This window comes from Carassius auratus, unplaced genomic scaffold (assembly GCF_003368295.1).
Source record: "Carassius auratus strain Wakin unplaced genomic scaffold, ASM336829v1 scaf_tig00011539, whole genome shotgun sequence".
Classification (NCBI taxonomy): Eukaryota; Metazoa; Chordata; class Actinopteri; order Cypriniformes; family Cyprinidae; genus Carassius; species Carassius auratus.
The window spans coordinates 1-144179 of NW_020524215.1; the positions used below are offsets into that span (position 1 = coordinate 1).

A 144179-nucleotide genomic window follows, 5' to 3' on the forward strand; every position below is an offset into this window, starting at 1 on the left:
TTTATGACCGTCCGTCATTTATCATTTCCAAACCCATACTCACCGAAGAAGAACGGGACCGTCTTGTGTTCATTTGTCTGAAAATGTGAAATAAATGATATTTATTTTTGAATCTAAGAGACTCCAAGATTGAATTGTAGATGCTGAATGGCTGGTAAAACAAAAGTAAAAAATAAAACAGCTTTACAAAACCTAAATCACCATTTCAAGGAACAATTTAATGATAAATGGAAATTTGGCCATAATTTAATCACTCTCATGTCTGTATGACTTTAAAAACCCAAAAGAAGAAATTCTGATCCCTACTTGGATATAAAAATGAATATTGCTTTGTGATGTATACATTTTCTCAATTATAAGGAAACATTTACAATAATTTAAATAGCTACTGTTTTTTTTATATAATACATTATAATATAAATATATTTTTCTGGATAAGTTCACCAATCAACAGGTTTTTACTGTAATTTATTTCCATTAAATTGGATATTTTTAGAGTTTAACTCTGCAGGATAAAAGTTTTTACTGTTTTACTGTAAACATTGCTTCGTTAAATAGACCAAACATTTTCTCAGTTATAAGGTAATTTACAAGTTTTCAGAATATTTAAATGACATGTATTGTCTTTTAAAATGCAACTTTTATTTATGATACACTTTTAGACATTTCCATAATTTCTACAGTTATTTACCGTATATTACCATTACCATTTTCAGCAGGTAACTGTAATACCCTTTGCATCATGGGATTTTTTTTTGTGACTCCACAAAAGACTCCACATACAGTGACTTACTGTATTTTTTTAAATTGCTGTATATTACTGTATTTGCGTCTGTGGTGCCATTCCATTGAGCTTGTTTTATTTTCCTAATTTCTTACATTTAAGGTGACTTCAAAAGATTTTTCCTTTGGGCTTTCATTTTTTACATTTTACCGTAAAAAAGTACATGTATTGCTTTCTAAATTATAAATTGTCAATTATAAGGTAGTTCATTATTTTTATGCATCATTTTACAGTAATTTAAATGATACATTCTTTACTTATTTCAAAGTATAATATATTTTCTGTATGATAAGGTTCACCAATTATTACAGTAAGTTTTACAGTAAGATTCTTGCATCACTGTTTTTTCCATTAAAAGTCATATTTTTAGAGTGTAACAAGCAGTGCTTGCAGTGAAGGCGGAGTCGTCTATTCCTCCTCAGATAAACCGGCCCCTTTAAATCTGACCTCACTTCACAAAACAGCCTGACCGAGACTGACGAGCGTCTACATCCTCACTGACAGCCACTGTGGGTGTTTCCCTGAGGCTCATCTCAAACAGCATGGACAGCAGCGGGAGGAAAGTGGTCGTCTGTGACAATGGGACGGGGGTAAGAGATGTACAACTCATTATTATGGGGCTAAAACTCTATGTATCACTGATTTAAATATTGGATACTGATGCACAGGTGTATTTGTGTTTAAATGAATGTTGAAGGAAACTTGTTTTCATTCAGAAACGTACATAGAGCTAAATGTATAGCTTTTTAAAAGCTTCCATCATTCTTAACTAAACTTTTGATGTGCATGACTCTAGTGTAGTGATTGCATCGCTGCATGCCTGCGGTGGGCTCATGCAGAGGCCTGTTGCATTGCTGAAATCTGTCTGAACACGTCTGCGCAGAAACACCACTCACTTCACCTTAAAAGGTGGCAGGGGAAAAGATTCACGGTTATTGGTCACAGATGAGGAAGTGCTTTAAGTGCTCTAGTCTGGAGATTGATGAGCTGAAACTTTAAAACACAGTTTAGTGAAAGTATAGGGAAGTTAGAGGGAGCTGAGGAAGCTGCAGTTCTTCAAAACAAGCCAATCTCAGATAATTCGGTGCAATATCTGCAGCGCTGACCTCAGAAAGCTGAAAAAGGTGGTACAGAAGAGAACTGAGTTGTCATCTTCCCACATAATGTCTGCAGTTTGTCAAGTGTGGTTTTGCTGGCTCCAATTTTCCCGATCACATCTTCCCAGCCCTGGTGGGACGTCCATCATTCGATCAGATGCAAAAGTTGGGAATATAGAGATCAAGGTGAGTTATCCAGGCAAAACAAAATATATAAACACACACACACACATACAGGCACACACCCATGCACACACACAGGCACACGCCCATGCACACACACACACACACAACACACACATGTACACATTAGTCTTGTTATAATTAACTAAAACTAAAATTATTACAATTGTTTCCCCAATTAAAATAAAGCTGAATGAAATCTGAATATGTTGCAATAACAAGTTGTGAAATAAATACATTTAAAACACTAAAACTGCATTGAAATAAAAGTGTTAAAATAAATAAAAAGAAATTAAAGTTATACAGAAATACATAAAAAAAGCTATGCAAATGACACAAAAACATAAAACTACTAAAACCTATCCTCAAATTAAAATACAACCTGAAAATATTCAAAATATGAAACAATTCAAAATAATAATATTAAAATAATTACACATATTGTAGCAATAAATATAGTATATTATTCTATATTCTACATTATTTAATGCAATAATACATCCCTTGCATTTTCATACATTTCAAACGTTTCAATAAACACAAAAATGCTGTATAAACAATACACATGAACTATTCTATTATATATTTATATTTCGGAGATATATAACATTTTCTCTTTAAAAACGTTTCAAAGGTTGTCGACGTTAGACAGCGGATTATTATTAAAGTTGCGTGGGATGCTGAAACCATACTCCACCTTTACATTTGCAGAATGTAGAATTAATGGAAAACACAGATGAATTTAAAATGAATTGAATAAAAAATGAATTTGATGATTTATTAAAAATTCAGTAACCTCAGTGATTCAGTGATTTGTGTGTGTTCCTGCTCCCGTGTGTCCAGGATCTGATGGTTGGTGACGAGGCGAGCGAGTGCCGCTCCATGCTGGAGGTCTCGTACCCCATGGAGAACGGGATAGTGGCGCTGCTGGGAGGACATGCTGCACCTGTGGGATCACACCTTCGGCCCGCAGCGCCTCAACATCAGCCCTCCTGACTGTAAGGTCCTGCTGACGGAGCCGCCCCTGAACCCGCTGAAGAACCGGCAGAAGATCGCCGAGGTCATGTTCGAGACCTACAAGTTCCACGGCATCTACATGGCCATTCAGGCCGTGCTGACCCTCTACGCTCAGGGTAAAACAGACAGAGGGTTGCCAGGTCTGCCAAACAAAACTAGGCCCATGGCCATCAAAAAGAAGCCAAAAGAGCCCAATCACCCTAATATTAAAACATTGTAAAAAAAAAAAAAATTGTTATGCAAATAGTAGTAGTGAGATTAGTTATCACAACTCAGAATGTATCATAAGAATAATTAGTGATGCCTTATTGTTTCAACTTGTTAAAAAAAAAGTAAGCGGAAGATTAAAAAGTAGGTACCTCTAGTTTAGTTAAGATTTATATTTTATCATCTCAACAAAAAATTTGCTATGGGCCCCCCTTTAAAATCACGCTCAGTCGGGCCCCTCTCAGCCTCTGGGCCCTAAGCACTCTGTCACTTTTATGCATTATACCAAAGTCCTTTTCAAGGAAAGTCTGCTCAGTCTGTGGCTGTAAATGCAATGCAACTCTTACTACACTCAGGTTTGAAAAAGCATATTTCAAATCAGCAACAACATCTGACATGAACGGCTCTATAAATATTGTTTCCTAATCTCAAATAGTGTTAAAAAGTCATGTTGGTCTGTTTTATTTAAAAAGCGGAATTTGAAAATCAGTCATAATCAGCTCATAAAGGCTGCCTGGGACCCTGCCTCACAAAACTCGTCCTTTAGCACAGTTTTATCACTGGTTGAATATAAACTGGGTAAAATATATCAGTATAAATATTCCAGTCAAATATGCGATGTGTCAAACCTGCAGGTCTGTTGACCGGCGCGGTGATCGACTCTGGAGATGGTGTGACTCACATCTGTCCCGTTTACGAGGGCTTCTCTCTCCCTCATCTCACACGCCGTCTAGACATCGCAGGACGTGACATCACACGCTATCTGATTAAGGTGGACTTTTCATATTCTCACCACCCAATGAGCATCATTTACTAATCCTCATGTCATTCCGTGTCAATCAAAATGACCTAATATTTAGAAATATTATTAAAAAACTACCTTCTATTGCAAAGCATGTTAAAATATTATTTATTCCTTTGATACATGCAGCATCATTACTCTTTTGAACTCTATAGAGAGTCTATTAAATATTCATCCAGTATATTCCATCCATGTAGCTTTTGCTTCTGCGAGGCTATGCCTTCAACCACACGGCGGACTTCGAGACGGTGCGGATGATGAAGGAGAAACTGTGTTTTGTTGGCTACAACATTGAGCAGGAACAGAAACTGGCCAACGAGACCACAGTCCTGGTGGAGTCCTACACGGTAATACACTCAAACCCTAGAAATACACTTACAGGCATTGGAGGAAACGCCCTCAGAAACAAAACAGCAACAAAAATAGGCAAAGTTCTTGGGTCCTGAGGCAAAACTAACTGAGAATCAGAGATCTAGTGCATATTAATTTAACTTTCCAATTGAGATTTCCAGTTAAACCCTCACTTCTATTAAAAACAGTTTCTTCATAGGGAAATACATGTATAACAATAACTTCTAACAAGTTAAGTCTGGCTTGTTGTGAGCTCCAGGGTTGTTATTCGATGGCATATGCTTTGTTTGAAACCATCTGTTCACATTATTTCAACAATTTAGTTTTTTATTTCCTGCTAAACAGTGGGATTCGTGGTGAAAAACTACATTACCCATGATGCTGTGCAAAAAATCCCACCAATCAGAGTCACCAAGAGCTCTTTAGCTCCACCCACTCTCATAAAACACAGCACATGACTAATAATTTGGTCTCTGATGACATAAAAAGTAGGTCTTTCTACTACAACACTTTCACATTACTTAAATAGTTGTATAAACATTGATATTTTGCAATAAATGTAAAAATCCATCGTTTCTATAGATAAAATCAACAACTTGGAATGAATATTGATATTTTGCCATAATTTTTTATTCAATTATATCGTAATGCTTTATGGAAATGTAGTTTTTTTCCACTAAAACCATTCACAGTCTTGTACATATACACATCTTTGTTTCAAAATCAAAGTTTTTAATGCTCTGATACACATCGTAGGTTGGTTCATGGCTTAAAGTGCCTTAAAGAAGACTTTAAAGAACCCTGTGAGAAAAATGAATGGGGAAAAAAGCAGTTTTGCACTAATGCACTATGTATCTGCACACAGGGGGCGCAAGAGAGCTGCTATAAGTTTCTCATGCATGATAAATATGAACTTAACTGGCCTCTTTACCGAATCTAAAGCTTTTACTGACCTTTCTGGTGTGCAGTTACCAGACGGGCGGACGATAATGGTTGGAGGCGAGAGGTTTGGAGCACCAGAGGCTCTTTTCCAGCCTCATCTCATTAACGTGGAGGGTGTTGGTGTGGCCGAGCTGCTCTTCAACACCATCCAGGCAGCAGACATTGACATCAGGTCAGAATAATTCAACAGCATCATCCTCAGTAAAGGAATATTTCAGGTCAAATACAAGCGAAGCACTTTTTTCAGCATGTCACAGTTGTGTTCGATGGAAATTAAATCTGGGACGTCCCCTCGTGTCTCACTGTCCGTCTGCAGGTCAGATTTATACAAGCACATCGTCCTGTCCGGAGGAAGCACCATGTACCCGGGACTTCCTTCCCGTCTGGAGCGTGAGATCAAGCAGCTGTATCTGGAGCGAGTGCTGAAGGGAGACACTGAGAAGCTTTCTGTGAGCGCTCACGCTAACGCTAGTCTTGCTAACTCATGTGCTAGGATTTCTGGATTTTCCTCCCTAAAGGAAACACCATTAAAACAAGCAAAATTATGTTCAATATTAAAACTTCATTTTAAGCTTACTTGTATAATTTTTTTATATATTATGATTTTTTTTATATTATAAACCTAAAAATTACTAGATTTATGTTTAAAACAAGACTCTTTATGTTTAAAATGAATTGCAAGTGGGCTACAGTGTTGTTTTATATATATATATATATATATATATATATATATATATATATATATATATATATATATATATATATATAACAAAAAATCTGAATATATATATACTGCATGTAAACCTAAATAGAAAATTTCAGAAATAAGAAAAAACATTTATCAAATTTAGTAAAAAAAAAAAAAAACTTGTTTTAAAGAAAACTAAAAAATAAAATAAAAATAGAAATGTTGCCTTGATAAACTGAAATAAGATGGGGTTGAAGTACTTAAATTACTAAAAGTAAAATTGAAATAAAAATTAATTATGTAGAAATATTTAAAATACAAGTATAAATAAAAATGATAAAATCACTGAATGATAAAAAAAATTCAATACTAAATGACAAACACTATAATTAAATAGAAAAACTTAAAATATGAAAACTACAAGTCAAATCAAAATAATAATAAATATTATAATAGTGCATATCCATTACTGGTTAACTGCTTGTGTATGGACTTTTCCAAAAACTCTATTAGTGTGTAAAAAACATTGATGCATGAGTCCCCAGCTGAGCAGATTTACACCTGAGGCCTTAGAAAAGCAACAGAGTTCACTTCTGTTGACATGTAAATGAAGCTCACCGAAACTTGATGCAGATGCAGGCTGTGTGTCAAAAATCCAGCTCTTGTTTTAGATTTGAGTTCATTTGGTTTGAGTCCAGCTGATTTGGGCGTTCTCTTCACTGCTGTTTCCTCACAGAAATTCAAGATCCGCATCGAAGACCCTCCGCTGCGCAAACACATGGTGTTCATGGGAGGAGCGGTGCTGGCCAACATCATGAAAGACAAGGAGTCCTTCTGGCTCTCGCGGGCCGAGTACGAGGAGAAAGGCCTGAAGGTGCTGGACAAACTGGGAGCAGCGCAGAGATGAGAGCCTTCATCCACTTCACATTCACATCTACTGAGCATCATAAACATCTGACGCATGGCTGAAGGACCATTACAGGCTTTAAAGAAGAGCTCAGTGACTCAAACACTACCTTTATACCACAGATAAATGATCAAAGAAATACTCAATCACATAAAGGTCTTAGTCAGGGCTATTATAGTGAACTGGAACTAAAGCCACAAAACTATTATCACGTCTTGGATTAAAATGAACTCTAAATGAAAAAAATATAAATAAAAATTATATATATATATATATATATATATATATATATATATATATATATATATATATATATATATATATATATATATATATATATATAAACTAAAACTTGTTTTATTTCCATTTCCATTTCTCATTTTCATTTTGTTTATCTATATAGAAATATAAAAATGTAGAAAAAAATGTAAAAAATAAAATTTAACAAAGAAAATTGAAAACACAATGCAAAAAAAAAAAAAAACGAAATAAAAATATTAATAAAAACTATAATAATATCTCAATAATACTAAGTTAACGGTCATACTTTAAAAAAATATATAATATTATTAATGCTGACTAAAACACCAAACGTTATAATAAAAAAATAAAATAAAGCATTTTTACTCTATTTATGAATGGTTTTTCTCTCTGAACGAGTCTTTAAGGTGATTCTGTCCTCAAAGTATAAATGTTACATTTTAGAATAAAGCTGAAATAAAATAGGATAGAAATATTAGAAGAAAAGGTTAAACTTAAAAAAAAAAAAGAGAAATTATTTAATGTTTCCACTAACTGAAATAAGTTTGTCGAATTACTTAAGTTAAAAATTAAAAATTGATTTAAAAAAATTAAATTAAAATCGAAGCTATATGGAAATGCATATAAATTCATATATATATATATATATATATATATAAAAGAGATGAAAGAACCTAAAATTACTTAAAACTAAACCAAACCAAGATGCCTAAAGTTTTTTTTTTTAAGAAATAGCTAATAAAATATTTTATTTTAATAGGTTATCTTTATTTTGTAACTCTTTTGCATTGGAGATCTGGGACTTTTATCCAAGCCAATTCTGACCTCAGAGTATAAAGTCTGAATCACAAAAAAGAAATGTAGTGCAAGAAATGGCAAACTGAAACTAAAGACACTGAGAGAAGAGTTTGACCTGGCTAAACATGTTTACTTATTAAAACAGATCAATAAAAGTCAGGTGTTGATGATGAATCTTTCCTATTGATATTTTCCCAACCAATCCACCAAATATGATCCAGATCTGTAAAGGATCTACATCACACACATTATTACTGAGCTGCTGCTGCCATCTTGTGGGTTACAAAGACTACAGACTTACTGAAGTTTGACTAAAGCTCAAGTCTAGCGGCTGCAGAGAGACAGATGTCAGGCGTTTGCTTTCATAACACTGTATGTTTAATACTGTAAATCATGAACAAGCGTACAGCACTGTTCCCAAGGCAGTAAACATTCAGAGAAATTAATCTGAGCGTGATGATGCCATATGAAGCATATTGTTCATTCATGCATCACAATGAACCGCATCACAAACGAACGAAGGCATGCATCGGCCACGAGTTCAACTGATCCAGCGAGAAGAAGCATCGAAGCTGAACTGAAGAGCCCCGTGAATCACAGAAGAAGCAGTACATTATAATCATAGCTCACTGGAGAAAGAGAGTATCACAACGTCACATTCAGAGTCTGATGAAACCGGCCAAAGAGTGTGTGATCAAGCACTGTGTGTGTGTGTGTCTGACTCGTGTTTCATGTGAAAGAAAGTCATTCAAAATAAATAAAATGATAAATATTTGCATATTGTTTCCATTCATCACCATTACATTTTAATGGGTTATATAATTTTGGAATTAACTCAAATATCAGACACTTTGACCTGAATATCAGTCATTTATATATATGTATTTAAGTAATTATACAATATATATGTATATATATATATATATATATGTATATATATATATATATATATATATATATATATATATATATATATATATATATGTAGTGTGCAGATTAGTAAGATATACTATATAGTGCCAATATATATTCATAAATTAATACTAATATATATATATATTAGTGTTTTCAAATGATTAACCGCATCAACAAAATAAAAGATTTTTGATGCTTACATAATATATGTGTGTGCTGTGATTATTTATTATATAAATACACACACACATGCATATATTAAAAGAAAATGTTACGTTTATATATTAAATATATTTATATATAATATAATTAACAATATAAAACAATATACATGTTAATGTCTTCAATATGCTGTATGTGTGTGTGTCTTTATATATACATAATAAACACAGGACACACACACACACACACACACACACATATTATGAAAATAATTTTTTTTACTTTGGATGCGATTAATCATGAATAATCATATCTATCTATCTATCTATCTATCTATCTATCTATCTATCTATATATATATATATATATATATATATACAATTTTCCCACTGATGTTCAAGTCTGAATATTACTAATTAATACTAACACATATCTGATTTCTGAACCCCAAATAAAATATTAGTAGTTGCATATCAATGCTAAAATATTTATATATATATTTTTTTAATTTTTTTAATATATTTATTTATTTAATTTTCTATTTTAATGTTGTAAGGCACACAAAACCGGTGATACTCTACCAGAATTGTCTATTCAAATTAAAAGTACAGTCCAAATAATGTAGCTTTTCACGGTAAGAGTAACATTAAATAATATTGGTGCTGTGTCGGGCAGTAACTACATGTTTTATTCATGGGATAATAGTAAATAATTTAAAAAGGGTATTAATGTTGCTTTAGAAACAATGCAATTTTTGTAAATATCTAGAATTTCTCTGGCACAAACGGCACTGTTTCATGCATATGACCCTTAAAACTAAACCTGTCTGTGAGAAGTTTGACAGCTGATGGCCACTTTGAGAATCACCCTCTTCAATCTGAGAGGGAAATTCATCCTGACTTAACACAATTTGTTTGCCGGTGTGAGCTGGGCAGCTATAACTGGATCTCCTGACCGTGTCTGTGTGGTTATCTGCCCACCACCAGCTGAACCCAGAGCAACACAACACACATTATTATTAGTGCCGAACACAAGCAGCTGGATTCTCTGGAGTCTATTTACACCAGGATTCACAAATGATCATGATGCCACACGTTCACTACATCCTTCACACGCTTCCTGAAGGAATCAATCAAACAAACATCAATATATCAGGCCAGTGGTGATTCAGTGAGCACGTCCACAATGATCAGCTAACAAAATAGCCATCGCAGTTCAAGTAAAACCAGAGTACCACGAAACCACTGTAATACCAGCAGTGTTACTGCAAAACTCACAACATACTCAATCCTACACGCTCCATAATCACACTGTGTTCACACTGGAAGCATCCAAGCTGCACTTCACCTCATAATCAAATATATATATATACTGTAAGCTTGATGTTAAGAGTTCAGCAAGAGCAAAATGTGTGAATAACTTCAACTATATAGATATAGTTTCTGTATATACAACTAAAAGCTACACTACTGTTCAAAAGTTTGGGGTCAAGTGAGATTTCTTCTTTTTTTTTTAAAGAGAAATGTATATTTATATTCAGCAAGGATGCATTAAATTGATCAAAAGTGGCAGTAAAGACATTTATACGGTTACAAACAAGTCTATTTCTAATAAATGCTGTGCTTCTGAACAATGCATTCATCAAAGAATCCCAAAAATTAAAAAGTATCGTTTGTTTTTGAGCAGCAAATCAACATATTAGAATGATTTCTGAAGGATAATGTGACACTGAACTGCTGAAAATTCAGCTTTGCATCACAGGAATAAATTATACTTTAAAACATATTCAAACAGAAAACAGTTATTTTTTATTTTAATAATTTTTCATAATTTTACTCTATTTCTAATATTATAAATGCAGCCTTGGTGAGCAGAAAAGTTAAAACAACTATAAAGTGTATACAACTATATGTTTGAACAAAAATAATTATTATAAAATAATATTTAATAGATAATATTTGCCTATTTTTCTCATTTGATTGAATATCTTGATTAAAATTTATCAATCAGCATTTCATCGATGATAATGCATTTTCATAAACACAATTTGAGATGTTGTGCTACAATGGAGCTTCAAAAGAAAATCTGAATTAAAGGGTAAAATCTCACATTAAAATCATAAATATATCACTTTTTTTTTTTTACGTGGCCTTATTGACCCCAATGTAGAATTAAATAACATTAATATCTATCCATTCTCACTCATGGTATTTGTAAATACATTTTTGTATTTCATATGAATGAAAGAAATACAGTGGCTGCGGCAGCTTTGTAATGCATCACGTCAGACACATCCAGTGTAAACAACTCCAGTGATTTATATAGGAGTGATTTAATGCAACAATGCTACATGCATCCAGTGCAGACACAGTGCCATTACTCAGAGCATGTCAGATGTGTACATATATGATCTTTTTTGTTTGTTTATATTCAACACTTTGGTATTACTCTGCAATACACACCTCAGAAAGTCACCACTGAACAGCATTTCCAGACCTCCTGTTTGGCAGATATTGCTTTTTGCATTATTACCAAGTCTCTTGCTTCGATTCATTTGAAATGCTATCGTGCTTTCTGACTACACGCAACACACATAAAAAATAATCACCATCATCCATAGAACTGAACACATGTACAGCATTCAAATAGTTTGTGACATCCGTGAATCCTCTTGCCACCTGACGTGACCACAAACAGAAATGTAAAAGTCCCACTGTGCACCTGCGACTCTTCACTCCTCGCACACCGACTCGCCCAGATCTACAGCGCCTCCTCTGGTCAGTCTGCGCATCTTGCTGAAGTCGTGATCGGAGCGGAGGTAGGACAGCGACGCTCCCTCGTGCGTGCCCAGCTGATGGAGCTGAACGTGGGCCGGCAGAGGACGCATTTCCCCTTCACTCCTCCAGAACAGACAGTAGTGCTGCGGCTCCCTCACACCGAACAGACCGGCGCACGTTTGGGATAAAGCCTCGACGTTTTCTCCCGCCTTCCAGAGGAGCGTTCGCACTCCACTACGACAGTCGTCCTGGAAGAGCACTCGCACAAACCTCTGCACTCCGACAGCAGACAAGAAGAAACACAAACACACATAGTTGATAGTTGAAGACGATGAAAATTATGAGAAATGTAGCTTTGCGTCACTTGCTCACCAACGGATACTCTGCAGTGAATGGGTGCCGTCAGAATGAGAGTACAAACAGCTGATCACAATAATAAACATCACAATAATCCAGTTAACGTCTTGTGAAGCGAAAGCTATGTGTTTGTAAGAAACTACTCCACCATTAAGTGAAGGACTGGAGTGGATTATTGTGATGTTTGTTAGTGTTATCAGCTGTTTGGATTCTCATTTTGATGGCACCCATTCAATGCAAATAAATAAATAAATAAATATCTGTTTAAATTCTTAATACAATTTCAGTGTGCATGATTAATCTGTGCACAGTATTTAAAAGAAAAAAGAAACATTTTCATAATCAATTATCAAGATATATTCTCAACAAGGTCGGCCTAAGACCCTGTCTTAAATTATTTCCTGGTGATGAGTCTGGACTAATCACAAATATGTCACATTATATTACAATACATTATTACAAAGGCTAATTTATTTGTATCTACTGTCCCTTTAAAAGCTATTTTCCAGTCAAGCAGTTCCTGTGTCTGTTTGCCTCTTTAAGAAGAATCACTTTATGTATACCCCAATTGTAAGTCGCATTGGATAAAGGACCTGCAAAATGACTAAATGTAAATGTATGTATGTATGTGCATAAGTATATATATATATTTATATATATATTTATATATATATATATATATATATATATATATATATATATATATATATAAACCCGATTCCAAAAAAGTTGGGACACTGTACAAATTGTGAGTAAAAAAAGGAATTAAAAAATCTCATAAACTTATATTTTATTCACAATAGAATATAGATAACATATCAAATGTTGAAAGTGAGACATTGTGAAATGTGATGTCAAGTATTTGCTCATTTTGGATTTCATGAGAACTACACATTCCAAAAAAGTTGGGACAGGTAGCAATAAGAGGCCGGAAAAGATAAATATACATATAAGAAACAGCTGGAGGAGCAATTTGCAACTCATTGGGTCAATTGGCAACATGATTGGGTATAAAAAGAGCCTCTCAGAGGGGCAGTGTCTCTCAGAAGTCAAGATGGGCAGAGGATCACCAATTCCCCCAATTCTGCGGCGAAAAATAGTGGAGCAATATCAGAAAGGAGTTTCTCAGAGAAAAATGGCAAAGAGTTTGAAGTTATCATCATCTACAGTGCATAATATCATCTAAAGAACAATCTCTGTGTGAAAGGGTCAAGACCGGAAAACAATACTGGATGCCTGTGATCTTCAGGCCATTAAGGGGGTCGCACACCGGACGAAAAGCGCAGTGCTGCGTCACGTCTTTAAAATTCGAACACATTATTTTGGCACATCATTGCATTCTGTTTTTATTCACAATTTGTACAGTGTCCCAACTTTTTTGAATATATATATATATATATATATATAGCGTAATGAAAAAAAAATGCCGTCGACGGTTTCAACCTGTTTCAGCTGACTGTCTTTCTGGGTCTTGGCTTCTTGGCCCCGCCTCCTGCTCCACTCCCTCAGGTACTCTTGTGCCTCATTGGTCAGACTGCAGGTGGGCGTGGCCCCAGGATTGCTCTGGATCAGACATAGGCTGGCATACACACTCGTCAAATAGTATCCACCTACAAACAAAACAACCATGAAAACCAGTTTGGAGTCATCGACAATTCAAACTTTTATTCCATTTAAATTCTAAAATAATGCATTTAAGTAGTTCGTAGATCAACTCGATTACATAATTCATAAGACTTCAGGGAAGTGTGTGGTCGCTGCTGGGTTTCCATGGTAACAGCGACTTCTGATTGCCGTTGCTGTGTTCAGGTAGTGTAGCTCTTCACTGGGAATATGGCTAGTGAAGTTGATGAGGATAAACGAGAAATGATGTGGAAATCACACCCACTTGCTGCTCAGAGCTTATGGTAGGTCTGTCTCGAAAGGTTCGCATTTTATTATAAGAAAAATCAGGAGTTTCATTATCTTTAGAGCTGGTTAGCTTTTAAATGAAACCATTTTGATTGACATTTCCCTGTAATTAATATCAATTTATATAATTGCCTTTGAATAACCCCTTGATTCTGTTCCTCCCAGTCTAGGATTCTCATATCTGTAAAAGGACTCATCCAATACCTGTTGTCTAAAACGTTATCTTAAACGTTGGCTTAAAAGTGTGGTAAGCTTAAAACTGGCTTTAAACGGAGTCCGTATGCGTTTGTTTTTACCTTCTCCGGTCAGCCATGATGGCTCAAGCAGCTCCATCATGTACTCCGTCTCCAGCAGCAGTTGTGGGATGTTACACTGAACCAGCACATAGGACAGCGCTGGTAGGAAGTCCTCAGACCCCACGTCCTGATCTGCAGAGAGGAAATAAGCCTTAAAAAACTAAAAGTTACTCTACACCTAATGACAACCCAGTCTCTAAACCTTTCCTCACCGGGTTGCGTCCCCATGGCTTTGTACACACTCTTGCACACCTGCAGCAGAAGCAGCACCTTGTCAATGGGCGAATGGCGGCGCTGCATCAGCGTGAGCTTCGCCTTCGCTCTGTCCATCCCTCGGACGTCCAGGACGCCCACTCCTACAGCCAGGCGCTCCAGCGCCCCCTCTTGGTAGGCCAGCAAGCAGTCGGTGATCTTCTGTAGGGAGCCGTCCTGAGTGTGGAGGGAAATGAGCGTCTGCTGCAGCTGAATCTTCAACGGCTTCAACACGCAGCCGAACAGAGCCTTTTCCAAGGCAAGATCTGTGGGTCACATAACAGGAAATATGAATTAAAGCATCTCGTAACTGTTTCTTAACCATCTATGTGAAGTCATCCTCCTGTGGGGGGATATTTCTGAATGAGAACAGTTTCTTTTTGGTGCGCCATTTACAATGTTTAATAGCAGGGATTGAAATATTGGATGCAATTTTTCAAAGACAAGGTTATAATATAGTGATATTGTCACTATACTTTGGAAACAGCGTGAATTTTTATTTTTATTGTGGTGCAACGCCTTGCCCTGTAAACTAACATTGCAGTTGCAACATTCAGATAGAGCATATCTGGAATTGAACCAATAATATGTCATTATACCTTTTATCAAACAAAATGAATGCTTTCATTTCACGCAGGTTTTTCTTATGCGATGCAGCAAATGAGAAGATATGGCACAGATTGCATTCTGGCCTACTCATGTTTGCCTACAGCTCTTTGGAACGTGCAGGTTTTTCCTGTAGCTCTATTTAAACACGGTTATGTCCTTGGTAGTGAACAAGGCACACAGCCACTGAGCAGCTTGGCAAAAATAACTGAGCTCTGTTTAATAGCAAATTAATGTTTGTACAGCAGAAGAAAGAGCCAGACAAATTATAGCAAACAAGAAAATCTGTGCACTGAGCAAAATCTCCTCCCCAATCCTTCTTCTATCTCTCTCTCTCTCTCCATGCGTTTCCTGAAGTATGCGTGGGAATGTGCTATGTGCTAATGATAAATGCAAAGTGGAAAATGCGAATGCCTCCACCAGCATCTGAAACAGCATCCATCCCCGGGGACGTGGCCGGCTTTTCGATTTCTTGCTTTGAATTGGGGGAGATCTCATAATCAGCTCATAATCCCAGTTATGCAGGTTTACAAAAGATTGGATTTTCTTATTTTACTGACGTAACTGTTCTGCAGCTTAAAAATAGAGCTACATAAACTCCTATTAACAATCTTCCTGGAGAAACAAGGAAAGTATTTGGAAATATATAAATATATATGTGTGTGTGTGATTTTACGAGTGTATCATAGAACGGGAGTCATCATCTCCACACCGAAACTGTGTTACAGCTGTGCTAATAAAAGCTGCACGTAACATTGCCGTTCAAACATTAATGCAATTTTCTAGAAAATCATTATTTTAAAGGATTCTAGGAAACCAATCAAATCTTTTCTCCACTCCAGTGGGGTTAGAGTGTTTAAAACCCACTGATTGGTTTCTATGATGCAGTTCAGTTGAGTCATTTACTTGCTGTGAAAGCCTTCGTGGTGATTGCTAAGGTCAAGCATCACAAATAATATTGCTCATACTTAGGATTAATGACTTTAACAAACTCCTAGTACATTCTGGTGTATTAAACTTGGTGCAACTTGACTGAACCAGTTTTAAACATAAATGATACATCATGCTTCTCGTTGATTGTTTAATTTCATAAACAATCAGACCTTCAATTTCCACCTGGCGGACATTAAAATTGGCAAATAATCACTCAAAAAGACATTAAAAGTGGGAAAGAAAGACTAGCCTACCATACTGCACTTTTCCAGTGCATGGTACGGCTCATGTTTGGTGGGTTTTCCACTTTATACAGTACCTAGTACTTTTTTTAATACCAACTCAGTTGAGGTTACAAACAAGCCGTACCGATACTGAAATGTGATGTATGAACCCTGCAGATAACTGATTGGTCTGAGAGAACTGTCACCACCAGCATCACTGGATTTGCGACACGAGACACCAAACTCACTAGATTTAAATAGTCAGCAACAGCCACAGCAGGATCATTTGTTCAAACTATTTTTTGAAAAAAGAAATGGCTGTATTGTGGTCAGTCGATGAGGTGCCTGCGCAACTGTAATGATCAGTCTATAATCTCAATTTGAAGCGGTACTAAACTGCATTGGAAAAGCAAACTGAGCCAAAGTAAAGTGAGCAGAGTCATGCCGAGCCATACCATACAGTGGAAAGGTGCCTATAGAGACTTAAGACAACCATCTCCAAACCACAAAGAACAGGGCATGTCCACACGTACACGGGTAGGTTTCCTTCTTCAATTAAAAAAAAAAAATCTCCGTCCACATGAATACACAAAAGCATGCTATGAAGCACTGTCAAGAGCACGCCAAACCAACAGGTGGAAATATAATCTCAACCATAAAGCATGTCGGCCAATCAGAAGTCTGAAAAAGTTTCCAGTAGGTGGAGATAACAGCACATGCTCGAAAACACTGCAACCAGAGTTTTTTGAAAATCTTCTCCCTGGTAGGTGTTTTCAGAAATGTTCGGTTTCAGTGACCTGGCGTTGCATTTGGTTTGCGTGTGAACGGTCGGCCAAACCGCACAGAAAAGGCTGTGGTTGAACCTCCGGCCCTCCAGGAACTGAGTTTGACACATCCTCGTAACCTTCAAGCAACGTTCTGCCAACCAACTCATATTTTCAATATCTATTTTCTATACTAATGGTTCAAATTGGTGTCGTGTGGTCTAGTCTTTGCGAGGCAGGTACACTGACTTACATTGCATGCAATGTACACATTTTATAAGCTCATGTGTTCCCTGGAAATTTAACCCATCATTACGCCATTGAGGGTATCTGCTCTACTTTTTGAGCTACAGAAACTACTGTATCAATATTGTGCCACTGATTAAACCTCAAGTGATGTCTCCTTACCTTTCTCGTTCTCAGGCACCAGCGTCTCAATTGGAGGCTCTATTTCTCCTGCTTCCAGAAGGAGAATTTTGGCTTGGGACAGAAATCTCCTCACCCCCTGAAGCAGCTCCACGGCAGAATTATGCTTCGAGGTCTCCATCTCCTGCCTTTGCTTCTCTAAAAAGTCCTGCACCAGCGACCCAAATGTGGAGCGCTTGTCCCGGGAGAGTTCATCCACCAATCGGGCAACTCGCCGCTCTGGTGCAAACACGCATACAAAGGCAGCAGTCATGCGGCGCAGAGTCGAGGTTGGGTTCGCTGAGGGGAAACGGGTACCACGTGCTGCAGGAGGCCATTGGTAATTGGCGAGGTCCGCCTGGGCTTCCTCCTCCTCCAGACTGCTGAAGGAACTACTGCTGTCCAGTTCAGCAAGGGAAGGAGCTCGAGCCCTTTCCAAAGCAAGACACACTTCACCATCTTCAGTGTCTCTGTTGAGCTCAGTGTGGTCTTGTCCGGGTAAGGAATTACTCTGGAGAACCACAGGAGAGAGTTAAATACCAAGGATTATATTTCCACCTGCACAACTTACTGCACAGTGGCATGGGGATCCAGTGGATGTCAGTCCTGGTTTTGTAAAACACCTACTTAATTCAGATCTTAGCTGGTTAGGAGCGAGCTCCATAAACTGAACTTAATGTGTCAGATAAAAGAGATATACAAAATGTGCAGAGCAGTGGACCAGGACTGAAAACCACAGGTTTAGCAAAGTAGGATGTGTTCCTGTGTCCCATTTTCCTTAGTCCTATAATAATTTTACTACTAAAACAAAGACAACCTTAACTATTTCCATATGCCTAACTATTAACTTTTTCCTCACCAAACATATAATTTTCTGGGTTTCTGTGTTCTCACTGTTATACGTTCGGGGCAGCTATTGCGAATCTCCTTAATAAGTTCAGAATGTGCACATGAAAAACAATGCAATCATCAACAATAAACAGCATATAAATGAAAACTGCCAAATGTTACCGAGTGAAATGTTGATCCAGGAAGTGGCATAGGACTGTGAAGCTTTGGGAGTGTTGATGGAAACGATCTAATGCATCTATGCTTTCATCATCGATCTGAATATTATCCAGATGTAGTCTTTGATAAAAACATGATTTTTTCTCTGTTTTTTGCTCACGATGTTGCTTTTTAAAAATACTTTTTTTATAAAACGTACCTACATTCAAGTGTTGATTAAAAAAGAGTGCTTGAAGCTAGAATAAACTGATTTTTATTTTAAAAGTAGAGGCTTGGTTCTTGATTTTGATTTATTGCATGTTCAGATATTCATAAAACAAAATAGTCTGGGGGGCATAAAGTTGTAGTGAAAATCATCAAAAATGCAGGCGGTGGTTAACTTTTTTCCAAAATTCTGGCGGGGAAAGAGTTAAAGGGATAGTTCAAACAAAAATAAAATTTAATTTTTTCTCACCCTCAAGCCATACTAGGTGTCCACGACTTTCTTCTTTCAGACCAATACAATCTGAGCTATATTCAAAAATGTCCTGACTCTTCCAATTTTTTATAATGGCAGTGAATAGTGTTCAAGATTTTGAAGCCCAAAAAAGTTCTCCACATGGCTCTGTGGGTATAATACAAGGTCTTCTGTAGCTAAGGATTTTGTTATAAGCCATGAGGAGAGAAAAAGCTGGAGATTATGGTTTATAAAGGTTAAAATTTGGATACTTTTCTTACACAAACGCATTGCTTCGGTTCAGAAGGCCTTGATTGATGTGGAGTACTTTTTTTAAGATGGATGGATGCACTTTTTTGGGATTCAAAATCTTGACCACCATTCACTGCCATCATAAAGCTTGGACATTTATGAATATAATTCCGATGCTGACAGAGAAACATGCTTACTATACAAAATCTGATTCAGCCATGGGTACACACACTTACAGGCGGTATCTGCCCCAACATCTGTTCATCCTCCTCTTGAGAAGTGGGAGTAAGTGCCGGGATCCTCCTGAGCACGCTCAGCCCTCCTGTTCGTCTCGGGCCGCCCTGGTTGGAATTCTGTCCATGTGTCTCCCCCTGGGTTAGGTCCGATTCTCCCCCCGACAGGCTGAGAGAGGTTTCATTGGACACACGGACCCTGAGGCTGCGTTTAAAGCGATGGCGTTTGTGTGAGGCCGTTCTACTGGGCTGGGGAGGCTGAAGGAACATGGGGTTGATGAAACATGGGCTGATCAATCTGAATGTCCGGTGGGGCGCCGAAGATGGAGGGGGGCCATTAGGAAGCCCAGGAGACATCTGAGAGCTCCAGAACTCTGAAAAAGCCATGGTATGCAAAGAGGGGGGACTGAGAATTTTATTTGGTTTTCTATTGAAACTAAAGCTTTCAATGTACCAAGAAAACATAACATGCTTTTGCGATATCTGTTTGGAGAACCATGACCTGTCCTGTTATGGTTGGTAATAAGCATGCACTATGGCATGCTAGTTGGAATTGCTTAACCATGTGGTATTAGTTGGGAAAGTTTTCCAAATGTTGTTGAGTCACTCCAAATGTCAGTTTGAGCAGTACATTTCAGCACTATTTTAACAGTATATTTCAACAGATTTTGCAATCCTGGGGAAATAGGAAATACTAGCTTTGCAAAGAGGCAGTTATTAAAGGATGGATGGGATAATTAAAAACTACAGAGGAGAAAACTGCACACCCACAGGTGAGCATAAGCACAAAAAAAGCACTGCAGCTGGTAACAAGAGGGTGTTAAGGATGCTAAGTGGGTGTTTATCTACAATATAAACTATATACAGAGTGAGAATAGCTAGTTTAGTTTTAAAGGTCAAAAAGAGAGGTGGAAACGGTCATGATAAACATGCATCCTTACCTAAACCCAAATGCGAAATGTTTTCCAGCTGGGTGTGTGTTGTGGCCTGTATAATTGCATCTGGGAGCTCGAGTGGGAAAGGCAATACATCTCTGTTGAACACATGCACCAAGAGCAGAAATCATATAATACATTACAGTTCAATCTACATGAATCATCTTCCTGTAATGTTAGACGTTTGTTACCTGCTGACGGTGTAAAATGCCACGAGTCTGCAGAGATCAGGGAAGCTCAGGGCAGAGCTTTCTAGAGAAAATGCTAAACGGTGAAAAAGAAGATGCACTAATTTAAGATAGCCGAGCATGACATCAGGTTTTATTTTAATTATGTATTTGTGTGAGCTTGTCTCAATGGGGGCTACCGAATAAAATGCATGCCACGTAGACATGCATAATCAAAATAATCCCGTATATTTCATGTTTTTTAGGATTTGAATAACAGTAATAGAAGCTCCACAGCACAATATAACAACAAATAATCATTATGGTGGACCCAAAGGCTTGTTTGTGAGGTTTAAGGGATAGAAAATCCCATTAGCTTTGTTCAAAAGCTGTGAAGTCTGAAGTTTGTGTGACGTGTTGAACTTACTGGAGTCTTCCTCGCGGATGGGATACTGTGACACTCCTCCGTCCTCCAGGAGCACACACAAAACCTTCCTGTGGGAGGCGCTACACTTACACACCAGGAACGTCTGAGGACAGAGACACAGCACCGTTAGATCATGAGAAGTCAGTGTGTTAAACTGAAGTTACTGGCCATTGTTATGCAGTCAGAGATAAATATGACGTTAGATTGTGAATAACAGAGATTAGCTGTTGGGAATCTCTCACCCCGACTATCTCTCGTTGCAGGATTTGGTGGGCGGAGTCAGGGTTGATTGACAGCTGCAACCATATGGAGTGTGTGAGGAGAAGACGATCCAAAACGCTCAAACTCCTCTGGAGAGACGCGTCCATCTATAACACAGAGGACAGGGGTCAACAAACACACAAAAGCTTCACAATATTATATGGTAGTGTTAACACTTCACAATCAGGCTCTATTTGTTAACTACATTAGTAAACTTGAAGTAAAAGTGAAAAAAGTAAATTACAATACACTTTATTTTCCCCTGTTCAACCTCTATTGTCTTGCAAACTCTCTAAAAAAGTATCACATACTCCCAATATCAACATCAGAAACAAGGATCGACATGAAACTGCTCTTAACTAAATAATATACAATTGCATAAAATATTCTTGAATGGACCAATGCATTTAAAAGGAGAAGGTTACATTAAAAATAGACATGTTAAATTTTGAGTTTTTGTTTTATATAGAATTGTTTTATAGTCTATACAGTTTTTACTACCATTACATTAGAAATAACTGTACTTAAGTTACAGAAAAGTTAAGAGTAATCCGATTTGTTGGTAATAAAGTGACAGTTTTTAATTACTTAGCAATGCATTATACCCAATACTAGTGTGCCCTCTGCACATTTTTAGCCTGTTGAAACCCATCGTGCAGATTTACCACCAGTACAGAAACTGTGGAAAAACTCTACATGAAACACGCAGACGATGAGCCGTGCAGCAGTCACCGCTTCAAACGCTCGCTCTCTCTCTCTCTCTCTCTCTCTCTCTCTCATTGCCATGACACTGTGTGGGCGGCCCGAGAGGATGCTTATGCATAACAGCAGATGGTTGCCATGGCAACAGATGCCTACACGTCCTACCAGGCAGTCCCACTCATCCACAGACACCTACTCACCCCGAAACACGCTCGCGCACAAGCCAGACTGCGCTTAAAACGGCGAGGAACTGTTGGCAAAGTAGAGAGGATGTTTTTTAATTCCTGCTTGACTTGCCCTTTCCCTCTCGAGCGGGTGTCAGAGAGCTCTCCGGCACAATCAGGGCTCTCTGTGATATTTTTATCTGCTTTTTGAAGCCCACTTCCCTTGCTCAAACACCATCAGACAGGTAGATTCAGCCGGCGTCTGAGATTTATACTAAAGGCCAGCAATGACATGAAAGTAACCGTGTGCAGCTGCTGAAACTGTGAGTTTTAGGGTACGATTTAAATATGATCGGCTTTGGTAAATCCATTCATTTCTCTGCTTTCAAAAACACAAATGTGCATGTAACTGCATTCATGCATCGAGCGTCTCCATTCAGAGAGGTCTCCCAGGCACACAAACATACATATATGAGTTTGATAGTGTTACATCAACAAATTAAATGCGTTGGTTTTCGTTATTGGGCTTTCTCAGAAAATGGTGCTATTTGTGCCCGAAAATGTCAGGAATTAATTATCACATCAAAATCTCATACCAGCCTGAATAGAAGATTGATAGTATCACAGTAATGAATTAATTAATTATTGACATGCGTAGCATTTGTCTTTCAAAACAAGCTTTGTGCTTTAATTTAACTGTATTACAGTAACAATGTACTAGGCTTGAATGCTCTGCCAAAAATATATTATAATAACAATTCTGATGGCTGAGCAAATATCACTGCATCATAACTGCATCATAATTTACAGTCAACATTCTGGTTCTTATTGCCAAGAATTTTTTTTCCAGTCAAATATTTATGTATTTATATTTAGTCTCAGGTTGACATATTTAACTAAGTTTTCAAGATTAAAAAAATTAAAATATATAATAAAAAAACAATGCACACAGACTGAAGCAGTTGAAGTCTTCGGTACTTTTAATTGGGATGATTTTGGCTCACATTTAACAAAAACCCACCAATTCACTATCTCTTTCACAAATTATTTTTTGAGTTTTTTTTGGCCTTCTGAAAAGTATGTTAATTTACTGTATTACTGTACATGTTTCTCATCTTCCTCTTGACAATTGGTGAGTTTGCTGGCCAGTCAAGCACACCAACACCATGGTCATTTAACAAACTTCTGGTGATTTTGGCTGTGTAGGCAGGTGCCAAATCCTGCTGTAAAATGAAATCATCATCTTCAAAAAGCTTTTTCAGCAGAAGGAAGCATGAAGTGCTTCAAGATTTCTTGGTAAACGGGTGCAGTGACGTTGGTTTTCAAAAAACACAGTGGACCAACACCAGCAGATGACATTGCACCCCAAATCATCACAGACTCTGGAAACTTAACACTGGACTTCAAGAAACCTGCAATGAGCTTCTTCCTCCAGACTCTAGGACCTTGGTTTCCAAATGAAATACAAAACTTGCTCTCATCTGAAAAGAGGACTTTGGACCAATGGAAACAGTCCAGTTCTTCTTCTCCTTACCCCAGGTAATATGCCTCTGAAGTCTGTGATTCAGGAGTGGCTTAACAAGGGGAATACGACAACTGTATCCAAATTCCTTGACACATCTGTGTGTGGTGGCTCTTGATGGTTTGACCCCAGCCTCAGTCCATTCCTTGTGAAATTTTCTAAAATTCATGAATTCAGTTTGATCCTCATAAGGCTGCGGTTCTTTTTCTTCAACACTTTTTTGTTCCACTCAACTTTCTGTTAACATGCTTGGATACAGCACTCTGTGAACAGCCAGCTTATTGGCAATTATTTTTTGTGACTTACCCTCCTTGTGAAGGGTGTCAATGATTGTCAGAGACCATTTTGAAGGCTCAGGAAACCTTTGCAGGTGTTGTGAGTTGATTAATTGATTGGCATGTCATTATATTCTAATTTGATAAGATAGTAAATGGGTGGGTTTTTTGTTAAATGTGAGCCAAAATCATCAAAATTAAAAGAGCCCACTACTTCAGTCTGTGTGCCCTGAATTTATTTAATACACGAGTTTCACAATTTGAGTTGAATTACTGAAATAAATGAACTTTTCCTCAACATTCTAATTTATTAAGAAGCACCTGTATATGACCCTGGACCACAAAACCAGTCTAAGTGTCAATTTTTCGAAATTTAGATTTATACAGTCTCGAATCAAAAAAAAGTGCAAAAAAAGTTCAAAAAAAAAAAAGAAAGTTCAAAATACACAGATTATTTATTACCTTTGAAGACGTCCATATGCAGTTTTAGCAATCCATATTACTAATCAAAAATTAAGTTTTGATATACGTACAGTAGTGTATTTACAAAATATCTTCATGGAACATGATCTTTACTTAATATCCTAATGATTTCTGGCATAAAAGAAAAATCTATATATATATATATATATATATATATATAGTTTCTTCTAAATTTTAAAGCTCAACTTCAATGTTTTCTACATTTTTAATAATCATAAATGTTTTTGATCAGCAAATCAGCATATTAGAATGATTTATGAAGGACACTGAAGCCTGGAGTAATGATGCTGAAAATTCAGATTTGATCACAGGAATAAATTATATTTTACAATATATTCAAATAGTAACTAGCTCTTTAAAATAGTAATAATATTTAACTGTTTTTACTGCATTTTCGTAGCTGAGTCATAAACCTTGACATTTCCATCCAGCACCCCCACCCCGAAAAAAAGAAAAAAAAAAGAAATCACATTCTCCTCTGGCTAAACGCAGCCTCGACTGGAAATTATGAGGATACCGGTTTCACCATATACCAGACGCTCCATTCAGCAGCACAACGCCAGCTATTATATCTCAGTCTTGCTTTGTTTATTCCATGTGTACGTTGAAGACCTCTAACACCCATCTGAGGTTTATGGAGAGGTTTATTACATAAACATCACATCATGGCTTTACCACCCACAAACGCAAGCACTAAACCACTGCAAGAGAATCTGAGAGCGAGTGCCATCAGAACATAAAACTGATAGGTCAGTAACCTCAAACCACAAACCCTAACCAGATAACATCCAAGGAGAGACAGATTATTGCAGCGTAGGCCTCCTTACATAAAGCCCAGAGCAGCCTACACACAGAGTTATGCAATTAAGCGTCACACAGGGAGAAACACAGGACGAGAAGCAGAGAAAGAATAGGAGAAGAGGGAGGTGAGTTCAATTTGAGCAGCGAGTCGCTTTCTCCTCTTGAAGAACTGATTTTTTTTTCTTTCTTCTTGATGCTATTTTTGAGTCTGAGTTCAGGAACATTATAATTATGAATCAAAGAAGTCATGAATTTTTATTATTTTTTTTTCTCAGAGCTTTTGAATACTCAGGGGACTTTTTATTGCTTACTGTTTGAGATCCCTAAGATGAATGACTGTGAGATATTTTTCCCAGGGGAGATATTAAAGAGAACTGATTTGCAATTTTACTTTCTTAGAGGTTCTACACCACCGTGATGAGCTTATAATAATTATACGTACAAGCTCAATATTATGTGCATTAAATAGAATGAAGGATTAGCGATCTACTACAAAACAGTAGCTGCTGCTATTAAAGCAATATTTCACCCAAAAAGGAAGATGTGCTTAAATGTGCTCACCCTCAGGCCGTCCAAAATGTAGATGAGTTTGTTTCTGCATCAGATGTGGAGAAATTCAGCATTGCATCACTTGCTCAGTAATGGATCCACTGTAGTGAATGGGTGCCGTCAGAATGAGAGTCCAAACAGCTGATAAAAACATCACAAGTAATCCACACCACTCCAGTCCAACAGTTAATGTCTTGAGAAGCCAACAAATCCATCATTAAGATGTTTTAACTTCAAACCATTGCTTCCAGCTATATAAATTGAGTTTATAATCCATAATATTGCTTATAATAAAGACTGAGGCAGGAGAGAAATGTGCACAAATCAACATAGTTTACAAGTAAAAACAGCTCTAAACTAAAATATATTGCTGGATTTTGATGTGAGAGACAACAGGAGATTACATTTTTTACTGGGTAAAGCATCATTATGAATTATAAACATTATGGATTTTGGCCAGAAGCAAAGGTTTAAAGTTAAAACACCTTAATGATGGATTTTTTGCTCACAAACACACAGCTTTTTGCTTCTCTAGACATTAACTGATGGACTGGAGTGGTGTGGATTACTGTGATGTTTTTATCAGCTGTTAAATCTCTCAATCTGACGGCACCCATTCACTGTACAGGATCCATTGGTGAGCAAGTGATGCAATGCTACATTTCTCCAAATCTATTCTGATGAAGAAACAAACTCTACATCTTGGAGTAAAAAGTTTGTGTAAGAGACCGAATGTTCTTCTTTTTAAAGAAGTTTGGCTGTAAATGAGATTTGAGAGTTACAAAGGAAGCGAGGATTCTGAAAACAGCTCAGACTGGGGTTTTGGAATCCAAAGAAATGTAATACATTCTTAAAACTAACTAACCAAATACTTTTTGAGGACACGGGGAAAACATAAAACGAGTGAGCCGAGGAGCAGGTGGTCCATGCGGCTGAAGAACTGAACTTCAGTGACTGTCAGACAGACTGCTGCACTTCTTGCAAGACAGCTCTCAACATTTCCAGTAACAAGCACAGAGATGGAGAAAGAGAGGATGAGGACTTGGAGAGACATGTAGAGATGGTTTCAGGAAGCAGAAGCGTGTGGGAGACCAAACACGAGTCGCAGCAAAAGCCTGTAGAGAAACATCTCCAGGGACAGAAACGAGTGAGAGATTGGAGGAAGAGAGGAGAGACAGGAAGCCCTGCAGAGGAGGAGAGTGCTGCATCTTCAGCTGGAAAATGAGCAGCAGCAGCTGTCAGAATAATGGAGCTCAGACGCAGAAAGTTTCAGATGAGATCCACTCGTCTATGATGGCAGTGGGGCTGAGTTTGAGAAGGAAATGGGGAGCATACAGAATACAGACGTCACTGAATCATTCAACCATCTGATCTGGAATTTAAGGAAATAGTTAATTTATTTAATCTGAATTCAGTTCATTTTTTAGCTCAGTGAAATGCTCATTTGAAAAGTTGATTTCAGACTTTCAATTAAAATAATGGGATATTTGACCACATAACAAAGAAAAATGTCATCGTTTACACACCCACATGTCGTTAAAAACATGTTTGACTTCATTTCATCTGTTCTGAAGTATTTTTTTCAATATTTCAACGTTTTTTTTAATCGATAGAACAGAAGTCAGCAGGATCCAACATTGTTGTATGAACAATCCCTTCAGCAAAATTCATCTCACCTCAACTAAACTCATTTAAACTCATCTCCATTCATCTGTTAAAGACTACTACTAACTGTTAAAGTATGTCACTGTTCGCATGTCATTTGACTGAAAGGTGTCTGAATGTGACTGTCATTATTAGCACGGTGATGCTGTCATTCTGTGTGGAAGTGGCTAATGAATGACGTGGCGGATTGAGCTCGTGTCTAAAACAGGCCTAAAGTGACGGATAAGATGAGGTGGGATGTGTGAAATCAGGGGTCCTAACGCCAGCTGCCCACAGTGACCACCGAGAAGCCCAAATATAAAGCTGGCCTTCATTAAACAGGATGAGGGAAGTGACAGAAGAGAAACGAGTTAACAGTCAGACGGACGCAAACAAGCATGACACACAAATGAAGGACTGTGCAGAGATTGGACAACTATGCTCCTTCATTTGAGTATATTAAGTATGTGTTTACCCCAGAGAAGAAGACCTCAGTCTTTCTCACGAGTGTCTCCTCCACAGCTTCAAAGGAAATTTCAACCCTATCAATCATTATATACACATCTCTTGGTACGAAAAGGCATGCAACACCTAATTTACATTTAATATTTATGTATATATAAAAAGGTCGAGAATAATCAAGAGGAGTCTTTATTAATCCAACACAGGGGTAAATCCAACATGGAACTGAAGAGGAAGACACACATACTGACATGTATCTGGTAGATCTGACAAAACTGAATTGAAAGACTATGGTATTTAAAGACAGGATAACAAAGGGCAGACAGATGCATGGAATCACTAAATTAATGGGGACATGGAACCCATCGGAAATGAACTAGTCACACCTGGTAACTAATCAATTAACCAAACACGGGAGACAGAAACTGGGGTCACTCACAGAACATGGGGAATGGAAAACCAAAACATAATGAGTCCAGGGGTGTGACATTGCTCCACCCTCCCTGAAGGTGCGACCTCACACTGTAGAAACAGAGGGACGCGTGGGTGGGAACTTGGAAGGTTCTGGTGGAGGACGGACTACCAGGAGAGGGCCAGCAGACAGGGACCACAGAGGAAGGAGCCAGGGAGGAGACCGAAGGGATCTGGAGTAGGAGGAGCCCAGCAGGACCCAGGTCACAGCCATAACCGCCCAGGGTGGAGCCGACGGTGGGAGAAATCATAGAGGAATGGCCACTGACTCCAGGGGGCCGACCAATGGCAGTGGAGCAGGACCCCAAAGCGGAGATGGAGAGCCTAAAAGCCGGGGAGGATCCGGAGGTCCTAGGTGGAACTGACGGCTCCAGCAACCGATGCGGAGATGTCAATCTGGGAGCCCAGGGTGGAGCCAGAGTAACAGAGGACTGAGGTGGAGCAGAGGGGATGAAGGAGCCTGATGGAGCTGGAGGGACGAGGCGAGGCCAGGGAAGAAGTGGAGTCCCAAGGCAGAGGATGGTCGACGCCAGACCAAGGTGGAGCCGGAAGGATAAGGGAGCTAGACTGAGCTTGTGGACTACCGGGCCACGGTGGAGGAGGGAGCTAGGAGCCATGGTGGAGCCGATGCGTAAACGGGCCAAGGCGGAGTCCAGGCCTTGGAGGTTGTAGGCGGAGGTGAGGGAGACTCGGACCATGGTAACGCTGAAGGATGGCAGTCCCGTGGAGCTCACACCGCAATGATGGTGGGCTGAGGGCAAACACTGGGGCTGCCAGACGACAGCGGTGGAGGAGGCAGGAGCAGCCATTGGAGGGCACGTTCTAGGAGTGGCTACTGGAGCGAGCTCTGGGGCTGGAGCCCATCCTGGGCTTAACTGGGGATCAGGCACTGGAGAATTGGAAGCCCCCCTCAGAGCTGGATGAGGAAACCAAGGACGAAGGAGAGCTGGAGCTGGAGGAGAGAGAAGAGGGGGGCAGTTCAACTTCCAGTTCAGATTCCCAGTCTTGAAATCCACCTCCTCATTTTGGCCCTTTTGGCATTTCATATTCCGTTCACCCTCAGCCGCGATGCAAGGGGCGGAGCATTCACCTTTTCCTTCTCCCTCATGGCAGGTGGTGTTGCCGGTTCACACACCTGGTCTGACATCACGGCGTCTGGCTCTACAGCGACCCACAGCTCTACCACTCTATGGATCATCGGTAGCGGCGGGCTCTGGCTCTCCCTCAGCGGCGGGCTCGGGTATGCGCTCCACACATTGAGGAGATAGTGGGCTGGGCTCTGGGTCCGGAGTGGACCTGGCAAGATCCTCGGTGGGGCAGATGGTGAGATGTGACCCATTTTTCGCCAGTGTCCACTCCACGAATGCGAAGGAAGGAAAACGAGGGAAGGAATAATCGAGAGGAGTCTTTATTAATCCAACACAGGGGTAAATCCAACATGGAACTCAAGAGGAAGACACACGTACTGACATGTATCTGGTAGACCTGACAAAACTGAACTGAAAGACTATGGTATTTAAAGACAGGATAAAGAAGGGCAGACAGATGCATGGCATCACTAAATTAATGGGGACATGAAACACATGGGAAAGAAACTAGACACTCCTGGGAACTAATCAATTAACCAAACACGGGAGACAGAAACTGGGTCACAGAGAACATGGGGAATGGAAAACACAACATAAAGAGTCCAGGGGTGTGACGATGTTATAAATATATAACAAGTTATATATATTAATTTTACTATATTTATTATACTATCACTTTATTTTTATTTAAATATATATTAAGCATGATATCATGTACTTTCACAATATTATATTGCAAAATTGTATTTGATCTTGTTAAATAGAAACAAATGAAAAATTAATAATGATGATTATTATCATTATTATTCAATTCATATTTACATATTCAGTACTAATTAAATAAAATTACATATTTATTTATTATATTTATTTGACTTTATTTTTACTAATATTTAAATGTATATTAAACAAGAAAACATGTACTTTCATAATATTTTATTGCAATACATGTTAAAAATAAATTAAAAATAACTGATGATATATATAAATATTTGTGAAAAACAAATAAATAAAAAAAGCATGAGTGATTTTCTAATTTACAGTGGAAAAACTAATTATGCTTCCAATACAACTTACAAAATTGCACATTTGAATCACTCTTAATGTGATTTCAGATTTTTAACTCCTTCTCTCTCTCCACAACAATCATATAATCAAATAATGCATCACTACAGTAAAGATGAGGAGCTCGGGGTAATGGAAAGTTCTTCTGTGTGATGAGTGAATGACTCATGTAAGGCTGCTGAAGGGCTCTCCCCGCGCAGAAACACAGCTGGATGAGGGTGGTTTGATATTGTCCTAAAGCAGGGTGCTGGTGACTGTGAGCTCATTCGGATGTGTGATCATTCTGCCACAGGTGCTCGAGGCACATATGAACACTACTCACATCGAGGAGAAGTTTAGAAAAGTTTCTGAGACCACATGAAGGCTTAGTGTGAGGAACAGAGCGAAACTTCAATCAGTGCTCATTCCCCTCCACCAAATATTGTTATGCATATCATTATTTACTTTTATATGTATGCACTATATGCACCATCAGGCCATCCAACATGCAGATAATTGTTTTCTTCATCAAACTTGGAGAAATGTAGCATTGCATCACTTGCTCAGCAATGGATCCTCTGCAGTGAATGGGTGCCGTCAGAACGAGAGTCCAAACAGCTGATAAAAACATCACAATAATCCACAAGTAACCAACACCACTCCAGTCCCTCAGTTAATGTCTTGTGAAGTGAAAAGCAGTGTGTTTTTTAAAAAAACAAATCCATATTTAAGACGTTTTTAACTTTAAACCATTGTTTCGGGCTAAAACATGAGTACTCTATAATATTTCCTTCAGTAAAAAAACTCATCAGGAGAGAAATCTGCACAATACAGTTCTAAACAAATATATGGGTGGATTTTGATGTGTGAGACAACAGGAGATGGACTTTTTCAATGACGGAACGTTATTGTGGATTATGGACTCGTATTTTAGCCAGAAGCAATGGTTTAAATGGATTGGTGTGTTATTACTTCTGAACTATTGTGATGTATTTATCAGCTGTTTAGACTCTCATTCTGACGGCACCCATTCACTGCAGATGTTCCATTGGTGAGCAAGTGATGTAATGCTGCATTTCTCCAAATCTGTTCAGATGAAGAAACAATCTCATCTACATCTCGGACAGCCTGGGGCTGAATGCAATTTTCAGCAAATTTCCATTTTTGGAGGAACTATTCGTTTAAATGACATGCACTCCCAATGAATCTTGGCATTGCAGGCGCCTTGCTAATTCGTCATGTGAGGAGGAAATTGCATTTAACGAAAAAAAACAAAACAAAGAAAGGCAAATGGATTTGACTCCTTTCAAAAACAAATAATAGTGAGGGCGTTACGCATGTGTATCAGTGGCAAAACAGAATATATAGTGTCCACAATGAGTGATTATGACATGACAGCACAAACGACTTCATTCTAATAGCACTGTAAAAACAACAGTTTCATCCATCAGTCAATGTGCTGTGAACAAAGCCAATGCAAGTGTGAACAGACTGCTTGTATGTGTGTGTGTGTGTGTGTGTGTGTGAGGCTCACCACCACACTTTTCACACTGCCACCCCCGCAGCCAAAGATGCACAGAGCCTCAGTGGTTTTTCTATCTAACTACCACCAGGCAACAAACATTTACTGTACATGCTAAAAAAAGGACGACTTTCCAAACCCAATGAATACATAGTTAAGAGATTTTAGATACTGCTCTCATCCAAACTCTTCATTTAACAAGAAATCATCCAAAAAACATCCAAAGAGCATATTAAGTGGCAGTACCATATAAAACTGATGGTATCCAATAGTAATACCATGGTACTTTGATATATATACTGTACCAGATGGCTATTATTATATACATTTCGATCTTCGACATCCAAGCAAAAAGCATGTTAATACTTAAGTACTTTTTTTTTTTTTTAGATATATAGAAAAACAGAATATCTGTCTATATATTTACTTAAAGTACTGTGGTGATTCCTGCTACCATGGTACAGTAACATATCATGTAACCTATACCCTGCTACTGAATGTATACCACACATGTGCAAAAAAATAAGTACTTTTGCTTTTTCTTAGTAATCTATCCACCTATTCCTAAAAATACTGTGGAAATATCATGTGACACTGATGGTTTCAGATTCAATATGGTACTGAAAGATGACCATATTTATATACAGTTCCATAGTAATTTAAAGAACATCCTGGTATCACTTTTAAAATAAGGTATTACCATGGTACACGCCTAAATCATGGTAATATCACGATACTTTAAATTAGTGTATGGCGATGACAGAAAAAGAGAAACTTTACCTTCTCCGTTAATAGTGGTCCATCATCATCAGGTGAATTGGTCTGAGCATCATCCGACCCGCTCGACGGCACCGGGGCTTGTGATGATATGTTTGATCTGATGATGTGACGAGTTTGATATTATTAAATGATCCTCCGTGTTCATCACATTCTGATTCACGCGCAACTTTCCCCACGCGACACAAACTCTTGTGTCACTGCGTGCGCAGGTGCGGGGCTGAAAATAGTATCATACAAATCAAAACAAAACGGTAACTTACGAATCTGCTGTACTAAAATATAAAAATCAATTAGAATTGATCAGATCGATCGTTCTTTGTCGCGGTTTTCAGCTACAATAAAATGAACTGAGAATTAAATACAAAAGAAAGGAACACACGAACATGCAAACACCAAAATATGTTACAGAGCTCATAAATGAGACCGAAATCACGAGTGGAAGTGTTGAAGACACAGCCCACATGAGGCGCGAGCTGGAGCACTGCCTGTGTTTCACGTGATATCCGCTGGATGTCGCCAGAGGAGAGAGAGAGAGAGAGAGAGAGAGAGAGAGAAAGCGCGCGAACGAGAACGACCGTTAGATGATAGACAGGTCGTCAGACGACAGACAGTTACGCTAAAGATAAATAAAACGTGTTTTAACAATATAAAATGCTTGAAAAAGATTATTATAATTTTCAGAACCCATTCGGTCTACCACAGGAACACGTATGCTAAATGGACAGGTAGGTTAATTCAAATCTCTACTATTATGCTTTTGCGGTTTTAATTTAAACATTAACTGTTCCATTTACAAACTAAAATACAACTGGAAGGTTGTCTGCTAAATGTGTGCTTTAACTTGTAGTCACATAAATTCACTACTTTTATGGTTCTTCTATGCCACAGACCCCTCATGCTTGTGTATAATAAACAATCATTTTAATTTTATTTCTTTTTTTTTCTCTCTATTATACTCACTATAGTAGACTTACTGTTAGGCCTATATGCATAATATGCATATTTATTTGTTAATATATTTTAATTCTCTAATTAAAATATGTATACGTACAAATAGATAATAAAATAAAATAAGCCTAAATGAAATAAAAATGAGAAATTAACAAATTAAATATTTAATAATTAAAAAAATATTAACATACACATATATCTATCTGTCTATCTATCTATCTATCTATCTATATATATATATATATATATATATATATATATATATATATATATATATATATAGGTATTTTAATAATTATTATTTATTATTATTTTGTAATTATTAATTTATTTGTACAATTTCATAATTTATTTTAATTTAGTTTGACTCCTAACCCTAGAGTTGTGGGTTCAAGTCTTGGGCCGGCAATAGCACGACTGAGGTGCCCTTGAGCAAGGCATTGAACACCTAACTGCTCCCCGGGCACCGCTGCTTAAATGGCTGCCCACTGCTCTGGGTGTGTGTTCAGGGTGTGTGTCCACTGCTGTGTGTGTGTGCAGTTTGGATGGGTTAAACGCAGAGCATAAATTCTGAGTTTGGGTTACCATACTTGGCTATATGTCATGTCACTAAGAAAACCTAAGCCAGCTAACCCAACTATAATAATTAAATAACAGTTATAGTACTAATAACAGCAAATTAGTCTGTATTCTTGGCAGGGAAGCAACAATATACATACCTTGGTTTAAAGTTAGGTTCTGATGGCCTGGCACCATCAATGGATTATCATATGCCTGCTTCAAAATTCTTTTAAGAAAAGAATTATATTCCCATTTTGAATAGGATGGATTGGCCATTACTGAGCACTATAAACACATGTCTGTTTCATTTATACTAGAAGGTGCCTTCACGCAGAAACTACACATATGCACCACAGAAGTAACTGAACTCATTATGCTTCAGAAATCCCTAATATGGACAAAGGCATCGCTGTCGCTGTAGCTGAATAAAAAACAACACAGAAACGTTTTGAATACTGAAACATGCACACAATAAACACTAGACTGTGACAATGTATAGTTTATCTGTGTTCTTCAAGCAGCCTCTGATATTTTCATAATAATTAGATATATCTATCATACATTGCTAATCGACGATTTTAAGTCTAAATGTGAAAACAACATGGACACTAACAAAGATGTGTTTTGGATTTATATTATCAGAGCTTTCTGACTTTCCACGTTCACGTGAATTTTCACGGGATTATAATTTTTATATTATTTTACTGACACATGAATGCAGAATAGTTTAACTAATGATTACATGTGGTGATGATCCTTTATATTTCTGCTCTGGAGCACAAGAGGGCAATATTTAAGTCGGCAGCTGATACGGTCCAGTACATAATGGTACCAGTACCATATTGGCACTGGGTTTTGGTACAACCAGGTTCATTTAACCATTAAACCATTCTTAAGTGTCTGTTCTCTCCTCTCCTTTTCAAAGAAATCTCTGCTTCAGCAGTAAAGAGGTTTAAAAAATCAACCTGTCACAATCTCCATGCGCTCCAGTGCCCTTATCCTCTGCCGTATTTAGTGCCGAGAGCTGACTACTTGCCTCTGGCGATATCCATGCCTGAATAAGGTGGATGTTTCCTCTTCGCCGCAGAGCACCACACCACACCGCACTGACAGAAGGAAAAAAGAGATACATCTCTCTAACAACAACCAAGGGACAGTTCATAGAGTCATATAAGGACAGGGTCAATCCAGAACAGGATCAGCTCAGGGAGAAAGCGTGTTGTACCGACAGAATTCAATTATAGTCTGCAGACAAACTCTTGAGACGTGCCCTCACGAATCAATCATCCGTGACCCAGGAACAAAGTATGCTGCCCTGTCACTTTAGTCAAACTGTGTTATCGGGTCAGATCTTTAACTCACACTAAATCAGTGCTCATTTACATAATGCTAAACTCAGCTTGTTACCGTAATTAGGCTTGTTACTATGCCACATTGTTAGTTATTTAACAAAACCTTAAAGTATCTTCAGTGCTGCCACATAATGAATTAATAACTCCAACTACAACACTGTAAGAATATTCAACTTTACCCACAAACATACAGGATGCTCATGTAAAGTGATTTATTATAGCAAATCTCAACTTGCTTGATTGATTATATCTTTGCTAAATGTATCAGTGAACAGCAAGTTCACAACTTTCACTTACATACGCTCACATAAAGTAATATATACTATATAGCACATCTAAACTGATGTTGTGGAATTGCTTTGTGAACACCCCTGTAAAATTGACCCTAGGTCCCCTTGATGGTATAATGGCCCACTTATATTATGGTAAAACTATGTAATGGGAATAGCTACAGCGACACAGAAACTGAGGGAAAAAAGGGATGAAAAATTATCACTTGCATTTACTTTTCATTCCATCGTCCCAAAATCAGTTTTGTTTTTAAATGTGTTTTTGGTGAAATACCTAAAAGTTCATCATATTTTCACATTTTATTCTACAACATATTATACATCAGTAATACCTCACCCGTGATTTTTACACGACTCAAAAAAGGCATTAAACATCATCACACTGACCAGTAAATCTTGTCCATTTTCTCTGACTTTTTGTGTGTATAATCGCACTCTTGCCAACTTATAACTCATGATTTTCAACTTTTTCCATTTAGGTTTAGATTCTGAATAAAGTTTTTAACGGTTGTTGGAAGTTTGTTTATAAACTACATTTGGCCTTTTTCTTCCGGCGATTATACTGGATTTAAGCTTCAGAATTCATAAAATTTGTGTTCTTTTGTGTAGATTATCATGATTAACAAACATTGTGAAAAATCATACATTTTTGTTGGTCACAGAGTTTATTTTCTGCAGTAATCCAAAAGCCAATGGAAAAATCCTTTTAAATTTTTGTGAAAATATGTAATCCCTGCAGCACTTTGTGTAGTTGCTGCATCTTTCCTTTCTATGGCAGTATAGGCTGACTAGAAGAGCTGCTGTTGGTGGTCATGGAGATCAGCTCAGCATTCACATTGACTAATTTCACTTGAGTGCGCCCACAGAACCATTCCATCTGTACATCACACATCATACACCCATCTCACCAAAATACACCCGAGTTGGATGCGGATTAAACTGCTTTCCTCTCCTCCCATCACATGCTCTAGATATCCACATGGAAATCCTTCCCGAGGGACCCATAAGAGCCGAAGCATCTGAATGATGAATGCAGGCTGTTTAGTGAAGGAAGTGACATTTTGTCAGCGCCGGCCTGATTGTGTGATGGACAGAAGACATGCAGAAGTAAATGCAGTAATTTAATTTCAACAAGCTTTTAGCATCCAATCATAAACAACCCACATATAAAAAAATAAATAAAAATAAAAACATTTGCTGTTGAAAATTACAGAAAATAAGCCCATTATCATTCATCCCGATGCCAAAGATAGGCTGTAATTGGTTATATTGGTTATAATTATGATTATGTTGCTCCTTCTAAAACTGAATAATTTATCTCATGTTTTTTTATGCAACACATAAAGAGAATATTTGATCAATCTTTGTCTTTTCCATACAATGACAGTTCAGACATTAAAAAATAAAAGTCATAATGTAGAAAAGTAGTTCATATGATAGCAGTCCATAGGTGTGTTTTCATTACAGATTTGCAAAAAAAAAAAAAAGTCAATTAAAAAATATTGCAAAATTATCGCGTTTCCATTAACCGATGTTATGCTACTAAAAGTGTCATTTTTTTCCTCTTGCGATAAGTCATGGCAATGGATATTAATGGGATTTTGAAATGTTTTGCCTACACTAGCCATTATAGTTTATTGAAGGAGGTGTATGCGTGTATCTTGACAGAAGCAGCGCTATGGCATGACTGGTAACACAAGCGTTGAGTGGACGCGATCAGCTCCGGTAGCCATTCACTGATGAAAAAAAAAAAATGTTACATTGCAGTTCCATTGCTAAATATTCCTTTTTTGAATTGCCTGGAGAAAAAACACCTCATGTAAGCTTAAAAATTTTTTTGCGATACATGGTTATTTTTTGTTATATTTACACATTTCCATATTTTCAATTTCAATTTGCGCAATTTAAAGGGTAATAAAAATGTGCCTATATCATTTGACTGAGCTCGACAGATAAACATGTAAATAAGCTCTCAGCAATGACTAAAATTTCTACTTTTCGGTGTCAATGTCTTTTCTGTCCTTTTCTTTTACTTTTCAGTAATTCCTTATAAGTAAAAGAGACACAAATGAGTCAATAGTTCTCATAAAGTAACGGTATTGATTTATAAAAATAAATTAAATACATTTTATATATTTTTAGTTCATATCGAGATATTTTGATTACCCATTTGCATTTTTGGCAAATCTGTAATGAAGAGACATCTGACAAGGAGACTTTAAGTAAATGTCTCCATTTTAACCTCACTGCACTCTTAAACAACAGAGAAATTAGTGGTTCACTAACCGTTTATGCATGTTTGTGCACATGTATTCCTGTTTGTCAATGAGTGTGAAACTGTACGCTGAGGGAGAATATCAGGGAATAGCTGCCTTCACCAGGACCATATGTGAGAACTAGTGAGACTCGGTGTGAGGCAAACATGTAGGGAACGGAGGTAGTGAGTGTTGCTGTGCAGCTCAGCCTCAATCTTCTTAACAGCTGTAGGCCACATTCTCCATGTTCAGCTTTCATACTGCCCTCTGATAACACAGGCCACGTCTGAAGCACCTGTAATGACTGAGCGCTGAAAGAAACATTCATAAATATGAAATAATCCCAAAACATCAGATTCTCTGTCCAGGGCTTCAAGCCAATCCTCTTTCACATATATGTGTCAGCAAAAACACGCCGCAGTGTTACATAAGCAGCACTCGGCCAGCTTCACAAAACACTGCATCCAGAAGAGAGGCTGAGAGAGTGTGATGGAAAAAAGTAAAGAACAACAGACAGAAAGAACGACAAACAGTAAGAAAAAAAAAACAGGAAAAAAAAAGTTCCAACAAAAGGATGACAAATAAAAGAGCAACAGAAAGAAAGAAGAGGATGACCGAAATGACAGAGAAAAAGAGTGGCAGAAAGACAGAACAACAGGCAAAAACAACAAAGAAAGAGACAGTAAAGAGATATAGTGAAAATGAAAGAACAAGACAGAGACCAAAAAAAAAGACCAACGGATGGAAAAACATGACAGAAAGAAAAGAACAACAGACTAAAATACATGTTCTCCTCTGGCCAGATGAAACCAGCAGTTCAATTCCAGACTGCAGCAAAGTCAGATTGTGCAGAGGACTCATATAGTTGTCCTGGTCTCCGCTGACATTCGGGGCAGTAGAGGTCCTTTCTAGGTGCTGATCCACCATCTGGTCTGGATACGTACTGGATCCGGGTGACTGCAGTGACCCTCTGATCAGGAGACAGACTGGATCTGGTGGCTACAGTGACCTCGTAATAGTAGAGAAACAGACTAATATTAGCGTAGATGCCATTCTTCTAATGATGTAGCAGGTACATATGGTGTTATGGGAAGTGATCTGGGTTCAGATTATTGTAATTAATGCAGCGTAAAAATCCTTTAATGTATTTTAATATTTGAAATGTGTTAGGTTAGGTTAGGTCAACTTTATTATCCCCTAAGGGCAATTTGTTTCACAGCCAGCAGAATCCATACAATCCCAAACACACAGCAACAAACAGTACAGAGAGAGAAGGAACATTTTTTTTAAGTATTTAAAAACCCAATAGCAACTGATACAAAGGAATTTATAAATCTATTTGTCCTGTAAAGCAGTAAAGAATATCTACGTGAAGAAGGTAACAACATAAAAAGATTTTGCAAGGGATGGCTGGAATCTCTTAACATTAACTCTGCCTTCCTCAGAGTCCTTGATTTATGCAAACTGTTTAAATCTATCAGGTTGGTGCCGACAATCTTACCACACACTTTAACAATACCCTGAAGTCTATTTCTATTTTTCAGATTAAGCGATCTATACCAACACACACATGTAAAAGTAATAACTGACTCAATAAAACAAGAATAAAACATTTTCATAAAAGTGCAGTCCATGTTAAAACCCTTTCCGTAAAAAATGCATACGCTGGTGGGCTTTTTTAAAAACAGCATCCACATGAGCCCCAAAAGTCAACTTTTCATCTATTATAGTACCAATATATTTTAAATGATGTACAATCTCAACAGCATGATCATTAATTACCACAGGAGAGATGGCTGTACGATTCTTCCAAAATCTACAATCATCTCTTTAGTTTTTAATACATTAATGTCCAAAATGGACAGTTGACACCAATCAATAAAATCTACCAATACAGAACCGTGAACAGAATCATCATTATTAAGGAGGGAACCGATAACTGAATAATCAGCAAACTTAATAATATGGCCCCTCTCAAGTTGTGTACAACACTCATTAGTATAAAGCACAAATAAAAGAGATGAAAGAACACACCCTTTCAGTGACCCATTAGAGGAAAAAAGTACATCAGACCAAACACTGTTCACCTTCACACGCTGAGACCTATTGGTTAAGAAATCCATCAGCCAATTTATTAATCCAAAATCAATATTATGAACACTCTTTAACCTTTCTGCTAGGATATGAGGTTGGATACAATTAAAGGCTGATGAAAAATCAATAAATGTGTTAATGTCTTATGTGTATGCCAGGTTAAAGAGATGGGTCTTTAATCTAGATTTAAACTGCAAGAGTGTGTCTGCCTCCCGAACAATGTTAGGTAGGTTATTCCAGAGTTTAGGCGCCAAATAGGAAAAGGATCTGCCGCCCGCAGTTGATTTTGATATTCTAGGTATTGTCAAATGGCCAGAGATTTAAGAAAGCAGTGGATGTGGAGGACTATTGTGCAATAAGAGCTTATTCAAATACTAAAGTGCTAAACCATGCAGGGCTTTATAAGTAATAAGCAATATTTTAAAATCTATACGATGTTTGATAGGGAGCCAGTGCAGTGTTGACAGGACCGGGCTAATATGGTCATACTTCCTGGTTCTAGTAAGAACTCTTGCTGCTGCATTCTGGACTAGCTGTAAGCGTGCAGAACAACCACCCAATAAAGCATTACAATAATCTAACCTTGAGGTCATGAACACATGAATTAACATAAATATCTTACATTCGTACACACATCTGCACTCTGTTGTATCTGATGAGAGAATTTGCCAGTTAATTCAGTCAATGAGCAAGTGAACAAAACACAGCGTTTCAGCGATGACTCATCTGAACACCTCTGATTTGCGATTGCATACATAATCTCAACAGAATCATGTGTGATTGGTTATAATGCAGCGCTGTACATATGTGCCCGTCTCTGGCTCAACGCCAACCAGCGAGTGCATATGTGGATTTACCAGCTGATGATGTGCCACACTGAATGATCTAATCACACCAGTGTAATTGTATCAAATATAAAAATATTATTCTGCTATTTTTTGTCTTTTGGAAGCTGCATTCAAAATCCACTTGGCTCCGAAATCACTTTAAATGGGCATGACGCCTCTGGATACGGTCTAAATCCTGACTGAAAATCCACACATATACCCTTTTTTTTCTAAGAAGGAATGTAATTGTGAGGATACTACTTTTTCTAGTATCTTGGACAGAAAAGGAAGATTAGAAATCGGTCTGTAATTAACTAGTTTTTTTGGGGTATAGTTGTGTTTTTTTTGATAAGAGGCTTAATAACAGCCAGTTTGAAGGTTTTGGGGACATACCCTAATGACAATGAGGAATTTATAATAGTCAGAAGAGGACCTATGACTTCTGGAAGCACCTCTTTTAGGAGCTTAGATGGAAGAGGGTCTAACATACATGTTGTTGGTTTAGATGATTTAAAGTTTATACAATTCTTCCTGTCCTAAAGTAGAAAGAAACAAAAAAGAAATAAAAGAATGACAGAAAGAAAATACAGACAGAAAGCAAATAACAACAGAAAGTAAGAAAAAGAAAGCAGAAAGACAACAACAGGCAGAAAGACAGAGATGGTAAAAGGATATGGGTAAATAGAAGGAACCAGAGCGATGGGGCTTTTAGGGGCATGATGGGTAATTGGAGGCAGGGAATAATGGATAAACAATTTGCTATGGCTAGACAGTAACCCTCTTTCTGTGGAAACTCGAGAGTGCATTCTCTTCTATCAAGGGATTACCAGGTTTGGATGAGCATTAATCTAAACCAGAGGTGTCCATTCCTGCTCCTGGACGGACGGCCAAGGATTGGACTCCAACACACCTGCTGGGACACTTCTAGATCCTGAAGACCTCGATAAGCTGGTTCAGGTGTGTGTTTCATTTATATACACCTGATCTAAGAAAAAATAGAAAGGGGGGAGGGGGAAGTCAGACTGAAAGAAAAAAAAGAATAATGGACACAGATGGTCAGAAAAGAATGACAGACAGAAAGAACGACAGACAAAAGAATGATTGACAGACTGAAAAACAAAGACAAGTAGAAGAAATGACGGAAATAAGAAAAAAAACAACCAGAAAAGGACAACAGACAGACAAAAAAGAACAACATACAAAAATAACGAACAACAGAAAGAAATAGAGACGGTAAATGAATAAGGTAGAACAGAAGGAGCCAAATAAGGAAATATAAAAAATAGAAATATATAAATTGAGACAGACAGAAAGAACAACATATGCAGATTGTCAGTAAAGAACGACAGACAGATTGAAAAACAAAGACAGAATAAAGTATAACAGACAGAAAAAAGTATGACACAGACAAAATAACTACAGACAAACAAAAAGTATGAAACATCATAAAGAAGAAAAAATGAATGAATGAATGAGAGAAAGAACCCGGGAGACAAAAGCAAATGACAATTTGAAATATAGAAAAAAAATTACAGACAGAAAGAACAACAGACGGACATAAAAGAATGAAAGACTGAAAGAAAGATGAGATGGTACAGCATGGGATATGTAAAATAAAGGGAACCAGAGGAGTACAAAATAGAAATAGATGTATAGAGACAGAATGAACAACAGACACACAGAGGGACAAAAATGACAGACAAATGAAAGAACAACAGAAAGAAAGAACGACTCAACTAATCATAAGAACAAGTGTCGTTATCTAACCTCAAATGGAAAGAAGAGTAATTGAAAAGCGGTAATGACGGATTGCAGATTCTTGGAGGAAGGGTTTAGCGTTTGATGAGCATTTACACATCCAAACAAACGCATGGCAAATGTGTCCCAAAACGGGACGGACACATCTGTGTAATCCCTTCACATCTACAGCCAAATTAATCACAGCACAACAGTCGACCGCTCTCTCATGCAAATCAATCATGAGAGATTACTGTCACAATCCATCTTTCCATTTGGCAACAATCGCACCTTTTGCCACTTGTGCAAGACAATTCCAAATTAGATGACGTCTGTCAGTTAGCATCTAATTAAATCTGGCCATGAAATCATCACTAAAAGCTAGAAAAGAGCCTTTACATTCATTCTTATAAGTCAGTCTCTGACATCACAGGAGGTTCTGCGTGGGAAAGCCAGGCGCTCGCATGCATAGATTAAGAGTAATGAGCAGCGGCGTGACAGTAGGGGGTTCTGCGGAGAACCCATCCAAGGGGAACAGACCCCATTCACACACCGTAATCCAATTCTGAGAGCCGACGCTCCTTCGGAGGCCCCGCACAGAATGGCCGGGCTTGATTTCAGACTCGATTGCAGGTCTTTAAAAACTGGAGCCTGAAGGGGAGGTCATATTGCACATTTGCACACGCACAAAAACACAAGCTGCCCTGCGGCATAGTGACTAGTGAAAAACAACTCGGATTACCTAATGTCCATGCGCTTTTCTTTAGGGCTTGATTTACAAGGGGCTTTCAGAAACACACAGACAGGGAAAAAAAACGAGAGCTATAGATTGGAAACGGCCTCCTAAGGGCCCCATATAGGCGATGCAGTATTGATGTTTAATGATGGCACATCTGCCTTCACTCGCGCGGTGAAATCGGAGGCTCTCTCGAACCGTCTGCTAACATTGAGCCATAGCTCTATTGTAAAGAGCAAAATCGTGTTCATCTTGGCCGGCGAGTCTCTCGATGGCTCGTCGATGGTATTAATCTCCAGGCGGGATGTCGGTTGCTGTGCTTTACAGCCCGATAAACCAAATGAAGTGGAGAATATTTATAAATGTTTTCTATTGTACTACATTTAAAAATGTAATGTATTCCTGTGATCAAAACTTTCAGCATCACAACTCCAGTCTTCAGTGTAACATGATCTTTAAGAATCATTCTAATGTACTGATTTACTGCTCAAGAGACATTTCTGATTATTATCAATGTTGAAAACAGTTGTGCTGCTTCATATTTGCGTGGAAACATTTAGGATTCATTTGTAAACAAAGTACAGCATTTATTTGAAATATAAATGGAAAGATTTTAAATGGTCTTACTGCCACTTTTGACCAATTCAATGCATTTTTGCTGAATTAATTAAAAACGTAAATAAATCACGCTGATCCCAAGTATTGGAATGGTATGTGTAGCACAATCCACAATATCTCAGCAGTCTAAAGAAGTCTTAAGATGGCTGCGACAGAGCAGCACCGCACAAGCTGTTACATCTTTGCCCTGAGCTGCCTGCAATCTGTACGCACACACACACACTTATTATTCTGTTACACTGAGGATTTTCCATTGACCTCTATTGTTTTAATCCAGAGCTAATGATAGTTCCTAACCTAAAACTTAACCGTCACAGTAACATTTTAGCATTTTTTTATATTAAGCATGTTTATTAAGCCATTTCCTCAAAGGAAGCATTGACCGAAGGGCACACACACATCCAGTACATTCCTCAGGGCAGTTAGGCTTATTTATTCTGGTGACGGAGCTGATTTCTAAAGTCTCTAATGGCTGCAGGGTCTGTAAGAGTCCTGAATAATTCACTTCCAAACACCAGAAATATTTAGTCTGTTGCTGAAAGATCTCGCTCAGAGACTAAACTCCCAGCGTGTGTGTTTGTGGCATTGAAGGGCTTTAAATCTTTACTGCTTGGTGTTAAAATCTCTCCTCATCCTTCCTCTGCCTCTCATATCTGCCGTTTTTCATCTACTGAAGGGTCGTCTGCATCCACTCTTCTCCCACACACACATTATTCCAGTCTGTTTGCTGGAGATTTCCTCTGCCATACTCTCTTTATCTCCCTCACCTCAATGTTTCTTTCTTTCTCTCACTGTCAGCTTGTGCATTTTACAGCTTGTTAAATTCAATTTCTGTAAAATCTCTGTATTCTACAAATAACATGTTTAAGGTTTAAAGTGTAAAATTTTTAATTAATCTAAAGTGATCACTGCAAAAATGTCATGTTCAATTAGTAAAACTGAAATAAAATATAATATAGAGTTATTTTATTTCAGAAACATTTCTTCAACATTTCTTATTTCAACATATTCTTATAATATAATAAAACAAATCCTCTAAAGTTCAGACTATAAAAACTTAAATCCAAAAACAAATTAAGTTAAGGTGAAACTGATGCCTACCTCTCTCATCTGGCACGAATCCAAATGTTTCCATGTTCCCGATGTATCTGGATGTTAACATATGATTTATTATATACTGTTTGTACTTTCATCAACATAAAACATCATCCTTCACATCGGCTATATCAGCACAGTGAGGCGCGGTCACGCTGAACGCAACATGTTGTACAACGGAGCAGTGTAACTTTTTATTTGTTTCTGTATTTTACTGTATTTTATTTTGATAAAGGATACAGTAATGTACATCAGGCTTTGATATGATGTTGTGTGCGCCGTAAGGCATCAGCGCGATGGTCATACCAATGCTGGTTGGTTATACAGAAGCAAGACATTATTCAAAGCTGTCAAGCTTTTAGGAAATAATTAAACTGGTAAAGCTTTTGCAAAATAAAGAAAACTACTCTCTGCTGTTTCGTTTTCCTTTCCGAAAACTTTGGAATATGTCACAATTTAGCAATTTTTTCTTTTGTGTGTCGTTAATCTGTCAATATGATTTAAGCGAAATATATTTAGTGTATATGCCTATATTCCTTTTTATCTAAGCCTATAGTTTTTCTGTTTTATCCATTCACAGAAGTGCTGCAGGTGCGTGTGATCTGTTGAATTCCTCTCACAATATCCTCACATAAGGGCGCTGCATTGCCATTGCGACTTGTCAAAATTTTGTTTGTTTCCAGTTTTCGTTTTCGTTCCTTGGACCGGTTCAGAGCCCTGATTAAAACAGAGGCTGGGGGTTGTCCGCCAACTACAACGTTCAGTAAAACGTCTGAATAATTGAAATCCAGTAGAAGATTTTGTGGGGTGTTCTGCCAAATGTTCAGCAGCTCATCCCTGCTGAAACTGATCGTGTTTGATAAAAAAAAAAACACGAAAAAGGAACAAAAAGAGTACAAATACTGGAGAGCCAAGCACTGAAGCAGCCGAATGTGGCGCCCTCGCGACATTGTAATCATCACTCTAAATAGCATACTAAATGGGGAGGTCATGGCCTAGTGGTTAGAGAGTTTGATTCCTAACCCTAAGGTTGTGGGTTTGAGTCTCGGACCGGAAATACCATGACTGTGGTGCCCTTGAGCAAGGCACAGAAACCCCAACTGCTCCCCCTTGCCCGTAAATGGCTGCCCACTGCTCCGGGTGTGTGTTCATGGTGTGTGTGTGCACTTTGGATGGGTTAAATGCAGAGCATGAATTCTGAGTGTGGGTCATCATACTTGCCTGAATGTTCTGCACAAAACCATGTTGGAGAATGTTGTATTTGACACTTGATGTCATGATTCTGCCCTCGTGTCCTTGGTTTTTCCTAGTCTTGAGGCAGGATCATAACAGACCCTTGTTTTGTGTACAAGCGCATGGCCTTGTCTTTGGGCCATGTGCTTGTGTTGTCTCGTTCCCTTGCCCCGCCCCCCTTGTTAACCTAGTCGTGTCTTGATTGTCCCATCTGTGCCACCTGTCGTGTCTTGATTGTTCCCCCTATTTAGATCTCCTTGTGTGCTCTGTCTTGCGTCGGTTCATTGTTTCACATATGTATTCCTACTGGTCAGTCTTGTGAGAAGTTTACCCTTGTAACCCCCTTTGAGAAGTCTTTGTATTAACGTGAGTGTTTGTTTGTAGTTAGTGTTTAAGAGTTTGTTTTTTCATGTCAATCCTGTCCTGTTAAGTTGTTTTGTTTCTGACATAGCCGTTGTTTTCCCCCTCGTGGGTTTTTGTTTTTCCCCTTTTTATAAATAAACCCCTTGTTTTGTGATTCCCTGTCTGCACTTGAGTTCCTCCTTGCCTAACCTTGACACTTGAATTAGAAAGCATATCAGGGTGTGCCAGAATTGTCATAGCACCGCTTCTAATGCTTAATCCTGTGTTAGTAAAAAAAAAGTTAACTATCTGTCAATTTAACTATTAGTAGACAAAAAGATTAAACCTGATCACTTGAATGAAGCACGTGAGCCAGAAGTATGTTGTTTTTCCAGCTTTAATGCTCAATGTTTTCACATCTCTCATTACACAGCTTCAGAACCCAATCTCTGATTGTCAGAAGCATCTTATTCAAAGCCCCTAAAAAGTAATTGAATGCAGCAGTTAAATAAATAGTGTATGGAAGAATGAATTTGATGGAATAACATCTATTGTCATCAAATCATCCAGCACAAAAAGCATGAAAATCTCTCTCTTTATGACAAGGTCATCTGGTTGCACAGCAGATTCTTTTTATACAGTAAATTATGGCAAATCACTCCATGCTTTACTTCTAATTCTTCTCTTACAATAGATCAGAGATGACAAAAAACACTGAATTGTCTCCAGCATTTTCTACCAAGAGGTTTTCTAGCCCAAACAACCCTCTACATTGCAAGTAAATCTTTACCTGGGCAACTAAATGATGTCTAATAGCCAATGGCTAATAAATTCTCAGATTTTACTCGCTAGTGTGTGAGTTGGAAGCTAAGGGAAAGTTTAGCACAGATATATTTTAACTCGCCAAACACTCTCTGACTAAGTGTTTCAGAGTTTCTCTCTCCGTTAAGCGATCTGTGATATTTTTCAGTTCATATGAATGGATGTGCAACGCTCCTGTATTTGACGTACCGTAAACTATGAGGCGCATGACTCGCCGTCGCTTTTTCTCACACACACATGCAGAGTTTTAATTGTGTTATCTGAGGTATTTCTAATTTTTATACACAAGGATTTCGGATGAGAATGTTATAATTTGGGATTCATAGATCCAGACCATATGTTCCCAACAAACACTTAACAGTATATCTGTAGGTATCATCTAGCACTCCTAAAAACAGTAGTTTGGTTTATGGGTGGTTCATTTTTCATGGCGCTCGTGATGCTTTAATCTACATACCTTAATTTGACTAATAATTGTGTTATGGCGCATATTGCTATGTTGCTCCAAATGTTATTCTCTAAAATACAGTATGTCTGAAGAAATACCTAAGCTGTTTCCAAATGAAGGATGAGAATTATGATTTTCACTTCAGTACAAAGGGAATTCTTATTGCGGGAAAGTTCAAGTGAAAACAGCAAATCCACTTTCATCCTGTCCAAGAATAAATTTCTCTTTCTTTGAACAGCAAAGAAACCAACGTTAGAAACGATGTACTTTGAGTGGCTGTTCTTTCAGAGGTATTCGGTTTCTATTTGGTGCCCTAAATAAGTGTTTCCCAACTATGTTAGTGGAGGCACCTCAGCAGTACACATTTTAGAGGTCTCTCTAATCTAATCAATAATTTCAGGTCTCAGAGTCACTATTGAAGAGTAAATTATGGTGTGTTTGTTTAGGAAGAGTTACAAATGTGTAGTATTGGGGTGCCTTCAGGAACAGGGATGGGAAACACTGGCTTAAATTTATTTCAAAGCCACTTCTGTTTTGCAAATGCAAACCAGCTGAGAACCACTAGGTTAAAATAAATAAATGTAGTGTCGCGGTTTAATTGTAAAGACACAATATTCAGATTGGAGCAATGTTCTTACATTCAACTGGCATTACTCTTCATCAGGGTGGCCCCTGTTTGTTCGTTCACCAACCAGTACATCTACATTACAATGCCTTTGTTAAGTGAAGCTCCAATAAAGAAAAGTTATACACCCTACACAAGAATGCAATCAGGCATTGTTAAATTGATTTGTGCACAGCTAGAATAGTTTGCATTTACTGTGTAGAATAAGTCTCCACAATGTGGAGCTGATATAATTAAATTAGCCTACATAAGTTACATATTTGCAAATGCACTGCATTATCCCAAAAAACACAATAAAAACACATCAAGATGAAACTAACACACTGCTCACTCTGGTTTTTGATTCTTCAAAGTACATGAACTGTTTTGTCACCATTCTCGGCTTCTAGTCAAGGATGAACCTCTCTGGCCTGGTCCATAGTGGCCTCATAAAAATGTAGGGCTGTGTAACCCTAGAACTGCCCAAGTAGAGGCTAAAGTTTAAATTAATAAATATTTAAATGTCCTTCGAGATGGCTGCATCATCATCGACACATGATGCTGGTTTTCTGGACCACAACTGAAGAGTCAGTTATGGTGATTTGTGGCTCAGGTGCAGCTGACAGTATGTTGATAAGCATGTGTAAAAGTTCACTCAAACAGAGTGCCGTTGGTAAAAAGGAAGCCTCATAATGCTCATTATGTGATTACCAGAAAAAAAACAAAAAAACAAAGTCACACCAAGTTGGTTTGTAGCTGGTAGTCTAGGAAGGTAGTAACTAAACTTGTCATTTAAACATCACCAGCAGGTAATACACCTGATCAACCTTCAATACAAGCTTAGACCAGCAATGACATGAGATTAGCTTCAGCTACGTAGCTATAAACAATTTAAACTAGGTACTAACTTAAGCTAATTAAGGATTTTCTAGAAGGGAAATGATGGCTTAAATACAAATAGTGAGTGATGGAATGTATGCGGAGAGATGGTCCTTGAGAGATTGAGACACATTCCAGATGTCAGGCTTTTAGACTTCAATGTATATTTTCCTTCACTTTTATACTTTTCAAGTTGAGTGCATGTTTGGTTGTGCTCACATCCAATAAAAATGAGGTATGACCTCAAGCCTTCAAGTAATTCCAACATCTCATGGACATTTAGCTGCAAGGAATGGGGAATTAAAGGAAAGAAGTTTAACCATCCTTTTACACTGGTGATTGGGAAAGCCGTAGTGCTCCTTTGGTGCTCTGAGACATCGTCTTTGAGGTTTGCGGATTCAAACTCCGGGATTCTTTGTGTGCCCGTGCTTGTCCCACAGTTCGTGAAGTCTGCTGAGAGCTCCGTAATGGAAACCTCTTTCGATAACGTAGGGACTCTGAGCGCAGCAACAGCCGTGTGTATTGCACTTCCGGCATTATCATCTTTAGACACTCATCTGGTGGAGGAACACGGCCTTTTTGTGTCATGTTAACTGGTAAATCATATCCAACGATTGCCACTTTTGCACTGGGCTGCCAAGGCCGTAATTCCTTATTCATGATCTGTGCAGCAGAGCGAAGTGGTGGCAAGTGGCCTCCAAAACACCTGTGGACGAGTCGATCACGAAACTGACGCAACAGCTGGACTTCACGCTTAACGCACGATAGTCCCAACTCTCTCAGCTGTCGCCACAACGAGGCATTGAAGTAATCATACAGTATAGAATCTATAGCGTTCCAGGCTCTGATTTTGGCTGTATTTTCACTGGAAAGCCTACTCTTGGAGTCAGGCGTGCGCATGTTGAGACTAACATACAGAACGTCATTCAGATCCCAAGACAACAGGCGGCGTAGCAGCACCAAAGATTCATCAAAGTATTCCGCGATCATAACCAAGGAGAACACTCGCTCCATCTCTGTGGCAAATCGTCTCGCATACGCTGGCGCCTCTGAAGATGGCCGGTCTTTATCGCCGCCTAGGTCAAAGGTCAGTGTATTTCTCGCATACATTGAATCCTTCTCTTCTGGACGATAGTAGCTCCACGGGTGGTCCAGGAAAGTCTCTAAAGAGCCATTTGGAACACGTTTAAAGCTAAGACAGTACTGATTGAAGTAGGTAAACAGAGACTCAAACATTGCTCCCGGTTCCCGCAATATCGTGATGTAGATTGTGCTGTTGGGCATGAGGCGTCGTAGCTCAGTCCGGCTGAACCGTAAGTGACTGGTGATGATGTCAGGTGGTGTGGTGTGTGGATGAACGAAGTGGGCACTGAACGGTCGAGGGTAGCAGAACTGGTGGTCACAGGTGGTAATAGGCAACGCCACAGTGAGGTTGTTGCGTTCAGCAAAGCGGAAGAGGATGTTCTGCACAGTGGAGCTGGCGGTTTTGTGCGTCTTCAGGAAGGCTACACTGGTGTGTTTAGCAGAAGGTCCACCGCTGCCCCGGGTGGAGGAGGCCATAGAGATTGGACAGCCAAACCAGAATGCCTCCAATGTCCTGCAATCAGAGGGGAGAATTAATGCAGAAATCAAGAAAACACAGTAAGTTTTCAAAATCAATGATGAAAGATCAGAAAAATGGAAAGGCAAAAACAAAATTACCCTACTGATAAAACGTTTGCTGATTTCAGCAGGCCTGTCCTGGTCTGGTATGCTGGTTTTTGACATTTTGTGGATTTGGTCAAGTTGGTAAAACAGCTAAACCAGCCAGGATCAAGCCAGAATCAAATGGAATAGAATAAAAACAAATGGTGGCAGAAATGAGGAATGAGTAGTGATGCTCTGAAATTTTGGCGAACGCAAATATTTGGCCAAAATAGTTTTTGGACACCCAATGCCTAAAGCCAATTCACACTGCATTTTCAGTGATCGGTGACAGGAGGTTACACACACTTCAAGACCTAACATGCTAAATATCTAGACCTCTTGGCGATTTCCTGCTGTGTAAAATGAGTTTAGTCTGAAAAATACATCAGCGATGACCTACAGCCTACGCAGTGTGAATTTGATAATTCACACTGTGTAATTGTCACTCATGTGAATTAGCACCAATTTGCCTTTGATTTCGGATTTGTCGGGTATTTCGCAAAACAGTTGGCAGTGAAAATCAGGGCTAAAACCCTGCAGTGCGAGCTCAGCATGAGATGCATTTTGACTGTCAGTGTCTTCATGGAGCTACGAGAGCTACATCAGCTGAAGTATGTATCATTTTTGGCTGAACTGGTAAAAAAGAAAAACTTTTTTTTTTTTGTGCATCAATAGGAACGAGGTAGGGACAAATGGAAGGATCATTCTTCAAAGGCTCTTACAAGTTCAAGTGACCCCCATGGTGCAGAAGAAAGCTGACAGTACTGATTGCAATCAATGCTAGGAATATCTTCTTCTGAGACATCTCCGGGTTCTTTCACTGCAAAAGAGAAGAATGGTAATTTACAAAGGTATAGGTTTCTCATACATTTCACATGCATCCAGAACACCAAGTATGTTCTCTGGAGCAACATAAATTCAAGTGTTTTCTTACAAGCTGTATCTCAAATTGAAAAGTGCCTTTTTTTAAATGTTTTGGGTCATTCAAACAAACATGTTCAGAGACAAAGAGAACACACAAACCTAGAACCAGGACAGGACAGGTGTCACGTATTAGCATTCAGGCAGTATTGCCTATCTAAGGTTAACAAAGTTTTGGATATCTTCCATACGAGTCAGGGCCACCTCTTCTCTAGGATTCTAATTACAGTTATCTCACTTTCCCTTTCTCTCTCACCATATCAAGTGGCACTTTTACACAACCTGGCTTTACTGTGTATCCACTGACCAAGCCCTGATACTACTCTAGTTTAATTAGCATTACAAATGGTGTAAGCCATTTCGCTTCCGATGCCAATCACACCTCAACAAGAAGTTGAGTCCAACACCGACTAGCTGTCTTGGCCATTTTTCCAGCGGTAATATAAACCATCACCTATGGCATGAGCGTGTGGTCCCTTAAAGGACAAGTCACCGTCATGTATCAGCACATATGTAACTGCGTGTGTTTCGAATGATCCTGAAACATCTGGTTATTCATGAGAGCTGCTCAGATTATGTACAAGGAGGGAAGGTTTGGTAGAGGTATTGTGCTTTTCTGTGCAAGAAGAAAGAATTAATTAGAAGCAGAGGAAGACACGATTCACCCACACAACCATCCACCTACCTACGCACAAGTATGCAACACCACAGTGTGAGATAAAAGAAATTACATTATAAATGCCCAGATCTACAGTAGTTTCAGATTTGGTCATGAATTTTAAAAACGTTATGTGTATCGACCCTAGACTAGGGTAGAAAATCACATTCTCGATGACATCAAAGATAATTCTCTGCATAACTCACCAAACAAATCTTACTGTGTTCCTGTTTATTCCTACCACACTGCACTCTTCCCCAGTAACATTATAGCCCCTGTATGTGTATTGAATTGCACTGTATATATTAATAGTCTATCAATAAAGGTTTTTGCCAGTGGCTGATTACAACATCAATATCTAGATCATTGGATCCAAACCAGGGGGCATCAGCAAACTTTAAAGGGCCCTGAAGACTTGACTTGATTTTGATTCACATTTTTCTTGGAAGAACCAGGTTCCTTGGAAAAAAAAACTGGATATAAGAGGAAGAACAAACTTTAAATTGTGAACTTTAAACCTACAAAAGTCATGTAAACCAATCCCCCAACATCAGTGCCTTACTGATATTTACATTTGAACAGAACAATCATATAAAAAAATAAGAAGAAAAGGTTATTTTGAGTTGTCTTTGTTACACATAACATGTATAAACTATTATAATAACAATTAATTATGTATAATTACATGCAAGTAACCCTAAGCCAAATCCTAACCCTAACCATATAGCATTGGTATTTAATTAGCATTACTCACTACTTATACGTCTAATTACACCATAACAAGGACACCTTAATTAAAATAATGTGTAAACAAGGTTTGTGATTGGCACCTGTGTTTAAATGAAGAAACGTTAATATCCCTGGAACCTTTCCATTCCACCAAAGGTTCTTTAAAATGGACTAAAGGTTCTTAAAATGTCTTTCACACTAAGAAATAAAATAAGAACTGTTCACTGAAAAACCTAAAATGGTTCTCCAAACCCTTGTTTGAAACTTAACTTATTTTGCATATCCCTGCATCCATTTTCCAAAATCTAGTGTAAAACCTTCAAAAGAGGGTAGAAGCAAAGAATATACACATTTAACTATGAATTATATATTAAAAACATCATCTTCCTTGAAAATAAGACGTAATCCCTTCATTGGTACACTAAGACCAGTAATACCGCGACAGATTGATGATCATTCCCTGTCATTCAAGCCACACAAAGCCAGAGTTGAGGGGAAGGCAAGGAGATTAGAATCCGATCTGTGCTGTTTTGTTGCAATCAAGATGTGGCTTTTGGGGGAAAACAGAGAGTCAAGCTGTGATCGGACGGTGTTGAGTGGTGCTATTGTAGAAAGACGCTCTCTGGAGAAGGCGTCGAGTTACTGTGATACATCCAAGCTTGTGTGACCAATCCAGCAGTGACGTGAGAAACATCCAGCCAGGCATGCAAAGTGATAGACGTCTGGGATACGCTAGGGCAGATATACACTCTAAAAACAAATGTTCTGAAGTTATGACAAATTCAAATAAAACCATGTTCAACCAACAAACTACACTGGGACCAATTTTTGCATAAAAAAAGAATTATGCATATATGTATATCAATGTAATTAATGTGATTCTGCAGAGGCGGTCTTTCATTGCACTATTACGTCATAATGTGACAAAATCGATTCTGATCTTGGTTTAAATGAGGACGTTTTGAGCTCTGAGACCTACAGGGTATTTTTTATAGTGCAATGACCTCTTAAATGTTAACACATCAGGGAAAAATAGATTTCTCAATTCATGATCCCTTTCAAATCAACAGCTACTGTAGCACATGTTAAATGTGAATTAGTTCATATAAGGTATTACTTGTCACTGGCATTTTCACAGTCATTGGTTGATTGAAGGTTTAACACCATGCCACCTTCCTTGGCTTTTGTCATGGCGAGCGACGAGCTTTTAAAAGTTTACTTTGGATAAAAACCTGTGCACAGTCATGGCTCACATAGCCACCCAACACTTAGCCATAAGCGTTTCTCTTTAGCACAATGGTAACAACAAACATCACTGTAAAGTCTTAAATGTCAAACATAAAAGCAAACGCCAACAGGCTTTCCCTAAACACACACACACACACACACACACGTTTACTTAGCTATCTAAATGGAAACATTACATAGACTTCTATTGTTTTTATATACAGATAGCTATACACTTTTTTAACCTAAACCCACCCCTTCCCCTTCAGAACACTTTCTGCATTTTTTCAATTCCAAAAATACTTTGTTTACTTCATTTTTATACTAGTTTTAAAAATGAGGATGCCCCAAAATTGAGGATTTTGGCAATTCTGTCAGGTTGTACTTACTTTTGAGTACATATTTGTCCTCAACATATGGTCAGGTTGGAACACACACACACACACATGCACTCACACACTTATTTTAAATATTTATTCTCCATATCCAGTCTTATGCAAAGCAATGCTGGGATCTAGAACTGCACTGACCAATTTTCACAAGTTATTAAGACAATTCCATTAAGTTTATGTAAAATAATGTTTGCAATTTAAAAGATTTAATTAAATCAATAAATTAGAATTTTTAACTTTTTCAAGAATATATATATATATATATATAAAGAGTGTAGGAATACAGACATTTACGTATGTGGCTATTGCGTTGACATTTTCTACTTGCTTTTCTGCACGTGATGATTTCTGGAGGGCAGAAGGAACTGGAGGAATCACAGCATCTTTGCAGTTCATCAGTTTTGCACTCAGGGTTGACCACAGAAACAAAGAGTGTAGAAAAGACCTATAACCATACTTCATTCTGACAGGAACGAGGCTGTGAGGGATAGAGGAGTACAGTGCATTCAACGGTTGAGCAACATTCCAGTCGTTCAGCTGACAAAAGGCTTTTCCAAAAAATGCTTTGAAGGTGAAACCTACAGTACTGTATATACAGTAAACGTCACTGTAAAGAATGTAAGTCTATGTACATTTTTATGACATTTCACATATTTTTCTAAAGCATCTCACAAAAAATAGTGCCTTAGAAAACCCAGTTAGTACGGCAAAGACGACAAAGAAAAACTCCCACCAGGAACAAATCTATAGATTTCAACCACTGAATGTATTCCTCACAGAGCATTTTCAGCTGAAACCGTATGAACATTTTTCAGGGTCATTATTCAGGTCTTAAAATGTTAGAATCATCACTGAAGTGACTGCCCTGACACTTTTTTAAAGCATGGGTCAAGATGGATGCTGCTTTTTACTGAAGCAGCGTTCCTTTTAAAGATATCAGCTATAAACATGCAATGCTAAATAAGTCAAGCTGTAGATAAAAACACAAGATTATGGTGAATATATCATGTTTTTTAAGCATAATTTACCTTTAATTTCTTTCTCTTCAAATCATCCAACACATCTCCACAACTATGTTACTATTTTCTAACTTACAAAATACAGCTAAATAGACAAAAACATCTTGAACCTAAGTTTTTAACCAGCAGATTGAATTTAAACATGGCAAAATGTGCTAAATATAGTCGAGAGTACATAACATGTATAGTTTAAAAGTATATGTGGAGCATGTGGAGAATGGAAGTCAATGGCTACCAGCAACTCATGTAGGTTTGGGAAACAAAATTCATTTTTTGGTGAACTACCCCCGTTAACACACAAATTCTGTTGTTGCCATTTAAAATACTGATTATTCAAATCATCTGAAGCTCCTGAACTTTAAAAGATCATTTGCAATTCAATTCTGAATGAGGCTCAACCCGGCTCTGAATAGAGCTTAAAGTTACTAAACCCAAAACACTCTTCCAATGGACAACCTGTTGAGATATATTCTCCACAAACACATTACTAAGAATGGGTTCGTTTACATTTAGATTTAGTTTTGTTTTTCAAAGGTGTCACCTAATCCAACGATTTGACAATATGTTAAACGTCTCTAGTTCCTGTTTAAGATGAGGAAGCTAGTTTGGGTACTGGACAGGACTTCAGAAGAAATAAATGTCTGAGGGAACTGCAACAGAATCCTCAGAGTTTTTCACACCACAAAGCACTTCTAGAGTATTTTATTGTATTCACAGTTCAGTAAAGCATGAAATATCCCCTCTCTCTCGGTCGGCACATCTGATGTGGCATTATTGTCTAAATCCCCCCAAAAGAATCAATCTGGGAAATGAAGCTAGAAAAAGAGCCTCAGCAAACCCCATCCATCTACATCCACATCTAAACACATACTCGCAACTAGAAGTTAATAACTTTTTTTAAATTAACTCTTTATATTTAGGTATATGAGCAGATATTTGACTTTAAGAGCCTTTTCTGAATCTATATTTCCTCTGTGCTATTTCAATGTAGATTTTTTGAGCAAAGTCAAATTATTTTGTTGGAAATATGATGTTCACTGTTAAAGGTTTCAATGGGTTTTTACAGTAACTTACTGGTTAAACCGTTGCTAGCAAGTTACTGTAATTAAGATTTACTGTACCATAAATTTATTTCAGTTTTACACTAATTACATGGTACCGTAATCACGTAATACAGTGCAATTACTGTAATAAAATCCAGTACACTACTGTAATTCATTCATTTGAATATAGATTTTATGGTTTATATTTTTATCATACATTACTATAGTGCTGACATTCAATTCTAACAGACACAATTATTACAAAATATACAATTTGTTATTTAAAACATTTCATTAAAAATACAGTCTTTCATTGCTGGGACACTGACGGCATCTTCACCATTTCTCCTGTCTTATCATTTCTGCAGAGCATTATGTTGTATCCTCTGGATGTATCCTCACAAAGAATATGAATGCAACAGGAAAATAATGGGGATAAATATAAGCAGCCAGAGAATACATAGACGAGGTATATTAAAAACCCAGCCGCTGATCCTAAACGTATAGGCCAGGGAAATGTGTTCCCTGAAAAACTAGAAGAATTACACATTTTAAAAAGCAAACCCCATATCATATGCTTCATTGCAGTGGCTTTTAAAACACACACACCTTGAGAAATGATTGGTTTTAGTTTGTTGTTTTCACAGCACTTAATGACCATCTCCAGCAGCTCTGTCAGCGTCCTCTTCACATCGCATGTTTATACCTCACAGAGTGTCCACCGTCCCATCATCCACCCGCCAGTTGCCCCAAATACCCAGAGAGAAGAGCAGATTAGACACACAGACGTCTCTTTACTTCTCAACACTAATTCCTGCTCTAAGCTGACGTTTACTCATGTTCTTGACTTGTACGATTGCAGTTTAAAAGGGACCATTTACAGTTGTGCACCAATCACAGTCCGTCCTTCATTTTTAAATAACAACGCATTTGTCAACTAACCAGCTGTGCTAGTTTACAGTTGCAAAAGAACAGAACAAATAGCATTGATGTAACCGTCTTGCAAAGCAAGCATTTTGATATATATTTGAAATACATATTCGACCTATTGATTTAGAAAATGCAGCAAACTCCATCTCTGCAGCTTTAACATGCATTTGTGAATGAAACGCTTTGGGTCCACTTTTAAGTCCATCCACAAAGTACAAGTAACACTTCACGTTATGTACAATTGAATTAAAAATTTTTTTTTTTCAAGTTTACTTGCATGTCATGCTACCACTAACCAACATCAGAGAACCACAAACATGAGAATATGTCTTTGCAACTCGAAAAAAATTACCTCATTCTGACTTGCTATATGTTTAGGTGCAACTCTGAAACTTAATTAATTCTGAAATCAAAGCAGATTATGCAGATTTGCACAAAGATATTTCATTGACTTGCTAAATGTCTCCAGTCGCTCCTAATTATGTAGCACAAAACAGCTAAACAAACTATCTGTTTTCTAGCATCAGTGACAATGAATAGAGAACGAGGATAATTATTCATAAAGTGCGTGATTAACTACTTGAACTCTAGAAACACTTAAAAGAGGTGCGCCTTTCCAAATCAGTTTCCAGCATCCAGTACAGGATTTGATGTGTCCTGCACAGAACGAATGAGGCGGCAAGAGCATCCCAACAGGTCATGGGTTCAAATCCCATGGCTTTCGTCTAACTAAATCCCCGCAGACTAAAACATCCCGAGAGGCAAACAGATCTGATCCTCTAGCGCCAGATGAGCCAAGCGCAAGATTGAATTATTGTGAGAGATGTAACAATCAGAGCAAAGCTGTCCGGCCCTCACTAGCGCCAGTTTATGGACTCGAGCAGATGGCACCACCTCTGGTGTAACGCTGCGGGGAGATAAATCAAAGAGATCAGGGTGTGTGTGTGTGTGTGTGAGGAACAATGAGTGAAAAATGGGAACATTACATCCAGAAACATTGTGCTGCTTGACAGCGCATTAGAAGCTCATAGTCACGCATTATTTAATAATAAAAAAACTTCAGTGCTTAAGGGGCGATAGAGCTTCCTTTAAATGTGCTGTAAGTGTTTGCATTCACAAACATGTCTTGATTAGGTTTACAGGAACTAAAAGAGAAGCAGGGTCAAGGGTTTCGTAAACGGAGGATTGTGAACCGATGAAGAGCTAATTGAGTATCTTGACGGATATCGCTTGTTTGTCATTTCAGAGTGAAGCACAGCACTGCGTTCATTTACATGTGAGCCGCTTGTGATCCAGTGTTTACAGCGTCTCGAGAGTTAAATATGTGTTTGTGAATGCAACGCTGTTTTATTTACTCATTCACATGAGTTTCCACCATTTCTATGGACGGACGTTTACAGCACTTCATTGTCGTTTCTCCAAAATAAAAACTTTAGGTTTGAAATGTTAAAAGTTCAAGGGTTTGAACGTTTAGAAGTGAAGAATTTAAAACATAAATATTAGTATTGTATATTGTAGCATGAAATATTGTTTTTTTTATTATATAGTACAATTGTAATGTAAAATGTATGCATTTCTCTTCATTTTTATAATTAGCATTAAAAGTATCATTATTATTTTTATTATTATTATTATTATTGTCATTACTACTACTACTTATTTTGGTTGGGTTCCTAAAACACCAGAGCCTGTGGTGGACAAATATCACAAGTGAAAAGAGGATTGAGTCCACTTTAAATTCCAGCTAGAAAGTCAATAATACAAGAACATTAAACAAATGATGATAATATTTATGCTTACTAATAAATCATGTGACCATTAACTGACATTAAAGAACTCTGAACAATTGTGTTGTTAAATTATTGAAATATCACATAACGCAAAATATCAAGGGAACTGCCAAAAAAGTTTGAGAACCCCTATTTTACACTAATACTAACAGTTAGTCAGTTTAAGTCTGCCTACAGCACTTGTAAAGTGGCAGATAAATAGAGAGATAAACAGATGCAGCATCCAGAACAGAAAAAGAGGAAAAGAAGACCTGAAGGGAGCATCAGTGATGAAAGAGGCATGGAGCGGTCGCTGATATCCACTTACACTCCTGCTGTTTGAGCAGCGAGAGACACCCTCACTCACCCGCGGGGGTCAACTGCACCGCTCTGTGTCTGCCTCCGTGTGTTTATGGGGTTAATGGATCAGCTGCTGGGAAGGAGCATCTGTAACAGACCAACAGCCAAAGGCCCTTTCTAAAGAGCATTTCATTAATCCTTCAGCGGCCATCCACCGCGAGTCTGAGAATAAAATCAATCGATAAAACAAGTGTTTAGGTATGTTTTTGTAAGTGCATGGGTATGTTTGAAATGACGTACTGTGTGCTTGTTTTGCTCAGTGTTCAGCTTTTTTATATGCATCTGAATTAAACAAAAAGCAAAAATCTGCAGTATACGACTGAAAATCCCACAATGCAAAGTGCTCCACCTTTCAATGCTATACAAATGACTTAAAAAATAGATATGCAGATTTTAACATCTTTGACTCAATCAGTCGAACCAAAAATAAGGACATTTTACACATAATAATATTAATAATAACTATATATATATATATATATATATATATATATATAGAGAGAGAGAGAGAGAGAGAGAGAGATGTATAATATTGTAAAAATAAAGTGTAATTATAAAAATATAAATATTTATCATTAAATAATACATTTTTATTACAGGTTTAAATTACTTGTTTGTGAATATATATATATATATATATATATATATATATATATATATATATATATATATATATATATAAAATAACGAACTAAATAATTCACTATAAATTAACCATCAAAGTATGTTGGAAATTCAATGCATGAGAGCATTTGTGCACAAAATTGATTTAATTAAATTAATAGTAATAATAATTGTTAATACAAAATTTAGAAAATGCAGTATTTTAGGAATAAATTAATCTAATAATAATAATTTTTTTTTTTTTTTTTTAGATAACATAACTAGCACCCTATAAATTAAACATCAATCATATTAAAGTCATGCAAGAAATCCTATGCATGACAGCCAGAAAAAGCCCTGGCTGAAAACCAGCTCCATTTTCCCCACACTTAAACCAACAGCTCAGCCTCCGATGCCTTCATTCGAGCACATCTGAAGTTTTCTGAGAAAACAAGGAAAGACTGTAGAGATTCCCTTCTCCATTCACAGAGATGACAGGATGAAAAACACTGCTTTGAAACACAATATCACAGAGAGCACAAAAGCGGCTAATTTCAGTCCGCTGTAACACGGAGATCAAAGTGGAGCCATTTGATACAACAACTGAAGTTTGTCAATGGCAGAAGAGGTTTATCTGTGTTTCACCAAAGAACCAGAAAGTGTTGAAAAGGTTCATGGGAGTTCATACCTTAATATATTCAATAATTACCTCATTAATGATGTTTACTATCGGGAGATCGTTAGCTTAGCTAAATGTCAAGCTGTGTTCACTATAATGGACCAATTGAAACTATATTTACATTGCATGCTGACAGTGACTAACAATAAATAAAGAAAATTGGCCTTTTGACATGCATTTTTCAGGTTAAAATATGTAGTAGTGGACAAAATGATAAAAATACACTACGGTGTAAAAGGAAATATTGGAAATATTGTTTGGAAATATTTTTTTTATGTTTTTAAAAGAAGCCTCTTATGCTTACCACAGTTGCATTTATTTGATAAAAAATACAGTAAAAATATTATTTAAAAATAGCGGTGTTCTATTGTAATTTATTGTAAAATGTATTTTCAGCATCATTACTCCAGTTTTCAGTCACATGATACTTCATAAAACTTTATAATATGCTGATTTACTGATCAAGAAACATTTCTGATTATTATCAATAACGAAAATGATTGTGAATTATCGTGAAAAGCTCAAAAGAGCAGCATTTATTTGAAAAATAAATATTTTGCAACATTAATGTATTTTACTGTCATAAGTCTTAAGTCTTTCTTTCCCATACTGTGTCTGTCCCATAAAATAATAACTATTATAAACCGGACATTTATTTTAATTCTTTACACTTTCCCAATCACTATTTTAATTAAAAAAGAAATAATAATAATAATAATAATACACTTAATTAATTTTTTTCTGGATGTTCAAATGATTGATACAGTTTTAAAATCGCGAAAGAGATTTGTGTTTCCTGAGTTTAATGATGCAGACTAGGGATGCACGATATTGGATTTTGGCCGATATTCGATATGCCGATATTTTCTAAATAATTTTGGCCGATGCCGATACCGATATCGATATATATACAAACATATACTGATATATTTACAAATATATACTGATATATTTAAACTTTAATTTTACTGAAGAGAAATCCATGTATCTCTTCTGTACTGATTCTACCATAAATTTATTATTTTACAAATGTAGACAGACATTCACATCTGAAAAACAGGTCAATTATTTCACTTGGAGAATATCGGTTTGGCTCATCGGCAGAAATATTCATATCGGCCGATACCGATAATGGTCATTTTAAGCTTTTATCGGCCGATACCGATGTTGTGCCGATATTATCGTGCATCCCTAATGCAGACTGCAATATAATTTTTTTTTTTTGGGGGGGGGGGGTCTCTTATTACTCTTATTACTCATTTTTCAGTAGCTTGAGATCCAGATGTAAATTTATGTCCATTATCAAAAACGGTAACATCTGTATAAATTGTAACAATCTCATTTTTATTAGAGGTGCACGATAAATATCGGCCGATAATTAATGCGCATTTCATCAGTAAAGCCAGTTCTCTAATCAATCTGTTGTTTACTGCGTAAATCAATGCTGATAATGAACGTGGATTTGCGCAGCTTGTCAGTTAACAACGGCTCTGTGCACCTGATGGAAATTACCACTGATTAGAGAACCAGCTTTACTGACGAGATGCGCATTAATTATCGGCCGATATTTATCGATATTCATCCCTAATTTTTATATGTTGAAATGTAATGATTCTGTAATCTGTTTTAGTTTTATTTAAAATTAACCATTGGTCTTCCATAGTTGCTTACATCTAGATCATGATAATTATCGTTATCATTTAATAGCTCAGCCGTATGTAGGTGGATGAGATTCATTTTAATATACAAGCAGCTCCCTGATACAGCCAAACAGACATTAAGAGTCAAGCAGAAGAAAACGAGGATGAGAGTGAGACACAGCATCCTCAGAGGGAAATTAACGTAAGGGTCACGGAAAAGGTTGCGAGTTTAATGAGTGCTGCACATTACTCTGACAAACACGCAAGCAGCAGACAGATGCATGCAAGCAAAACAACACACACTTTCCCAATCTCACTTTTCTCCAGAGCAGTGGAGAAGCCACCGGTAAATATTAAATCAGATTCTCACTTTAAATGCCGACACATACCACCACAGCAGAAACCATGTCCACAACTCACTTTACCTCCTCAAGATACACGTGAGAATTATCAGGAGCAACACAACTCTGGTATCACATTGACTGACATCATAGCAATGAAGGATTATATTGACCTGATGTTTAGATTAACACCAATTGAAGAGTCTATTAATATTGAAATGGAGTCAAATAATTGATCTCATCCGAACACACACTCTCCTGTTGACTTTCAAGGAGAGCATCAATCAGACTCTCACAACAAAGCTCTTTCCAGATCGATTACTGTAGTAATGTGATATTCAAGCATCAAGACGGTAATAACGTTTAGTCTAATCAAGTCAAACAGCAACATCAAAGCACTTTGGTAAGTTGTCATTGAAAAAAAGCATTACAAAAAATGGCATAGAAACTATTTATACTTATAAATTGCTAGTAAGATTTACAATTACAAAGAAATGGCAATTAACACATTGCCAACATATGCTATCTATTTTGGGAAGAGTTGTTTATATGGAGGCAAAAACAGGTCAAAATACATTTTAATGTAAATTTAATTTGGCAAATAAAATGTACACTATCTGTTCATGAACCAGAGTTTCGTACATCCAAGATGTAGATGAATTTGTTTCTTCATCAGATTTGGAGAAATGTAGCATTGCATCACTTGCTCAACAGTGGATCCTCTGCAGTGAATGGGTGCCGTCAGAATGAGAGTCCAAACAGCTGATAGAAACTTCACAGTAATCCACACTTATGGCTAAAATACAAGTAAAAAATATGCTTTCTCCAGTAAAAAACTCCCATCTCCTGTTGTCTCTCACATCAAATCCACCCATATATTTGTTTTGAGCTGTTTTGGACTGTTTTCACTTGTAAACGATGCTTGATCTGTCAATATTTTTCACTGCAGTACACATTATCATGGATTATGGACTTGCATTTTGTCTAGAAGCAATGGTTTGAAGTTAATCAAACTTATTAATGGTGGATTTTTCCCCCACAACCACATAGCTTTTGGCTTTCCAAGAGATGTTAACTGAGGGACTGGAGTGTTGAGGATAATTGTGATGTTTTTATCAGCTGTTTGGTCTCGTTCTGACGGCACCCATTCACTGCAGATCATCCACTGGTGAACAAGTGATGCAATGCTACATTTCTCCAGATCTGTTCTGATCAAGAAACAAACTCATCTACATCTAGGATGTTCTGAGAGTGGGTATATTTTCAGCAAATGTTCATTTTTTTTCATCTTTAATAATCATACACACTCACTGCTGCTGAAACGAGTGTTTCAGGTTCAGACTCGTCTTCATCTAACATGCACAAGGAACTGGGCTGGTAATATAAGTCCGCTGAAAGTCACTGGGATTTCGACCTGGCTCAGGCAAGACCTCTGGAGACCAGGCTACTCTGGTGCCATGTCACTATCTGTTGTGTATTGAGTGCTGGAATCAAATCATGAGTTAACTCATTAGCATTCCTGTAAAGGAACACCTGTAAGGCACACCCAAAGGAAATTGTATGCTTTCACAATCACAGCAAGTCTAACTGGTATTGAGTAAAACAACTTTAAACGAGCTGAAAAAGTTCATCTTGTTCTTCCTTCATTTTTTTGTTAACAGATGCCTGCAGATGACTATAGCTGGGAGCACTTCGATCACAGCATGAAGCCACGTTAGCAGTCTGACAAAGACACTGAATGCACCTGATGTGTTTTTTTTTTTTTTTTTGATGTTTTATGCCATGAAGTTATTCCTCAAAAACATGCAGTGTACCGCGGGCAACACAGTGAAATGCTTACAGGTTAAAACAACTCTTTCTTTCCTGGTTAGTTAATAACTCTTTTTCTCTTCTTATAAACTCTACAATTATATACATATAAATCTGGTTCCTTTTAGTTCAAACTGTATATAATTTAATAATCACCTCTTTTATTTAATCATTTTATTACCTCTTTGTAATTCCTATTTGTTCCATCTACATTTGTTGTATTTCCTACATTTGTTCTGGTTCTAAAAACAATGTGTTGTTTTCTTTAGGAGGAAATAGGAACATCCAGACTTACAGGCCAAGCTAAACCGCATGAAGCAGACCAGATCATGTGCTAAAGACTGATCATTCAGTGCCATCTGAATTGCATATCACACAGTGACAGGTCCGTCTCACACTTGACAGGTTCGTTTTAATGTTAAACGAGAAGTTGCTTGTTAAAAGCATTCGAGGACAGCATAGCCTTCCATTTTTTCATTTTCAACAAACTCTTGTAAAGCATTGGTATTTATCTGACTACTGAATCATTAAATCACTATAACAGCTTTAAATAATAATTTAAAAACTTTTTTAACACATATACACAAGCCTTTTTTAAGATACCCCAGTGCTAAATTAAAAATTTTATGCACATTTCATGCTAAAACTGGAACAAACATCATTATAGTCATTCATTCGAATCATCTAGCTGATGAAACCGGCTGGTCAAACACATCCTCACTGGGGAATCTGTCATTTAAAACTGATTTACAGCATGCAGATCAATATGCATAAATCAGCAGGTCTTCACTGTAAATCAGAGAGATGAATGAGGGGACGCCGACGCGACGCGTTTGCTTTCAGCTGCAAAATGCATCATAAATGCAACATAAACCTAATATCATACTGTGTTAGGAGACAGGTGTGCTGTCAGTCCAGACCACTGAGGGTGATGAAGGAATACCAGCCCGTTGTTTTCTCACCCACCTCTGACTGATAGCAGGATGCAGTCTGTGATCCGCGCTCGTCCGCGGTTATTCGCGCTCCGGGTCGAAGGACGTGACGCGCTCGAGACGCTGTGCTGCTCGGTGGGTCATCTCAGCTGATATCGGCTGCTGCTGTCTGTCATCAGAGCTTCACGCGACTGGCTGCTCCGAGCACTGACGCACGCGCGTGGAAGATGCACGCATCGAGAGGCGGAGAGTCGAGGATACAGGGTCTGCAATTAACTTCTTACCTGCTGATCGAGATTATATACCGTTTTTACCAGCCATGAGAAAATATCTCGCATTATCTCGACAAAACCGTTTCGTCTCAATGACAAAAATAACTAAGATGTTTTCCTTGCATATTCCTGGTTATTTGTAGGCTACATCCGAGTATAATGTGTTACTGTTATGTAAATACATGGATATCCTCCTGTCATCCAGCTATGGAGTGTTGTGCTCTGTAGAGGACATTATTTTATATCTTTAATCTGGATGTCCTTTAAGAGATTTCTGCATGACCACTCTCTCTCCTTGGGCTTTAAAAATGGCTAATTTATTGGTCAAATTCAATGTTTTGTAATGACAGTTTTAATCTGACTAATTTTACAATTGTTTGTCATAAATCAACATCTCAGGAAATTGTTATGGGGTTTGGAATCAAATGAATGTGTTTTTGATTTCATAGATGTCCACTGTAGAGGACGACCGGACTAAAACATGTTTGTTACACACGCAACAAATGAAAAGGGAAAGAAATTATATTTCAATATACCCCTATGAAATATTAGATTTTATAATGAAAATTGGCAATTATTACTCCCATTATTACACTTCTTTTTTGTTACATGTTGCAAAAAAAAAAAAAAAAAAAAAAAAAAAAAATAGTTATATGAAATCATTCTGTACTAACATTCAAAACATAGTTGAGAATCATCTTTAGACAAAGTCTGGTCAAAAAAAATAGTTTGGACTGTTTTTGCCTTTTCATGTCTATTCATGTCTGTGAACACAAACATAAATGTTTGATAAGCTCCTGGATAGTGATTTTAAAAGCCAAGCTCAAAAATGACATAAAACTTGTGCTTTATTCAAAGTCATCTTAATCATAATCCAGTAGTTTTGTGTAATGAACAGAAGAAATGAAATCCATCTGTTACTCACCCTTATGTCATTCCAGACTCAAAAAAATGATGTTTTTCATCTACATAGTAGTCAGTGTGTCACTAACCTGCCATGCAACATTTCTTTACATTTCTATGAAAGAGCACCTGTTAGAAAAAACAAACCAAAAAACCCCTAATGTCATTAAAAGATAATAGCCTTTTGTTAATTTTCAACTGCAGTAAAAGTTGTTTGATGTCAGTCAATCATTTATCATTATTTTTTATTTTATTTTAAAAGGCAAATCACATTTTTCACTCATTCCAGCAGGAAGAAACCTGGTTATGGTTCTTCTTCTTATTGTTCATTGAGGAGCATCCTGAGGTTAAGTGTCTTTATCATGAAAACACAATCAAGTAGCCTACGTATCACAGTTTCCTTGACTTTGATGTATCACTTTTTTCCATTGACTTTTCTTTAATCATAAATCAATATTATCGTCATAAATATTATTAGGAGAATAAAAGTTAAACTAAAATGGCGCAGAAAAGAACCATGATCTGATGTTACATTTTGGAGTCTGATTTACTCTTCTTGTAAGTAGGTTTTGCAGCATTGCAATTATTGTTTTTTACCTAATTTGCAAGTTGTTTTGAATAACAACATCTACTAAATGTAGATTTAATGTAAATCTAATGTAAAATATTCTGGCTAAGGATGAAGCAAGTCAGACAGAGTTTATATATGTGTATGTGGTTTGGCACATCGTCAACATTCAGATATCAAACCATTTATTTAGGAAGCATGTGTCATTATACAACAGGTTTGTGAAGTGAGCGTGATTATATTACCATAGAAGATCATCTGATTACAGAGCAATAAGAAATGATAAAAGACTGCCTTTGTTTGGGACCTCTGATATTAAATTTCCTTCTGTTTTCACGCGTAATTCTTAAGGGAAGGTAACAGATCTTATTTTCCACTAGATTTACTTCCTTGTGAAAAAATAAATAAATAAATACTGACCCAAATATTTGTAATTGTATTGGAAAAATGCAATTATTGACCATTTCTACTAGAACTAAAGAGGTGCTTCCAGGTTTATGGATAGTTGTGGGCAAGTTCCTCCATGTTATTATATATGATATACAGTAATATTATTTAATATTTTCTATATATTACATAAGCACAAATACTGAAACCGAAATAAAAATGAGCAAAAAAACAACAACACTTAAATAAAATGAAAAAATATACAAATAAGAACCAATTGAAAAAATAAGTTAAAAATTGTAAAAGTCTCTCAGTGATGCTAAAATTTGCTTTGATGGTTATTAAAGTTTTTTATATAGTTTCTAGTGTCTGCATTGAGCTATTGCTTTGCAGTTGTTAAGGTATGTGTTTTACCATGTTATTAAGTTTATATATATATATATTAATTGGCTCCTCACCTCCTATGGTTTCCGCTGTATTTCTTATCCTCTTTCTACTCATTTTCTCTCCCTCTATTTCTGTGCATTTGTCCTTGTGGGATCAAGTATCTCAGCACACACAGAGCCCTGTTAACAACAATGAGGGCTGGGTGAGACTCTGTGTGTGTGTGTGTGTGTGTGTGTGTGTTTGAGTGCGGGATGTCAGAAGAAAAGGCCTTGTGTATGAGTGCTGGGTGAGATTGTAGGATGACGGTGAGACTGGAAACTAGTTAAAGACGAGGAGATGAAGACAGGAGATGTTTCAGACCTATCTTTGATGCATGTGAACCTCTAAGAAATCTGCAAGTGATCAGACAGGTGCGCGAGTCATGAATCTGTGACTCGGTCCCGTCTCATACTCCACCCATCCACATCTGCCACTGCTTCTCACAGGATTTACTGAATAAACTGTGGGGAAATGGTTTAATTCAATACTATATGGATTCCAAAATACTTTATTGTGATTGTCTAATGACAGCATTTTGGGATTAAAACAAGAGACAAAGAAAAAGAGAAAAACAGTGTCTGGCTTTAATCCAGAGTTGATGCTGCATTGTATATTAAGCTTACATTAAAGTTGGCATCTCAACTCTATAGTAATATGAGGTAATATGGTATACCAAATGTTAAATATATGTATTGTGCAATATTCTGGATGTGCATCTTGTTTCATTTCCTCAAGTAAATGATGCAAGGATGAGATTTGAGGACAGAGGGATCAAAACAATACCTATTTATGAAAACGCATATCTTTATTTCATGCATTTTACTCTGGCTATATCATGCACATTTCAGCTAAAGCACTAGATCGTTTGGGTATAATGCATGTAAAAATACAGCAACAGAGTAGTGTGATATTAAGTTATTACGAATGCAGTCACACTCCTGCATTATGCAGCGTAATATCAATCCTCCTTCACTGTCGCAGCACAGTTTGTACCAGACACACAGTGCAGCTTCGCTTTCCCATTGCATCAATAAAACACTTATATCACTCTCAGATGAGATGGACTGGAGATGAAAAATGGAAATCTAGATTAAGACCAGCAGCCGATCTTCATAATGAAGGCCAGCCTGATTTCAGCCACAACTCACATCCAGCCTGGGCCATTCAAACCAGTTTATCCATGAAAACACCCCACACATCATCCACTTCAGCTCAGCCACACACACTCAGGTCGATTTCAGCTATGGGTCCTGAAGTACTTCAAGCTATAGTGAATGGATTGGGTGCTCTTTGACACAACGGAGCAGTTCATGACGTGAAAACAAACCACTATAGAGTCACGACTGGATTTTGCTCTGCTGATAAGGAAATCATTTTGGTGGCATATAATTAACTCTGACCTGGTTTTTACTGATCTTTCATCAGTATTTATCATCATCAAACTTATTGCAGTCCAATTTTTAAAAACAACATACTGTACAGTGAGTATAGAAAGAATCAAAGAATCACATTTTGTTGCTTTGCAGTCTGAAATGAAAATGGACACTGTTTTAGTTTTATCCAGCTGTATTTACTCGGTGCAACTTATAACATCCAAGTGAAACATATCAGAAAAAAAAATCTAAATAAAAAAACCCAGGCGTGACTCTTTTCTATTCTCACTGTACAAGACCATATGCAAGAACTAAGATACGAAATAATCATTAAATCACTGAATGAGATTGACTTTGACATATGTTTATCTACCAAAACAGCACACCAAGATTCATTTTCAGCCCCTCATTAGTACATAACCTCATCATGCTGGCATGCTGTCCAAGGATTAAGTGTAAGAAATAATACACTTCTATTCTGAGGTAGGCTACGTTCAGGTAGGCTAAGTTCATTTAAATAAATAAATAAATCATAATCTATGTAATGTATTGAAAATGGAATTCATATCTCTATTAGGCCAACAGTATGTTAATTTCCTATCAAAACTGTTAACGGTTAGAAGCGTGCTTAAGTTACTGCGAGTCGTAGATGTGAATCGTATTATTATGAACAAATAATTATGGACAGTGTTTTCTCTACTTCCTGTTGGCCTTCTGTAGCTAATCATAGCTCCATGTAGCTGTTTTTATTTTATATTTTTTCTCTATAATCTTTCTTACTATCACTGTCTGTTTGTTTGTTTTTTTAATTGTAAAATATAACTTAATTCACACCATATTTCTGATATTACCGATCAATCTTATCAGATTAACTTTGATCGTTCACTCTTCCGTGACTGCAGCACACCTGCAAAGCGTTAGCACTCGTTAGCTTGTCATTAGCGTTTTCTTTTCTCCTCTCCTCTCCTCTCTCACGCTGCAGTTTTCCACAAGTTCGTCAAACAACCGCAGTAAGAATATTTCATCAAGCACGGTGAGTAATGGCTTCTCCTACAATTGTTATTTGCACCTCTTGCCACATGTACAGTTTATCTATCTCTGTCGCTGATGAGGGATTCACATGTGATAAATGCAGGGAAACAGTTAGGCTGACAGAGAAGATTTCAGAATTAGAGACACGCATCCAAACTTTAATTGAGGACAGTAAGAATGTTAGGGCTCTAGATATGGCTTTGGATGCGTCTAGCTCAGGGACTCCTGTACATTGTCCGGTTCCAGCAGAGCCCCTGCAGCAGGGCAACTGGGTGACGGTGAGGCAGCGTAGTCGTGGGTCAAAACACCGCTCTTCTGTTCCGATCAAAACATTAAACAGGTTCTCCCCACTCAGTGATGCACCCACTGAGAAACCTGATGAAAGTGCTCTAGTTATTGGTGATTCTATTGTACGGAACGTGAATATAGAGACACCAGCCACCATAGTCAAATGTTTACCGGGAGCCAGAGCGCCTGACATCTTGGCAAATTTAAAAGTGCTGGCTAATGCTAAACGTAAATACAGTAAGATTGTTATTCATGCCGGCGCTAATGATGTTCGACTTCGCCAGTCGGAGATCACTAAAAATAACTTTAAAGAGGTGTGTGAACTTGCAAGCACGATGTCAGACACTGTAATATGCTCTGGTCCCCTCCCTGCTTACTGTGGTGACGAGATGCATAGCAGATTGTCATCACTCAATGGCTGGATGTCTAAGTGGTGCCCACAGAATAACATAGGTTATATAGACAATTGGACGAGCTTTTGGGGCAGACCTGACCTGTTTAAAAGAGATGGTCTTCATCCCTCCTGGGGTGGCGCCACTCTTCTGTCTAGAAATATGGCAAATAGTCTTAGTGTTTATACTTGACTAACTGGGGCCCAGGTCAGGAAGCAGACAGACTGGCTAAACCGACCGTCTGCTAGCTGCCTCCCGTCACAGAGGTCAGTTAATTCTCAGCACATAGAGACTCTTTCACCTAGATATCACACTATAGAGACTGTGTCTGTTCCACGAACTAGAAAATACAAAAAACGTCCAAACCAAGTTAAGGTTAACAATTTAATTGAGGTTCAACAAATAAAAAACAAATGCAATATGGATAAACAAATGATAAAGATTGGCTTATTGAATATCAGATCCATTTCTACGAAAACACTTTTTGTAAATAATATGATAACTGATCATAATATAGATGTGCTCTGCTTGACAGAAACCTGGCTAAAACCTGATGATTACATTATTTTAAATGAGTCCACCCCCCAAGATTATTGTTATAAACACGAGCCGCGTCTAAAAGGCAAAGGGGGAGGTGTTGCTTCAATTTATAATAACGTTTTCAGGATTTCTCAGAGGGCAGGCTTCAAGTATAACTCGTTTGAAGTAATGGTGCTTCATATAACATTATCCAAAGAAACCAATGTTAATGATAAATCCCCTGTTATGTTTGTACTGGCTACTGTATACAGGCCACCAGGGCACCATACAGACTTTATTAAAGAGTTTGGTGATTTTACATCCGAGTTAGTTCTGGCTGCAGATAAAGTTTTAATAGTTGGTGATTTTAATATCCATGTCGATAATGAAAAAGATGCATTGGGATCAGCATTTATAGACATTCTGAACTCTATTGGTGTTAGACAACACGTTTCAGGACCTACTCATTGTCGAAATCATACTCTAGATTTAATACTGTCACATGGAATTGATGTTGATAGTGTTGAAATTATTCAGCCAAGTGATGATATCTCAGATCATTACTTAGTTCTGTGTAAACTTCATATAGCCAAAATTGTAAATTCTACTTCTTGTTGCAAGTATCGAAGAACCATCACTTCTACCACAAAAGACAGCTTTTTAAGTTATCTTCCTGATGTATCCGAATTCCTTAGCATATCCAAAACCTCAGAACAACTTGATGATGTAACAGAAACTATGGACTCTCTCTTTTCTAGCACTTTAAATACAGTTGCTCCTTTACGCTTAAGAAAGGTTAAGGAAAACAGTTTGACACCATGGTATAATGAGCATACTCGCACCCTAAAGAGAGCAGCCCGAAAAATGGAGCGCAGCTGGAGGAAAACAAAACTAGAGGTATTTCGTATTGCTTGGCGGGAAAGTAGCATATCCTACCGAAAAGCATTAAAAACTGCTAGATCTGATTACTTTTCTTCTCTTTTAGAAGAAAACAAACATAACCCCAGGTATTTATTCAATACAGTGGCTAAATTAACGAAAAATAAAGCCTCAACAAGTGTTGACATTTCCCAACACCACAGCAGTAATGACTTTATGAACTACTTTACTTCTAAAATCGATACTATTAGAGATAAAATTGCAACCATTCAGCCGTCAGCTACCGTATCATATCAGACAGTGCACTATAGACCCCCTGAGGAACAGTTCCACTCATTCTCTACTATAGGAGAGGAAGAATTGTATAAACTTGTTAAATCATCTAAACTTACAACATGTATGTTAGACCCTATACCATCTAAGCTCTTAAAAGAGGTGCTTCCAGAAGTCATAGGTCCTCTTCTGACTATTATTAATTCCTCATTGTTATTAGGACATGTCCCCAAAACCTTCAAACTGGCTGTTATTAAGCCTCTCATAAAAAAGCCACAACTTGACCCCAGAGAACTAGTTAATTATAGACCAATCTCGAATCTCCCTTTTCTGTCCAAGATACTAGAAAAGGTGGTATCCTCACAATTATATTCCTTCTTAGAGAAAAATGGTATATGTGAGGATTTCCAGTCAGGATTTAGACCGTATCATAGTACTGAAACTGCTCTCCTTAGAGTTACAAATGATCTGCTCTTATCATCTGATCGTGGGTGTATCTCTCTATTAGTTTTATTGGATCTTAGTGCTGCGTTTGACACAATTGACCACAACATTCTTTTGCATAGACTTGAACACTTTGTTGGCATCAGTGGAAGTGCATTAGCATGGTTTAAATCGTACTTATATGACCGCCATCAGTTCGTAGCAGTGAATGAAGATGTATCATATCGATCACAAGTGCAGTATGGAGTACCTCAAGGCTCAGTTCTAGGGCCGCTACTCTTCACGCTTTATATGTTACCCCTGGGAGATATCATCAGGAAACATGGTGTTAGCTTTCACTGTTATGCTGATGATACGCAGCTCTATATTTCCTCGCAGCCCGGTGAAACACACCAATTTGAAAAACTAATGGAATGCATAGTCGATATAAAAAATTGGATGACGAGTAATTTCTTACTGCTAAATTCAGAAAAAACAGAGGTGTTAATCATAGGGCCTAAAAACTCTACTTGTAATAACCTAGAACACTGTCTAAGACTTGATGGTTGCTCTGTCAATTCTTCGTCATCAGTTAGGAACCTAGGTGTGCTACTTGATCGCAATCTTTCCTTAGAAAGCCACGTTTCTAGCATTTGTAAAACTGCATTTTTCCATCTCAAAAATATATCTAAATTACGGCCTATGCTCTCAATGTCAAATGCAGAAATGTTAATCCATGCATTTATGACTTCAAGGTTAGACTACTGTAATGCTTTATTGGGTGGTTGTTCTGCACGCTTGGTAAACAAACTACAGCTAGTCCAAAATGCAGCAGCAAGAGTTCTTACTAGAACCAGGAAGTATGACCATATTAGCCCGGTCCTGTCCACACTGCACTGGCTCCCTATCAAACATCGTATAGATTTTAAAATATTGCTTATTACTTATAAAGCCCTGAATGGTTTAGCACCTCAGTATTTGAATGAGCTCCTTTTACATTATACTCCTCTACGTCCGCTACGTTCTCAAAACTCGGGCAATTTGATAATACCTAGAATATCAAAATCAACTGCGGGCGGCAGATCCTTTTCCTATTTGGCGCCTAAACTCTGGAATAACCTACCTAACATTGTTCGGGAGGCAGACACACTCTTGCAGTTTAAATCTAGATTAAAGACCCATCTCTTTAACCTGGCATACACATAACATACTAATATGCTTTTAATATCCAAATCCGTTAAAGGATTTTTAGGCTGCATTAATTAGGTAAACTGGAACCGGAACACTTCACATAACACCGTACTTTCTACATCATTAGAAGAATGGCATCTACGCTAATATTTGTCTGTTTCTCTCTTGTTCCGAGGTCACCGTGGCCACCAGATCCAGTCTGTGTCCAGATCAGAGGGTCACTGCAGTCACCCGGATCCAGTACGTATCCAGACCAGATGGTGGATCAGCACCTAGAAAGGACCTCTACTGCCCTGAAAGACAGCGGAGACCAGGACAACTAGAGCCCCAGATACAGATCCCCTGTAAAGACCTTGTCTCAGAGGAGCACCAGGACAAGACCACAGGAAACAGATGATTCTTCTGCACAATCTGACTTTGCTGCAGCCTGGAATTGAACTACTGGTTTCGTCTGGTCAGAGGAGAACTGGCCCCCCAACTGAGCCTGGTTTCTCCCAAGGTTTTTTTCTCCATTCTGTCACCGATGGAGTTTCGGTTCCTTGCCGCTGTCGCCTCTGGCTTGCTTAGTTGGGGTCACTTCATCTACAGCGATATCGTTGACTTGATTGCAAATTAAAACAGACACTATTTCAACTGAACAGAGATGACATCAATGAATTCAATGATGAACTGCCTTTAACTATCATTTTGCATTATTGAGACACTGTTTTCCAAATGAATGTTGTTCAGTGCTTTGGCGCAATGTATTTTGTTTAAAGCACTATATAAATAAAGGTGATTGATTGATTGATTGAAATGACATAATTATGTTAAAGACAAAGAGAAAGAGAGACTTTCAGAGCTTTATCAACAATATTAACTGGTTAAATCCCTGAAATGATGAGATGAACCCTGGCCTTCATCTACTGTAAATTCACCCTAAAGCTCCACCTACTGAGGGCGACACACAAACAACATACAAAGAGCCGACTGAGACTTTTATTCCAGGTTTCTCGGTTTAACTTTTAATACTCTGAGGATACTGGAGACCCATACAGAGAGCTGACCACAATGAGGTGATCTGAAAGGTCAGTCAGATAGCCTACTTTTACCCAGAAATCACATCATGATGGATAATAATCAACAAATAACATCTGTTAATGACATTTAAATAGAGCGAACAGAAACTAGACCATATCGTTATATAGCATCAATGCCTGCCTGAGGTTGAAGGTGTTATTCTGCCTTCTTCCAGAACATTCCAAAACTTCCCTTTAAAACAGGGGTGCCCAAGTTACTCTGCTCCTGGCGATCAACTGTCCTGCAGAGTTCAGCCCCAATCCTAATCAAACACTCCTGAAACTAATTAAGATCTTCAGGCTCACTTAAAAATTAAAGGCATGTGTGTTTGATTAGGGTTGGAGCTAAACGAAGCAGTCAATCGCCAGGAGCAGGGTTGGGCACCCCTGCTTTAAAAGAACCAGATACGGGTCGATCTCTTTACGACACTACACTACTCTCTAAGCTATAATTCCCCTAAAACAAAATTTGTCATCGTGTAGTCGCATTCAAAACCAGAACGTCGATTAGTATTAATAATCGTTATATGAGGAAGTTCCCGCCAGAACTATAACGATAATAACTATAACTTTTTCAGGATGATTTTACTTATTTATTTTATTTGGGAGAAAAAAAATCAGATGAAAGATTAAAACCGTGCAAGATTTAAAGCGGCAGAAGACATAGCAGAAGCTTGCGCTTATAATAAACAGACCGTTATTGTCCGTTGGTGTGGAGACTAATGTAATTATCCTTCTTGGGGTGAACTGGCCTTATGATGCGTTCACACCAGACGAGAATGAAGCGTTAAGATTGAGTGATTTACATGTTAAGTCAAAGACGCGAATAGACATCCTGTGGTGCGATTCGCGAGAATGAGGCGGTGCGATTTGATTGTTTCAGGCATTTTGATGCGCGATACGGGTGAAAAATCAGAACTTTGCGAAAATGTTTACACCTCAACCAATCTGGAGCTTGCTCTTGTAGTGACGTGATTACGGCGTAGCGAGCGGAGGGAAAATCCAAAACAACAATGGAGGACAACGTCATTGTCGCTGTATGTGGATACCAGGAGCTGTATGATACTCCTTCATACTTTTACAGAAAGAAGGATTAAAAAGGATCTTGCTTGGAAGAAAGACTAAAGATTACCTGTTAGGCTACGTTCACACTGCAGGGCTTAATGTTCAATTCCGATTTTTTTTTTTACATTTAATTTTTTTATAAGGCCGTTCACATTTCCAATTAAATGCGACCTTTTGTGATCTCTTGTGTGAAGGTGAAATGACTCAAAAGTGACCCGTATGCGCAGAAGAGTACTCAACAGTGAAGGACGTCACTCGTTGTTTGCGGAAGTAGCTAACGTTAAACATGGATGTCAACAACAGTGTAGTCAACAGCGGAGCTCTTTTTGCAATATTAATGTTATTTTCCCAACGGAGCCAGCACAATTACAATCTTCTCGTTTTAAGAAGAAAATTTAAAAGAAGGAGGAGAGCAAGGTTTTTGGCCATGCCGTTTTGTGGAGCAGTGTTAGCAGCGTCGGTACAGAGAAACGTGTGGGTGCGGAGTCGAGTGGCGGGAGTGAGTGGCTCTTCTCGTTCCCGCCTACTTCAACGCAGAATTATGACATTTGTAGCGTATCAATGACGTACTAGTCGGATACATGTGGCCTGGCCGTTCAGACGGAGGTCGCATTTCAAAAGATCGGTTACATATCGGATTCAGCCAGGACCACATAACCAAGTGGCTTGGGACACATTTGAAAAGATTGGATCTGTGTCATTCAGACTGTCATGAAAAGATCAGATACAGGTCGCATAGAGGCAAAAAAATCGGAATTGGGTCGTTTCAGCCGGCAGTGTGAACGTAGCATTAGATTTCCCCAAAACAAATGATATTTTATGTTAAACCACTAAAGAGACATCAGAGACACATGATGTCTCTGAGCTCCCACTGATCGCATGGAGCTGATCGTCTCCGAAATCGGTGAAACACATTTTTAAATAGGTGCTGTCTTTATAAATAAACCACAGATTTGAGTTTAAAACAACTACATTCTCACCTGAAATACTTTTAAAACTACATTACATGGCACGATAATTGTAATATTTAATTATCCAAATAAATAGTGGTTGTAATCACAATGCTGCGTGAACTGGCAGAAGTCCCTCCCATGACACAAATTCACATCTGTTAATTTCACACGCGAATGAAGCGAATAAACTAAACATGTTCAAGTGTCCAACTATGCGTGAATAACATGATTTATTTGCACAAGTCTCGTCTTGTGTGAACGCACAGTTAGACTCATATTAGGGTCTGTTTTCACAATATCTTAAAAACACCCAGGAGTTGTATAGACTTCTTGACCATCTTCTGATCTAGACATGCAGAATAGCATAGGTCTGGAACGACATGAGGGTGAGTAAATGATGACAGAGCTTTATTTTTGAGTGAACCAGCCCTTTAAATTACAGTTTAAGGAAAACCTGGTTTTCCTCAATCAGCTCTTTGGCTAGCAGAAACCTTTCCGGTCAGTACAACACATACACTCTGCCATTACATCTTTGAATTCATTTACTGGCTTTGGTTGATAATATTGGCACAAACTGTCCAAATGAAATGAAAACAAATAATGAATTTGCCTCTGAACAGTGAAGACATACATACCAGATACACACAATTCTGTGTAAAGACTATTTAGTTGATCTCACAGTTTCATATTAAGAAGACACTTGACAGCAGTAGTGCTTTTTTGGGGTCTTAAAATAAAGTACAGACTTAACAAAGAGGGGGACTCTCTTGCATTTTAATGTCTGTAGAATAAACGCAGCATGCATCTTCACAAGCGCTCTTTAGCATCAACAAACACACTTTTTTTAGTATATATTTTATCATGTTGAAAGGTTTTATTTGGCACAGAGAGGGAAAATTGCACTTGAAACCGTGTTTATAAACCATTTTACTATTAAAATTGTGACTGCAGCTATTTCACTATTTCTGGCCTAGATGACATCATCTGAAAATTAAAGTTGCTTCAAAGGCGGAGCAAGTTATTATATTTCAGTGGAAGATCATAAAGATTCTTTGGCATAACATGCACTAAAGAAGTCTTAACAACAACATGTATTAGGAACATAAATAGGGTTGATTTAATTCAATGTTGACTCCATGTTGACTGTTTGACATCCAAATTGGAAATAATTTGAGTGACAGCGAGATTAAAACCCCCTGTTACACGGCCTTAACAGAGTGGATGTAAAACAAATATGATGTTAAAGCTAGCAGACAGAAAAACAGAGAGGGGAAATGAGGGATATTGCTAACTCTCTTGCAAATTGAAAGCTACATTCAGGGGCTTGGAGAAAATGAAATACACTCAGAGCGTTTATAAATCGCTCTCTCCGTAAAGGGCACTGGAGAAGGAGATGTAATCCAGGGCTCCAGGGGACGCATCGGGGCCGGCGTACTTGGTCATGCGGCTGATGCAGTACTCGGCCTGCTCGGGTGGGAGTTCACGACGAAGCTCCTCCACTGTGATATAGGGCTGAATGACAAGAAAAGACACTTTTACACCAACCCGCACGTTTTTTTTTCAGTTCTACAATTGGTACTAAAAACATGTGAAAATAAACATTGGGAATAATTCATTCTGAATCCTCCCTGAAGTGTTCACACACTATGGCAAGCCATTTTAACATTTAATCCTTAAAACATACAATTTTCATGTTACTTGTGCATATGTTTTTAGCTACTAGTATCTATTCCATTAGGCAATTGTACTTATTCATTAGTTACTAGTTCTTATTCTTTAGGTACTTTAAAAAGTTACTAGTACTTGTTTATTAGATACTGGTACTCATTAGGGCCTTTCACACCGCTTCAGTTCCAGAACTAAATAAGTACTGGGACGATTTTGCACGAACTATTTCCAAATATGATTTAAAGGGATGCATTTGCACCGACAGTGTGTACTAGGAAGTGCTTAAGCCGGTCGACAGGACATAATTTGTGGGCGGCATCAACAACGGAAAAAATAAGAACGCCGTTAACTACCGAATGGAGGATGCTATGATCGGAGCTGTGTTTTTTTGTGTGTGTGTGTGTCTCGTGGTCTTCACAATAATTGACATGGAATATCGACGTATACGTAAAGCAATTGAAAGAACGGAAAGGATGACTTTCATGTTAAATGTTCAAAAGTGCCTGCGCTTCAGCGACCATCCATCTATTGCTGTTCTCCATACTTGGGAAATAAGTTGACAATATTTAAACGGCGTTTTAAATCATGGTGGGTGAGAGGGGTTTTTGTACGCATTTGGCCAATCAACGTCTACTTATGTCACAGGGAGTACCAGTTGTCCTGCTTAGACCCTGCTCCAGAGTAGGAGCTAATTTAGTTCTCGAAAAAGGCAGTCCGGTACTAAAATCGAGCACAGCTCAGCTGGTACGAAAACGCCAAAAAGTGGTTAGTTCCACAATTAGTTCTGGTACTATGAGAAAGCCTCTATTCATTTCATACTAGTACCTATTAAATAGCCACTATTACTTATTTGTTAGATACTAATGCTTATTAGATACTAGAACTTATGCATTAAATACTAGTACCTATTTCAGTAGTGATTAGTAACTATTCTGTTGTTACTAGTAACACATCTAAAATTTTAAATGTAACATTGACTTCTATGGGGATTATTCAGATATTAACTATTCTGTTTGACTAGTCTCTATTCGATTAGTGACTAGTACATATCTCTTATATATTAGTAGTTATTTATTGGGCACTAGTACTTATGTTATAGATACTAGTACTTATTTATTAGATACTTGTACCTATTAAATAGATAATGCTACTTACTCTTAAATACTAGCACTTAATGATAATCTATGATTGCTTTTTGAATACATGCTACTCAGAACAGAATTGTTGGTATCTCAATGACCGATCCCCATATAATTCAATGGCAAAAATGTAAAATATATAATCTGTAATAAAATGTATAATCGAATAATTATTAGTCTGAAAATAAGTGCTGAAATAAGTGCTAGTATCTAATAAATAAGAATTAGTGTCTAATTAATCTGCTTGTATCTTTAAAAACTTACTAGTGCCTAAAGGATAAGCGCTAGTAGCTAATGAATAAGTAATAGTACATAATGGAACAGATACCTATAGCAAAATAATAAAATAAATCAGTACTACTAACATGAAAATATATATTATTATGTTTTAAGGATTAAATATTTAACAGCTAAAGTACTAGTACCAAAAAAAAAATACTAGTATCTAGTACTAGTCTCTCATAAATATTTACTAGTACCTAAAGGATAAGCAGTAGAAGCTAATGAACAAGTGCTAGCACCTAATAGAATCGATACTAGTAGCTAATAAAATCAGTACTAATCACATGAAAATATAGTACATTTAAAGGATTAAATGTTAAATTGGCTTGCCATACAAACACACATGGATTAAAGAGAAGCATCACTGGATGTTGATCTCACCTTGTCGGAGGCCAGGATCTTGAAGGAGGCCATGACCTGTTCAGCAGTGTCTGTCTCAGCGGTCTCGCGTGTCATGAAGTCGATGAAGGCCTGGAAGGTCACCACTCCCGTGTTGTTGGGGTCCACCAGGGTCATTATGCGGGCGAACTCCACCTCACCCTGACAGAAACGACCAATCAGGTTCAAGACGCGCATTTAATTCTGCGCTTACTGGTGTACAGCAAAACACCTACTGAGATTGAAATTACTCCCGGTGGATGTTGGAAAAATATAATTGATTCATTATGAGGTTTGCTGCAAAAATTATGAATAACTAAATAGAAATAAGCCTTTTAAAAAGATGCCAAAATAACAATTAAAAAATGTATTATTGGCTAACAAAATACTCAAATGTGTGACAGGGACTAACTTTCTTTTTGAATTGTATTTATTATTTTATTTATTTAATTATTTATTTTTGGTTTATTTTTTTATTTATGTATTTATTATGTTGAATCATGTTTCCAAACAATATGACATATGTATTTAACCTGTACTGTATTTATTTGACAAAGTATTTGAGAATTTATAAAATACACCACAGTTGAAATGTTTGGGGTCATTACTTTTAATTATTTTATAATTATTATATAATTATAAAATAATTATTTTTAAGAAATCTAATTTTTTATTCTGCAAATATTTATTCAATTGTTCAAAAGTGACTTAAAAAAAGGAAATTTGTGATGTTACCAAAATGTAATTTCCAAATAAATGCTGTTTTTCCTATTCATCTAGAAATCTCAAAGAAAATGTATCACATTTTCCACAAAAATATGAAGCAGCAGACAACTGTTTTCAATATTGGTATGTTTCTCAAGAAGCAAATCATCATATTAGAGTGATTTCTGAAGGATCAAAAAAATAAATTACATTTAAAAATATATTCAAATAGAAAGCATGAAATGACATTTTAATAATATTTTAAAAATATTTTAGAAATAAATGCAGCTATAGTGAATGATCCCACATTTTTTAACTGCAATGTGCCATGTAGTGTGGTGAGGATGAAGGGTTTCATCACAGTGCATTTGTAACATTGATGTAGATGGTTGTTAGTGGGAGGATTTTTCTCTTCACTCACCAGATCGTAACCCATAGAGATGAGACATGCGCGGAAATCGTCGGGGTCCATCATGCCGTTTCTCTTCTGCAAGTTAAAAACAATAATGAGTCCCCATGCATACGGTCACATATGTGCATCATTCTGAGCGTCTGACTGACCCTGTCGAAGTGGTTGAAGGAGGCTCTGAACTCATTGAGCTGCTCTTGGCTGATGCCCTTGGCGTCGCGGGTCAGGATCTGGTTCTCCACCTCGTTGATGGTGCGAGCGATGGTGGTGAGCAGCTGCTCCCAGCCCACACGGACGTGCTGAGGAGGGAAGGACGGATGAAGCCAGAAACTGTAGCAGACTCTTGAACATTCATCATTCCTCTCATAACACTGTTCTGTGTGTAATGTGTGTTTGTTGAGCAAGCTCTGTTTAATTGTTTTATTTTTGCATTATACAAACAAAACTTAATATTATTATTAAACTATATATTATTATGAACACGGTAATTAAAATATATAGGGGAGACCAGGTTAATCCTTAATGAATTGTTAAAAATAATAATAACAAATTACCTGTAGTTTGTTGGCCGTTTGCAGATTTTTTTATTTGTGATTTATAATAGTTTTATTATTTACATTTTGCTAAAAATGTATTTAAAAAATGAACATTAAATAAATAAAAACATGTTTTGACTTTTTTACCTTTGTTATTATATTTTATATAAAATACAGGGTTAGTATGTGTTTTAAATTACCTTTAAAGCTGCTTTTATCAGGGTGACTTTAGTCAACTAAACAATTTTAACATTGGCATTACTTGAAATGAAATGCACAATAACGTAAATAAAATAAAATATTAAAAAAACTTTATTTTAGCTAGTTAGTTTAGTAAACATTTCTGATTTTAAAAATGTAAAAATTTATATTTTTCATATTACTATTTTTTTACTATTCAAATTGCACTAATATATATATATATATATATATATATATATATATATATTTTTTTTTTTTTTTTACTTTTTTTTAACTTTTTTTTTATATAAAAACATTAAATACATAACTGTCATGGAAAACTGTCTTAAATTTTATTTTATACTTTTTTTTTTTTTCTTTTTACTTCAGCCGTATTAGCTATATTTTAATGGGTAGGTTCCCATTGTGACAACTTACCCCGCTAGAGAACCGATATGTGTTTTAAGTGATCATTTTAAAATCCCTCATTAGACAAAACTATATTTATCACTAGCACTGATGTGATGCTTCTGAGAACGAAGCCTGTGTTGGTAACAGTGATCTTCTGTATGAATACCTCCATGGTGTAGTTGGTGTGTTTGTTGTCGAAGACGAGTGCCTCCTGAATGAGCTGGTGATCTCCCTCCAGTTTGTCAATGTTGGATTTGTAGTTGATGATGTTCTGCTCGTACTGCTTCAGATTATTCATCTGTTCCTCCAAAAAGCCGGCGATATCCACCGACACATGACCGATCTCCTACCGAGAGAGAACGGGTGAACAAATGTGCATTAGAAGAGAAAGAACAGACGTCTGTAAAGAAATAATGAAACCGCAAACAAGTCAAGAAGCTTAACCAAGCCAAAAACTAAAAGCTAACCAATACTTTAGAGCAATTAAAGTGACTATTAACTACAAATAAAATCATTAAAAAAAGCATTTTTGTTAAATAAAATAAATGTTGACTCATATAAAAGAAAAAGTAAAACAACAACATCATAATAACATTTTCTATTTAAGCAAGCTTGCAAGGAAACATTTCTATTTTTATTTAGTTAAAATGTATTATTTTCTTTTAGTTACTTCCCAAAACTGATGCCCTTGAAAGTTAAGTTTGCAGAAATTAATGGAGGCTTGGGGCAAAATTTCCACTGAAATGATCAAAAATTCCCCCAAAATTCAAGATGAAGGAGCAAATAAATAAATAAAATAAATCACAAAACACCTAAACTAAATCTATTTTGGCTGAAATAATAAATTAAAAAAATTCATAAAAATTACAAAAAAATACCCAAATATTAGCTAAAATTAAAATGAAAACATGAAAATATATACAAATTTCAAATTAAAGTGACATATATATATATATATATATATATATATATATATATATATATATAACTTACAAAAACACAGCAAAATGTCCAAAACTAAATAAAATGTAAACGAAAAATATGGGTCACAACTTATTTTTCAAAATTAATTAGGGCTGAGGCAACCAAAATGATCAACAATTCCCCTCAAATCAAGATAAAGGACCAAAAAAACAAAACAAACAACAACAATAAAAAAAAGTCCAGCAGAACTAAATTAATCTATTATGGCTATTCAGATTAGAGTAAAAATGTCAAATGAATGAAAAGTGTCCATTCGTGGCATGCTGCATCAGATTTCATCATTTACTGTATATGAACTGGCTGAACAAATCAGTTGATTGAAAAGAAGAGTGGACATTTGGGAGATAGCATTTGATTATTGCTTTTAGTAACTTCTCAACACTAATACCAGTGTAACTTTCTTAAATCTGGTTCTTCAGCCCCAACATCTCATGGTTTGGTGTTGAACAAGCTCACCTCCATCTTGGTCTGAATCCAGGGTCCAATGATGTTGGCCTGAGCGGCGAAGGAGCGCCTCAGCCTCTCGTTGGCCTGTTGCCTGGCAACCTCCTCCTGCAGCATCTGGTCTCTGAGGGGAACCAGCTGCTTCACCTGCAGGGGGCGACCGATCAGAAACACACATCTGAGTCCCTTCATGCATCCAGAGGGGAAGTAAATGACTAGCCGTGAGCTTTGAGCTGTGTTTGTACTCTGTACTCACAGCCTCCCATTTGTTGGTGATGTCCTGCGGGCTGAGGACCGTGTAGGGGTTGACTCCGACCAGCTTGATGCCGTAGGTTTGGGCGATCTTTGTGATCTCGTTCTGGATGCCCATCACGGCAATGCGCTCCTTATCGGCTTCTGGCAGGGTGGCCTTGAACTGGTCGTGAGCTGTGATCAGACTCTGAAGGAAAAATGGAGATTAACAACATTACAGGGGTAGTTAAAGGGCTTCTATTAAGCTTTTTCACTTTTTTTACACTGCAAAATTGGTGCCACTGTTAATATTTGCAGCTGAGCAGATGAAACTCACGGTTATGGTAAGGGGTGTGTTATTTCCAGATTTCTCTATAAGCACAAAATGCACTGGGACAGCTAACAAATCAGAGCGTGTTTCAGAAGTAGGGTCTTCATTGATACAGAAATTAAACAGCCTGTTCGAGACAGACTGGGAGGTGCTGCAATTCACAGTTCGCCGCGAGTTTGATTGACAGGCGATCTGACCAATCATAACGCAGAATCTGCCATTAGAAAACAGAGAGTTCCGCTCCTTGATTCTGATTGGCTGAGCAGTGTTCAAAGCTATTGTAAATGACTCTACAAATATACACCTTTTGTCTTTTTTGTTGTTTGACAACCAGTTTGTTGCAACCACATTTCATTGATATCATTAGACTTTATTTGCTGCGTTTTATTTTGTGAAACCTTACTACATATACAGTATGGAATACCCATATTATAAAAGCAATAATCCCTGTGAATCTGCTTTGCTTATTGTCGTGCTTAACAATGCCCTCCATCATGCAAATTCACATGGTTTTTTGATTCGCATCAAGGACTTTATTTGTTAAAAGTGTTTACGCTACAGTTTATGCACATGATTTCTTATCAGATAAAGAATTATCTGAGTCATTTCCGTACTTCTGCACATTATTAGGATTTACATTCCTCTTGGCTTTTCCATTCAGCGTTTTTTTATGCAATATCTCAAAATGCGGATAAAAATAGTTTGATGGAAGCGTAGCTAACGATCTCCTTAATGCAACGTGATTTCTGCAATCTCACAAATACTTTCAACACAACATCTCAATGAAAACACAATATAAATAAAAGACTCGTTGAGCAGTGTAAACTGTAGCATTGATTATAACAGGGGTTTCGGTGAAAAAACAGAAATCAAATCACTGATAGACTCACACTGCTCCAGCACTAATAAAGAGATCAATCTTTAATTGCTTTATAGATCTACAGATAATATAGATAACAGATGCATCTCACATTACTAACTGGAACAGTGTGAACTTTTACTTTGCCACAAAAAGCGTCTGCACATGAGCTGCTGCTCTTTACAGAAAATAAAGAGTTTTCTGAACTACTCACTGAGTATTTCCTTTAATAACCATCATAAATTATAAACAGTTATTCAGAAAAGAAAGTGCTGTTCGTGTGCATGTCTTTTATCTAATAATGGGCGAGTAGTTTCACGTTCCTTCATAAAAGCCTGCTGTGCACAAGATGATGATGTTGATGAATAGGTTTGTAGTGCATTACAGTGTTTTCTGCTTCAGTTACATGCTACAAAAATAGACACTAAAATCCTACTTGCACCTGCAAATGAGAAGCTTACGTATGCAGTCGGTGTGAATAATGCAGCCTGTAAATGTGGGAGTGCTGAAATAAATACACGCTGCTAGGGAACAGGCCATATTGTTCATCCGAATTCATCAGGGCATGTCATTCGAAAAACTGATCATCAAAAAGGAAAAACATTCTCCATCTCAGAAACGACATTTCCATTCTGCAGAAAATATTATCACAATATTTCATGCTGGTTAGTCTAAAGCGCTTGGAAATGTGCACTTTGAAATACCCTCTCAGTAAACCAATGGTGTATTGTTTTATATTGGTCAATATACTTTTGCTCATATATTATTAATCACACCTACAAGCCAAATATACTGAGAACTGTACTTTTCTGAAGTGTATTTAAATGTTTATTTTTAGCATAAAGCTTCAGACTGCTGACCTGGATCTCCTCGATGCTGTGCACGATGAACATGTCCTGCAGATCCTCCATGGCTCCATCCATCCAGTTGTTGAAGGGCGCCGCCCTCTTGGCGAACTCCAGGTACAGCTGATCAATCGTCTCCCAAAGTTTTTCCACACGCTGCAGAATGAAAGAGCAGAACCGGTTACAAATGATTGATATTTTTACAAATACTACGGCTGGTATTCCAGTTGCATCTAATATCTGGCTTCACACTGTAGCGTGAGTTTGTTTGGAGTGTGTTAAGTGTTTGCGCACCTCTAGAGCGTCTCTTCTCTTCTGGGTCAGGGTTCCCAGGTTGTCCCACTGGTCACAGATGCCCTGGCAGCGGGTGTTCACTGATGCAGCATCATGATAGTCTAACTCACTACACAGAGAGACAAACACATCTTGTATGGGGTTCCTGCATAAAGCCTGTTGTTTTAAAATGCTGAACATCATGAAAATACCCAGGTTTTTACTCCAAAACCGATGAAGTATGCCACACAATAAAGGTACAAAAGCTGTCACCGGGACAATACTCTTTCAAAAGGTACACCATTGTACCATATTTACCCCTAAAAGGTACATATAAGCACCTAAAGAATACATATAAATTCCTAAACCGTACACATTTGTACCTTTTGAAAAGGCACCACTCTGGTGACAGCTTTTGTACCTTTTTTCCTAAGAATGTATACTAATATGCATGTAGCAAACTAAACTACTTCCATACTTCTTGTACAGTCCTGTTCCTCATGTACATACTATGTACTTATTATAGCAATTACAATAACTATGTAATAACTAGGTACTAACCCTGAACCTACCCCTAAACCTAACCCTACCCCATGTAGTTACCTTGTATTACCAGAACTTTCTTTGATAAATACACTGTAAGTACACTATAAGTACATGTTAGTACACCTACTGTAAAATAAAGTGCAACCCTAAATTCTCCCACCTTTTTTAGTTCATAAAAGAATACTTTAACCAGACGTTAAATCAGTTGTTTTCTTTATCCTACACTGTGGACTATACTACAAGTGAACTTTTACTAGTTTTGAACTTCTAGACTGAAGTGTACTGTCAGTAAACTGCTAGTTCAGTTGTTGTATTGCGCATGCCAAGTATATTTAAAATACTTTATTCTACTTTAAATATATCTCAAAAACAAAAGATTATGTACAGGTAGGCCAAGTAAACAAACTTTTATGCTAAGTATACTTAAGTATAATTTTGCTAAGGATATCGCTAATGAATACTTTAAAAACAGATTGCAAGTATCCAAATTCTTATGTTTTAAAAAAGTATACTAATAGTACAGTTGAATAAACTGCTTTTTATTTTGCATTAAGAATATCATATGTGGTTAGTTTGTGACCATTTTGTTATTTTATTTTTATGACAACTTTAGTATAATTTTCAGTGAAATTCTCAGTTACCACAATGAAACATTTTATTTTTGAGTTTTTTTGGGGGGAATGAAAGTTACTCTTAATGCTGATTTTTAGATATAATACAAAATATTTTGATTTTGCATTGAAATAAGAGGTTAAAAGCGTTGTGTGTTACTTCAGCTCTTGAGCGATGGCTGCGATCTGCTCCACTCGGTCCTGGTGAGCGGCCAGGTCGCTCTCAAACGCCTCGTGCTTCCTCATCAGAGCCCTGATCTCCATCAGAGAGGCTGTCTCATAGTCCTTCTGAGACAGCAGGTGCTCCTTTCCTAAAAACAGAGGCGTCAAATCAGAAATGCAGGAATGATTGTAGCATAGAGATGTATGAAGCTCAGCTCACACAGAAGTCGAGTTCGAACCAAGCAGCTTTCTGTGGGTTGGTTTTCTGTTGGATCTGTGCAACTTTTATACCAAGACTCTTGCAAACTTTCCATCTTGTAGATTTAAATTACTGATTGAAAGTTGTTGGAAGATTAGTGTTGGTGAAGCTGTCATGTGACCGTGGTGTACTTCATTTATAGAGTCTTACTTCTGCCGATTGAACTTACTGTAGGCTTCAAAGTTCATAAAATGAGTTAATTTGTGAAGATCTTGAAACACAAAAGATGTAAGAATCGTACAATTTTGTTGTGATTTCTTTCGCACTCACATGAAATTCCAAATCACATGGATCACAATTGGATTTCGCCAAAAAAAAATGGCCAAACAATGATAAATGTGACCGCATCTTAAGACATATTGGTGTCAAGAGCTCAGAGTTTAACCTTCATATGAAAACTGCGGTCTATGCAACATAAAAATCACACACATATTTATTTATAGAATAGTGGATGTTTAGCCAGCAACTGATTTTTTTTTTTTTACAAAGCTTTTACAAGTGCAAAATGATCATGTATTTTTGGGAATGGGAATGCTAACGCATCGTGCATTATGTTTAAAAACTCTTGTGTGAATTAAGCATGGTTACCTGTGGTCCAGGACTCATGCAGGGAGCATTTCTGCTTGAACTTCTCCGCCAGATGATCGAGTCTCTCCAGACGACGGATCTCGGTGAGGAGCCATTCCTCATAACCCTTCTCTACCTGCTCTAGACCTTTCCATGCATTAGCAATATCCTACAAACAAACAAACAAACACAGGTGCTCTGTGAGCTTAACATAATCATAATTAGTCAAACCACTATCATTTAATCTGATTAGCTGATTTTCTAGAAGTGGGATTGGCTGTTCATAAAGTCACAAGTAGTTTTCCACCGGTTTGCTGGTTAGGAAGACTTAGGACCAGCATGTAGAAGATACTTTTGGAAAGAGTCCGGAAAAAGTTTTCAGATGATTTTGCATGACTTACCGACACCATCTTGCCCTCGGAGGGCATGAAGGCCGGGCGGTTGCTCAGGCGGAGTTTGGTCTGCAGGGTGTTGAAGTTGATCTCCAGCTGGCATTTCTCCTGAACGCGTGGAGGCTTGTGGACGCGCCTGTAGTCGCGGAAATCCTCCAGCTTCTGCTGCATGGCACGCATGGTCTGCTCCGCCACACGGTTCTCCAGCCACGGGATGGTGCGACGGATCCACTCCAACAACTACAGAGAGATGGAGGAGTTACACACAATGTAGGTCTTCGAGGAAACAGGGTTAGTGCTCTTACAAAACTCTAGTGAAGTGCAACACCAAGATGGCTCCCAATTACCAGTCATTTGCACAAAAACACTGACATTTTCATCCATGATGGCTGACAGTTTAAAGGAAATCGTCAATCCATAAAACAACAAATATATTTTTTCTCGCCAAAATATATTTTAAATAAATGCTGATAACAATAAAGTTAAATTAAATATATTTTTAATATTGAAAAATATATTTAGTTTAAAAATGAATATACCAAAATATAGTTCAGCAGCAAGAAAATGCATTATAGTAACCCACATTTAATCTAAATGCAATATAGCTTACTATAGATCAAAATGATTCACTAATGTAATTTTTTTTATGTATTATATGTTCACACCTGCTAAAGACAACAAATAAAGTTTGAATGTATTTTCTTGAATTGAAATTGTTTGTAATTTTTTTTTAAATGCTTAAAAAAATATCTATATATAAATATATATATACATATTAATTTTAAATATATTAGTAGAAAATTTCATGAATATATTTAGAAACTTTTTTTGTTTATTTGTAAATTTATTAGATGTACACATAAATGTATGTTAGATACTTTTATTAAAATGGAATATTTTAACCAATATTTTTATGAGACGTATATTTTATTTTTGTTTTCGACCTCCAAATCCTAAATTTAGAAATTAGTGAGCATCGTAGCACTTCCAGATACATTGTCCTGAAGTCAATGGTCTATTTTAAACATTTTTTGGGGACATTAAACATTATCAAGCCAGTCACAGTATTTGTTGTGTTTATGATTGTGATCTTGCAAACTGATGTTTAGCTTTTCACTTCTATTTTCAGCAGTAATCCAGACCTTCCCATTGGCTTTTAGCTGTGAACGTCTGACAGAGCCTCACCTCACTGGCCAGTTTCTCGTACTCCTCCATCAGCCTTTCGTTCTCCTGGTTCACAGCCAGAACCTTACAGATCCTGTTAGCCGCGGTCTCGGCCTGGAGACAGAGACACGGGGGAAACAAGCATAACAAATTCATTTCAGAGTTAATGCGCCTGTATCCAAGTCCCCCCACTTCATTTACTTTCATTTACGCATTCATTTACTCTGCGTTACGCTGGAGAGCGTCTGGAAGCTCAGTGCATTACTGAAATCAATTTCCTTCAGTCATTTACACAAACTGATCCCAGTTTATACATCTAACACTTGAAAAACATTAGTTTGAGAAATTTAATTGAAGTCTGATTTGACTTGTGGTGACTTTTACCTGCTCGGCACCGGCGAAAGCATGGTAAAAGCAGGACACGTAGGTCATGATGGCTTTCTCGTCAGGTTTAGGGGTGTTGACGATGTCTGGGGACAAAAAGAAAACAACCAACATCCCTTTACTTGAACTCTGTGGTCAACAATAATCTTTGAACATTCAGAAATCTATTGGTCAAGAATTAAATTTCAATAACATTTCAAATCAGCACTTAAATCCCACAACACTGGTATCACAAATTATAATCACAAACCTAGTCGTATTTATGAAATATGAGCTCAATTTAAACAGCTGTATCGAAGATAAGAGTATTAATAATGAGCTCAATACAGTTCAATGTTGATTCAGTTAATCAATTATCAAACACATTGTAATTAAATGGTAAAGCAGCTCTACAATACTCAACTCAGTTTAGTTCAAAGTTGATTCAGTTAAGTTCAGTAACAGTGTCAATGTTGTAAAATTCAACAACTATTAAAAAAATAATTAAAAAAGTATAATTTCAGCACTAAAGCAGTGTCTATAATATAATATCCAGGTCAATACAGTTCAATGTTGATTCAGTTCATCAATTATCCAACAAATTCAAATTAAATGGTAAACCAACTCTACAGAAGACAACAGTGTCATTACTCAACTCAGGTTAGTTCAAAGTTGATTAAATTCAGTTCAGTAACAGTGCTAATGTTGTAAAATTCAACAACTACTAAAAAAAATAATTTAAAAAGTATAGTTTCAGCACTAAAACAGTGTCTATAATATAATATCCAGTTCAATATATTTCAATGTTGATTCAATTTTTTATCAATTATCATTATTCAGCTCTATAGCTTAGTGTTGGTTCAATTTAGTTCAGTTAAAACATTTATGAAACAAATTGAATTTCAGCTCTAAAGAAGCTCTACAGAAGCCAATTAATACTCAGCTCAATTCAATTCAATGTTGATTCAATTCAGATCAATAACAGAGTCAATGTATCAAAGTTAATCCGTTAGGACGTTTTTCAACTCAAGTTTGGTTCAATGCTAATTTAGTTAATTTCAATACAAAGCTAGTCTTTATTCAGCTCAATTCAGTTCATTTTTTATTCCCATTCAATATTATCAGTGCAGCTGAATCAATAATATACAGAATATCAATTGTCTTCTAAAGCTCAACTGAGCAAGCCAAAGGCAAGTTCAAGTTTTAAGCTCAAACTATACTAAAACGCTGGCCCAAGTGCATCAAGAGTAAACAGACTGTGTCAAACAGACTCATGTTGTATACTACAGGATCTCGTCGACCTGAACAGGATTGATTTCAGAGGTGATCTCTGACTCACCTTCAGCGTCCAGCATCTTCGGGATGTCCAGGTACTTCTCTGCCACCTCAAACGCAGTGTTCAGGTTTCCAATAGGGTCGTCCTTCAGAGGATCAACAAAACCATTCACTCCATTGCACTTTCCATCACTATGATGGTACATTGTGTTGCTCTGTGACATTTTTAAAAGGCATTACGTGGACACATGCTGTCATTTTTAAGAGTTTCATGCCTTCTAATGCACTCTATATGTAGACAGTGCCTTATATTTAGCGTAGAGCTATCAGGTTTATAATGAATCATTTCTGAATCAATCATTTGAGCCTGCAAATCATAATCTGACTGGACAAAACAAGAGCTTTGGACTCAAGGATAAACCTTTCGAGTTAAGAGGATTGAAAAAACAGACATTGTGTGTTGATTTGGCATAAAGCTCCACACAGGGAATAAATGTAAAGCGCGAGTGACTGGTAGAAAAGACAGAAGCGGCACCTTTCTGAGTTTAGAGTAGTCGATGAGGTCTGGTCTGTGTCTGTGGATGAGGGCGCACAGAGCGAGGCCGTCCTTCCAGCTGACAACAACACACACAACATATGAGAAAACCTCTCAGTGCTGACGTACTGTATAGAGAGTAATGAAGATCTTTACAATTACGTTCCATTTGCTAATAATTAAATGCATTAGTTAAAAAGAACCAACAATGAAAAATTCTTAAAAAAACATTTATTTATCTATCAACATTTAACAATACATTGTTGTTACAAGTGAAAAGTTTTATCTGTTAATATTATTTAATTATTATTATTAACCATGTTAATTTTAGATAATGCATTAATTAACGTCAAATAACAGGACCTTATTGTTAAGTGTTACCATAAAAATAAATACATTAATAAGTCTGTGTTTTTAAACTAGTCTTGTATTTTTTTTTTTTGCATGAATACTAATGCTTATTATAATCTTTGAAGTAAAATAAATAAATAAATAAATAAATGTGATGCCAATTTCCAAACAGTATCAAAACAATGAAAAAAAGTTATTGATTTTTTTTTAAATTTAAATTAAACTAAATTAAATTTAAAAAATTGTATTAATGAAAATGTTATTGCTAATAAATAAAATCTAATTAGCTGCATTTCAGGTCTATTAAATGTTCTAAGGGTTGACTTTCAAATAAAATATAACTTTCCACAAAATATATATTAGTACTGTTATACAGTACAAAATATAGAAAGTATTGTCGTTGATGGTATTTGGCAACCACAACTGAAAATAAAGTGCAAAAAATAATGTTTTTCAAACACATGTGAGTTTAACTGCAAGAGGTTTCTGACAAGTAAAGACAGCATAAAGTAATCAGAGAAATTTGGCAGAACTTTGTTTATATTTGGTAAAAAATTTGATTTAAATGTACAATGGGTATTAGGTTGTCCCATTTTTACATGTAATCTAATCAAATATAATTCCATAAATTAATCAAATATACACTGTGATTAATTCAATGTATATATATATATATTCATTTGTTTGTTTGGGGAAGACATTGATATATGATTTATTCAGCAAGTTCACTTCTCCAAAAGTAAACAGCAAATACATTTATGATGTTACATAAGATTCTGTTTCAGATAAATTCTATTCCGAACGTTCTATCTGTTTGAACTTTGTGTGGATGTCCTCGTCAGATGTGACGTGTGTGTCATCGCTCTCACCTGATGTGGAAGTTCTGTACGTTGACGTTCCTGTAGGGGGCCGTCTTCCTCTGACACCACAGCAGCAGACCCTCTTTAGCAGACGTCTCTGAGGACACACACACACACACACACACACACACAGAAATACATTAATATGAAGTGATAATGAGTGTTTAATTAGTCACATGATCAGTCCGGTTGTGTCATGAATGTGTCTGATAAAATGCAAATGTGTGTTTGTACCCTCCACAGAAATGTCCTGGATAGCGAAACGAAGAATGATGGTCCAGATCATTCCAAGAGTCATTTTCACATTGCCATCAACAATCTCTGCAGAACAAGAGAGAGAATTTCAGATCAAGTAATATATATGTGATATATGTATGTTAATATATAATATACATATCAATTTAATATAAAAAAAATATATATATATATGTATATATATTATTATTATTATTATTATTATTATTATTATTATTAGTTAGTAGTAGTAGGCTGTCAGTTTAAATATTTACATTTATTCTGATTAATTAAATTGTTACATTTAATAACCATGACTAATCACACACACACACCAGTTTTTCCTGAAAAAATAATAAGCAGCTCAACTTATTTTAGCATTGATAATAATTAGAAATGTGATTTCTGAAGTAATGATGCTAAAAACATCACAGGGTTTGCATCACAGGAATAAATTACGTTTTGAAATATATTCTAATAGAAAATAGCTATTGTAAATGTAATAATATTTCACAATATTCCAGTTTTTAAGCTATTTTTCATTTTTTTAAAAAGCAGCTTTGGTGAGCAGCACATGTAAAAATCTTACCGACCCCAAACTTTTAAACAATTGTGTATTTACTGAAAATAAAATAATTTCAGATTGCATTATCAACATAATATTTTCATTATTTCTCTTTCCGTGAACAAAACTGATTGCACTAAATTCATTTTAAAACTGTCCGCCCTAGTTAGTAGTCTACATAGTGCACTAATAGTCTAAGTTTCCCACCTTCAGCACCAATGGACACCAGTTTGACTCCTTTGCTAGAGATATAATCCAGAGCTTTGTTGACGTTGGCGATCTTGTGGAAACGCATCTTTCCTTTGTCAGGCTTGGGCAGTCTCTCACCTGCGGATCGATCAGACCAAACTCGTGTCAGTTATCAAGGTAAATTAATCAGTATTTAGATGCTGAAGTGTGCAGCTGTAGAGGAACCGCACAAACAATGACTGTTTCCAAACAGGTTTCCTCCAGCCTTTCCATCCTACTTCTGATAAAACACACAGCTGAATATTTTTCTAAATACACAGCTTTACACTGTTTTTACAATTTTACAAAAATTGCACATCTCACTTATAAGTCAAATGATGCAACCGGTTTTGTTTGCAGTTGAAAGCCATTTCAAGTTATGAACATATTTTGTTTGCTTCACAGTAAGAACATGCATTAAGAGAGTATAAAAGAGTGCATTTTGATTTCACATTCAGACAGCTGGTGATTTGAAAGATTATTTGCTCTGATTCTGACTAATGTACTGCAAACGAAGCATGACTCATCATCTGTGCTCTGAGGATAAAATAAGCATTACATGAATCATGAGCTCCATTCATTGCAACACTACTTTAGTCAGTCACAAACCTTTTATATATGACTGTACAAGACGACAGCTGGTTTTCCTTCAGGATACGACTTCATACTTGTGGCATGAAATATGTTAACCTTACATTTGCTTCACTAGATCAGTGCACCCTAATATATGAGTATAATGGAGGTGTTTCCTAAATCTTCCCATCGTTACCTGAGATGACCTCCAGCAGCAGCATGAGTTTCAGCCCATTCCTGAAATCCTCTTCAATGTTCTCGATCTGAGTTCCCGCTTTACGCAGATGAGAGTTACACCACGCTGTGAACGTCTGGGAGACAAGGACAGAATATTCATGTTTTTCATCGGTAACACAAAACAGCTTATACTTTTATTTTTTAAGGATTTTGAGATAAACTGAGAAATGCAAGGAAAAGGTTTTTTTTGTGAAATTGTGAAATAAAAAGTCACAATTACATTTTTTATTATGTAAATTCAGAACTCAGAGAAAAAAGACAGAACTGCAAGATATAAACACAATGTAAACTTGAAATTGCAAGAAAGAAGTCTGAATTCTGAGTTTACATCTTTACATTTTATAATTTTTTTTCTAGTTTCTGATTATGATGAAAACTCTAAAAATGTAAATTAAATACACCCTCGCAATTCTGAAAAAAAAGGTAAGAAAAAAAGTGTAAAAGTGTTAGAAAAAAAACTCAGAATTGTGAAACAAAAGTTAAAATTACTTTTTTATTCTGTCAGGAAAAAAATATATTATGAATTGCAAAATATAAACTAAAAATTCAGAGGAAAAAAAGTCAGAATTCGGAGTTTACATCGCTGTTACAGAGAAAAAAAGTGTTAAAGAGTTTATAGCAATTGTAAATTTATATCTCTCAAACTTTTTCTCAGACTTCCGAGGAAACAAATGTCAGAATTGTGAGACAGAAAGTCATAATTACTTTTATTTTTATCCTTCTATAAGAAGTAACTAAAAACATAATCAGATTCACTGCTTTGGTACAACGTAAAAAATACTTTTTACAAGTTAAAAGTTCAACTTTTAACAAACTTGTTTTCCTTGTGTTAATTCCATTGCCATTCTGTGTGAACTTCTGTTTGTGACCATTCTGTTCTTTAGAAAATGATGATATTTTTATACGTCTAATAGTGCAAATGCGATTTAATTTGCACATTACAGCGTGTTTCTGCAGGTTTCCAGAGATGATTACAATTCAGAGATCTTATAAATGTCCCTCTCTTCCAGCGTGTGCGATGCCAAGAGGACGTGATGTGGGTGTTAGGATGTAAATGAGTGTCTGTGTGAGCAGAGCGGCAGATTAAAGTATGAAAGAGGAGGAGGAGTGATGAACAACAGCACATGTAGGAGTTCTGATGAGAGAGACACGGATGGAGAGGTTGAAAAAGAGAAGGAGGGAGGATTGAACACACAGATGGAAGCCAGGGGTCACTGTAGGGCCGAGTGGGTGGGACACAAATATAGAGAGGAAAGAGAGATGAGACCAAATGAGAAGAGCTAAAATGAGACAAGGAAAAAAGGGGAAATGAAAGATGAGATGAAAACAGAGGAGAAGTTGAGAGAGGAGAGAAGAGAGGTGTATAAAAGAGAAGAAATGAGATAATGAAAGTTGAGAGTAAAATAGAAAAGAACAGAAGAGATAATGAGAGTTCAGAGAAAAGAATGACACATGAGGCCAAAGAGAAAGAAAGAAAGATGAGAAGAGAAAGAAGAGAAGAAATGATAAAGTTAAGAAAAAGGAAAGAGAAGAAGGAGATGTGACAAGAACACAAAGGAAATGAGAGACCATCATTTCACCATTAAAAACATATTAACAAACAAAAACTAATTGTATAACCCACTAAAAAGAGGTTTTCATCCTCCACAAAAACCAAACCCTTATTTATACTCCAGTAATGCATTAAACAGATTGATCTTATTGACTTCCTTCCGTTTCAACTCTATCAGCCTTCCAGGTTTTGTCTGTCTGAGTAAGAAGTTGGAAAAAGTGCAAATCTCCCTGTTATTGAGAGAGTTTTTAAAATCATAAATGAACTGTTTTTGAGAAATTTTAACCTAACCCACTGAAAATTCCATTTAAGATTTTAAAAAGAGGAAATTTAAATCATTCACACAAAAAAACAAAAACAAAACATTTGCAGACTGTAAAACATAAAGACCAAAAGAGAAGAAAAGTGAGATGACACGACATGAGAAGAGATAATTCAAGCTGAGAAAGAGAAGAGAGGAGAGTGTGAGAGATAAGAGGAGACAAAACAAAACAAGAAGAAAAGAGAAAACAGGTGGAAATCTGATGGAGAGAAATACACAAAATAAAGACACATGGTTCTTTCTTTCATGTTCTGTAAGGAACCCTCTTTCTAATTAAGACTCATTTCTCATTGTCTCATTACAGGTTCTTCAGATCAGCGTTTTGTTTCTGGGTTCTTCAAAGCAAAATAAAACACTTACTAAAAATATTCAATATTTTATTTGTTTACTTGCATGCCATGAGACCGATAACACCAGAGAACCATAAACATTCAAATGTGTTGTTAAATTATCTAAACATTCACTTAAAATCTCAGGGGGAATTCAAGTTAATATTTCAGGCTAAATGGGTTCAGCGGACAAAAACAGTTGGGGATCCCTGAATATAAAAGAAGGTCAGGCTCCAAAAGTCTCTTAAGTTTTAAGAAGATCCAGCCCAAGCCTTTAGGGAACATTTAGAGGAGACAAAATAAAGAGGAGATGGACAGATTGAGACGCAACGGGGGAAAAGGAAAGGTCAAAAAGAGGCAGAGCAGGAAGGGTGTAAGGAAGCGCTGATGGAGGAGGGGTGACAGTGTCTAAATGTGGATGTTACAGGACACCCGAGACACAGCTGAGAGAGAGGGATTCCTGAGGAGCAAAGTAAGAGACACAACAGGAGCTTCAACTCCAAATCCCACCAAGAGATTTCTGATTTCTGTCAAAAGTCTGAACAAGAACAAAAACCATCCCTAGTCTTGAACCAAAAGATATAAGCGCTAATATGCAGCCAATAATATAACCCTGGGCCTTTAGATAACAGCCCTCAGGGAGCGCATGCAGCTGCCACTTCCACTCTGTTAAGTAAATTAATTTCCCAGAGTGCACCTGTTCCCGGCATGAGTGTGTGTTTGTGAGGGGGTCGATCTTTAAACGTGAGGTAATGTGCTATCAGCGTGAGAGGAGATGTCTGTCTTCTCCAAACCCCCACCGGACGCCCGGGGAAGCCCTTTAATAGGTGACCTTTCAAACCAAATTATGACTGACCTCTACACTCACTGTTTTAGACGGGATGCATTTAAAGAAGCACCCTGTTCCACTCCAACAAGTCACCATAAATCTCCAATTCACACTGACACTGAACGACTTACAGTTAGTGTGAACACACTTTATAACTGAAGCATTGTAATTTGATGTCATATTGCATCACTGGTATAATAATTAAAATATATTCTGTTCGTTGTGCATGGAAATGCATCAGATATATTCAATTATAACCCATGATCAGAAGCCAACTGCGTAATGTAAAGTCAGATTATCATACCATGAATTGAAACAATTTAGGAAATAAATTAGATGGCTGTCAACCAAATAAACAAACAAATGGACATGTGTTTTATTATATATGTAGCAATAAATAAATGCTGACTTTATACACGTTTGAATATTTGAATCTGACGGACCAATCAGAATCAAGTATTCCACTGAGCTGTTTATTTGCTCATTAATATTAATTAATGTGAGAGAGATCTGCAGGCCACCTGTTTATAGAGCTCAGCTGTGAGGTTATTAATGGTTCACCTGTTCATTAAATCAAACTGTTCTTTTCAGAATCCGTATAATGCATTCATGTGCCACACTGTGGTCAGTTTAAATACAGAACAACACATTCATAAAGTCTGCATGAATGTAGTGGACAGGTCAGGCCAAACACACACACACACACACACACACAAGGCAGGTATGCTTGTTCTAATGCCTCTAGTGGGAATGAATTATCACCTTACCAAAGCATGATCACCGAGCTGGAAAAAAGCCCCTGGTAACTGTGTGTAAATAAAGAAGCTAGGGCTGTATTAATAGCTTGTCATTTGTCTGGGTGGCTGCCATTGATTGTCCTGCTCGTTCTTCCTCTCGTTCACTCGCTCGATGGAGGTAACTGTCCGAGGAAGAGAAACAATGACGAGGCCACAGGAGACAATGCAATAGTTCCCTCCACCTGACTGCCGCTAACCTTTACAAACACAGCCTCTGACATCTCATTTCAGCCATTACATCAGAAACACACTAAAATGCTTCTCTGAGTGGAACAACTTTCAATAAATAAATGAAAAACAAACAAACAAGGCAATCAAAAGTTCTTCAAGGACCATATGTTGTCACAAATGTTAATGACAAAACGAATTATAATTATATAATCTCATTTCAACTGATTTTTCCATTAGCATGTTGCTAAGCTAACAGTGCAATGTGTATTTTAGCGCACACAAATATTGGATAAAATAATACTTTTCAGTACACTAAGCTATTTTCACGGTCTTGTTTTTTATTGACACTTTTGGGATTTAATGAAATATAGGTTTCAGCACCATTTTAGGTATTTTTCAGCTATTTTGCCATAAATACTCTATGAGGAAGTATGGAATAGCCATTATAATTAAAGCATTATAATTAAGGTGTTTTTGTATTCTACTAAACTACTTTTCCTTTGTTGCTTTTTTAAAATATGCATTAGGCAGCAGAGTTCCCAGGTCCATGTAACAAAACAAGTCCAATTGTTAATCAAAACTAGCCCAATCACAGGCAAAACTAGCCCAGTCACACAAAAAAGTAGCCCAATCATGGGCAAAACTAGACAAAACTAGTCCAATCAATCACAGACAAAACTAGCCCAGTCCCAGACAAAACTAGCCTAATCACAGACAAAACTACCCCAAATCACAGACAAAACTAGCCCAGTCACACAAAAAAGTAGCCCAATCACGGGCAAAACTAGACAAAACTAGTCCAATCAATCACACACAAAACTAGCCAATCATAGGCAAAAGTAGCCCAATCACAGGCAAAACTAGACAAAACTAGTCCAATCAATCACACACAAAACTAGCCAATCATAGGCAAAAGTAGCCCAATCACAGGCAAAACTAGACAAAACTAGTCCAATCATTTACAGACAAAACTAGCCCAGTCACAGACAAAACTAGCCTAATCACAGACAAAACTACCCCAAATCACAGACAAAACTAGCCCAGTCACACAAAAAAGTAGCCCAATCACGGGCAAAACTAGACAAAACTAGTCCAATCAATCACACACAAAACTAGCCAATCATAGGCAAAAGTAGCCCAATCACAGGCAAAACTAGACAAAACTAGTCTAATCAATCACACACAAAACTAGCGAATCATAGGCAAAAGTAGCCCAATCACAGGCAAAACTAGACAAAACTAGTCCAATCAATCACACACAAAACTAGCCAATCATAGGCAAAAGTAGCCCAATCACAGGCAAAACTAGACAAAACTAGTCCAATCAATCACACACAAAACTAGCCAATCATAGGCAAAAGTAGCCCAATCACAGGCAAAACTAGACAAAACTAGTCCAATCAATCACACACAAAACTAGCCAATCACAGGCAAAAGTAGCCCAATCACAGGCAAATCTAGACAAAACTAGTCCAATCACACACAAAACTAGCCAATCATAGGCAAAAGTAGCCCAATCACAGGCAAAACTAGACAAAACTAGTCCAATCACACACAAAACTAGCCAATCATAGGCAAAAGTAGCCCAATCACAGGCAAAACTAGACAAAACTAGTCCAATCAATCACACACAAAACTAGCCAATCATAGGCAAAAGTAGCCCAATCACAGGCAAAACTAGACAAAACTAGTCCAATCAATCACACACAAAACTAGCGAATCATAGGCAAAAGTAGCCCAATCACAGGCAAAACTAGACAAAACTAGTCCAATCAATCACACACAAAACTAGCCAATCACAGGCAAAAGTAGCCCAATCACAGGCAAATCTAGACAAAACTAGTCCAATCACACACAAAACTAGCCAATCATGGGCAAAAGTAGCCCAATCACAGGCAAATCTAGACAAAACTAGTCCAATCACACACAAAACTAGCCAATCATGGGCAAAAGTAGCCCAATCACAGGCAAATCTAGACAAAACTAGTCCAATCACACACAAAACTAGCCAATCACAGGCAAAAGTAGCCCAATCATGTACTTGGGGAAAATGGGGAATTGCAGTGCCGATCATTAGTGTTGGCATTTTTAATCAATACTTGACAAATATTTGATAGCAATATGGCGTAGGCATTGAGTCCATCGTGTCATGCAGAAGTTGAAAATTGACAACTTTGCTAGCCAGTCGCATTCACCGAAAAAATATTGTGATTACTACTGTCACTATAACGCTGAACTAGCGTTATGCAAGTGAAGCGCTAATACTAATAAAATGTGACATACGTGTTCCACCAACATTTCAAAGGCAAGATTAAAGTTAAATACTTTGAGTTTCTATATTCAGCACATCACACTATTTGGGTTGCTTATATTATACAGTTATATATTGTTTCAACAGCAGAATTGGGCTACTTGGAAATCATTGCCTTGGGTTGCTTATTTGCCATGGGTTAAAGTTTTGGCATATTGCATAAATTATATTTGGCTGAAATTCTGGTATTTTCTCTATTTTATATTCTTCCAATGATAAAAAAGCTGTAGGACTGTTTTTATGCTTGCTGTTAGCCTAAACAGTGATTCTCAAGTTTAGGGTTTAAGAGTGTAATGCATGACAGTGACTGGGGGTCATAGTTAGTTTTATTACTCAGATCTGGCAACCCTTTATAACACTGAAAAACTGAGTGTTCCTGATATATTATGATCAGTGTTCTCTGGGCTGAATTATGTTAATGGGAATGGAAAATTTGAAATCATCTAAAAGGAATGACATGGCTGCCTCCTTCAGTCACCCAACACACACACACACACACACACACACACTTGAGGCATGCAAGGACCTGACATCTCACATTTCGACATTTATCGACTGCAGCAGCACTCATTAATGGGTTCACAGAAGTGTGACTGAAGACTGCTGAGGATTCAGTGTGAGAAAGACTGTGTGTGTGTGTGTGTGTGTGTGTGTGTGTGTGTGTTACTGAACGAGTTTCCTTTAAAAGTTCATCTTTGTGAGTTACCATGGCAACCTCATCTGCAGCTTCCTCTATGAGACCATAATACTGTCATAAGCATTTAACCCCAGAAATCTGACTCTTAATGCTTTTAAAAGTGTATTTAGAGAAGAGAATGTTATCTAAAGTTGAGATTGCAGTTCTGAAAAAAAAAAAACAATCAGCATAAAGCATGTTTATAACAATGTGAACACTTGTACATCAAGAATGTAATTTATGAATATTATTGTTATTTGATTGATTGATTTATTTTTTATTTCTTGAACACACTTAATTCTGGATTTGTTAAAATGTCATTTTGGGAGGGTATATTTAATTTCTATACTGCTATATATGGATGTATATAAACTGTAATTAAATTTATAATTAAATTTTAGAAGAACGTGAATGATAAATATTACAAACTCCCTTCATTACAGACAGCTGAAGGAGCATCGCACTTAAACTGACTCCTCAGTAATGAATTTGGCAGATGGACACACACACACACACACACACACACAATCCCTTAGAGACCAGAGACCACATTAAAGATTATTCTTAAAATATCACCCTAACATCACACTCAAGCCTTACAAAAAGCACTGTTGGGGTACTCAGTAGTTTTTTAGATGGCTATACTATGGTCCTGTATGATTAACCTATTCATATTCCACATAATTTACATGGTAATCCAATGTACTTTAAAAAGCACCGTGGTATTTTGAACATGTTCAAAAAAAAAACAAAAAAACATAGTATTACCATTTTGGTAAGTGAAGCCAATGTTGATATATAACTGCATATACACAAGCCTAAATATACATATTTCCGAACACTTAAACACACATAAAGCCATTGTGAGGCCTGGGTGTCCCTCTGCTAGTTTATAGTCTCTGCCCTACATGGCCACAGCTTCTGGAATAGTAACTGCCATCTGATCTGAGCACACAATCTCTCGCCCGCTCGCTCTCTCAAACACTTGCTCTCTGTGAGAATGATACAAAAATAAGAAATGACACCAATACACAATAGGACCCGAAACTCGCCAAAAAATAGTTTCTTTTTCAACAAATGATGAAAGGAATCGCTGAGCCTTTGAAATATTCAAACTAAGACTGATTTTGAAAACTGATTTATGTGATTGATATTTTCTTGCAGCACACACACACACACAAATCAAGATATACGAGACGTCATAACATAACATTCTTACTTCGCAAAATCACACAATACTGAGAATCTAAAATATACCATTTTAAATATAGGGGTCATTCTGTGGAAATGCATAAAATGTTTTAGGGAATAAAAGCTATATATAAGTATTCATAGGAGGTATGCATATATAAGAAGTTATAAATAAAATAATGATTATTGGAATAGGTTTTAACTTAAAAAAAAAAATTATAGTCTACTTAAAAATGTCTTAATTCAGTGCATTACTTGCAATTTCTATGTAATAATTTGTGAAATTTACTAGCAATTTCTGAATGAAAATTGTTTTATGAATTTATTTTAGTGTAGGTAGTGAAATAATTATATTTTAATTTCAACATATACCCAGTTAAAAGTCATTTAAAACAATTCAATTTATATATATTAACCATCAAAATGTCGTGGTGACGAATGAGGATATGCAAATTGGTTCATATTTCCCTGAAAACACAAATTTAAAAATAAAACCGTTTTATTTGAAAATGTGTTTTGCTTTACATGCTAAAAAAGTCTTATATCTTGTAAATCATATTAGTCATGGGGAGAAAAATGTATTGTTCAAAGTCAAGTCAAATAGATTTGTGTGCAAATGTCGATAATCTAAATCTGATCTAAACTCAAAAGTGTGCCAGTGAATTCTGGCATTAAGAACGACTGCCATGTCCTCATGATATCTAAACCTTGACCAATAGATCAAATCACACTGAGAAGCAAGGGAAACATTGAAACTCAAATCAGCGACAGAAGTAGAAGTGGCACTCACAACAAAAAATGACTGGCTGAAAGATGCATTTTCACACCACGGGAACAGACGTCAACTTAATTTGATCAGCAACTTTTCCCACATGAATAACCATTTGTTAGCCAATAAGGATCTTTACCAGACTTGTGTAAAGGGTATTTATAGCTCCCTGTTTTACAGTGCAGGTAGAGTCCCGTCTTGTTGTGCTGTATGTGTAGGTATTCTTTACATCTTGATGCGTTTCAAAGATCATTCCCATTCGTCGATCTTTGTGATATCACATATACCGGAAAATATGCGGTGTAGTCCAAACGAGTCGTTCGTTTGTTGTAGTTTTTGAAAAGTGATTTATGTTAAATAAAATATCTCCTTTTGAAGTGGACTTTGAACTTTGTAACTTTGCAGATCTTTGTTATGCTCAAACAGCAATGTTGTATACTTAAAACTGAACAGTGAAGTGGACAGTTTAGCTACGTTAGCAATAGCTTATCTGCAGCAACAACAACAACAATGTCTTCAAACTCTTAAAGGGATAGTTCACCAAAAAATTTAAATTTGATGTATATCTGCTTACCCCCAGGGCATCCAAGATGTAGGTTACTTTGTTTCTTCAGTAGAAAACAAAAAAAGATTTCTAACTCAAACCGTTGCAGTCTATCAGTCTTATAATGTAAGTGAATGGTATTCACGACTTAGAGAGTCAAAAAAACACACAAACAAAACTAAATTAAACCCTGGGCTTGTGATGATAAATTTGTGTGTAAACACACAAAACAATAGATATGTGAAAGAAACTGAACAGTATATATATATATATATATATATATATATATATATATATATATATATATATATATATATATATATATATAATTTATCTCTGATTCGCCACAATGTCTGAACTGTTAGAACTCTCCTGAGTGCATTCTCAAGCCAGCGCATGACACGACTTCTTCTTCTTCTTGCTTTATGACGGATCACAGACTTATAAGTGCATTACCACCACCTATCTCTCAAATTGACACTCCTAAATGAAAGTGTAGCTAGAGTGTCAGTGGTCCATTTGAGAGATAGGTGGCGGTAAAGCACTTATAAGTCTGCAATCTGCCTTAAAGCAAGAAGAAGATGCTTCAGGCACAGGCTGTTGAGAACCAAGGGGCAAGGAACTCGACCGGAAGTTGAAGTCGGGTGTGGGCTGCCATCTTTTAGCAGAACTTCACTTGCGTTAGCATTCCCATTGACTCCCATTCATTTTGGCGTCACTTTGACAGCGAATAACTTTTCATCTGAGGCGTTTAAAGACTCTGTTTGTCCATTATTTATTTCTAAAGATACACGACAATGTATAAAGGGCTCCATTACCTTCTATGTTACATTATGGCCCCGTATAAACAGTTTTTGTAAAAAATAGGCTAACGATTGCGTCATAACCACTCGGCTCTCTGTCGCATTACCGTATAGACAGGAGGAGAAGCTCGCAGGCAATTAACTTAATATGGCGTAGTGGCGTTACATTTTAAAATACTATACAAAATAATTAATCAGAATACTTACTCCTGGTCACTCACGACAAAGAACTCCCCGCTCAAGCTCGCTGTCTCTGCAAGATTAACGATGGCAGTTTGCACGCACAGCTACTAGAAGATTTACATCTGTCAGACAGGTTGCTGACGTCGTCAAGCTTCGTTTGAGTCTGCGCGTCAGAAACGGAAGTGCTAAAAAACGCTAAAACTGGGCTTCATTTGTCTCAATTGAGTTCCAATGGGGTCGCTGTGTCCATTTCTTTTACTGTCTATGTTGAGAACGCACACCGGACAGTTCTATCAGTTCAGACATTGTGGTAAAAAATAAAAATAAAAAATCTTAAATTGACTCTCAAAGCTGTGACTCCCATTCACTTCCATTATTAGCCTACAGACTGGCAATGGTTTAAGTTAAAAATCTTTGTTTGTGTTCTACTGAATAAACAAAGTTACCTACATCTTGAATGCCCTGGGAGTAAGCAGAAAACAATAAATGTAATTTTTTTGGGTGAACTATCCCTTTAAGATCTCTTTTAGATGTTTCACTATTTGTAATTAAATCTATATTTTTTGATATGGGAGATTTCCAATATCTTTATGTCCCTCTAGGTGGCAAAATAAGATGCTATTCAAAAGGGGCCTTTTGATTTTGCTAAAAAGAAAATTATTTTGTGTATTTTGTGTAATGCATTGTGTTTATGCAGTTTGAGGTTAAAAAAAACACATTTCCACATACTGTACATTATTGTTTCTACTCTATTCCCCGCCTTTTCTGAAACGCATCAATTTTTACAAAGCTCATTGCTCTGAAAAGCAAGGTGTGCTGTGATTGGCCAGCTATCCAGTGCATTGTGATTGGCTGAATGCCTCAATTGTGTGACGGAAATGTTACGCCCCTTAACATACTGTGATGTGTGCCCTGTTCAAAAAAAACAGTGCAACAAGACAAAAACGATAAAACCCTTTACAAACAAGCCTTTTGTTGTAACAAGTGGGGACAAAATTATGATTTGTAATGCCTTATATACGGTGTTTTTACGTGTTGCAGTGCATTACGCCGCATAAACATAAAACCATGTCTGCATTTGTGATCAGCGAAACAACAAGTGGGGCTCTACTCTCCTCAAAACTCGTGTTTGAATCACCAGTGGCAAATTCTTTAAATAAACATACTTACAGACTGTGAATCAGAACAGCCAACATTGTAGTCTTCTCTCCCAGGATCAGGAAACAGTCCTCCTTAAAATGAGCTGCACACTAAATATTTGTTTTTTTGGGGGGATTATTAGGGTTTAACTGTTCTGGAACAGTGTTGTAAATACAATTTAAACGCTGATTTATAGTTGTGTCCTCTTTTGGAAGGCCAAACAAAGTAATTTAGTTTTCACCTACAGAAATAGCGAGAATCAAAGTTACACCTTCTTTCTTGGCTTGAAAATTTGGGCAACGTTATGGGCAACGTTATGCAAATCTTCCCACATCATGACGTAGACGTGGGGGCGTGTTTAAATGAGCCATTTTAGGATTCCGTGAATGAGTCTTAACTTTTATTAAGAATATCTCTTTGAGTTTGAGACTTTAGTCTTTGCAACGTTAGGCATATTGTCTATTCACAAACAGCTTTTAACACTCCAAAGAGAAAGGAAAAGTTGAAATCGCATCATATGACCCCTTTAAGATCTTAAGATCAGTCATAGGCTTCCGGGAAGTGTGGTATCAGCTTTTCAAAGCCAGACTGTGAGAGAATTTAAACACACAGCGATGCACCGAAATTATTTCTCTATTTTCTGCTGGCTTTTGACAGATATCAGATGAAACAGCATGTTGACAATTACTTTATTGCTGGACGTCTGAACATGTGCGCTGTGGAGCTAGAACAGGTGCAGAACCTCCACCCCCCAAGCAACCCCCATATTCGTTTCATTGCAAAATGATGCACTTTCTATATTTACACAGTGATATCAGCTCCTTATGCTGATCTTACAAGCCTGAGGATGTTTAAAGACCCTCTGCCATGCACTCAAGTCTGAAACCTAACTAATAACCTTATTGAAGCCTTTTATCACTGCAACAAGATGAAGTTAAGAGTTTATATGAGTTGAGCTTTTCTTATAAGCTTCATGTAATTGATTTGCATCATTTGATCAGCTTAAATAGCCTTCAACGTTTAAAAAAAAAGAGTAAAACACGTAATCCAGAGGGCGCTAGTGGGCATGTTATTACTTCCATGTGAAAATAAACAACTATTTGCTTAACCAAATTGAAAGGTGTTAACACAAATCAAATCTATGGTTACATCAGAGGAGATGCTGGCTATGAAACACCACCGTGTGCACCTTAAAAAATGTGTGCCATTAAAATAGTGACAATTGACATGGTGATGTTTTTTACTAGCTATTAAATACAGAGGAGGCAACTTTACAGGCAAAGGAGCTCAGAAAAGATGGCATTAAGAATTGAGGGAACGAGGGAGCAGTACGGGAGATGGGCTGGCAAGGTTGAGGAGTATTTTTAGGCCATGTTTATTCACAGACTGAAATGAACCCTCCTTGCACTTCTCTTGCTCTCACACCATCTGTTGAAGTCTTTCAGCTTTGTCAGGTCTTACTAACATCCCGCAAATGTTTGAGAGACACCTTAATGGAGAGTGCCTGCACAATTAATGCATTTTTCGAAAGAAAAAAAACATACAAAAACAACAAAAACAAACATGTTTCCCACTTTGTATTTTAATATATTTTAAAATCTAATATTCCTGTAATGCAAAGCTAAATTTTCAGCGTCATAACTCCAGTCTTAAGTGTCACACGATCCTTCAGAAATCATGCTAATATGCTGATTTGTTATCAATTCTGGAAATTGTTGGGCAGCTTAATATTTTTTTGGGATTCTTTGAAGTTGGAAAAAAGAGCATTTACTTATAACAATAATTAATACCGTTCAAAAGTTTGGCTGTCAGTACATTTTTCTTTTCTTTTTTTAAAAAAAAAGATACTCAAACTTTTATTTAGCAAGGATTTGTTAAAAGTACGAAGTTATAGCAAAGATTTATAGCCTATTGTTAGAAAAAGATTAAAAGATTTAGACTTTGAATAGATGCTGTTTTCTTAAACTTTTTATTTATTAAAGAATCCTGAAAAATTATTGCAGTTTAAAAAAAAAAAGAGTCATGGCTGATGGAAATTCAGTTTTTCATCGCAGAAATAAATTATATTTTAAAGGATATTAAGTGAGAAACCATTATTTTATGTTGTAATATAATTTTGCAATATTATTTTTTTAAATCAAATAAATGCAACCTTGATGAGCATAAGATACTTCTTTTAAAAACATTACAAGTCTTACTGATCCTAAACTTTTGCCTGTATATTAGGTAACTTCTGAACTCAAAAGGTCTTGACAAACATATCTGATCTCGACACCTCAGATCTGTGGTTTGCAGTCAGAGATCAATCAGTTGTTCTTGGCTGACGTCACCTCATACCGTAGCACGAGCGCCACTGACGGCTATTAAACGTCAGCTGTCATTTCTGTCAACCAGATCTTTAAAAACGTCTTCTTAACCTAACTTCTTTACCTTCACACAGAAAAGCCTACGTTTTGACACTAACAAGCGACTGTTTAATCGTTTAAACACAGGTAAGTTTAGAAAGTACCATTTTCCACTGAATTGTTTTAAAGTACGCGCGCTTTTTTGAGGTAATTTTAAAACTGTAGTGAACGTCTTAAGACATTGTCCGTGTTGTTACTGCGATTGGTATAAATATTTTATAGACTATAAAACATAAAGACCGTATAAAATTAGCCACAAACTTAATGAGGAAGGCAGGGATGTGGTAAGACTACACAGAGGAAAACTGTGAATATAACTAACAGCTGAAGCTACAAGATGCTAACTCGCTTGTCAGCTCGAAATGACAATAAAATATTTAAATCGTCTCTACGTGTTGAATAGTATGTTCAGTATGATATCCTTCTTTCAAATTTGCTATTCATAAAAACTGTTGCAATACCATTCACTACAGCTATGCTTGCTACGGCAAAATAAATAAATAATAAAATAAATACAGGATTTCTTTTAAGTTTAGTAAGTTTTTTGCGTCTTCTTTATTTTGTAAATATTGGAAAAATTACTGTAGTCACTATAGCAGTTTAGCTATGGTTATATAAGGGTAAATACAACAAATAAAAATCTTGCCCACGTAAAGTGACTTCCAGCAAAGTCAAATGAACACACCTTCCTTTGCTGTTTCTCCCAGGCAGGGTCCAGCAGAAGATCCCTGTCCCAGCTGTCCTCCTGAGTCATGTAGTCTTCCGTAGTAGACATCATGTAGGTGTTGTTATACTGAACCTGCGTCTCAATAACGGTCGTCATCTTTTACGGTTATCCCTCTAACTCTTAATAATTAGAAATGATGTGCCTTGCACTTTAGATTGTGAACTCTAAATCCTTTCCGTGCGTTAGAGGACAACACCCGCTCAGTGTGTACGTGTATGACCGTGGAGGAAGAGGCCAGACTCCACTCGTCCGAGATGCCTGTGTGGAGGTGCGAGCAGAACTTCTGCTGCCCAGTGCTCATATCCTGGTCAAAAGTAGCACACGTGACTTTACCCCAATAAATAAGAGAACTGCTTGTGTGGGTGTCGGATTATGGAACCTAAAAGGTGTGAGAGGTGGGACACACTGTGCAGTGGGACCAATAACTGGTGGCTCTTTTAGTGAAGGGCAGGGAAAGACACACCTCCTGGTGCCCTCCACTTTGCTAAGAACACCTGTTGTTCTTGGCAGTAGTCTATATCTACTTACCCAAGCAGCAGTTCTGGGGCCAGTATAAATGACAACCAGCTGACTGCTACTGATTGAAAATAGGTGCACAAGCAGATCCCAGGCCTGTTAAAATCCCTGACTATACCCCTATCACGCCTGTACTCATCTATGCCTCCACTGCTTACTACATAAAGTAGATGTAAATAAAACAGACAAGTCTATAAGAGGAAATTTAGAAGGCCCATTCCCATTTTTTGTATATATTATTTAAAAAAACAACAACACAGATTGATTTGTATGCAATCGTTTACTTTAAAATTGACAAGTAAATGCATAGTGTATGCAGCCATAGTTCATTTATTGCAGTAAGCATGCGATGCCAAACAGTGTTCATGCAGAAGCCGGTGTAGGAGAGTACACTTTATCAGTTGCAAGGTTTTTACAATATACACACATTAACAAACCATGCATATACTCATTAGAAGGTGATAAAAACATTACAACCAGCTCAGATCCTATAACCTGCAATAGAAATTATTCACGTTTCATACATGAATTATAAGAATTATGCACTTTAACTTTCAAAAGTACTGGAGTAGCCTTTTCACTCAGTAGGGGATTTCTATATATATAAATATAAAATGTGAACACTGGAGGTTGTGTTATTGCTATTGTCCAATTTAAACAAAAAGGTTGACGATATCTAAGGGAGAAAGTAGACAGAAAGAGAATTCTACCATCTAGATTCAAAGTGACTTAATCTGGAAGAGCAAGTTGGAGAAGAAGGTAAGTGAATTGTTTACGAACCAAGAACCACATGTAAGGAACAAGATTTTGTATACCTCTGATATCTATCTCCCGCAAACATCTTTCATCATCAATGGATGCTACGGACATCACGGAAATCTGTCAACCACAAATATCTGCAAGTCAAAGATCTTAATACCACTAACATTGGGAGTAACGGCTACTGGACAGTTCCTTTTCCTCCAGAATAAGATCTAAAACTGAGGTCTCATTCTTTTCCCCTCTATTATACAGGCAAAGTTAAACAAACACTATAGACAAGAAGAAATGCAGATGTGTGTGACAATGTATGTGAAGATGCTACATCATCAGAAAAAGCAAGTAAGATCAAGAACAACAGCACCTTCTAGTGAAATAGACCAAACAAACTACCATGCTCCCTCTGGAGGAAAGGTCTAGTAAGTATCCCTCAGGCATCTCAGGTTCAGCAGTCTTCCCCAGCAGTCCCCCCCCCCCCCAAACCCCGGTTGAAGCTGGTTGTTTTCTAGGACGTTCTTCTACCAGGTATGTAATTTAACCAGGTAGGCGATCTAAATCTGTGCCACCTACTTATCGTACACTCAGCTATTGCAAACACAAATATCGTAACAGACTCTCATTTAAACAGGTAGCACAAGGTAGCTTTCAGATTAATTTAAAGTAGATTGCTTTTTAATCTGACAAACAAAAACCAAATCAATTTGGGATGATTGTGCCTAAGCTTCCACTTAAGAATTGTTGTCAATCTAGGAAACAAAAGCAGAAGTTTATAATAACAATGCTTTGCTGGGTTGCAGTCAAGCAATGCTTAATAATGGCTATCAGTGTCACTGAGTCCAAATGAGAGTCTTGTGAATAAAATTTTGCCCAGTGTCTCGGATCCAGTCACAGAGCTTTCAAGAATGCATTCAAGCAGCGATTAACACTGAACAAATGTAACAACTATCACTGGGGATTCGACGAGGGCGGCGGTGAACTGAGCGTTAACGGCGAGTAGACTCCAGGAAGCCTGGGGACACGCGTTAAATCATGTAAACAAACAAAAAGGCACATGGAGGAGGGGGGTGGGGGGAGGTGAGGTCGACGATACCTTTGTCACACACCTTTATCAGCCACCCTTGCTAGCTCACCCCCACCGTCTCCATTTTTGGCAGTGACAGAGAGTAGTATAACACTGGTGTTTAGAGAACCAATTGGCTATGGCAGTGGTGAGGAAAAGTGAGGAATTTACAAGAAGTGTGGGGTGGTGGTGAGGAGAAATAGAGCGGATACACGGTCAGGGGCAAATGCTATTGGGAAGGACGGCAGGTAGAAGGGGGCGAGGCACAGTACGTTTACCTGTATAGAGTGAGAGAGAGTTTCCAGTGCATTTCGCGATGCTAACTTTCTTCCCCCCAAACCAGCTCTGCATTAGGTGTCCACAGATCCATAGGGACCTAGTTCAGTTGGAACAGTCACATTAGAAAGCATTTGTTTTTGGAGTGAACAAACAAACAAAAAAGAAACATGCACAATGGAAGCAGAAGTGAGCGAAGCCCCATCACATACAAGTAAAGGAAATGCAAAAAGGTTTTAAAGTGTGGGTGCCTCCTAAGACATAAATATGTTTTACAGTATGCTTGCATCATAAATTTATGTCAAGGAAAGTAAATCATCAATGTACCACAATCCGGTTAAAGAAGCTGAATGGGGACTATGTGTGGTTAAAACATACCAAAAGCTAGGTTGAAGATTTTGCTGCTCCTGGGAAAGGGGTTTGGTATGGTGTGTGCAGCTGGGGGGTAAAGAATGGGGTTGCTCCTAGACTTACCCCATTCATAGAGAGGGGTGAGATTGGGATCAGTCTCAAGTCCTTTAGCTTCTTTTCAGGGCTCCGATTCATACGAGTCTGGTCGTTTCACAAAGGAAAAACAATTATGAAACATCAAAAAGCAAAAAACAGCTAAAGCTCCTAGCAAAAGCTCTCCAGTTCCCTCTTTAAATGATCAGGCAGGCTCTTTATTTGAAGGCTTGTATTAGTCGTAAAGATCATGTACAGATCTTTAAAGTCTTCTCTTCTGAGAACACCGGCGGCAAGAACGGTACCATGATAGAAACTACAAACATGAATGTTGAAGTAATACGTTTTCCAAGATCACATTCACATACTGACATCTTCAGCACATGGGTGCGAACAGGGGCGTGGTAAGTGAATGAAATGCTGTCACTAAATGAGAGGCAGATGCAAAGATGAAGAGAGATGCATTGAGGGTCGTCTATGAAGTTGCAGCAGGAAGACTGAAAGAAACTGATAGGAATCTCCCAATTCATTTAATCCCAAATCACAGTACCACAGAATATACAGCACTTTAGTGTAGTCTCAATCCAGTTTCACTTAATAAGACTACAAGAAAAAAAGTAGCAAAAATGTAATACATAAGGCATAAGAATAATAGGCCACTAATGATTTTGGCTGTTTTTCTAGAAAAAAATGAGAGAATTTTGGCTATAAACAATCACTTTGAGTAAGCCACAAGAAAAACACATTCTCTCTTGCAGATGTAAACAAAAATAAAAAATCAAAAGTAGTATATCTCTTTAAATGGATACTTGAGTCCCTTATCATTGTTTATAAAAACATGATAGCATTAAAAAAGACACTTTACAAAAACAGATTCTACAATGCATCATGGCAGTTAAATTGGCGAGTTTAGAGACGCTCCTATAAAACAGATTACAGCAAAAGCTGACTAGCTACACCTTCCTCTGATTGGTCGTTTCCCATACATCACCATATCTATGGAAGTAGCTACATTAAAGGTGTAGGGGAGAGAAGTCACAGTGTCTTTCAGCTTTCAGGATGGGTGGACAGGGATGGAAGGGTGAGGTTAAAGGTCAACACTAAACTTTTTTCCATTTGAGGTGTAAGTATGTGCGTGTAGATCGAGGTTGCTTCCCTGTGCAGGAGTACACATGTGCGTTCCTGTCGTGACAACCAATGGAAAACATACACGCTACACCACAGTCCAAGAGAAAAACAAGAAACAAACAAAGACGTAAAATACTGTCCAACCCTGGTCCTACACTTCACACACCTTTGGAGTAAACATACATACATTCAATTTATTTAAACATTTATTAAATGCATTGAAATCTAATTTCATAATAACTGTATCGATGCGCAAACTGTTTATATAACTATAATCAAGCAATATTTAGTATTAAGTCCAGTATTCATTCATAGACTACAAACACTTAGGAATATAAAAGTTAAAATGCATCATGGCAAGTGCCTAATCTACACTTGAAAACTACTTGGTCATAGATTGAAAGTTTCCTTAAACAGGCAATGTAATATTGATTATGTGTGCAGGAATGAGAGCATGCAGTTTCCCTTTTCAGCCCTGACTGCACTGGGTGTGTTTGAGATCAGAACCAAGGTTAGAAACTCCAGTCTGTAGTTAAAACCGACACGGCCACCTTCTTAAACCCAAGCACACACACATCACAAACATACACCTGTGGTTTCTTTCTGACACACACACACACACACACACACACACACAGCACAAGGAAAGGAGAGGCAGAGAGTATGTGGAGCACACTATCGGAAGGGTGTTTCAGGGGTGTGTAGGGCGAGTTCGGGGCGGCGGAGGAGGGGTTCCTTGTGCGACGGCGGAATCGGCGGTGGCTCATACACGCGGGGTGTTGCCATGGCGATGGCGGCAGCGGCAGACACGGGGGCGGCGGGCGGCACTGGCCTGAGGGAGTCGAGCGTTGCCACTGGCTGAGTAGGCACACCAGGCAGAGTCTGCAGTGCAGACATTGCTGCAATAGGGTTGGGAGACGGATACGCGTACTGGTACTGTGGATACTGCTGCAGCTGCTGGTAGTATTCTGCGTAGTATCTGGGATAGAGGTGGAGAGGAAACACACATGCACATCCACGCAGACAGAGTAAGAGAGACAGAAATCACACAGACATGCATATACAAACGTATATACACCATTAGATAGGGAGAGAAACAAAAAGACAGAAAGACATTTACACGCAAACACATGACACCACCATCGTAAATCGGTTCTAAAACCAACTTTTTTAAACTTAAAAACTTTTGCAGTAATCATTATATCTATTTTATTGCAATCAACTCACCTGGCTAGAGGGTCATCCTCCTGTGCAGCGGCTTCCTCTCGACCCGCAGGTGTAGGCAATAAGGCTCTGCGCTTGGCCCTCTGGTACATTAATGGTTTCATAATAGGGTCAGGCAACAGTGGGGCAGATCTTCTAAGCGGACTCCTGTCCCTTTCTCCAGACTTTGAGCTAGCCTGTTGCTGTTCTGCTAGCACTTGCTGGCCTTGTGCAAAGTAGTGCGCCCTTGCTGCCTCAAAGAAAGCTGCTGAGTCAGCTGCCCCAAAAGCCCCGTAAGCTGGGGTAGCGCTGTAGAGAGCCGGGGCTACTGTATAAGCTGGGTTAACAGCACCAGCGGCAGCTCCGGGTACTTCCATGCTGTGCGCTGCAGTTAGGAACACTGGATTTGCTAAAGCATGCGCGTAAACTTGTGGACCGTATGCACCAGCGGCTGCAACTGCACCACTTGTCACTTGCCCATAGAGAGCTGGGTTAACAGAGCCATACATCTGTGCGGCAGCTGCAGCAGCACCAGAGTTGAGTGCCTGGTTTGCTACTGTCCCACTGTAGAGCTGATTGGAAACTGTTCCATACACTTGACTAGCTAGTGCTCCATAAACAGCTGGAGCCACTGCAGTTCCTCCCTCTCCCCTTGCTCCAGCAGCTGTAAGTCCAGTCAAAGCAGCATACGTGGGGTCAAAAGATGAGGTGTTGTATATGGAGTTGTGGACACTCTGTTGAACCTGCAGTGGAAGGCCGGCAGCTGCAGCAGCAGCAGCAGCTAACACGGCCGCTTGGCTCTGGTACTGCTCCAGCGTGGGCTTACCAGCGGGGCATTCACCTGCATAATGGCCCTGTTTCCCACAGCTAACACATGGGATTTTCCCAGTTGGAGTCTGTTTAGTTGGCTGAACTTTGGACAGCTCCACAGAGAGCGGTCGTCCTTTGAAGGAGGTCCCATGCAAAGCCTCAATTGCCTGCAGTGCATCCTCCTTGTTCTCCATGTGCACAAAGGCATAACCTGCCGAAAAAAAACAACTTTTTTTTATGGGGTCCCTTTAATAATGTAGCCCAAAATAATGCAGAAGCATTTGGTACTCAACATGAGCTCTAACACATACTTTAAATTGGGTTAACCAAATCTTGTCCCTGGAGAGCTATCTTGCTCCAACGCATTTGCCTGTTATTTTCTAGTTATCCAGATGACCTTAAATTGCTGGTTCAGTTACGTTTGACTAGATCTCTGTAAAATGGTAGACCGCCATGAGTAGCACTGACTACTCTTGCTACTACTACTCTTAAGTTTTTGAAAGAGCTTGATACTCTCACCTTTCACCTTATCGCACTCCAAAACTTTCCCAAAGGTCTGAAAGAGCTCCCGAAGATCTTCTGTAGTGCACATACTACTCAGATTACCCACAAACACCTTTGTCGAATGGAGTGGGCGTCCTCGGGACTCCTCGACCACAAGGTTACGTCCTTTGAACTCTCGTCCATTGAGCTCCAGGATGGCACGTTCAGCAGCACCCTCTCCTTGCAGGTGTACGAAAGCAAACTGTCTCAAGACGCTGCAGCTAACCACCTGGCCGTACGCCTCAAAGATGGCTGACAGTTCTTCTTGCGTGGTGTCCAGGGCCAGATTTCCTACGAAGAGCTTTATTGTTTGGCCCTTATCCATTGTGCTGAAGTTAATGAAAGATGTTATTTCAATAACTGATAGATCAGACCAGGAAATATTAACATGTGCAAGTACAATTTGAAAAGTGAAGAGTACATATTCTCTTACAAAAAAAGTAATGAGGCTGTACCATGGTAGGGTTGTCAAAAGTACTGACTTCGATATCAGTCAGTACTGAAATGTTAAAAATATGACAATATCAGCATTTACTGCTAGTATTTCAAGCAGATTCTTGTATGAGCCACCTATTAGTAGATATATAAGGATACGCCGATAGACATCTTTTTATTATTTCAGTACCGACAGGTACCAAACTCAGTACTACCATGGTACAATTATGGTATCAGATATAAAATATTATTCTATTACAGTACTATAGTACTCTATTTAATATACTATAATCTACTATCATACTCGGGTGATTCATGCAATACCAATGTATTTCCTTAGTATTTGGCACCATGGTAATACTATGGTTTACAGATGTGCCATAGTTTTGTACTTTTTGTTAGTTTAATCTCCAATTAATTGGAGAGAGAAATACATTTTTACCTGTGGAGAGAGATGCTAATAGTTACATAATGGCCGATCCCTAGTGAAAACAAAATATTGTCTTAATTGTGTTGTTTTTATGTGTGACAAAGCGAAAGAAAGTCCTGAGGTACATATGACACCATGTTGTCAATAAAAATAGTTCCACATATATACATCACACTTCATTAAACTTAGTCCTATCACATTAAAGACATAAACGCAAATGATTTATCATACGAAAAACTGTAAAACATCAAGGAAACATTAAGCAAGCACTGTGTTGGGGAGTAATTAGTTTCATGTAATGAAAATAAATGTAACTGTAATATGTTACTGTGAAAAAATGTGTAATTACATTATTTGTTTATGAAAATGTAAATATTTACACCCAAACATTTTTTTTAACATTAACTTTTTAATATTAATCTGACTGACCCAGCAAACATATTTTGGCTGATTGTTAAGCCATTATGACTATTAAGGGCCAGTAAAATATCTTGACTATGGGATGTCATGATCGTTCACTATATAAGTGAGGACATTTGGTACTCACAGGTATAGTTAAACCAGTACAAATTTAATTGATTTCTTTCTAAAAATGCATTGACTGCTCTAAGACACCAATGTTTCAGGAGTTTAGGACACAGAATAGGACACGTGTGTTCAATAACTGTTTTATTTTCCATTTGGGTGCATTTATATGCTTTATTTATTATTATTTTTTTTTTTTTTTGCAAAGCACTGTTCGATTTCAGTGTTTCGTGATGTATTTGCTATTCAAAGTTAGAAAATGATAAATAGTTGAAAATATTCATTAGAAATTTAGCACAGTTATCAAAAAAGTAAATGTTATCTTAAATGTAACTAAAATAGCTATACTACTTATTGAAATTTTAATAGGGTTAATTGTAATCTGTAACCTATTACATTTCCAAAGTAACTTTCCCAGCACTAATTAAGCATAAATAAAATTAATTAGCTGCAGTCACAAATGTATATCAATCTTGGTGACGCGGTGCATGTAAACACATTCACTTCCTTAATGAAGCAGCTCTCGGGACAAACACACACACAAACCTCAGTTTCATCGTAGCCCTGAAAACCGTATAAACCCCATTCAAAGATGAAATGTGTGAGACGCGCACGCGCTCCGGCTTCAGTAACACGAGTAGCGCGCGCGTCTCGAGTGATTTACTGGATGTCACACTTCTGACACCAGATGTTTACAAAACACTTCGATCGCTTCCGTCATCAACACCACCGCTCTGTAGTTATGCATTCTCGTTATATACGTATGTGTGTATGTTTCCATGTGTGCACTGTTCATTCTTTCCATCAGAAGTCTCTAAAAGACTCATTTTGTTTGGATATTCTGGGTGTCCCCGCGCGCCCCCCAAACCCTTCGCGTTTCTCTGTAAATCACACCGCTGCCTCGACTATATCATCACGTGTTTCATCGGCGATCGTCAACTATCGATCCTATATGATAAATGATGGAATCACTTAAAACATAAACATAGCGAGGAAAATAATCTCCCATCTTACCAAAGCGGTGCGGGGTTTCAAAATGGTCGATCCACTTCCGTTCTTTAGAATCGCTCTCATTCTTCAGCAGCGCTGATGCGTTCACTCGCTCGCGCTCACGCACGCGGACACCGGGGACTGTGCGTGCTTCTCACTACTGCATGCATCATTTAGGGGTTTGCTTTTTCTTCAATTAAACAAGAATTTAATAAAACTTATTTGAAAGCATTTCAGAGTTCTTGGAATGGACCACAACACTTTTCCCTCATCAGATTTCTGTTTTTTTTTTTATTCTCTTAATTTCATATGAATGCATTGGAAGCATTCTGTTTTTTTTCCTTTTCTTTAAGTCAAATACAAATATAGCCAGTTGCACGTTTATCCAGGGCTTTTAAAGAATACAGTCAGTTTTTTATATTATATAAATTAGTAGTTTGGTCTTATTTTGGTCAAAACAGATGCTTTTTCTAGTGGGATCTGGCAACACTGGTATCATTGTATTGACCAAGTAAATATGACATTATACAAGCATGGTATATGTCCAAAAACAAACAAACAAAAGCACAGAGATTATTTTAATTTTTTTGGTAGTAATATGAATAAGCAAGTGCTTATTTATTTTATTTGTACAACAATGATCATTACAAATGATAATAAAAATGAGGTTTTAAATTAAGACACTTTAGGTTACTGCTGAACAGAATGAAATTCAGATCAATGACAGGTTAAAGTGAAATTACAGAAGTGCTATTTTTAGATTCGTTTCGTAATAGCTTAAGAGCTTTTAGAAACATTTATAATATTGTATTTTCTTATTTCATAATAATTGATCATATTTAAACTGAAAATTTTTACAAATGACACCATTTCTTTTTTTTCAGTGTATAATAATTCTAAGCTTTTTCTTTTATAGAACTTCGAGGTAACACTTTACAATAGGTGAACTAGTTTACATGGACAGCATTTATTAACCATAATTTCAATTTCAACAATGCATTATTGAAATTGAAAGTTGTGCTTGTTAACATTAGTTAATGCACTGTGAACAAACAATGAATGACTGTATTCTCATTAACTAATGAGACTGTTATAAATGTACTGTTCATGAATCGTTCATGTTAGTTAATAGATAATGGAACCTTAGTGTAAAGTGTTACCAAATCTGATTTTCATCTTAAAGCAGCAGTAATCAGTTAAATTTCACTATATACCCACACCGTACATTAACACACTCAGTATTCACACAGTTTGATTTCTCCATCATGTGAATCCATCAAAACATGGCTCAAAATCTAAACAGACACTGAGGACAGCTTCAGAAAGCAGTGTTTTTGGTCTCTTATCATTCATTCACGAGTCCCTGACGCGCTCTCATCCTCACCCCGTTACAGATTAGCAGTGGGTGCGTCAGTGACTTTACGTCCTTTCCCAGCGATGGGTCGATCTCGCTCCTCCCACAGAGTCACACCATCACAGGCACAGATCTGTTTGGGGTTTTGAAACAAGCCGGCGGAGCGGGCGATGACTCCACAGGCCAACCTGAGACAACAGAGAGAGAGCGGACGTTAAGCAAACACACACTCGGTGCACTGAAGACATCGAGCAGCTCTGGACCGACTGGGATTTCTGTAGGAATCAATACCAAGAAGGCAGAGTTTTAAGCTTTTTTAAGCTCAGGCTCAGTCGGTTTGTATCACACACAAGAAGCAGCGTATCTTTTTCATATCCCTGTGATATTGTTTTTGTCTGGATAGGAATCTTCTTCACCTCTCTCCAGAGTTTCCTGTTATTTTGGACAGCGGGTGTTTCCCACGCCCCAAATCATCCTCCCCAGAATCCACCACCAGAGACCGACCAATCACATCCCACACCTGCCGGGAGACAAAAATCACAAAAAGGGAATAAATTAACATGTGCCATATCATTATTATTTAATATATGTGACGCTGGACCATAAAACCAGACATAAGAGTCCATTTTTTGAAACTGAGATTTATACATCTGAATAAATAAGTAAATAAATAATTTGTTATGATCGGACAATATTTGGTTGAGATGCAACAATTAAAAAAATCTGGAATCTGAGGGTGCAAAAAAAAAAAAAAATCGAAATACTGAGAAAATCATCTTTGAAGATGTCCAAATGAATTCTTAGCGATGCATATTACTAATCAAAAATTATGTTTTGATATATCTGTGGTAGGATATTAACACAATATCTTCATGGAACATGATCTTTACTTAATATCCGAATGATTTTTGGCATAAAAGAAAAATGGATAATTTTGACCCGTACTACCGTATGTATTTTTGGCCATTGCTACAAATATACCCAAGACTTAAGACCAGGGTCACATATCTATGTAGTTTTTATTAATTTGATGCCATTTTTAGTTATTTTAGTACTTTAAGTTAAACTAAAATTAAAATGAGAAACGTTGCCTTTGCATTTACCTGAAATAAAATAACTCAAAAGTTTTTAGGGTAACACTTTAGGGTAGATTTTATTTTAAATATGAAAAGTCATGTTTTTCTATGGATTACTTTTAATTATATTTTTACTATAATATATGAAAGCCCATTTCCACCACAGGTTAAAAAAATAAAACATAAGTTCCACAACTCTGACTTCTTTTACATGTTTATATCTGACAAAGTCTGAATTGTGAGATAAAAGGTTGCAATTATCAGTGTCGGAAACAGGCTTGAATAATAATAACCCTGCTCAGATCTGTGCATGATTATCTTGCTTGCTTGAGTGATAAGAGTCCAAAAGAGAGATGTGACCATGTGAAAGGTTAGTCAGTGTAATTAACATAATAACAGAGGCTTTATATAATGACTGTCCTTCTAATCGCTCTACTGTAGGCTTGATACACACACACCTGACTGCTCTGCTCTTACTCTCAGCTTATAGAGCAACACCAGACTTATGTTTTAATCTTAAAGAGACAAACACAGCTTCATGACCTTGATCTGAGAGTCTTCAAGCCGGAATGAAGCTCTGCCATCAGGAGCAGCCGTGATATTCCCCAGATCTCCTACATGCTGGAGACCAGACAGAGACACAGCGTTACTCCAGACACCTCCAGACAGAGTCAAGGCCAGCCAGAACACACACAGGACCTTAACCAAAACTAAAGAAAACTAAGAGGGGACTTACAAAAATACAAACTTATGTTAAATGTAATATAAATGGTATTATTAACATAAAAAAAAATAAAAATAATAATAATATATATATATATATATATATATATATATATATATATATATATATATATATATAAACAATTTGCTTTAAAATAAAATATATAAAATAAAAAAATGCCTGTAAATGAGCATTAACATATGAAATAAATAGAAATTATAATAAATAAATTATATACATATAATATTAAATAATTTGCTCACTGCTTTGTCTTCCATGATAAGTTATTTAAAAATAAAGAAATAATTATATAAAAATAATATAATTGAGTGTTTGTAATAAGTAAATAAGCATTAATATATTGAATAATTAAAATAATTAAAAATAAATAAGTATATTCTATTAATATATAAAAAACAATTTAAAAACAAATAAAATGCATATATTATATAATTTGCTTCTACGACAGTGTGTGTAGTTTAATAAATACACAGATACATAAATAACAATAGTAATATAAATAATATAAAATGTATTTATTAACTTACATTTATATAATTAATATTCTTTTGCTATTAACACAATACTACCATAGTTTTTGGACATAAATATACCATGAAATAGTTAATAATGTATGTACCCTCTCCGAGTCCTGAGGAGCTCCATGCTGTTTCCCAAGTGGATTGAAATGATCTCCACAGCTGAGAGAACACATATTTAATAATGATTACAAGCAAAAAACTATTTGACCGCACTGATTTCAGCTACAGATGAGCTAATGCAGTGTGCATTCTGTATTTCAGGGTCTTCAGTTTGACACATGATCTCCAGATCATGGTGATCATGTGGTTGAAGGTCAAGGGTCGCGGTACCTCCTGCAGTCCTGTGTCAGATCGCCCAGTTCATGCACATGCAGGCCGTGAGCTCCGGGCGTCAGTCCGTCAATCGTCCCGTCAATCAAACAGCGGTCCGGTGACAGCTGCAGGAATCTGACCACGCCCTGCACTAGCCCCGCCCCACTGAGCATCGCCACAGCAGCGCCCAGATCTGACACACACACACACAGAGGGATGAGATCTGTTCATCACAGCGCTCACTCTCACAGCGTCTGAGGTCTCACCTGTCTCTGAGCCGCCCATTCCCTTCAGGACGGCCCGTCTGCCTGTGCTTTCGATCAGACTCTGCACCTGTAGAGAGGTGAGCGCCGTCTCCACCAGCACCTGCTCCTTAGCCAGGTCTACATGCACCGACTGAACTCCTGCACACATACACACACACACACACACACACACACACACACACATACACACACACGCATGAATCAGAGAACTGTGGAAGCTTGTTTCAGTCATGGGATAAAAAAAGTACAATTTCACTGCTTTAGTTATTTTGATAAGTAGTTTACATTTAAAGGCAATTGCGACTTTTTAATCTGACAATTCAAACTTTTTTCAGAATTCCGAAATATAAACTCACAATTCCGAAAAGAATGAATTTTTTTTTTTTGGTGAAAAAAAAAAAAAAACCTAATTGTGAGATTTAAACTAAATATAAATTTATATAAAATATAAATTTATATTTTATACAAAAATATGTAAAAAGTAGATTGTAGAATATAAACTCGTTATAAAAAAAGTGTTAGATTTAAGGGAAAAAAATACAAGAATTGTGAAATAAAAACTCAGAATTCTGCAGAGGAAAGTAAGCACTGGGGAAGTTTATATTTCACATTTCTGACTTTTACCCTCAGAATTCTGAGTTCACATCTCACAATTATTTATTTTTATTTTTTTTACTTTTTATCCCAAAAGATGTAAAATAAATGTTTTTCTTAATTAGAATTTTTTTTTACATTTGTATTTGACTTTTTTGTGTGTGATAAAAAGTCGCCATTACTTTTTAATACACTTCTTAATATAACAGAAGCAGTCAAATGTCAAAATGATGGGTTTTAATCACAAAAAGAAGTATTCAAAAATGTATCAGTTAACTTGCAAGCTGCAAAGGAGGGAATTTTTTTGTTTTTATTTATTTTTTTAAATACTACTTTTAATGTCAAAGAACTTTGTCCTTAAAATCAGTAATTGTCTTCTTGTTTTGAAGTAGTAAAACACCTGCAGACTCGTCTGGTTGTCACTGGCCATAACTCTAACTGCATTAGTCCTAACATCAGGCTGAGAGCTGAACAAATAGTTGTGAAATGGCTCAAATTCAGACAGGAATTGTGTGTTTGTGGCAGTTTTTCTGGAGTTTACAACACTTCTTCACTGCACAAATGGCTGCCAAAAGCAAAAAAGCTACAAAATGCATCATTTCAAATCTGCTGCAGGGCGCTGTGCGAGAAGGAAAGGTTCGACTCACCTGGCTCTTTCTGCAGGACGCCCTTCACTGCATTAACACAGCTGTCACATGACATCTGCACCGCAAACTCCAGCTGCGCAAGCACATGCAGCACATGGACAACGTTAAATGCTGAATGCATTGTGTGAGAATGTGTATAGTTCATATTTATTATACGTTTTTAAGCATTTAGATCATTCTTTTACAATGCACTTAAATCTGCAATGTGACAAATTCATTTTAAAAAATGCACGTTAAATCTATATATGTATATGTGATCATTTATAAATAAATACATTTAAACAATAATAAATAATTAGCTGCTTCTATGAATTTTTTACAATGATTTTTGGCCATTGTACCTAGAAATACCATATACTGTTTATCATCTCATAATAAACCGCATGCAAAAAAAATAAATAATAATAATCATGTCAAGCCAGCTGTCTAAATGCATACATTAAAAACTATAATAAAGTTCAATAATAATATTCCTGAGAGTCGAAAATATAACGTGCTAGACTAAAACAGCACGGAAATGAAGAGGTAAATAACTGTGCATCTCTCCAATGATAACACGTTATGGAAATTATGATTTAATCAATAACAGGAACTTAAACATGACTTTTATGAAAGACGTTATAACAGTTGACCAGAGTTACTGATAACCTTATTAGACAAATAACACTGTCATATTTAATAACCGTAAATCAAGTTTAATATTTTAATCGATGTTTAGTTTTCATAACAGTATTTCTCTAAATACGTTAATTGTTTGATTCATTTATTCACCTTCGCAGTTCTGTTTGTGTCCATCTCCGGATCGCACGCCGACGAAGGCGGAAGTTCCGCAAAGAAAATATTCTAAAATAAAAGTCCTAGTAAGGGAATAGAAAATGACGTTACTAAAATAAGAGTCCCTTGAGGAACGACTGCAAACCACTTATCGCTAATAAAGACCATAGTCATATATAGAGCTGTGATGCAAACGCAATAAAGGCAAAGGTGATATCGATTGGTTAATATCCCTGGATTTAATCCAGTGGATTATGTTTGATTTAAACATGAAATCTAATATATCATTTTATAATTTAGAATTGACAACAACAACTTAAAAAGTCTTCTTGTTAAATTGGTTAGCCTGAAATAATAACATAACATAACAAAATATAAATGTATAATGTATTAATTTATTCTATTAATTTAACTTGGTACATACTTTTAGTTTCCAAGAAAAACAAACTCATACAAATGGTTAATATTTTCTTTTTTATTGAAAAACATGTCAAACATGAAATCAAACCCTAATAATTACATATACAACACAGCATATTCACAATTGCTGATATAATACAATATTCACAGCTGTACTTATGTAAGATCTAAGTGTCTGATGGCTGTTGTTTCTGCTCTTCACTTGCTGCTGCGTCTGCTAGATGTTCTGGGAAACTGAGGCCTTTCTCCAGAGCGTGGGCTCTCCAGCGCTCGTCATCCGCCTCGTGCGTGAGATAGCGGTATCCCATCCGCTGCTCAAACTCACGCAGGTCACACCACATCTGGAAGTTCTGCAGCAGGAGAAACAGATGAGACATGCACTCAATGTCCTGAAATGACTTCAACCTGAAACGATTTTGGAGAAAGTCCCCAGACCTGAAACCATGGATGACCCATGGCTTTGCCGACACTGAACCTGCGTCTCACCACCACCTGCAGCAGGTTATTGATCAGGTTCACCGCTGAGAGAGAGAGAGAGAGAGAGAGAAACACGAAACAGAAAGAACTGAACCACCCGAAGCCTGATTGCATCTTTTTATCGTTCACAAAATAAATAAATATTAAAAAAGGTAATTTGGTTCTTACCCTCCAGGGAGATGAGGGACCACGGCTGGCGTGGATACATGAACGAAGCATTAGTGATCTGCTGATTGATGTCCTCGTCCTCGTTGAAAGGGAACGTCCCACTCAGACTGACGTATAAAATCACGCCCACGGCCCACATGTCCAGAGAGCGATTGTAACGCTTGCTACAGATGACCTCCGGAGCCAGATACGCCGGCGTCCCGACGAGAGTGTGCCTGAACGACTTCTGCCCGATGATGCGAGCGAAACCGAAGTCACACAGTTTGACCTGAAACAGACACCACGTGTGATACTTTTATGCAAAGTGATCTACATTCAGAACAAGAGCACAGAATTCAGTCAATTTCATTGCACAAAAATATTATGCATTGGGTTTTTGCATTCGCTATAAAGCTTAAAAGCAATACCTAAACACCTGCATCTCTACATGCTTTTCTAGACTTGACTTTAAGAGTAAAGAGCCACACATGACAGTATCAGACCTGAGGAAATGGTTCAGGTGAAGCCAGCAGCACGTTTTCTGGTTTCAGGTCACAGTGTGCGACGTCCCTCATGTGCAGGTACCGCAGAGCCTCCAAAACCTGCAACACCCACCACAGACGGACAGGTCAGCACACACCACAGCACGACTACAGCTGGGTAACTGGGAAGAACATTTGAATAATTAAAGAATTAATGGAAAGATTCCCCTCTGTTTATTATTAGCATGATCTGTACGGCTCCATGAAGAACCTTTAACATCCACCGAGTCTTTCCATCCAACAAAAGGTCCTTTGTAGTGGAAACCGATTCTTTAGATGAGTAAAATGTTCTTCTCACTAAGAAAGCAGTGTCGTTTTTAGTAAGAACTGGTTACTGAAAGAGTCTTTGAGGAACTAAACATGGTTCTTCTATGGAATTGCTACAAAGCTCGCTTTGTTAGCTTTATTTCGTGCATGACCTATAGGAAGTGGAGGAATGTGAAACTCACGCACGACAGTGATAATAATCAGAAATCTGTCTTGAGCAGTAAATCAGAATATTAGAGTGATTTCTGAAGATCATGTGACACTGGAGACTGGAGGAATGATGCTGAAAATACAGCTGCGCATCACAGGAATAAATTACATTTTAATACATATTACAATAGACAATGGTTATTTAAATTGTTAAAAAGTTTCACTATTTTTATAATAAAAAAATACAGTCTTGATGAGCTTAAGAGATGTAAAAAATTAAAATGTAAAAACAACCGATAAATAATGTCCTGTATAAGGTGTTCAAAAAAACATTAGTTTTTTTTTTAAATCAGCTAATTAGAAAAGAACAAGTTTAATTCAAGTTTACTTGTATAGCGCGTTTCCGGATACAAATCATTGCAAAGCAACTTTAAAGAAAATACAGTTTCTACAATATTTAGTAGTAGTTTATCAGTGATGACTGTCAGTTTATGTGCATATGACAGAAATGTTAGGAAAAATTAATAAAAGACGTAGTCAACCAGAGGATGAACATTATTTACAGCAATAATTATATGATGCAGTCACACTTGAAGCAATATTTGGTTGTTCAGTGTGTTGTTTCAGGGCTAGCATCATCTGAGGTCCTGAGTTTTACCTGAGTGACCAGGAAGCGTGTGGTGCGTTCAGTCAGACGTCCGTTCTCGTGAGATAAGATCATCTCTAACATATCACCGTGGAGCTTCTCCATCACAACGAAAGTGTATTCCTTTGTCTTAAACATCCCTTCTAGATTAATGACTCCTGGATGAGACAGTCTCTGAAACACACACACACACACACACACACACATCAGGACGATAAAACAACAACAAAAACAACACAATCGTTTGAGTTTTTGGGGGAAATGTCTTCTTGAACTCTTACCTGCAATATGGAGACCTCATTTTTGGATTGTTCCTCCTGTTTAGTGGGAAATCTTGTTTTATCGATGACTTTAATTGCGACCGGACGTCCCGTGTGTCTGTGAGTGCCTCCGTAAACCACCCCGAACTGACCCGAGCCCAACACCTCATCAGAGAAGATCTGATAGAGCTCACTGATGTCCTGCAACACACACATTCAGACGCTCCAATCCCTCTTTGAAACACTGGTTATTTCAGAAATAGTTTTATGATAAATAACCAAGTCTCACCTGCGTCTCCTCACTGCTCTTTCCATCACCTGAAAAGAGAGAAGGTGACATTTTATTTGACATTATAGACAACATGAAAGATGTAGTTGAGTTTGTTTCTTCACTTGTTCACCACTGGATCCTCTGCAGTGAATGGGTGCCGTCAGAACGAGAGTCCAAACAGCTGATAAAAACATAACAGTAATCCATTCGACAATCAAAATCCACCCACAAATTTGTTTAGAGCTGTTTTGACTTTTAAACTGCGCAGAGGTCTCTCCTGATTCAGACAAAATGACTTTTCACTAGAAGAAGTGCAATTATGAATTATGGACTTGTATTTTAACCAGAAGCAATACTTTAAAGTAAAAAAAAAAAACTGTAGAAATGGATTGGTTGCTTACTAACACAAAGCTTTTCACTTCTCTAGACATTAACTGATGAACCGGAGTGGTGTGGATTATTGTGATGTGTTTATCAGCTGTTTGGACTCTCGTTCTGACGGCACCCATTCACTGCAGAGCATCCAGTGGTGAACAAGTGATGCAATGCTACATTTCTCCACATCTGTTCTGATGAACAAACTTCTTGAACAGTCTGAGGGTTTGGAAATTATAATTTTAGGGTGAACTAAGAGTATATTTATAACTCCTAACCGGTGTCGTTCGTGGTTTGGCACACGCTGCCCTGCACCGGTCTGAGGGCCTGACCGAGAGCCGACTCCCACGACGGGCCGTCCTGATCCGCAAACACACAGTACACCAGAGATACGGTCACCAGCTCGAACGAGTGTGAGCTATTGCCTGTCAGCACCGGAACAGTGAGCTGAGCCGGACCTCGAACCTGCAGCACCTCTGACAGAGAGAGCTCCTGAAATCAAGAACACAGCGACATTAAAAACTTAATGACGAACACTGCGTCAGATGTTGCTCTATTTCTCATTATTAAGGGTTAAAGGTGACATGACGCATTATAAACACTCACAAACCTTATAGTACTTATTGCTGATTTCATTCGGGAACATGGTGATACATTTCCCATCTAATACCCAGTAGTGACGTTTTCTCTGAAAAGAAAAAATATTTGTAATATATATATAAGTAAAAAAAAAACATACATATATATATATATATATATATATATATATATATATATGAATAAGAGTGTCTCACCAGTGTGTCAGTGTTGGTGTGATGGATCAACCAGCCTTTCTTCAGCACTCCACTGTTTCTTCTCTTGCTGTGTTTGACCGACTGCACCACTCGCATCAGAGGGATATTAACACTGAAACACGGCCTGACACACACACACACACACACACACACACACAGAGGTGAACACCTGAGCTCAGTCTGCAGCTGCTCTGATCAGGTGAGATGTGGATCCTTACGCATTGGGCGTCTGCAGCGGCGTCACATCTGTGACCGGCGGGTCTTTATATCGCAGCTCTTCATACAGATCGTTCACTGACACCACCGTCGAGTTCTCATCAGACTCACAAGACTCTGAAAACACAGTACACTCGCTTAAAGACCACAAAAGACAGAAATAAAGACATTGCATTCAGTAAAATCATATTATACAATGTTTTACAGCACCAGTCATACAGAAAGAGGGACACAACAAGACTCATACTATGTTATTATACTACACATATTTTAGACATTTGACATCGTATTTATTTATTTATTTATTTTCCATGTGTAATTTGTATATTTATTTATGCATTTTAAACTATATTTAACTGCTATATTCGGCTCACTTAGGCTACATTAATTTGATTAAAAAAAACTTTTTCAATTTAAAATATCTGTAAGGTAATATATAAGGTAATATTTCTTAAAATATAATTTATTCTTTTGAAGGAAAGCTGAATTTTCTGCATTGTTACTCGTGTCTCCAGTCTCACATGATCCTTCAGAATACACTGAACTTGAAAACAGTTGTTGCTTTATGTTTTTGTGGAAACCATGATACATTTTATTTTTCAGGAATCAATAAAACATTATATATATGTCTTTCAATCAATTTAATTCATCCCTGCTGAATAAAAGTGTTATTTCTTCTTAAAAAAATAATAAAATAATAGATTTTTTAATGTCCAAGAATGCACTGATTTATGCAAAATTGAGTAATTAAGCAAAATAACAGACTACCTTTAATTAATGCTGATGTAAAAAAAAAAAAAAAAAAAAAAAAAAAAAAATAGTATGTCTCTATAGTGGTGGACTCAAAAACTAAAACATCCTAGAAGTAGGAAGAAAATTATTAAAAAAAAAAAATCTAACTGACCTTCTCCGTTTGCTTTCTCACCCCTGCATTCAGGAGGAACGAGAGTCTCACACCTGCGATGACAGTTAAACTTACAGTCTGGAGAGAAACACAGAGAGAAAGGAAGATGTTACACTGAGAAACACTGCTGAAGGAGCACCAAAACAACTCGTAGCCAATCAGCAGTAAGGGGCGTGTCCATTCATGATGGGGGAGGGGCTGTTGCATAGAATGTTCATCATTTGGGGGCGGGGCTAGCAAGATAGGGGTGTGGTCCTGTTGGTTTGTTTTACTGATTTAATAACTTTCTCAGTATCAATGTTCGAGACACAACTATGTGTTTTCTTTCATGCTGAATGTTTTGAGGTGATCTCTCACCGGAGCACTGCATGCCCTGTCTGAAGAGGCCCTTGAGCAGCCGGAAGCAGTACTGGCAGACCGTGGGTTTGGTGTAGGTGTGAATGTGGAAGGTGTGCGGGACGCGCGGCTGGGCCTCCTTCCCCTCCGACAGCCCCACAGACACCGGCACGTCGGCCCAGGACGGAGGACGCGAGCGTGAGCACGGCGGCTTCGACATGCTGATCTGAGGGAGAAAACAGAGGTTTTCAGGGAGCATTTCAAACCCCTCGCTGGAACATGAGCGTCGGTTGGGATCGTCACCTCCTCCAGACTCCCGCCCGTGTGACTGGAGAGCGACGGGGTGCGCGGTCGTCCGGGGGGAAACAGCGACAGACTCGGGCCGCAGCGGCGGTACACACGAGAGCAGTCGTTGGGCAGCTTAAACGCACAGCGCTTGTGGAAATCCAGACCGCAGCCTGCAGAGAGCAAGTCAAAGAAACTCTCAATACTCCATCCCAAATTCACAATTTCGTCATGAAAACCGGGAGGCTTGTGGCTGTCCCATAGACTGTCAAATAAATAACACGAAATAAACAAAGCTTTTATGGGTTTGGAACGACAAGGGGGTAAGTGATTAATGACGAACATTTCATTTTGGAGTGGAGTATCTTATAATGCAACACAAATAGTATGGCACTAAGCAAAAAATTGAATGTTTTAAATAAAAAAATATTTATAAATAACATAATACATTTAAAAAGTATAATAACTATAAATACTAAAAATAAGCAATTAAGCTATATAACAAAACGCAAATATTATGTATTCATCTTTGTTTTAATGCATGTTAATTACTGCAAATTTCAGTGTTAAACAACTTAATGCAACTAAAGTAAAACTACACATCATGCCCTAGATGGCATTTAAATTACTGTTTATACATAAAATCAATACAGTACAAATTTATATTGTAGTTATATATAAAAAAAAGATCAATAAATAAATATGCATTCAAATATAATGTAACTTCAGTTCAATAAATATTTTAAGTATTAAATAAATGAGCAATTAAGTAATAAATAAATCGAAACATTAACAACAATGCAGAAAATAATGTCATAGAAACTAAGCAAATCTAATAAATGTAAATGCATGTTCTAAATATTATAATTATATTATAAATATGAATATAACTAAAGCAAAAATATTAGAATAAATATTATATAATAATTAAATTAATAGATAGATGGATAAACTCTTCATAACAACAAATATATTGTTTTAAACAAGATAATATGACAAAAGGAATAACAAACATCATGTCATAAAAACTAAGCAAAAATAAATCAAATAATACATATTTAAGAAAAAATATAATTTATTATTATGAGTATATTAAATAAGAAACATCAATATCATAATAATATAAATATTAAGTGATAAACAAACAATAAAGCAAGGGTTAAGACTTCATTTTACTGCATTTTAAGTATTTAACGTAGTCTTACTTTTAAAAAACAAACAAACAAACGTCTGCACACCATTGGCTCCAAAGATGCAAAACAATTTAATAATGGACTTCACACAAGGTTATGTTTCGAGTTCACAGGCTCTTTTCGTAAGACAAGAGTCTATGGCGCACTGACTTTTATTAGTTTTTCTGTCAGGCACCCACTTTTGGGCATTTTTTGCTTTTGATGTGCGTGCAATGGTTTTGTCTTCACGTAGTCATACCTTCACATTTCAGGCCCTGTCGGACGAGTCCCCATAACATCTCACCGCAGTAGTGACAAAACGTAGGTGTGCGATACGAATGGACAGCCAAAGAATGTGGGCGGTACTTAGTCTCAGTCACTGAAGTCGTTCCTATATGAATCAACATGATTGACAGCTGTCAGCATCATCTGCAGTGATAAATAATGTGTGTGTGTGTGTGTGTGTTGACTGACCAGCGAGCACCACCTCCAGCAGATCTCCATCCCGTATTTCTTGTTTCTCAGTGAGTCTCTGTAAGATTTGTTCTGTGTTCGGCTCATGTCTGAATAGCAGCAGCTTCTCACCGAGACCCACCACACTGCACTCCGGAGCCTTAAACACACACACACACACACACACACACTCAAACATTAAACACACACTGGCTATTTGATCTGAATTGAACTCTGGAGTGCATGACACTTGCACACTGTCAAAAAGATGCAAATGATTTTAAAAATGACAGAAAAGTATAATAAATCTAAATGTAATGTGAAATATCATTATGCATAAAAAGTAATAACAAACATAGTCATAGAAAGTAAGCTAAAAACGTAAAATATAATTAGATCGTAAGTACACCGTGGCAGCGGTCATGACAGCACTTCAGTAAAGCCCTTCTTTTGTGAAGACCGAAGAGTGTAAAGACAATCGATAATCTCTTTTTCCTCCTACTTGTTTCATTTCTGTTTCAGCTTTATAACCATTTCTCATTGTGTGTTTCCAGATCCCTACTATCTCTACCACTCACAAACCACGCATCACACAATGTAGACAGCACAATCTTAACATCCTGCACACTTTGCACGATCAACATCTTTTGATGATTCTGGATCAACATTACTTTCCAGAAATACATACATAACCCAATCCCCACCCCTAAACCTAACCCTAAGCATAATTTATTCCTAAAATCAGAGGGAAATGATAGCTGATTAACAAGAGTGTAGAAGCACTGAATCCTGATTGTAAGCCTAAAACTGAGATTTCCTGAAAAGTGAATCCTTAATTCTGATTGGTTGATTGGAATGATGTTCCAGGATCAACAAGGATGTTGATCCAGGAACATGTTGTACTTGGTGAAATCACGCTCACCGTCTGCTAATACACTACTTTCTTTTTCTACTGGTCTCTGGAATTGCCAGTCTGCTGCTGTAAACAAAGCCAATATCATTACTTCTATTATTAGTCATTCAAAACTTAATCTCATGGCCCTAACAGAGACCTGGATCAGAGGACACTGCTACCCCTGCAGCACTCTCCAATAATTTCTCATTTTCCCACTCCCCCCATTTGACTGGAAGAGGTGGAGGTACTGGTCTGCTCATCTCTAATAATTGGAAATGTAATCCTTTACCATCTTTGGGTATCAACAGCTTTTTGAATCTCATTCAGTTACTGTTACCTACCCTCTTTAAATAATTTGTTTAGTTGTCTATCGACCCCCAGGACCACTAGTTAACTTTTTGGATGAATTAGATGTGTTGCTCTTAACTTTTTCTGAGGATGGTACTCCCCTAGTTATGCTTGGAGATTTCAACATCCATCTAGATAAACCTCTGTCTGCTGATTTCCACTCTCTGCTTGCCTCTTTTGATCTCAACCGAGTGTCAACTACTGCTACTCACAAACCAACTGGACCGTATTTATACACGACACTGCTCTCGTCGGATCACTTCCTCCTCAATCTTAACCTCAACAGGGTCCCTGACACATCACTTGACTTACCCCTCCACACGTCATCTTTCAATGTAACCTACCCTCGCCTTTACCCTCCCAACTATCTGCAATGATTTCATCTTCACTTCCTTCCTATAAAATGTTTGCATCTTTTGATACTAACAGTGCTACTTTCTGCTCCACTCTTACATCCTGTTTAGACATTGTTTGCCCCTTATCTTCCAGGCCAGCCCGTAACACCCCCTTGGTTATCTGATGTTCTACGCGAACACCGTTCTAAGCTTAGAGCTGCTGTAAGGGTGTGGCACAAGTCCAAAAATACTACTGACCTTATTGTGTATCAGTCACTCCTCTCTTCCTTCTCTGCTAATGTCTCCACTGCTAAAATGACATACTACCATAACATAAATTAACAATTCATCTATTCAACTATTGCATGCTTTTAAAAGAAAATCCTCACTTCTTTGTCCTCCTCCTCCCCCTCCTTCTTCATCTCTAATAGCTGACACCTTTGCCACATTTTTCATTAATAAAATTAAACCCATCAGTGCACAATTTTCCACCCCAAAATCAGTCAAGCTCCTATCACCAGCATGCATACCCTCATTTACATCCTTCTCTTCACTCTCTGAGGCAGAAGTCTCCAAACTCATCCTTTCTAATCATTCTACTACTTGCCCACTTGATTTCTCACACAGATCAACCTCCTTGAGAGCAAACAATCTGGCTTCAGAAGTGGACGTTCTACTGAGACTGCCTTGCCCTAAGACTGGCAAGAGCGGAATCCAAATCTTCAGTACTTATCCTGCTTGATCTGTCCGCTGCTTTGGACACGGTTAACCACCAGATCCTCCTATCAACGCTACTGGCGAAAGGCATCTCAGGAACCACACTTCAGTGGTTTGAGTCTTACCTATCAGATAGGTCCTTCAAAGTATCTTGGAGAGGTGAGGTGTCCAAGTCTCAACATCTAACTACTGGGGTGCCTCAGGGCTCAGTTCTTGGACCACTTCTCTTCTCTGTCTACATGGCATCATTAGGTTCTGTCAGTCAGAAACATGGCTTTTCATACCACTGCTATGCTGATGACACTCAACTCTACCTCTCATTCCATCCTGATGATCCGACGGTAGCTATTCGCATCTCAGCTTGTCTAACAGAAATGTATTGCTGGATGATGGACCATCACCTTCAACTCAACCTTGCCAAGACAGAACTGCTTGTGGTTCCAGCAAACCCATCGTTTCATCACAATTTCACCATCAAGTTAGTCACATCAACCATAACTCCTTCAAAAACAGCCAGAAGCCTTTGAGTTATGATTGATGATCAGCTGACTTCATCCGACCACATTGCTAAAACTGTCCGATCCTGCAGATTTTCTTTATTCAACATGAAGAAGATCTGACCCTTTCTTTCGCAACATGCTGCACAACTCCTTGTTCAAGCTCTTGTTCTGTCCAGGCTGGACTATTGCAATGCCCTCTTGCAGGTCTTCCAACCAGTTCTATCAAACCTCTTTATATTTTATATATATAAAATATTAAAATATTTTAAAATACAATTTATATAATAAATAATACTTTTGCATTAATCTTTAATGCAACAAATGCAATACCAATCTTCATGTCAAAAACAAACAGACAAATGAATAAATGAAATCATCATAACTCAAAAATACTGTTTTAACTTTCATAATACAACAGAAGTAAAACAAAACATCAGGTTATTGATAAATAATGAAGAAAAAGCATCAAATTACTTAAGACTTCTAGCATTCTTTAACAAAGACTTATACTACTAATTTATTTAATTTAAAATATTTTTGAATGCATTTATGAAATTTTGAATCAAGCTGGTTTTAAGAGCTTGTGCTAGATTGTTAAATTAATATCAGAAATTTGCCCCTCAAGAATACAGCAAACACTGAAAAACTACTCAGACACACACATGCACACACACAAACACCCAAATGTACATGCACACACACACACACACACACACACGTGTACACGTACACGCACACAGTGTGAGCAGACCATTAAGCACAGAAACTCTTTGTCATGTCTATTCTCTTCTACATTGCGTAAAATATCTAATATAATCACAACCACACACCCATGCAGACCCCTGCTGGGCACAAACACTACTTTAAGAAACATGTACATTGAGTCTGTGTCTGAAACCGCAGGTCTAATCATGGCGATCAGCATCATCAGATGAGGGTGAAAGTGGGTCAGATCACGTTGGCCCTGTAGCGGCTGAACTCTCTCATGCTGACGGATCTTAAATGTCAATCATTCGCTTCTCAATTCCAACGGATGTGAGTCAAACTGAGACTCTCCTCAATAACTCACACCTGATATTCAATCCAAGGACTGTGAACTCTGAACACATTAACTGTATTAAAAACATAAGCTATTTTTTTAAGCTAACAGTATTGAGACTACAAAATCATGGAGTGCTTGTGCCAAAGTAAATTGTTTACATGCCTAAATAAACGAAAGTGGGGTAAACGTTTAGCAGCTGCCACATGTAGTTCTGCAAGATGTATGTTAAAGATCACTTCATCTGGAAAACATCTTCTGTGTACAAACATCTGACAGACGTCTTTAAGATTTCAGTTTTGCATGCATTTTAAATCATAAACATCTTAAAGACACCTTCTAAACGTCTGATAGAAAACGTCCTGTAGACGTATTGCAGATAAACATACATAAAAAAAAAAATACATCTTGCAGACATCAAACAGACGTCTCTGTAATGTTTGTGTGCTATCAGGGATGTTCTCGTCTATATGCGAAACTTTGCAAAAACGCCCAGGAATCTTTTTTGCTTTAATGAATATTTTTTACAAATTTGCATTATTTATTTATTGATTGATGTGAATTGCAGTGATAGGGGGCAATCTTTTAATGATCGCACTAAAACTTTGGGATTACAGGGTTGTGGGGAAATACATAATAATAACCCTATATTTTGTTTTAACATCTATTTCAAAAATTACTTCATTAGCTCATATTTGCAGCTTCTTGGTACCGCAACAGAGCTTTCTTTGTACTTTAGGCCTTCCTCTTCCACATCAGCTTCAAACAGCATTCAACTTCCTGTTTGAGACTAAACACTGAAGAACGTCTGAGAACCCCACCGAACACACTCACTCTCAACCTGAATGCATGACAAACAGACAAAAAAGGGCGAAAGTAAAAGCAGATCTCAAAGGAAAAAATAAACTGCTTGCTCGATGATACTTTAACGATAAGACTTCGGGGTGTTAAAGCCACTTGAAAGGTCAAAAAATTTGAGAAACGCACAATCAAACTGCATTTCCGTTCCACCCTGTTACACACGACTCAAGAAGCTGGTCAGGGTGTCTCTTTGTTGTGGTGCTGCGCAGATGTGAAGTGTTTACCTCATTTTCAGATCACTGGAGCTTCTGGAAACACTGTCAAAATGGGATACGCTTTTACTAGCGTACAGTGTCTTTACCTGCAGAAGGGTCGTTCACAAGCTTCATGTGCACTGAAGATGCCTCATGGCTAGCATTCCCCTGATAGCGCACGTACATCACGGAGACGTCTATTTGACGTCTGCAAGACGTATCTTTTAGCGTCTTTTCTCATCTGTGATACGTTTATAGGATGTTTCCTATTGGATGTCAAATAGACGTTTTTCGAAGATGTTTATGAGTTAGAATGCATGTAAAACTGACATCTTAAAGACGTCTATGAGATGTTTGTACACAGAAGATGTAGCGATCTTTAATAGACATCTTGCAGACGTATGTGTGCTGTCTGGGTTCTAAGCTAAGCTAAGGATCGTAGGCAGTGTTTTCTCTTTTTTAAGGTAACCAGGTATTTCGATGTGAGAAACCACTGGAAACGATTCAATGCATGAGTGAACTGTCTGAATGAATCAAAAGGACTCATAAACAATTTAAACCTTTTTTTTCAAACAGTTTTACAGATTAGATCAAAAGTGATTCATTTTCGAATCTGGCATCGTCTGATTTATAACAGTTGATGGTGAAATGTTTTCAAGTTTAAAAAAAAACCCGGAAGTGAGCTATTTGCTTCTAGAGTGCTAGACTTTTGAGAATAGCCGCTCCTGGAAAATATCTGATGCTAAAATAACAATATTTTCATATAACCGTATTTCTGAAACAACTGAAATTTAACATGCGTTCATGAAGGTCAGTCTGTTTGTGTGTATGTGTGTGTGTGTGTGTGAGATGATCCTGTCCCACTACAGTGGAAACGATACCATAAGGAGGTCAAGCTGAGAAAAAGGTGTGTTTGTGTGTGAGTGAGTGTGTTAGGGGAAGAGTCTGTGGTTGGAAAGTTACATGCAGATGCTGAGAACCACAGCGGACAAACAGAGAGGCGGCCGCAGGGGGAGAGATGCTGAAGGAGGGCTTAGCTACTGACGAGCGTGCGCGCGCGTGTGTGTGTGTGTGTGTGAGAGAGAGAGAATGTTTGAGTAGCACCCAATTCAGTAGCATCTCAACACACACTGTCTTTTACTTCCTCTTCTTTCACAGAAACAAAGAGGTGTGAATTCTTTAAATATTTTTTTAAAACAGTTCATAAAAAAAGTGCACACCAAGGTCCCATCCTAAGACAAGCATTAATATTGATCATACTTGCATCTACCCAGGACAACCTGGACACCGCACGACAATCTGCTAAAAATCGCTCTGAGCATCTTAGTTATCACTTAGCAATAACCTTGCATCCATCCGGAACAACTTAGCAACCTGCTAAAACTACACTGAGCCACTTAATGACCTCATAGCAGCACACTTAAAACTCTGATAAAAATTGGCCAGTGACAGTCAATAATCAAGGACTGAACTGAAGGTGAACTCAGACTGCATGTTGGTTTTTATGCACCTCTTGTGAACCAATCATTGTTTAAACCACCAGCAAATGAATGAATAATGTCTTTTTACGCACTAAGGCAGAAGATACAGTACATCTGATGAATCCGTGTGGCCTGCTAACGTCCCTATTTAAAACTGAAAGTCTTAAAGCAATGAAAAGGTGCTTTTGTTGTTGGAGCGAGAGACTACTGTCCAGGCGGCTGTGTTGCAGTGGTTTGCTTGGACTGTCTGTGTGAGCTTGACCTTTATGACTGTGGAAAGCATCCTTACTGAAGTCACTGTCAGTAATGCTGCCATTAGAGTGGGTGTTTTCTGACACTGCATGAACGTGCAAGCACATACTGGAATAGTTGACCAAATATGTCAATTCTGTCATCATCTATCCAAAGTGTACCTACATTTAAATTGTAAACGATATCAAATGTAGCTCTTAAATCTCAGGCACATTCACATGCATTCAGAACGTGTTGCACCTGATTTGACGTTTGTGTGACAATTATTTTCAACATTCAAAGCTATTGTATTGTATTATAATCAGTGCTGGGTTCATTACAGATTACAAAGTTAGGTACTAGTAATTAGAGTATACTACATTTCAAAATGCATAATCATAATCAGATTACAGTTACTTTTTATGGATTACATGATTACATTATTCAAGACTTTTGGCGTGTAATGTCATTGCTGTTAATGTTTGTTCAGATAATGCAAATGTTTTTGTCAGCCAAACCCCTTAGACATAAAATATTTACTTGAAATATCTCAGAGGAAGTTCATATTTCAATAACTGAACGACACATTTTCATGTTTAAAGTTCACGGATGTTAGTCAATGGACACATTGAAATGCAGGTAAACTAAATTCTATTTTCAACGTTCAACCGTTTAATTTATTTAATTATTAGCTAACTCACAAACCCAACTAAAAGAAGTCTAAAAAAGCATTATCTAAAATTAGCAACCCAGATTTAGTTTCTAAGTACAGTTTTCATCGTGTAATCTGTAATCAGTAACGGATTACATTTGTAAGTAATCCACAAACTAGTGCATTTTGAGCTTGAGTGCCCCATTCACTCAAATGTAGCAGGTATGTTTTACTGTGAACTATTTTTTAAAAATGTTAACGTCACCATTTCAAAAGTTTTAGTTCTGCAATACCTTTCTCTCAATGATTTCGGCTGCGAGATGCTTGGCCTGCTGGAAGCTGAGGCGTCCCTCAGGGATCCGTACGTCCTCTTTGAGAAGCCCAATCTGAAAGTGGACACGTATGGGCCCCTGTGTGGAGGACTCGGGCCCTATGGACAGCACAGAGAAAGAACCTGAGAGAAAGAGAAAGTTAACTCAGATCAAACGGCACTCCTTTAGACATTCACAGGTTCAACACAACATACCTGCACCCATCCTGTTGGTTCTCGAAGCTTCTTGTAATTGTACAACTGTTTTAACGCATTACTGCAATAACTGTTCCACTAATTGGTGTATTATTATGTACAAATCCTCATTAGAAAGTCTTTAAAAGCTTTGGTGTCTGATGGACCCCAAAGGCTTCCTCAAGTGCAAGGCAACAACTGAAACTAGCATCAACCTGCCTAGATAAACATTAAGATTAAAGCTTAGTATAGTCAAGTCCGAAAGAGGAACTTACCAGAAACATGACTGATGTCAATGCTTTTTGGGCGGTGGTTTGAGTTGGCAGCCATCTTCTTCACATTGGTGAGTTGGAGCTAGCACACTTAGCAGCCCTGTTTCAGACACTTCTGCCGCTGCTCTGGTTTCCTTGTGCGAGAGCTTTGGCAGATGAACCACAGGCAGCTGAGACAGGAAGCTGACGCTCAGACTTCAGCGTTTCTGTTTGTGACGTGTGGGTCTGACGTGCTGCCCACCAAACACATCGAACATTATCTGATGAACTTTAAAAGTGTGGGAAACTCGAGGCAAACAGGCCAGCACTGGGGTCAACGTCTCTTCAGTCCGCACACAGGGGGTACTTTCAGTTTCATTTTGTGTAAATATGTATCGAATCACTAAACTTTGTCTTGTGCTAAAGAGATCCAACTCCATCCAACCCTGATGATAACCAAAAAACACAAAATACATTTAAACAATAAGGGATGGATGGAGAGACAGACAGAGACAGATAGATAGACAGATAGACAAACCAATAGATAGATAGATAGATAGACCAATAGACAGATAGATAGATAGATAGATAAATAGATGGATAGATAGATGGATAGACCAACCAACAGACAGATAGATAGATGGATAGACCAACCAATAAATAGATAGATAGATAGACCAATAGACAGATAAATAGATGGATAGATAGATGGATAGACCAACCAACAGATAGATAGATAGATAGATGGATAGACCAACCAACAGATAGATAGATAGATAGATGGATAGACCAACCAACAGATAGATAGATAGATGGATAGACCAACCAACAGATAGATAGACCGACCAACAGATGGATAGATAGACCAACCAATAGATAGATAGATAGATAGATGGATAGATAGACCAACCAACAGATAGATAGATGGATAGACCAACCAACAGATAGATAGATAGATAGATGGATAGACCAACCAACAGATAGATAGACCGACCAACAGATGGATAGATAGACCAACCAATAGATAGATAGATAGATAGATGGATAGATAGACCAACCAACAGATAGATAGATAGATAGATGGATAGATAGACCAACCAACAGATAGATAGATGGATAGACCAACCAACAGATAGATAGATAGATAGATGGATAGATAGACCTACCAACATATAGATAGATAGACCAACCAACAGATAGATAGATAGATGGATAGACCAACCAACAGATAGATAGATAGATGGATAGACCA

General features: G+C 37.4%; 6 protein-coding genes and 1 pseudogene across 7 annotated transcripts; 1 reads left to right on the top strand and 6 right to left on the bottom strand.

Annotated features, from left to right (window-relative positions):
- The first annotated feature begins 1241 nt into the window (after window positions 1-1241).
- Window positions 1242-7213, top strand: LOC113073173 (actin-related protein 2-B-like; annotated as a pseudogene).
- Window positions 7214-11072: 3859 nt separating this feature from the next.
- On the bottom strand, window positions 11073-33349 carry LOC113073174 (ras and Rab interactor 3-like). Its single transcript, XM_026246050.1, has 11 exons — window positions 32866-33349; window positions 21340-21465; window positions 21098-21200; window positions 20695-20767; window positions 20510-20601; window positions 19572-19942; window positions 17643-18150; window positions 14668-14973; window positions 14456-14587; window positions 13692-13858; window positions 11073-12163 (listed from the first exon to the last, which is right to left on the bottom strand). The coding sequence occupies exons 2-11, from the start codon at window positions 21463-21465 to the stop codon at window positions 11846-11848; spliced, it is 2196 nt and encodes a 731-aa protein (XP_026101835.1). The 5' UTR covers window positions 32866-33349; the 3' UTR covers window positions 11073-11845.
- Window positions 33350-49823: 16474 nt separating this feature from the next.
- On the bottom strand, window positions 49824-66742 carry LOC113073172 (galactose-3-O-sulfotransferase 3-like). The gene is made up of 3 exons (XM_026246049.1): window positions 66482-66742; window positions 52118-52215; window positions 49824-51306 (listed from the first exon to the last, which is right to left on the bottom strand). Exons 2-3 carry the CDS (start codon window positions 52198-52200, stop codon window positions 50037-50039), a joined length of 1353 nt encoding a protein of 450 aa, XP_026101834.1. The 5' UTR covers window positions 52201-52215; window positions 66482-66742; the 3' UTR covers window positions 49824-50036.
- A 12094-nt stretch (window positions 66743-78836) lies between these two features.
- Window positions 78837-112120, bottom strand: LOC113073175 (alpha-actinin-2-like). Its single transcript, XM_026246051.1, has 21 exons — window positions 111754-112120; window positions 97006-97120; window positions 96216-96335; window positions 95444-95530; window positions 95219-95306; window positions 93999-94077; window positions 93528-93609; window positions 92210-92295; window positions 91847-91939; window positions 90671-90901; window positions 90291-90438; window positions 89442-89592; window positions 88146-88254; window positions 87867-88007; window positions 85842-86024; window positions 85598-85732; window positions 84324-84503; window positions 83183-83329; window positions 83043-83108; window positions 81920-82078; window positions 78837-79961 (listed from the first exon to the last, which is right to left on the bottom strand). Exons 1-21 carry the CDS (start codon window positions 111889-111891, stop codon window positions 79803-79805), a joined length of 2697 nt encoding a protein of 898 aa, XP_026101836.1. The 5' UTR covers window positions 111892-112120; the 3' UTR covers window positions 78837-79802.
- A 1076-nt stretch (window positions 112121-113196) lies between these two features.
- On the bottom strand, window positions 113197-121088 carry LOC113073176 (RNA-binding protein 14-like). 2 transcript variants are annotated; one of them, XR_003280454.1, is made up of 5 exons: window positions 120939-121088; window positions 118511-118863; window positions 117206-118202; window positions 114881-114958; window positions 113197-114506 (listed from the first exon to the last, which is right to left on the bottom strand). XR_003280454.1 is itself a non-coding variant. In XM_026246053.1 (4 exons), the coding sequence occupies exons 2-4, from the start codon at window positions 118857-118859 to the stop codon at window positions 116654-116656; spliced, it is 1650 nt and encodes a 549-aa protein (XP_026101838.1). In that variant the 5' UTR covers window positions 118860-118863; window positions 120939-121079; the 3' UTR covers window positions 115364-116653. The 2 variants fall into 2 exon arrangements, 1 of the variants encoding a protein (XP_026101838.1); XM_026246053.1 differs by lacking the exons at window positions 113197-114506; window positions 114881-114958 and adding an exon at window positions 115364-116957 and having other exon boundaries at window positions 120939-121079.
- A 391-nt stretch (window positions 121089-121479) lies between these two features.
- On the bottom strand, window positions 121480-127282 carry LOC113073177 (copper chaperone for superoxide dismutase-like). The gene is made up of 8 exons (XM_026246054.1): window positions 127201-127282; window positions 126430-126502; window positions 125189-125326; window positions 124941-125115; window positions 124709-124769; window positions 123888-123965; window positions 122685-122788; window positions 121480-122456 (listed from the first exon to the last, which is right to left on the bottom strand). The coding sequence occupies exons 1-8, from the start codon at window positions 127222-127224 to the stop codon at window positions 122303-122305; spliced, it is 807 nt and encodes a 268-aa protein (XP_026101839.1). The 5' UTR covers window positions 127225-127282; the 3' UTR covers window positions 121480-122302.
- Window positions 127283-127727: 445 nt separating this feature from the next.
- On the bottom strand, window positions 127728-143213 carry LOC113073178 (serine/threonine-protein kinase D3-like). The gene is made up of 18 exons (XM_026246055.1): window positions 142952-143213; window positions 142465-142625; window positions 134940-135078; window positions 134725-134856; window positions 133312-133466; window positions 133030-133234; window positions 132673-132750; window positions 131771-131885; window positions 131553-131676; window positions 131369-131446; window positions 131037-131250; window positions 130402-130430; window positions 130134-130313; window positions 129865-130026; window positions 128751-128849; window positions 128269-128536; window positions 128059-128144; window positions 127728-127973 (listed from the first exon to the last, which is right to left on the bottom strand). Exons 1-18 carry the CDS (start codon window positions 143004-143006, stop codon window positions 127791-127793), a joined length of 2463 nt encoding a protein of 820 aa, XP_026101840.1. The 5' UTR covers window positions 143007-143213; the 3' UTR covers window positions 127728-127790.
- Between the last annotated feature and the right edge of the window lie 966 nt (window positions 143214-144179).

Excerpts from the sequence above, each read along its gene's own strand:
- LOC113073172 (XM_026246049.1), bottom strand. The coding sequence starts at position 52,200 with ATGTCTCAGAAGAAGATATTCCTAGCATTGATTGCAATCAGTACTGTC. Across the intron at positions 51,307-52,117 it reads CATGGGGGTCACTTGAACTT|GACATTGGAGGCATTCTGGT; the intron begins GTAAGAGCCTTT and ends CTCTGATTGCAG.
- LOC113073175 (XM_026246051.1), bottom strand. The coding sequence starts at position 111,891 with ATGACGACCGTTATTGAGACGCAGGTTCAGTATAACAACACCTACATG. Across the intron at positions 95,531-96,215 it reads GGTGTCCATTGGTGCTGAAG|AGATTGTTGATGGCAATGTG; the intron begins GTGGGAAACTTA and ends CTTGTTCTGCAG. Across the intron at positions 83,330-84,323 it reads ACACCAACTACACCATGGAG|CACGTCCGTGTGGGCTGGGA; the intron begins GTATTCATACAG and ends TTCCCTCCTCAG.
- LOC113073176 (XM_026246053.1), bottom strand. The coding sequence starts at position 118,859 with ATGGATAAGGGCCAAACAATAAAGCTCTTCGTAGGAAATCTGGCCCTG. Across the intron at positions 118,203-118,510 it reads GGAGTGCGATAAGGTGAAAG|GTTATGCCTTTGTGCACATG; the intron begins GTGAGAGTATCA and ends TTTTTTCGGCAG. Across the intron at positions 116,958-117,205 it reads GAGGATGACCCTCTAGCCAG|ATACTACGCAGAATACTACC; the intron begins GTGAGTTGATTG and ends CCTCTATCCCAG.
- LOC113073174 (XM_026246050.1), bottom strand. The coding sequence starts at position 21,465 with ATGGACGCGTCTCTCCAGAGGAGTTTGAGCGTTTTGGATCGTCTTCTC. Across the intron at positions 20,768-21,097 it reads CATCCGCGAGGAAGACTCCA|CATTTTCTCTAGAAAGCTCT; the intron begins GTAAGTTCAACA and ends TTCACCGTTTAG. Across the intron at positions 14,588-14,667 it reads AGCCATGGGGACGCAACCCG|ATCAGGACGTGGGGTCTGAG; the intron begins GTGAGGAAAGGT and ends TCCTCTCTGCAG.
- LOC113073177 (XM_026246054.1), bottom strand. The coding sequence starts at position 127,224 with ATGGACACAAACAGAACTGCGAAG. Across the intron at positions 125,116-125,188 it reads AATGGGCGGCTCAGAGACAG|ATCTGGGCGCTGCTGTGGCG; the intron begins GTGAGACCTCAG and ends TGTGTGTGTCAG. Across the intron at positions 123,966-124,708 it reads CTCCTCAGGACTCGGAGAGG|CATGTAGGAGATCTGGGGAA; the intron begins GTACATACATTA and ends TCTGGTCTCCAG.
- LOC113073178 (XM_026246055.1), bottom strand. The coding sequence starts at position 143,006 with ATGGCTGCCAACTCAAACCACCGCCCAAAAAGCATTGACATCAGTCAT. Across the intron at positions 131,447-131,552 it reads ACACCAACACTGACACACTG|AGAAAACGTCACTACTGGGT; the intron begins GTGAGACACTCT and ends TTTTCTTTTCAG. Across the intron at positions 131,251-131,368 it reads TCAGCAATAAGTACTATAAG|GAGCTCTCTCTGTCAGAGGT; the intron begins GTTTGTGAGTGT and ends TCTTGATTTCAG.